Consider the following 113,430-nt stretch of genomic DNA (forward strand, 5'->3'; position numbering starts at 1 on the left):
GGTGTGGGATCCACCGAAATACCATGCTGGGTTTTTTTCTATGCATTTAGCTTCATCAAGATTAGCCCCCATTCCTCCAAACAACTTTGGGGTACTAGGGAGGGATGAAGATTAATAATGGATTAAAATCTATATACTGCCTCTTCCTACAGGAAAAAGAGGAGAAAAAATATTGATCTGCCCCTCTATGAACCACTTCCAGGCCTGCCAACTGCTGCCACAGCATTGCTCTTTTTGAGTTATTAAAGAAAACTATCGGCCAGTAGTAAAGCAGCCACCACACAAACCTTATGGTTTCTGCCCAGAGCTCCACAGTGAATGAGGGCAGAGCTCTGAGTACTAGCTTGCAATGGAGAATTAGAATGAAGCTTCATACTGCCAGAGAATTGCCACGTACTGCTACAATTTGATATTTTAAACTGGAGCAGGATTTTCACTTGTTAAGTCTATTAAGGCTTGTCTTCAAGGCCCAGCATACTAGCCTGCTAAATGTAAAAGCAAGCTGTACTGTATGGTAATGCATGCAGTATGGAGGCGATGAAGAAGGAGTCAAAGTATTCTTGTCCCAAAACTTAAAATTAAAGCAGCGCACAGATTTTCCAGCTGAACTCAATAGACTAAATCATTTCATAGTATTTACTTTAGTTCATGAACACCATATGCTGTTTATACATATAGTCTAAACACTGGACACAGTGATCACACAAACCTTAAGGGCTAGTTTACAATGGATTTGTAGATGTCGCTTGAGACAATGAAAGTTATCACTGTGTCTGTTGAAGTCCATGAATCTAGGAGCATTAAATTCTTTCTAAAAAAAAAGAGCACATCATGTTTTTCCTGACAGAATGAAAACAAATCTTTGCTCTTGGAGGTTTATCAAATAGTCATTAGTGAAATCCCCTTATGGATCAACAACACAGAAACCTGTATTAACTAGTATGTTGTTTTAGCAGTTTCTAATGAACCCATCACCATAGTATCTAGCAGCCGGGTGATAGGTATTTAAGGACACTGTAATGCTAAGATCAACGGAAATGTAGAAAAAGAATGACTTTGCATGTCTAGCACCTTTCAGCTTAAGGTCACAAAAGTATTATTATTGAGCTATAGTAATTTTTATGTATTGGCTGACCATAACCAGTATCTTATAGTTTCAAAAGCCATGTAATTAAATTACAATGTGCACACAGTTTTTTGACTAATAAATCAACAACTGCAAAGACATATTACTCCTGTTACATAAAGCATGGCTTTTAATAAAGGTTCAGTTTGCATATTGAGATGACAAACCAGGAAAGTATAAAGCAGGAACCCTTTAAACAAATTATTTTGGAAGCCTTATCAAGTTCTGTTGCACTGAATGTCAGACAGAAGACACCCATATGAGAATTTCAGAGTAACAGCCGTGTTAGTCTGTATTCGCAAAAAGAAAAGAAGTACTTGTGGCACCTTAGAGACTAACCAATTTATTTGAGCATAAGCTTTCATGAGCTACAGCTCACTTTATCGGATGCATACTGTGGAAAGTGTAGAAGATCTTGTTAAACCCTGGATTTGTGCTGGAAATGGCCCACCTTGATTATAATACACATTGTAAGGAGAGTGATCACTTTAGATAAGCTATTACCAGCAGGAGAGTGGGTTTGTGGGGGGAGGTATTTTTTCATTCTTTGTGTGTATAAAAAGATCTACACTTTCCACAGTATGCATCCGATGAAGTGAGCTGTAGCTCACGAAAGCTTATGCTCAAATAAATTGGTTAGTCTCTAAGGTGCCACAAGTACTCCTTTTCTTTTTCCATATGAGAATGTTTTTTATTCAGCAATAGGTCTTGTCACTGCTAAGGCTTACTGAATGCTTTGGGAGCATTTTCACTCTCAGATTTTTCCGTTGGTGAATCTGAGCTCTCTCCTAACCCCTGGTCTGCAATTTTTGACCACCTTAGTAGGCATCCCTATGTTTTTCTTGTGTAATACGTGTTTCCGATCCACAATCATAATTAGAAAGTCACTTGCTCTTTCCTTAAGACTGCAAATAACCATTAAGACCTCTTCTACAAATGGCCAGAGTTGCTAAGCTCTGAGATAGAGGACATCTTTCCCACTGCGATCTACATGATGACGTTTTGATTTCATGGACACATTAGAGGTCTCGTACTCCAGGTGATTTGAGGTGCACACATATTCCTAGAAGAATATTTTAGTTTTGCAAACTCTGGCGCTCTTAGTGTGAGTCTGGTCAGGCCCAGCTTGACAAAGCCCTGGCTAGGATGATTTAGTTGGGGTTGGTCCTGCTTTGATCAGAGGGTTGGAGTAGATGACCTCCTGAGGTCTCTTCCAACATTAATTGTCTATGATTCTGTGATCCTTAAAGCCTCAGCTTGAGGAGTCATGTGACTCAAAGAATTTCAGCTTTCGTCTCTAAAACAAAAGTAAATGTCTATCCCTTATGGCTCCAGAGATAAGAAATTAAAACATGAACTCAAAAGGTTCAAAAAGCAAATAAAGCAAAACACACATTTATTAGTTTTACAATTTGTTTTGTTTTTAAGCCAATTGACTGATAAATATTTTGAATGTTTAGGGCTGGCAGCATTGATATTTTCAACACAGTGCTAAAAGTTTGACAACAAAACCCCAAAAATTCAGAGTTATAGGGACCAGATGGTACAATGCAGTAGAAAAACGGAATACACAGGCTTTTACTATAGCTCACCAGGGCACGTTCAAAACCAGCCCTGATCAGCAATGACCAAAAGCTGTTACTGTACAATGAGCTTTGTGAAATGAGCAGATGGTCTCTGTTAAAGCTGCTACTCAGACTGGGACCAAAATCACAAAGTCATTATCATCATTGGCATAGTTATCGGTAGCCTCAGTGCAGAAACCTCCTTGGCCATGGAGGCCAAAGTACCCATTAGCCCGTAAAGGTATTGCCATCACCGCAGGGTTGGGGTACAGTAAAAAGGAATAGGCAAGGGGAAATCTGCACTGCTGCAGCGTCCAAGGGCTAGTCTACACTGGCAACGCAGAAGTGCTGCCGTGGCCGCGCCTTCACGTGGCTTGTGTAGTCACGGCAGAGCACTGGGAGAGAGCTCTCCCAGCGCTCTAAAAAACCACCTCCACAAGGGGCGTAGCTGCCGGGAGGGGTAGTTCCTCACACCCATGAGCGAGAAAGTTTCAGCGCTGTAAATTGCTAGTGTAGACAAGCCCTAAGAAGAGCATTTCACTGCTCCAGAGCAAGTAACCCAGAATCTTTCACAAGCACTAAATTCACAAAAATGGGGGGGGGGGGGAGTTGACAGCTGAAGTTCACTGCACCATCTTTTACTCTGGACATTTCAGGCTTCTGAAGTCCTTTGGGATCGTGTCACTCACAGAGTTTTGCGACTTGGAGAAATTCAATGTGTTTTCCTAGATGTGCATCTTACTTGTTAGAGCCACACTGCACATCTTTCACGCTAATCCTTACTCTCATATATACTTGAACCATATTTTCACTAGGCCACTGCTAATATTCACACTAATTCTTTCTGCTGAAAAATGTCAACACAAAAATTAAAACTAAACTCTCACACTATTACTGGGCTCCCTGTAGCCCCTTGGGACAGTTTAAAAATGTGCTACGCTGGTGTAAATCCAGAGTGAAGTGGAGAATTTGAGACCCTGGTTTTTTAGACAGCCACTTCATGATTTTTTAATCTTTCTTTAGAGGTGTGTTTTAATTTCCTTTGTTTAAAGAAAGTAAAAATATAAGGCTAAGGTTCCTTTCACAGCTTTGCTCTGGATACTGCAATTCTCTCTGTGGTCTCGAGGAGGATGGCCACAACCGGTGGCTTCAACTTCCCTCCCAGAAATGGTCTCCATTGCTCAAGGTCCTCTACCCCTCACCGCCTTTCCTGAATTAAAGCCACTCACCCCATCAGGGACACCCCCAACCTGAACCCAGCTGTCAGCTGCAAAGCACAAAAAAGCTATTTGGAATCACACCTCTAGCTTCCTAGTTAACTCTCTTCTCGTATCGTCTCTGGATGTTCTAAGGAACCAAGGAGACATTCTAACACCATGGCTGCCAATGTTTCTGTCAGAATAATGTGTACACTGATTTTATATATAGCTACAGAGAGAAAGAGATATTTTTTTATAGATCTGAAGTCATACTAAAAAAAATTATTATTGGCCTTTACTAATCTGTTAGGCTAAGCACAGAATGCTGCCAAATAAATAATTTTAAAAGGCAGAAATGCTCAATTGCCATGTATTTTTTTTTCATCTCCACAATTAAAATTACAAGGTAAAGGGCCATTTGTGGGGAGCCGGCTGAGGTAAGCACTGCCCAGAGCCTGCACCCGACCCCGCAACCCAACCCCCTGCCCCAGCCTGGAGCCCCCTCCTGCACCCAAACTCCTTCCTGGAGCCTACACCCTGCACCTCAACCCCCTGCCCCAGCCCGGAACCCCCTCTGGCACCCCAAAACTCTCATTTCTGGCCCCACCTCAGAGCCAGCACCCTCAGCCAGAGCATTTACTCCCCCACCCCAGCCCAGAGTCCCCTCCCGCACCCAAACTCCCGCCTAGAGCCCACGCCCCAACTCCTTGCCCCAGCTTAGAACCTCCTCCTGCACCCCAAACACCTCATCCCCGGCTCCAGCCAGAGCCCTCACCCCCCCTGCAACCTCCGGCCCCAACACCCATCATTTCTGGCCCCACCTTGGAGTCTGCAATCACTGAATAATAATTAACACTTCATCCCCATGAGTTACTATCCACCATTTTCTACCTGGGAACTGAGGCACACAGAGGTAAAGGTGGATTGATTTAAATCACCAAGTGGAAAGCTTCTATTTAAATCCTCTGATTTTAATCAACTTTTCTATTTGTACTTCAGTTATTTTCTAAAGAAAGGTGCATTCTCATTCATTGATATAACCATTTACAACTAAATAATCTCTTTATACTAGTTTTGGTACATCTTTTTGCTACCTCGGAGGACATACTATACCTATATACATTTATTTAAGCAAATTATATAGCTTAATATTTTCAGATTCTTATTAACTGTACATTTTTAGTATGTTAGAAAATGGTGACTGATGGGTGGAGTCATGAAGATTCATAAGTTGATAACTGAGCCAGGCAAGTAGGGGGAAGCTATAAAACAGGAGTCTGGGACCAGGCAGGTGGGCTCAATGGATGATCCTGATGAGATACAGGATGGTGTCTCCTGGAGTCAGAGGCCAGGTCCCAAAGCCTGTGATGATCTTGCCAGTCTCTGGTACCCAGCAGCACACCCCCGAGGCCCCCACAATACAGTACATAGCCTATTGTTTATACCCATATTTATAAAGCTTGACTTCAACCATTAGATTTTTCCCCCCCTAATTCTTTCTTTATACAGTAAGGCAGCCTTTAATCCAAAATTGTTGACAGAAGCACATGGATTCAGCCTATTTATTTTTTATTTAAATGTTTTAAGAGATTACACAAGTTTAGGCCTTAACATATTTTGTATAAAATTCAGATTTCATTTTAAACAGGTTTATTTTTAAAAAGAAAAAAATCATTATAATTTAAACAAGTAAGAAAATTCAATTTAAATTTAAAAAAATCTGATATTTTATTCCCCCCCTCCCCCCCCACACACAAAACCATCATTGATTTTTATCCACCCCCTAGAACCCTATAACGTGAATCCTAGTCCTAGGCTTTAATCTTAGGACATTGCATACTTCATGATTACTTATATAGCAACCAAAGCCTGCTTGTCCTTTCTAGGGACAAATACGAGGACAAGGTCCCAGACCAGATGAGCAATACAAAATCTTTAAATAATAAGATTTCTTTCTTACATTTGAAGAAAACAAAGCAACACGGAATCTATGTATAATTGGTTGATTTATTTAATTGTTTTTAAAATCACTGCAATTGACAGAGAATGTGAGCTCCATGAAATGTACCATACATTCAACAAAGATGTATTTAAAGTCACTGATTTCTTAATTCTCTGAGGTGATCACTGCTACAGATAATTCCTTATATATAAAAAGTTCTATAACTTTGCTTTTAAAGCATCTTTCAAAGATGACGTTCAAGAGAGTTCCTAGCCAAGTATCCCAGCTTTTCAAATGCTCTAAATGGAAAATGACTTTAGACACTAGTCCACTGGCTTCTCTTCCAGCATTTGCAGCTCTGGTATGAAAGAAACATGTTCACAGAGCATACTGGTTTTGGTAGTGACAGCAGACTGTTAAGAATCTGCAGACCAAAGAGTCCCAAAAGAAGAAAGGAAAAACCATGTTCATTTTATTTTCAGTAATACCTGTTACACAAAGCCAAGAGACCTTAGCAGCCATTTAGCTATTACACCCCTGTTCCAAACAACAATAGAAAAAAAGACCATCAGGTACAAAAATCTTAGTACTACAAGTTATTAAAAAACCAAACCATTAAAACATGTGAGAAAGTGTTTGCATACAAGTAGAAATACAATCCTCATTGAAGCAGCATACACCAGAGAGGACACTCGTTAAGTTTTTAATTAAAAAGAGAAAAGCCCAGATGTTCTTTTAACACAACCAGAACATTTGGGAAAGGGAGAGGAATAAAACATTCATAGTCTGCCATCCCACAAACATTGTCTTTGTAAGGTCACTTCAGGCATAAAAGAGCATGGTGTCAAACAAAAAGCATGGAGTCAGAGTTTGACCATAGCACTCTATGCCAGGCCCTCAGATTGAACGACTTTCCTGAGTTTTGGTTTATTTGTGTAGATTTGCCAGTGGCCCAGGTAGTCCCCCTGCAGGCACCACAGACCAGGGCACGTCCTACCTGTTACTCTGGGATGTACCAATCTCCTCTGCATCCAGCTGCCATGGCAGCGCTCGCCACCCAGCCATCCCAAAGGAGGAACATGATCAGCTCAGAAGCTGCTCCATAAAAAACAGAGGCTTAGGGTGCACAAATGCAATACTGTGCTTGGATCATGCCACACCCATACAGCCAAATCCTGACCCCACTGAAGAGCATGAGAATTTTGCCAATGGGGCAGGATTTGGCTCATAGAAGCAGAGGACATCACCTCCAAGAAATGCATGGGGAGTGGGATCCCAAAGGTCAAGACAGCCAGGTTGGGATTTATTTTAGACTGAGAGATTAAGAATTCAGAAACAAGGAAAGCCAAAGCACAATAGCAAAGGACAACTTGGTGTCAATTATCCGAAAATAAACATTCCTGATAGACTTTACTGCATTGTGACTATATGCTTTTGCTCTTCACAAGAATATGGTCACCCCCCATTAAAGATGGTCCATACCTAAAAGCATGGTAGAGCCAAATATAGCAGGTTAGTGAGAATACCTGATTGAAACTGAAGATGTAATATCCCAGACTTGTTGCCTTATTTAAGATAGTGTATCTTTTTGGAATGTTCTCAGAAAACAAAATGTCTCACTGGAAATCTAGCACTGCCTTAAACACCAGTATCTGCAGTAAGGCAGCATTTATCTGACAGGAAAGACTGAGTCTCAAAGAAGAAGACAACACAGATAACTGTTTCTGGGACTCAGTAATCTCTCTCTATTCATCTCCTACAGGTCAAGCTAGGCTCATTATGGCAACTGGCTGAAGCCAAAGGGCTTGATAACTGAACATTAAAACTGTATCCACTTAGCATTTCCAGAGAAGTGCAAATTCTCAGAAAGGGCACAATGACTGATGTTGGCAAACATACAATTATATACGACTTAGATTATATAGAACATTATATGCCCCTCAGGCCTTCTCACTTTCCCTTCCAGCTACTATCTAGCTTTCTAAAAGAAAACAGCCTGGAAGAGCTTGAATAGCATAAAAACCATTATACTTCTCTTCACACCTATTCCTTTGTAACCTTTTTTGCATGATTGGCTAACACAAGAAATACCCCAGAACACAAACTGGTCTCACTTGGCAGTCAATAATACTAATGAGAATCTCAGTATTTAACTAACCACATTATTAGAAAGCAGACCCTGCTCTCTAGATTACCGATTTACTTCTCCCACTCCAAACCTTAGTAACCCATTTTCATTGACACATCTTTATTCCTGCTTTTCCCAGTTTCTCAACCAGTGCCTAGAAATTTTTCACTAGCACTCCTGGCAACGCCCGCCTACTGGCCCCATTCAGCACAGCTGTAGGCATCCCAACAACCCACCCAGAGTCTTTGTCACACACCATCAATGACCCAGTTGTGCACCCCTAATCAGACAGGGCCCCATTCTCTTCCTGAAAGCAGCTGCTTCGAAGCAAGACTACTTAGTTACGTTAGACTCCCTCTCTCCCTCCCCTTAATTCTCCCTTCATCCCACCTGGTAACTAGCTATGTCTCGTTTAGATTTGGCCATAGCATCATCCACACCATAACCTCCCTGAAACTATCCCTTACCTTGATCTATTCACTGCCACACTGATCCAGCAGTGTGAGTGTGCGCGCAAACAGTACATTTACATTTTATACTGGCTATTATTGGTTTACTTTCGATTGTTCACCACCCCTTCTCAGTCCCTTCCCCCCGCCCACCTTCCTGATCCACTGCACCCATCCTTTTTGAAACTTTGTCAGTGTCTTCATACATCACTGAAATATTTAACTCTGATATTCCAAGCTTACTTCAAATGTACACACTTTATATAAATAGGTAAAAGCTTCAGACAAAATATTCAATCATCTCTGTGGTTTATCATTTCTTTAAATAGCATTAAAAACACAAACATCCAGCCCTTGCAATTATGCGCACACACACACACACACACACACACACACACACGAATTTATAAGGCTCATAGGTATGTATGCAAAAAATAAACAGACTGTCCACCCCCGACCCCACCCCCAGAAAAACAAATTCTATACAATGAATCTGAAACCAAACAGAAGCAAACCATTAAAAATACCAAACTTTTTATGTTTTCGAGCATTCTTCTCTCTTCTGTTTTCAACTCATCAAAATAGTATTTACAAGTGGAAGGAAAAGCTGCAGAGGCAGACTTCACAACACCATTGACCTGTAGCCATCTCCACCACGTGCTTCAGAGTGCCTTTGTACTGGCTGGGTGTGCAGTGTGCGATGCCGGCTTCTGAGGGTAGTAGCTGTAGAAGTAAACCTGTAGCAGGATGGCCATGTCCACAAAGACCTGGAGCAGGCCACAAATTGAGAACTGGAAAGGAGCCTGGTTCAGGATAAAGTAAACAGTCTTGAAGGTATCACCACTGGTCCACATCAGCACCATCTTGACACTACAAAAAGGGACAAAACAAAGAGAAGAATTAAAGAGGGTATGACTTAGGAACCTCTTGGGGCTAACTGGCAGAGGGCACCGGGGATGTATAGTTTTCCGGGGACCCCCTGGGCCAGATGTATGCATATTAAGCTGACCAAAAGGCGGCATGTGAATTCTCTACCAAGAGCCCCCTGTTCATCTTAATCATTGCAAAATGTATATAGGATCATTTGTTTAAGAAATTATGTATCTGTACTGAAAATTATGTTCTAAAGGTACATGAGTTAAGGCAGGTCACCAGGAGGTGATAAACATGCTCCTGTCAAGTAGGAGGGAAGAGCCGCTTAGCTCTCTCCGCCTGGTCACCTGTGTACTGTCCGTTTCACAATGGATGCTTTTTATTTTTTTTTTTAAACTCCTGAGGGAATTCTGCGCCAAAATTAAAAATTCTGGGCACAATATTCCAAAATATGCAAAATTCCAAAATATGCAAAATTCCACAAGTTTTATTTATCAATAAATAAATACAGAGGCTCCAGCATAGCAGTGGGAGCACAGGCCACTGGCTTGCTGAAGGTGGGAGATCACCCTGCAGCCATCCACCCCACACTCCCCAGACACGAACTCAGCAATGAGGATGCATCCAACCCTGACACAGCACAAGGCCCGGGCACCCTGGGGCCCTGCCCTTCTGCCCCAGGCGCACCAGGGGTGGGGCAGACTCAATCAGGCAGGATCCAAGTGTGGAGGAATCCAGGTGTGGGGTGAAAGGATTCTGTGTGGGGCAATCTGGGTGCAGGCAGCTCAGTGGGGGGGTCTAGGTGTGGGGGGATCTGGATGCACAGAGGCTCGTTGGGGGTGATTCCAGGTGCAGGGGCAAGGGGACTCTCCAGGGACTTCCAGGAGATTGGGGCTCAGCAGCGGGGTCTGAGTGTGCAGGATCTCAGCACGGGATGTCTGGGTGTGAGGAAGTGGTGCTTGGTGGGGTGGGAGTATCGGTGCAGCTAGTTGGGGGTCAGTGGTATGGGGCTCAGGGTGGTGCAGGGGGTGGAGCATCAGGGTCAAGGTTTGAGTGCAGGGAACTCATTGGGGGGTGGTCTGGGTGCAGGGGTGGGGATCTGGAGGCAGGGGGTCAGTGCAGGGGGGGCTCCAGATTCAGGGGTTCAGGTCTGGAGGGCTAGGGGGGTTCTGGATGTACCTGGTGAGGCTTGGCAAGGGTGTCTGGGTATGAGAGGTCTGGATGCATGGGGGTTGGGTGGATGGGGGAGCAGCTCCCCGTACAGTGACCCCTCCCACCACAATTGAGGCGCAATGGAGGCAGGAAGCAAGGGAGGATGCTGAGCTTCCTGCAGCTGGGGGAAGTTTCTGGGGTGGGTCTGACACAGCCGCAGACACCTCTTGCAAGGGAAGAGGAAGTCCTGTCCTCTCCTGCCTCCAGCCCAGCCAGGACTAGCAGCTGATCCTGGCTTAGGGTAGGAGCCACTGGCTGGGGTGTCCCCAGCCCCGTGGTGATTTACCTGTCCGTTGGCTGCTCCATGTGCTTGATGTACCTACTCCACTAGGGAGTGGTGCATGACTACTCCTGCAGCTTCCCTTTGCTTCCCTGTCAGAAAGTCATTTTTCTGCAGGAAAGCAAAGAAATCTGCCAGGGACATGAATTTTGCGCATGTGCAGTGGCACTGAATTCCCCCAGGTGTACTTTTTGCATTACTGAGCCTGATGCTAAATCAGGAGCTTGTGAATTCAACAAGAGGAAAGATGTAGGAAAAAGCAAAAACAGCAAGGAAGTTTACAAGCAAAAACAATGGATTTGGGAGATATAACTGGGAGTACTGAGTACACCTAGATCCTTCACCTAGAAGACAAAGTGTTAGCATGTTCTGTTTTTATGAATGGAGGGTCACAGCCAGGCTGGCTGGCAAATGCTGCAAAGACTTGGGGTGAGCTAAACTTCATTAGACAGGAACATATCTTGTTAGTTAAGTCTAGGCTCTAGAGTGCATGTTACGATTTTATTTTACATGTAACCATTTGTTTCCAATAGTTTTACTTGCTATTTCTCAAATTTCTATTCTTTGTTAAATACATTCATACTTGTTTTCACTATAAACACATCTATGTGCTGCATCTTAAGTGGAGCTGTGATCTAAGGTGTAACTGGTAAGGGAGACTCTCGGGATGATGTGTAGGTTGTAGCAATAGCCATGCTCAACTGCAGAGGGACAGCAGAGCCTCTGTAGGCTAAGAGGGGAGAGCTTGTGTTCCCCATGACAGGTGGAGTCAGGGAGCTGACATCCGGCAGGCACAGGCAAGGCTTCCTCCTGCTAAAGGCAGGTGATATCAAGGGGCCTCACAACCCTGGGAAGTATTACAGGTGAAAAGACGTGAAACTTTTATATAGGTTTAGCTTTACCAGACCATGACAGCATTGATCTACCTACATGAACAGTGTCAGTACCTGATGCTGCAGAGAAAGGCTACTACCAAGTCCACACAACACACTTAATCCAATCACACAGTGCTCTAGTTAGGGGTGGATAATTGCTTTCTGACCCCCTAATGCCTATAGTTTTGTTATCTTAGTACCTACAGACATGAATGCCAGTGGCCAAGAAGTTATCGAAATCCTTTTAAAAATCACGCTGTGATATTTGACTTGATGACATCCTATGAAAATAAATTACATAATTTTATGTGCAGCATAATCAGTGTAAGTAATATGGTGAACATCAAACAGACTTCAAATACCTTTTCACTGCAACACTTACGGCCTCCCGTGAGTGGCTCACACACACACCCTCTAGTCACTCTAAATAAACACTTAATGCGAAGAACTGATTTCTTGTACATCATACCATGCGATGTGTGCTCCAGAGTCAAAAATAGGTAGCCCAACAGTACGCACAAAGAAAACAATGAATATATCTGCAGCTGTTTATAGCAAGGTTAAAAGGCCATCAAGAGGATTTGCTCCCATGGTTTATACCTGTGCCAATGTCCAAACTTTAATACCCATCATTCCTCCCTTTTCTACTTTGATTTTGCTGCATCTTTGGCCTTTCCCTGCTTTCCCCTCACCTCCAGTGCATTTCTGGTCCTCCCATTCAAGCTTAAGGAGAAAGTATGGGGAACAGAAATAGATTTTAAAAAGTAAAATACGTAAGGTTTTTCTTGTCGTGCCCTCAACATTGACAGTCAAGGATGTGAACAGTCAGTTTCTGAAAGCTGGTTATAGGCTTGATATAATTATAACTGGAGAGCTTTTTAAAGGGGCAGATAAGCAATACTAAATAAAAGCTTTGCAGTTCACAGTTACATTATCATAAATATTATGCAGCCCATAGATGAAATGTTAGAATTATGACTGAGTTTTGCCAGACTTGATTGTAATTCATCAAATGTAATGGTGCACACACTGTAGAAAAGGAATAGGGCCCAATGTTCATTTCCTAAACATTCAAAGGGGAGGAGGGGAAATCAAGATAGGTCAATTTGTATTTTGGATACAAATTTATCACCCTAATATGGGCTAAATCCAGTATTCCATACTCTAATCCTTACTGTAACAGGGGCCAAGGGAGTAAGAAGATACTGACCCATCACGTAACAGGAGCATAAGCCTTTTGCAACATTTATACCCCATGTTAGGTGACGGGGATCATAAAACAAAGATGAGTAACAATCTACATATTATGACGCGACCAAGGGATTTCATGTGTGAAGCTGCAAGCTGGACATATGATTCAATAAATAATAATATATGATGAGTTCAATCTCAAATTGTATACAAACAAGAAGAAGAAAAAGATAAGGTAAGCCTAGTTCAGTCCTTCTCGTTCAGTGAAGGAAAGCACAGCCCTTCTGTGTAACAAACGCCACCAGCAGATTTTTTAAGAACAGAAACAAACCTGAACAGCTTGAATAAGTGAGACGGGAGTGCAATAAATTAGGGTACTTCATTTGCAGACAGCTGAAATGACTCCTCATGGTACTAAGCAGATGGATGTTTGCCGTGCAGCTGATCATGGACACATGATTTAACGGTGAATCTGTCGTTTTACAATTTTGTTTGTCTGTTCAATAAAAGCATCCCATGCTAAACAAGTGTGTGCCTGGCCTGCCGTGTCTGGCAAAATGATATGTTAATTGTTTGGATAAATCCAGTTAAAAGATGCCCCAGAGATTTTAAGTAGGAGTCAAACATCCAAAGGACAAAACCTGGGATCTCTTTCTTTGCCAGATATTCAGCAAGAAAAAACAAAGTCAAACTCACTTCAGAAAAGGGGGCTATTTAAAAATATCCCAGTCTGTTGCTACCCCAGAGTGTTTTCAGGGGAAATGTATCTCATCAGCAGTCTATAAACCATGAGGGAGTTTGATCTCCTGGTGAGAGAACTATAGCCAAAGGCAAAAAGCTTTTGGATAAATCCAACGTAGCGCTTTCTGGGCAAAGCACATGCTGCAATGGCAATGCAGATCTAACAGTCACATGAGCCATGATGTCCAGACAAACCGGACTGTGAACTTTCATTAGGAAATATTTTATGATCTTGTTGTTTGCAATGCTGGTTAACAAATTTGGTGAGTGATCCTGCATGCCTTGCACATTTAAGAGACCCAGTGACTTTCAATGGGAATTTCAGATGCTCAAGGAAAGTAGGATTGTGCCCGTGATGTTTGCCAGGACACACTCCAACACTCGGTGTTCAGAAGAACACCAAGTTATTCAGTTGCATATATACAATCAGATTGACATGGAATGAATATAGCTTAAAAGTCAACAATGTCAGACATCAGAAAATGTACATTAGTTGGGGCATAACACCAGGAGAAAATCTGCAAATTAATGCTGGGTTTCTGATTTTAAAAAATTGCTATGAAAAAAATTATAGATATATAAAAAAGCAAGCAAATAATTGCGACAAACCTAATTTCACAAATAAATCTAGGCCAGAGGGCCCAGGAAATAACCAGGCCACCCTGCACATATTAGTGACCACACAAGTTCTCCCTACTCACACACCCTTATATTTACAATGTTACAGACACGCTGATAGCACAACTTATTGGTAAGGTTGCCTAATACTTTCCACTTTAGCACCACCCCTGTTCTCAGTAGACTGTGACTTTACCAAACTGTAACCATCTGGGGTGCAATTTTCCATGCTGGGAGTCTGCCTCAGGCTGAATGTTTTTTGGAAAATTTCAGCTACAATAGTTTAGCCATTTCTGAGAACAAGGTTAGATGCAAATACATTGTTTTGCCCAATTGGCTGGGTACGTGGGAGGAAGACCTAGGTCATATGAGGAACTGGGGGCAGGCGAAGGGACACTGGAACTAGCTGGCAAGGAGACTGAGAGTAGGAATCATTGTGGGGGGAGATGGAAGGAACAGGAGGAGGAAATAAAATCTGACAAGGAGCTGAGGTGTGGCTGGGCAGAGAGACTGGGACAAGGGACCAGGGAGGGGAAGACTGAGATTTGATGAGGAGTTTGAGGAGGGAGACTAGAACTGGGAGCCAGTGAGAAGTGGGGAGAGAACAGAGATCAGATGAGGAGCCAGAGGGGACTAGGAGTTGGGAGGGGAGTGTCTGGGAGTAGGGGGGAAGGAGGAGATTGGGACTCAGTACGTCCAGAGGGAGAGATTAAGACTAGCTGGGCAAGGAAATGGGGACTGGAATGAGAAGCCTAAGGAGTGGAGACCGAGACCATGGGACTGGATAGGCAAGGAGCCAGGATGAGAAAGAGGGAGGACGAGGATAGGGACAGGTTGGAGGGGATGGGGAAGAAGGAATCATATTTGGAGGGAATGGGCAGAAGAGTGACTGCTAGAGCACACTCTGGAAAGGAACCCAAGATCCCAGAGTGTCTCACTTACCCTGATGTCAGCAAATATCTGTGAAAAAAGCGTCTCTCTCATCCCCCTTTAGTACTGGTCCACATGGAGGACAACAACCTACTGCTGCTATCAGTTACGCTGTTAGCTCAAGTGGAAGAGATCCGTGCAATGGATCGAAGGGTTCCAACCATGCCGATGACCATGTGGGCATCAATGTGATGCCACTTGAGAGTTTCTGTTTTTTCCTGTGGAAAACAGTATGTGATCACGCAAGTCAAGACTGTATCATAATGCACAGGCACAAGGGGGCCGAATTAAGGTTGCACAGTTAAAAGTCAGGAAAGGCCAAAATTCAAGTTGAGTGCTTGACTTTGAAACCTCAATAATGTTCTTTTAACACAGCTGTGTCAGGGTAATTATTCTACGTGCTGCACAGAGTGCTTCCATTCAGAGTAATGGGAGTTTCTGCGTGCATCGAGAGGAATCAAAACTTGGCATCCTCCTGTACTTTAGCATATTAAGTCATCTCAGGATTTCACCTGGGATCAGAAAAGGAAGCTTCAGTATGTACATTCTGAACTCTGCTCACTAGCCTTCTGAAGCGGAGGAGAATGCTAATGGCTGCCCCGCTATTTTTTACATTTATTCTTATTGCTGAAAAGGAGAAATCCTGGATAGATTGCTTCTTGTCTGCCTGGAGGGAAGAAAGGAGCAGAGTGTCTTGTCAGATAGGGAGGCTTTCACTGAACAATTTTATTTATTTAAATGTATTTATTTTTGGGTGCTTGTCTGAATGGTTATTCTACAGACCTTTTCCATTCAGGGAAGGAGAAGATGCTAAGTGCCACAAACCAGTCCAAGCATACCTTGGGCATATACAGAAAAGCTAGAAGAACGCCAAGGAGACCACCTGCAAGAACCAAGTAGGTTTACACACAAGCTGCAAAAGCTCACTACCAACATTCACAGAAGCCGTATTTCAAACTTCTAGTTCTGATGCTTGAGTTTTTCCCCAACTAAGCACCCCAACCATTAACAAAGCTGCACTCTGTGGCATTCACAATAAAATAATATTCAGCTTTAAATCTTCTCCTATCCTTACTATAACGTTTGAAAGCTGGACTGGAGAAGCTTAAACTGCAGGGCAGGCCCTGATCTGCACAACCAACAGAGAGACAGTCAATTAGAAAAGCGTTATGACCATACTGCTCCAAGACAAAGAAAACTGTCATGTTAGTTAGGGGTGGCAGGGAGAAAGAGACAGGAAAAGAGGAGTGAGCCATGCCACAGCATGATTGGTTAGCTAGAAAGAGATAAATGGCAACATACCTTTCTGGAACAAATAGATATGCCCAGTGAAGAGAAGGAGGCAAGAGTTGCTCTGAAATAGATGGTGTCGCCAGATGCTGAAGCCGACTTGCAACAAAAATAGCACTTCCCACCAATGTAAATCACTGCTACGGTATCCAGTGACAACAAACCTCCTAAAACAAGTGGCTTTCTTTCAAGTGACCTTGTTACAGGAAATTGCTAAGTTAATAACAGTCAGTTAATGTAAAGTCACCATAAAATTTGAACTGACCATAAATGAGGGAATCTGTTGGGAATTTTTCTATTGTGATTTACTCTTAAAAACATGAAAGGATAACTACTTAGTATGCTACTGAAATAATTCCCAGAAGAACATCATATGCTTTTTAATCACTCGGTAGACATTAGACCAGAGGTGGGCAGACTACGGCCCGCGGGCTGGATCCAGCCCCTCAGGGCTTTGGATCCAGCCCATGGGACTGCCACCCCCGTGGCGCCGCAGGCTCAGCCCGCTGCCCTTGCCTGTGGGTACCTCCCCCACAGCTCCCATTGGCTGGGAACGGGGAACCGCCACCAATGGGAGCTTCAGGGAAGATACCCACAGGCAAGGGCAGCGCGCAGAGCCCTCTGCCCCTGCCAGGGGCCACAGGGACATGGTGCCGGCCACTTCCCGGGGCGGGGCCAGGAGCCTGCCCTGGCCCCGGGGCAGGCCGCTGCCACCCCAGAGCCGCTCCAGGTAAATGACACCAAGCCAGAGCCTGAACCCCTCCTGCACCCGACCCCCCAACTCCCTGCCCTGAGCTCCCTGCCTGTACCCCAACCCCCTGCCACACCCTGCACCCCCCTACACCCCAACCCCCTGCCCTGAGCCCCCTGCTACAGCCCTCCTGCACCCCAACCCCTCCCTGCACCTCCTGCATTCCACACCCCTCCCTGCACCACTGCTCTAAGCCCCCTCCCGCACTGTGCGCCCCCTCCTGCACCCCAACCCCCTTCCCTGATCCCTCTCGTACATGCTGCACCCCTCCTCTGCCCCAACTCCTTGACCTGAGCCCCTTTCTGCACACCTCACCCCCTCCCAACACCCCGCACTCCCTCCCACACCCCAACCCCCTGCCCCAGCCCTACATTCATGGCCCAGCATGCAATTTCCCCACCCAAAAAGTTTGCCCACCCCTGCATTAGACAATATCTCTTTCCACAGGCACTGCCAAATACTAATTTTTAATATGCTAACATAAAATAAATCCCTGAAACACTGCAGTTCTGCTGTTCAGTGACAGCACATTTCATATAGATTGTTGTACAACTTACTTTGCGAAAAAAATTGTATGCTTGGCGCATTTTCCCAAGGAAATAGCTTTGATTTTTAGTTCGTTGTAGTATTGTGTGCGCTAATACTGCAATTTGAAGTCATATGAATTACAGAAACTAGAGTTGGAAAATATTTATTGGCTCACCTTGTCTATACCCAGCCAATAAAGAACTGTTCTGTAGAAAGCTTTTCTCCTCCCGAATAGTTTTAAGTGTCCTAAAGGGAAACCTTTCCACTGCTTCACTTGGGAGGCTATTCCACAGTCTCACCCAGTGGTTCTCAACTATTTACCCTTCTGGGCTGCATATGCAGCTCTCTCTGTGTTATGTGGGCCACATCCACACAATATATATATATATATACACACACACTACCTGTATGGCCGTAAGGATGTCACATGGGCCTCAGCTGTGTGCTGATTGGGCCGCAAGCAGCCCACGGGTTGAGAACCACTCACTGTTTGGAAATTTTCTCTAATACTTGGGCTCAGCACTCCTTATTCAGGCATCACTCCCACAGAACTTAACCTTCGCCCTTTCTTCACTCCATCTATCCATAGCCTGACCGTACGTTCTTGCATGATTCTCCCTTTCTAGTACACCGTTCTGCTTTTACCCTCAATTCTTTGAGCATTCTCTTCTTCGTTACACCTTTCTTCCTCTGCCTACCAAAAGAAACAAGAACTTCTAAAAAAAGTTAAGGCACAAAACCCCGTTCCCTCTCTCTGCCCCCAAATCATTATTAGCCTCAAAATTTGATGCAACACCACATCAAACTAGCTGTCACTTGCAAAGCAGCACATAGGCAGAACCACAGTCTGCAGAACTTTGGCTGGTACTTGGCACAAACCTACACAAAAGGAAAGATGTAACAGTCCTTGTTTTTATTTGTTCCATGGATTTTCTCATAACAGTGTCAAATTACCTACCTATACAGAGTATTAACACACAAAACCAAAAATATCCTACAGCTGGAGGATGTGAAGAGATCAGACATTAGACAATGACTTCCGTTGTGAAATTCCACAGTGATTTGACCACACATGCCAGCACACTTCAATAAAAATAGCAGCTACGTCTTGCCGGACTGTAATTACACCCGTGGTATAGCTATGAGCATAGTGCTAATTTTATTCAGTGGCCAGCCAAGGGACCCAGAGTCCTAAAGTTCATTGCCAATAACTGGAAGATGGATATAATTTATCAAACTTTAGCCACTTAAAATGTTATTCGCTGCCCTCTCAAAACAGTGGAAACTATGTAAATCAACATTTCTGTGACTTTCAACTTTCTCATCAATTTTTGTGAGAGTCAGGCTATGTCTACACTAGCACTTTTGTCGGTCAGAGGTGTGACTGACATAAGTTTCACCAACAAAAGCGCCGGTATGGACAGCACAATGTCGGCAGGAGAGCGTCTCCCGCCGACCTAGCTACCGCCGCTCGCTGAGGGTGGTTTAATTATCTCCCGTCTGCATAGAGCAGCTACCCAGGAGACCTTACAGCAGCACAGCTGCAGTGGTACAGCTGTGCCACGATAAGGTCTGCAGTGTAGACATCGCCTTAGACTAGTGCCTTCCCCCTGACGGTCTCAAAGTGCTTTACAACTGTTAACCAAAACCCCTTTGAAGTACGCAAGTAGTAGGTCAGGTGAACACTGGAAAACCTTTGATTGTCGGCTAAACTCATACCAACAGAGAAAAAAGCAATATTGTCCATTTAGCTTATACCAGTTCAGCAAGCAAAATAAGTTATACTGGCAAAAACACACTGAGGTTGGTATAACCATGTCTACACTAGGACTTTGTAGGTACAGAAATATCAGGCCTGGTGTACCCTACAAAGTTTTGTTGGCAAAATTTGCCTTTTGTTAACACAGCTTTGCATGTGTCCACAACCAAATCTAATTCTTGCCAGCAAAACCCAGACTTTCTGTTGCCAAAATAAAACCTCCCTGAACAACAGAAGTCCGCCGATGACATACTTCCGCTGGCAAAATGCCAGTGTGGACACTGCATTAGTCCCATCTTACATATATAGAAATTGAGGGTCTGGAAGTTTTAAGTGACTAGCCCAACATCATGCAGAAAGTCTGTGGTTAGGCACAAACTAAAATGCCAGATTTTCTGAATGAGTCCTGTACTGTGACCACAAGATCACCCTAGGATCAGCTACAGAACTAGTTTGCAAATCTTGAACAATTTGAGGAAACATTTTAAGATCAATAGTTAGCAAAAGTTGTGCTATATAATTAATAGCTTATATTTGCACATTTAAGGTGAAATTCTGACTCTGTTGGTGACACTGGCAGTTTTGCCATCAACTTTAATATGGCCAGGATTTCACTCTTAGGGAAGAAGAAAAAGGAGTACTTGTGGCACCTTAGAGACTAACAAATTTATTTGAGCATAAGCTTTCGTGAGCTACAGCTCACTTCACATCTCCAACGCATCATCAAGGATCTACAACCTATCCTGAAGGACGACCCATCACTCTCACAGATCTTGGGAGACAGGCCAGTCCTTGCTTACAGACAGTCCCCCAACCTGAAGCAAATACTCACCAGCAACCACACACCATACAACAGAACCACTAACCCAGGAACCTATCCTTGCAACAAAGCCCATTGCCAACTGTGTCCACATATCTATTCAGGGGACACCATCACAGGGCCTAATCACATCAGCCACACTATCAGAGGCTCGTTCACCTGCACATCTACCAATGTGATATATGCCATCATGTGCCAGCAATGCCCCTCTGCCATGTACATTGGTCAAACTGGACAGTCTCTACGTAAAAGAATATATGGACACAAATCAGACGTCAAGAATTATAACATTCAAAAACCAGTCAGAGAACACTTCAATCTCTTTGGTCACTCGATTACAGACCTAAAAGTGGCAATTCTTCAACAAAAGAACTTCAAAAACAGACTCCAACGAGAGACTGCTGAATTGGAATTAATTTGCAAACTGGATACAATTAACTTAGGCTTGAATAAAGACTGGGAGTGGATGGGTCATTACACAAAGTAAAACTATTTCCCCATGTTTATTCCCCACCCCCCACCCCACTGTTCCTCAGATGTTCTTGTCAACTGCTGGAAACGGCCCACCTTGATTATCACTACAAAAGGTTCCCCCCCCTCCACCCCCGCGCTGCTCTCCTGCTGGTAATAGCTCACCTTACCTGATCACTCTCGTTATAGTGTGTATGGCAACACCCATTGTTTCATGTTCTCTGTGTATATAAATCTCCCCACTGTATTTTCCACTGAATGCATCCGATGAAGTGAGCTGTAGTTCACGAAAGCTGATGCTCAAATAAATTTGTTAGTCTCTAAGATGCCACAAGTCCTCCTTTTCTTTTTGCGGATACAGACTAACATGTTCAGCTAATATTTTCAGGCTCTGCAAAGCAGCTCTTCTACATCAGGTCTCCTTACAGAAATGTCAAGTGTGCACACTACTGGCATTTCTGCCAGAGAGACTGACCTGACTTTAACATGGAAGCAAAGGCAGGAGACCATGAAATCTAAATGCTATGCTATTTTTAAAAGTGCAAGAAACAAAAAATATGTGAACAGAGCATTTATCCCCAACTGAAGATCACGCATTTTTAAAAAGGGTCAGTACTGATGCACCACCATCAAGAGCCACATTTCCAAAGGCCAGTGTCTAAATTTTGCCATCTGGAAGTCAAGTCTGCACACATCAACACAGGCTATTTGTGTGAGCAAATATCTAGAGCATTTTTGCAGGCCCAGCAGTGTATATAGTGCACAACCAGCTGAGAATCTAAGTTTGACACTCCATGCCTAGGTGCCAAGCCTCTAGAGTGCCTTATGTCATTTAGTAGCAATTTGTCTGACACTGGAGTGGCACAGACAATTTCCAGAGGGAGCCATATGTCCAGCCCTTGACAGAAGAACATTGAACAGGAACTTGAGGGAGGAGAAAGATCAAGAGCTTATTTTGGAACTTCAGCGTCAAGCCGAAACTAGATCAATGAGTAATGGATAGCATAGTGCGTGCGGTTTGGAAGATCCAGCTATTTGAAAACCCCAGCAACTTTCAGGAACAACAGGGTTTATTGAGAAAGATGCTCCAGAATGAATGCTGCATTCCACTTGTTCAGCAAAAAAATTCAGAGAGATGCACTCCAAGGTAGTTGTGTGAGGTGTTTATTTTATATTTCTTTTATGCAGCCACAAAACACAAACGAAAAAAAAAAAAAAGAAAATAATTATGAAAAAGGACTTAAGCCAGTAGATTACAGCTACTCAAATACACACACACTTTTCCATGATTTCCAAGTGAGTGTCTTTATTATTAATTATTATTACTATTACTACCGCCACCATCGGCAGTGGGCTGTTGCAAAGGGGTTCAGCACCATCCGATCATGTACTAATTCAGGGTAAAATTTCCCTCGGAAAAAACACAGATTCAGGTTTGCGAAGTCATGATAAATTTGCTGAATTGTTTTGGTCAAAAAAAACCTAAAAAAAAAAATCCTCCCTCCAAAGAAATCAAAATATTTTATTTCAACATTTACTTCAATTTTGTTGTTGTTTTTTAAATGAAAAAAATTAAAAGCTCAAAAACAAAATGCTTTGTTCCACCATAAATAAATAAATAAACCAACTAAAGACTTTTCAGTTCGCCAAAAGTTTTTCTTGATTTGTCAGTTCAGCCAGTAAACTGAAAAATCAATTATTCACACAGCTCTGTGGCGTACACATAAAAACACAGATTGGGTAACCATTCTACAGCGCACTGTTCATATAACAAAATGTCCCAGATTGAATTAGTTTTGCTCACACAGTATACAGAACAGTCCTACATAATATTAATTTTTAAATACAGGTATCTTATTTTTTTTTTTAAAAAAGGAGTACTTGTGGCACCTTAGAGACTAACCAATTTATTTGAGCATGAGCTTTTGTGAGCTACAGCTCACTTGAAGTGAAGCTGTAGCTCACGAAACCTTATGCTCAAATAAATTGGTTAGTCTCTAAGGTGCCACAAGTACTCCTTTTCTTTTTGCGAATACAGACTAACACGGCTGTTACTCTGAAACCTATTTTTTAAAACGTGCTCTTAAGTGATTGCCCCATTTTATAAAAGACAGGTATTGCAGCCTGTGAAGATGAAGGATCTTTGACACAGTATGCTGCAAAGGTTCCTTTAGAAGCTGTAATAATTAATAGATACTATTTTGTAGAGCAACTTGAAATCATTGATTGAAAGTTGCTGTATAACTGGAACCAGTGAGCCTCAACACCCCAGTGAAGTAGATCAACATTAAACCCATTTCACAAGTAGGTAAACTAAGGCACAGAGTGGCTATTTATCCAAAGGCCACACAGGGAGTCAATGACAGCTCCAGGAACAGAATTCTTTCTTGTAGTGATTAGAGCATAAATGGCTGTGACTTGTCCAGACAGCCTCCTGCACTCTACCCAGTGAAGTGCACTGCAGAGAGGTACATTTGCAACTATTAATAATTTGTCCACTTTTTATGGGGCTAAATAATGCAGAAGAAACAACCAAATCCAATAACATTCTAATTATTTGAGTCTGCAATCCTATCTAACTTGAAGCATAAGACACTTAAAGATTTTAATAAAAAAAGAAACCTGCTCTTGAGCCCAAGCTTTGTATCCCCAGGCTCAAACACATTATTACTTTTAATTTTAACAATTCCCCTTCCCCCCCTAAAAAAAAAAAATAGGGATTTATAGTAGGAAATTTTGTTAGGCCCATCAGCCAATTAAAGTGAGGTCATTTTAATACATGTGTGCCTTCATTTTACTATGATAACCCAATGAACAGTCTGCCCATGCTTTTAATATTGTAATGATTTAAAGCTGCAATTGCTGCGGAGGTCAATATATACAAAGTACAGCTTGATCGCCAGGTCTAGCTTTAATATTTCCTACGCTGTCTTGGACCAGTGATCTTAAGTAGCTCCATAAAAAAGCTGGTCTCTCATGGAGCAAAATCTAAGAATATTATTATAGTCATTTACTTTTCATGCATCAATCACATCCTTCAGCTAAATGTTTTTGCACATTTTAAGAAAACATTGGAGAAATACAATTCCCAAACACAACAGCGTGTAGAACAGGAGCGAACACACAGGGGCCAAGTTTAAGACTCCTTTCCCTTCCCCTAACAATCTGGAAATAAGATCAGATTTTTACCTGAAATGAGATTCACCTTCTTCTTGAAACCTTTGTGATTACATTGCAATAATAAATACAACTGCACTTACCACTTAGCAGAAAACACTTGCAAACTGGCAGTAAAGAGGACATAAACCAGGACAAAAAAAGAGGTCTTTATGCACAACAGATTTCAAGTGTTTAAGAATCGAACTCAATACCTTAAAAAAACACAAACAAAACCACTATAGCAGCAGCAACGCACAGCAAGATTATACCCTTTCCTGGGGTACAACCCAAAGTTCCCAATTTTAAATAGAAATCAGAAGATATTGTTTTGTCACAAGATACCAAGCCAGAGAATGATTAGTAAGCAAATTATTGTTCCTGAATATTCATTTGCATTATAGTAGCACCCAAACGGCCCAATCAGTGCTGGGCTCTCCACAAAACTAGAAAAAGGAGTCCCTGCTGTAGATATAACAATAAAAAGATTATATACACTCGCACACACACCCTTCTACCCCGATATAACACGGTCCTCGGGAGACAAAAAGCTCACCGCTTTATAGGTGAGACCGTGTTATATCGAACTTGCTTTGGCGCCCCCCCCTCGTTCCTTGTTCCCTGACTGACCCCTCCAGAGACCCCCAGGACCCCACCCCCTATCCAACCCCCCTGGCTCCCTGTCCCCTGACTGCCCCGACGCCTATCCAAACCCTCCGCCCCCTGACAGACACTCACCGGCAGGGTGGGAAGCAGAGCAACATGGCCCCAGTCCACTCCACTCCGCCACCTCCCAGCTGCGGCACTCCGCTTCCCACTGCCAGTGAGTGCGGGGAGGTTGGGGAAAGGACGCCCCCCGTACTCACCAGGGTGGACCGGCAGCCCCCCCTTCCCCTAAGTTCCCTGTGCAGCAGCTGCAGAGCAGCTATCAATTGCCGGCAGTTCAGCTGTCCCTCCCCCCACTGCCATGTGCTGCTCCTGCCCTGCCTTGGAGTGGCTCCCGGAGCCTCCTGCTTGCTGTGCGGGGTTGGGGAGGAGAGGGGGGCTAATGTCAGGGTGTCCCCCTCCCCCCTGCTCTGGCACCCCGCTTACTCCATCTCCATAGAGCAGGGACACACATGACAGGGCTCAGGATGGAGGGAGCTTCCTGGCAGCGGCAGCCCTCTCAGCTTGCTGATTAACTTAAAAAGGCAGTGTACTTAAGAGTGGGGTCAGCATACTTAAAGGAGAAATGCGCATCTCTCTCTCTCACACACACGGTGTGTGTCTCTGTCTCTCTCTGCCATGCTGTCTCCCCTCCTTCCATTCGTGCTGCCTTGTAGAGTATGAGGCTACATTAACAACAATGAATTAACCCTTGAGGGCTCAGCCAATTGCTAGTTCATCATTTAGCAGTAAGGCATTCCCTGGGAAATATCCCACCCTCTGACTTCACCACCTCAACCAAGCTTCACAATCATCATCGCTGTGTACCAGTATTAAATTGTTTGTTTAAAACTTATACTGTGTGTGTGTGTGTGTGTCACACCCACACACCCACAAATGTTAAGCGAGAAGTTACTGTATATATAAAACTATCAAAGCAAAATGCTAATAACCTCTCCATGTAGTAACCCAATATGTATCTGAAAGTTCAGCATTAGCAGCCATAGTAACTGGAGATAGGTAAGACCGGCTAGGCTGTAGAACATCCTCCTACTAATGCACAGTTGCTCCCTACAGTCTATTTTTAGGGGTTTATCCAGTCTAGGATAAGTGTCCAAAGGGATGGGGCTTCCACCACTACCCTTAAAAGACTACTCCATAATGTAGTAGGTCTATGTCAGGAAGTTTTTCTTGACAATTAGCTTATATTCCCCCTTTACTTAAACAATGTATTTCATACCTTACTCCAAGTTATAACCCCCTACCACCATGCTAAACAATTCCTCTCCATTCCTGCCTTTCACACCCTTCAGATATCTGTAGACTTATGACATCCCCTCTCCCAAGCTGTCACTGAGCTAAGCATTTTTTCCGCCTTTCATCAGTAAGTCAGTCCCTCCAGCGTCTTCATCATTTTTGTTGCTCTTTCCTGAATTCCTTTACAGTTTGTCTACGTCTTTAATTAATCTACTAACCGCTGTTACCACTAACCACCCAATGACTTTTCACATTGTGCGTCTTCTTGGCCCACGGAATATCATCCTTTCTGATACTTTCATCACAACATATCAATTTGCATTTTTCAAAATTTAAATTTCATTTTTATTTCTTTCCCATATTTCTAGCCTCTCTTGGTCTCTCTGAGGTGTGGGGCACAATTCTGCAACCACTTAGGAATGAGAAGAACTTTACTCACACAAGTAGTTGCACTGAACATTGGCAGAACAAGCAAGGTTTGTAAAATGTGCATTGGAATTTATAGGCTCATAAAGCCACCCTTGTTTCAGAATTCCAGAGTCTCTTAGGTACTGGGGGAAGAAGGAACTCTTTAAAAGCCAAGCCATTTTTTATTAGCCCTCCATTATAAGCCCAGTTTTGACCAACTCCTCCTATAATTTAGCTAAACCACACAAAAAAGTTTTTGTGACACCTCCCAGCTGGGAACATTTTGACCAAATCTAACATGCATCGGGCATTGCATATTTCTGATGTGTGTGTGACAAGAATAAGAGGCCTTTACTTTTCAAAAAATCTCAAGCCATTTTTGGGGAAAAGCACCTCTCAGAAGAGAGTTTGGGGCTAGAAACTCAAAGTTTGGTTTTACTCATCTGTGTCCTATAGAAGCCTTTGAATATTTGGGAAGGTTGGCTGCTTAAGAAAGACGTTATTTGCTATGGATTTCTGAACCAAACCCCCAAACCTTTCTTAAGGTTCTCACTGAAGGCAGAGACAAGTGGAGATATCCCTGGTGTCGAAAGAGCTGCAGTATGAGAGAGAGAGTTTTGGCAACTAGTGGTGGCTGAAAGTTGACAGGGAGCTACGGTTTGTCTACAATATGGAAACTATGCCAGCATAGCTCCATACTAGAGATGCAGCCTACGCCAATAGGAGTGGGTTTTCTGTCAGTGTCAGAACACCACCGCCCAAATGATGTTAGCTATGTCAACAGCAGCCCTCTTCCATCGACAAACCCCCAGTGGAGACACAGCTCTGTTGGCATAGCTACACTGGTCAGGGTTGTGTTTCCCATACCCCTCACCGATGTAGCTATGCCAATGTAACTTTTCAGCAGAGACCAGTGTGGCAAGAAAAGAGACTGCAGCTCACGTTGCTATAGTAGAGGTGACAGCATGAGAAGGTGGCTTCCCATTTTCACCCTGATTTTCTCTGGAGTCCTCTGTGGCCTTGTTGTAGAGCACTGGTTCCCAAACTGGGGGGCACACACCCCCTGGGGGAGCGTGAAGAAATTCCAAGGTGGGGGCGCGAGGCTGTGAAATTTTCATAAAATTTTTTTTAATCAGCATAAATTTTTTTATTTTTTATTGATTTATTTAATAGACCAGACAGTAAATTATATATATATTCTGTGTACATAATAACTATTCATAAAATTGTCCAATTGCAGCCCTATATTATTTAACCACAATAAAGTATTAAGAATCTTCTCATTTTTGATTATGAATATAAGTAGACAAGAATAAAGGTATAACAAAGTACAATAATAATAAAAATACAACTATAAATAAAAGTATATAACTGCAATGTTTTAAAATTTCATACCACAAAATCCAAATATTTTTTAGCCTTTCAACATGTAGGAGTGCCATTTCGGTCGATGGGGAGGCCGAAGAATGATGTAGAAAGCGATGGAACTTTTTAAAACTTCCTAGCTCGCTCACGAGAGTGTTCGAGACTGTTCTATCGTGGGAATGGTTACCTCCACCACTCACCACGCAAGACCAGCTACTTGCCGGACTGGTGGTGGGGTATATATAGGGCAGCATGCGTCCGTACGTAATAGTAGTAGTAAATAAATGTTTGTGATAACTCAAATTAACTTGCATCCGTTATTATTCACGAATCAGGAAAATTATTTTTATAGATTTTTTTATTAGTATATTTTGGCCACGATTAAGAAAAGGAAGTATGATGAAGACTACATTAAGTATGGTTTCACTGTCATGGAAAAAACCAGGATTGATCATCCTCAATGTGTAGTATGCCACGCAGTTCTCAGCAATGATGCCTTGAGACCTACTCATCTTGAGTGACACTTGACATAGAACCACAGCGCTTTGAAAGACAAACCAAAAGAGTTTTTTTGCTGCTAAACTTCGAAATTTAAAAACGCATGAAGCTGGACACTACTGGAGCTTTTCATCAAGTGTTGGCCAAAGTGGTAGAAGCATCTTATCAACTGTCATTGCTCATCGCTAAAGCCAAGAATGAGCATATAAGAGGAGAAACTCTTGTGAAGCCTTGCTTGTTGAAAGCAGCTGATAGTGTGCTTGGTGCCGAAAGCAAGAAAAAGATATCGGAAATTTCGCTTTCTGACAATTCCGTGAAACATCGCATCGATGACATGGCAAAAGATCTAAAACTTCAAGTTGTGGAGGCAGTGAAAGCTTCTCCTTTTTTCGCAAGTCAGTGCGACGATACCACTGACGTAGCACAATGCTGTCAGTTGCTTGTCTACGTTCGATTCATTAACAATGGAACTGTGAAAGAAGAGCTGCTTTTTTCAAAGGAATTGACAACCACATCAAAGGCTTCTGATGTTATGAAAATGGTTTCCAACTTTTTTTTGAAGAAAATGGACTTTCGTGGGAAAAACTGGTTGGTGTATGCACAGACGGTGTTCCAGCGATGCTTGGCTCTTGCTCTGGATTTGTGACATTGGTGAAATAAAAAAATCCAGCCGTAACCACGACTCACTGCGTCATACACAGACAAGTGTTGGCTGATAAAACCCTTCCAGATGACGTGACTCGTTGAATTTGGCCATCAAAGTTGTCAATTTTGTGAAGAACAGTGCTTTAAATACGAGACTTTTTGCAGCTCTTTGCGCGAATTTGGGAGCGGATCATAAAATTCTTTTGTTTCACACGGAGGTACGATGGCTTTCCAAAGGGAACATGCTTTTGAGATTATTCGAACAAAGATGAAGTGGAAATTTTCCTCAAGCAACAGAAAAACGAAGAGTTATATCATACGTTTACAAACCAAACGTTTCAACTTTCACTGGCATACCTCATGGACATTTTTGAACAATCTCAATTTGAAGCTGAAAGGAAACAATGCTGCAAACATTATAGTGCACCACGATGCCATCAAAGCATTTACGGAAAAAATCAAGCTTTGGAAACGTCAAACGCAAGCTCAGACGCCTAACTTTTCATCTTTTCCAACATTTTCATCACTCGCTGAAAATGAAGGTTTCCAAGAACTTTGTAACGAGGAGGCAAAGAACAAAATTGTGTTTCATCTGGACTGCCTTGCTGACGAATTCATCCACTATTTTCCAGAAAACTTTTCTGGCAACCTCGTTCCTAAATTAGCACGTAATCCGTTCAATGTTGATGTCAATTCATTGCCAGAAGTATTGCAAGAACAAGCACTCAAAATGAAATGCGATTCAAGTGCAAAAGATATTTTCGAAAACTTAAGCCTGGAGGAATTTGGGATAAAATATTTCCCAATTTACCCAAAAGTTGGAGAAGAAGCGCTACCTATTATTCTTCTGTTTTCGTCGACGTACCTCTGTGAAAAAAGCTTTTCAAGTTTAGTCATAATAAAAACGAAACAAAGGAATTGACTGGATATCAAAAACTATTTGCATTGCGCACTTTCATCTTTCAAACCTAGGATTTCCCAACTCGTAAAGAAAATGCAGCAGCATCCTTCACATAAAATTTGTTTTGTTTATGCTATTTCTTATTTTAAATTACATTTTTATTAAATTTTTGTGCCAAGAAAAACTATTTGTGCTTATTTTTAATTTTAAATAAAAAAAATGATACCAAGTTTTTGTGTTTATTTTTAATTTTAAATTACGAATTGAATTTGTAAAAAGGGGGGTTGGATGATGGTAAAGGAGAGGTGGGGGGCATGAGGGTTTCTCAAAAATTAAAAAGGGGGCATGATGCCTAAAAGTTTGGGAACCAATGTTGTAAAGCACTGAGAATGCAATGGGAGGGAGGGGGCAGTGTTGATGGCAGCAGCATGCAGACATTGAGAAGAGCAGTGTAATGACCCAAAGCATGGAAGTAGGTGGGCCCAAGGCCAATAGAGTGGGAGCCAGAAGGGCCATTTGGCCTGGGCCTCAAGCTCAAAGGGGGCCTCAAATTTAGACACTTGTTAATTTTTTGGCATTTGATAAGTTTCGCAACTTGTTTTTATGCGCATCCCCATCAGAACCAAAATGTGACACTGTGACACACACACACACACACACTCAGCTTAGAGCTGCAAATTTAAGCAAATAAGAGATGTGATTTGGTCAAAGATATAATTTTATTGTTAACTGATAGATTTTGTCATATTAAAGAGTTTTAAATGTTCATAAATATTAATAAAAATATATCGGTTCTGATGGCACAAGATTAGACCATGTGTCGTCATTTTTTATTTTTATTATGGATAGAGGCCTCAAAAGCTGGAAGTGGCCTGGGCCTCTCTGGACTTCTGAAGGGCCTGGGTGGGCCAGAGTTTAGGTATTAAATTAGGCTGCGGTGGGAAGTTGCAAACTGAGCAGAGCAAATGGCAGACAAACCACAGATTTTGTTGAAATAGGGGGGAATATTTGCTCCTTGAAATAAGATTCAGACAGTTTTCTACCAACATCTCATTAGTTTAGGGCATGCTCTGTGCTCACTTTGCATGCCCGGAAAATACAGTACAGTAGAGTATGCTCCTTCTGTCAGACCAATCAGTTTGAATGTGCTGTATATTATTCCTGCTGAAGTGACACTCTTAGTGGGGAGGGGAGGAACCCAAGCCTACCATATTCAAAGGGTCACTCCCCCTCCACCCTTCCCATTGCTATTAGAACCAAAAATGGTGGCTGGAAGTCACAAATTCAAACTTTGTCATAGCACTGAAATTTGGTCTAGAAAATAAACATCTTAACACAAAGTTACAAATCCTTTCATGTTAATGGTTTTTTTTCCAAGTCTCCCACAGCTCACCATTTGCTACTATATTTTTTGTAGCCACAGTAAGTTCTATTAAAAGTTTCTCGATGACTGTTGCACCAAACCACTGTTTAACAGAGGGAGATAAACAGTGTACCAAGCCTTTATACTGGAGGATCTCCAAGCATTTCACCAACATTTAATTAAGGTATTATTTCCAGTTTGCAGATGGGGAAAATAGATAAGGTACAGGGAGACACTAAGTGACCTGACTAAAGTCACAGATGGGGTCAATTTAATAGCTGCAATTAGAACCCAGGAATCTCTGTTTCCCAGACTTGCGTTCAGGACACTATACCATACCTTCCTCACCAACAACGTGATGGGGCATTAGGAAACATTGTGAGGGCCATAAACAAGGTACTGCAAGTAAGGGAAATGTATATAAAAAAACCAAAACAGACTCTCTTTACTACTGCCAGATGTATGGAGGCATGAGATGGAAGAAAGAAGTTCTTTTTATAAAAGTACATTTATGATTTGGTTGACATTATGGAGATAGAGTGGGATAATATACATGACTAGACTGTCAACAGAAGTATTTTGAATGAGCAAGGAAAGCAATCAACAGATGAAACAGGAGAAGATCAAAATGCTTAACAGCTATTTTACAATCAGTGTTCACTGAAAAGGACAACTGTAGCCCAGATAATTGGTGCCATAATACCTAACAAGGAAAGAAAAAGGTCACTAGGCAAAACGATGAAGGTACACGTTAAAGAATGCCAGGTTACCATTCACATAGCTGAAATATCAGAAGCACTGACAATTATTTTTGAAGAATCATGAAGTCCCAGAAGAATGAAAAACGTTAAATGTTAAGTATTTGAAGAAGGGTAACACACACTCAAGGAATACAGATGCCTACATTTAATGTTACTAGAATAGTTAAAGCAAGCAATTTGTAGGTACTTTGCGGAAAACAAGGTATTAGCCAACATGGGTTAACTTAGGGGATAAAGGAAAAAGACAACTGACATAGTGCATCTTGACTTCAATAATGGATTCGAAGGAATTCCACATAAGACACTTGTAACAGTAGCAGAAGTAAGTAATAAGTAGTAGTAATACTCTGCACTTATACAGCAACTTCCGTTTATGCTCATTGTTGAAACCCTGATGTCTCAATATGACACCGTCTTTTCTGTAGGCCAGCTCCTACCTGTTCCATTGAAAACTGCAGTTCTTTTTCATACCACTAGTCCAGGAACCGTGTTTGTAAATGTTCTTTGGTCCTGAAAGTGTTTGTACTGACTTCAGAGCATTTCTTGTCCTGCCAGGTCAGATTTCAACCCATAAATCCACATTGTTCTGATTACTATCTTGATTTTTCCACTTCAGCTTTAACTTGTTAGCAGCTGCTGTTTCAAGAATGACTAGTTAGAGATTAAATTATACCATGGAAACTGGGATTCCCATTATATAAAACTAGATGGAAATGGGGAAATTGCCTTTTCTGCATTATAACTGGCAAAGTGTTCAATAAACACTTCTGTTCTGTGTTTGGTAAAAAGATTATGTTTCACATCATATGATGATTGAACACTTTCTATTCCACTCATAACTCAGGTGGATGTTAAACAGCAGTTACTAATGTTAAATATTTTTTAAATCAGCAGTCCAGATAACCTGTATCCAAGAACTTTAGAAGAGTTGGAAAGGTGCTCACTGGACTGCTAATGCTGATTTTCAATAACTCTTGGAACACTAAGGAAGCTCCAGAAGACTGAAAGAAAGCTAATATTGTGCCAATATTTAAAGAGGGTAAACGGAATGATCTGGTGTCACTGGTGGGACTGCTTCATAGCGCCTCCTGAGGTGCCAAGTATGGCTCTGCAGGAGCTTCTCGCCTTAACCCATACGTTTTGGCAGCCTGCTTGGAGCAGGGTGTCCTGTGCCATAAGCTCGGTTTCAGTCTCTACACAGTAAAATAAAAATAAACTCAGAATTTGGCCATCCGCCTTCCATATACAAACTGAAAGGCAAGCACTTAGTTGCAGCACGTGAAGGCAAGGCCATGACCTGGCCCTGGGGTTCTGAGCCAGCAATGAGGAGTTCCTCCTCTGTCCAGTCTCACTCAACACTCCCCTGATAAGAAGCAGACAAGCCGCCTTAACTGGCCTGCTGGCCCCCAGTTGGGCTCTGCTGGCCCCAATACCCCAGGGCAGTGCTGGGGGGTGGGGTCTGCGCAGCAGGGAATGGGGTTGGAGCTGAGTAGGTGGTGCCCCCTCCTCACAGTCAGTCCTGGCCCTGACGCTAGGAGGCTGTACGGCCTCTGGGCCTAGAAAATCTCGTTAGTAACCTAGCCTGAGCAGAGAGATGTCTGGACACCAATGCCTCCAGCAAGGAGGACCTGGTAGACCAAATCACACTTGGGTAATTATAGGTCTGTTAGCCTGACATTGATACAGGGCAAAATAATGTAACCACTGATATGGGATGAGATTAATAGAATGAAAGGGGGGGGAAGATAATTAATGCCAAAACATGGGTTTATGGAAAATAGATCCTGTCAAACTAACTTGGTATCTTTTCTTGATGAGATTACAAGTTTGGCTGATAAAGGTAACAGCATTGATGTAATATACTTAGGCTTCTGTAAGACATTTGACTCATGACATTTTGATTAAAAAAACAGAATGATACAAAATTAACATGTCACACATTAAATGGATTAAAAACTGGCTAACTGAAAGGTCTCAAAATGCAATTGTAAGCGAGGAATCATCACAATAAAGCACGTTTGTTTCTAATGAGGTCCTGCAGGAATCTATTCTTGGCTCTATATTTTTTAACATTTTTATCAACAATCAGAAAATCATCACTAAAAGTCTGTAAATGACACAAAGATTAGGAGAGTGATAAATAAGGAAGAGAACAGGTCACTGACACAGAGCAATCTGGATTGCTTGGTAAGCTGGGCACAAGCAAACAACATGCATTTTAATATGGCCAACCATCAAGTTATACAACTGGAAACAAAGAATGCAGGCCATACTTACATGATGGGGGACTCTGTCCTAGGAAGCAGTGACTCTTGAAGAAGACTTAGGAATCATAGTGGATAATCAGCTGAACACGAGCTCCTATTACAGCACTGTTTCCAAAAAGGTTAGGGCAATCTTTGGATGTATAAGCAGGAGAATCTCGAATAGGAGGTTAAATTACCCCTATATTTGGCACTGATGCGACCACCACTGGAATAGCGTGTCCAGTCCTGGACACACTATTCACACAATTCAAGAAGGATGTTGACAAATTGGAGAGGGTCCAGAGAAGAGCCATAAGAATGATTAAAGGATTGGAAAAACATGCTTTATAGAAACAGACTCAAGGAACTCAATCTATTTAGCTTAACAAAGAAGTGAAGGGGTGACTTGATCACAATTTATAAATACATACATGGGAACAAAAATTGGATAATGAGCTCTTCAATCTAGCAGACAAAGGTATAACAAGATCCAGTGGCTGGAAGGTGAAGCTGGACAAATTCAGAGTGGAAATAAGGTGGAAATTTTTAACGCTAATGGTAACCCAACCACTGAAACAATTTACCAACTGTTGTGGTGGATTCTCCATCACTGGCAATATTAAAATCAAGACTGGATATTTTGCAAAGAGATGTGTTCGAATTCAAACAGGAATTAATTCAGGGAAGTCCTATGGCCGGTGTTATACCAGAAATCAGACTAGATCATCACAGTGGTCCCTTCTGGCCTTATCTATGAAAAACAACAGTTCGATTGCTAGTAGTTCATGGTAGCAGCTGCTTAAATCAGGATGGTAATCACAAGGCCATTATTTTAAAATGAAGTATGTTGCAAATTGATGGAGCTACAGTAACACATTATTTGTATCCTTGGTAAAGTGATCTTTTTCCAGTGTCCTACAGCATTCATTTTACAGCCTGGCTGATTTGCAAGGGAGAGAAGCTTAATGCTCTTGCTGGTCTCTTGGAATAGCAATGTGTTTTGAGCATTGAGATAGGAAGACGCTGACTTTAGAGCAGTGTAACTAGCAATCTCCGGTTTTTAGCCATGCCAAACATTTAAAAAGAAATAATCTTGCCATATTTAAAAGGAAAATTCCCATTTAGGCCTCGATCCTGCAGACAATGGGAAACTCTCATTTAATTCCTATTCTTCTGATTAGTGACAATCAGAAACTGGGGTTAGAAAATGTAAGCCAATATTGCTCTTACTTGCTTCCTAAAACTTTAAAACTGCGGTCACATTATTGATTTAAGGCTGTTGTTTTTCTTTTTACATTTCAATTTTATTGCATTTCTGTGCTTCTGCTGAGCTGTCCAATGAAGATGCAGCCAGCATCACTTTCATTTGAACTAAATTCATTCATTGTTAATCCAGAACTAAGGTACTGTACATATGCACAGTTGTTTTGTTTCACAGAGAGAAAAATTCCTGAAGACGTAGCAAAGAGTAATATTCTGGTGTTATTTTCAATATTTTATTTTTAGTCTAAAATTCTCTTTAAAATAAAAAAAATAGTGGTGTCATTTTCAGATTGTTTCCCTGTCTGCTGAAGTCAAAAATTATCCAGAGACCAAAGTCTATTTCAACTCATTGAAAATTCCTAGCTTCAGGTTTTTCTAATTTGTTTAGATCAGCACAAAAAAAAAAAAAAAATTCAAAGTAGACAAGCTCAGGCATCAGATTCCCTGTGTGTGTTGCCAAAAATGCATCCGCTCACCATGACTCATCCTGTTCTGTCAGTGTACCTCAATCATAATTGCAGCCCATTCTTCAACACCAATCTGGTACTTAGTGATTAAAATGGTCCTTTTACAACTGCTCTTTAAAGTACGTGCCTGCAGTGATATAAATACAGATGGAAAATCCCTCAACTCACAATAACCTTTCCAGGGGTCAAACTAACTATTTTACCAGAGCCAAGAATCTCTGGACCAATGTAAAACAGTGGTTAAGCCACTGAAGTCAGAAATGTTTATGCCGATGTAAGGAAGATACATACGCCCTCTGTCTGTAAATGGAAGATAGCTGGTATGAACAGCTGCACTGTACCCCAAAAAAAAAAACATAACAAAAAAGAAAAACCACCATCCAGCAAAACAAATCTTATCTCTCACTGAGAAATGTGGTTTATTTTATATTTTCAGAACAAGCTGGTAAGACAACTTTGGGGGAGAGGGAGCAAGCAAGATATCCGAGGACACATATGCCTCAGATTTTTTTTTGTAAAGAAGAACAGCTATATGTACTGCACATATTATATTAGATCAGTGGTTCTCACACTTTTGTACTGGTGACCCCTTTCACATAGTAAGCCTCTGAGTGTGACCCTCCCCTTATAAATTAAAAGCACTTTTTTATATAGTTAACACTATTATAAACGCTGAAGGCAAAGCGGGGTTTGGGGTGGAGGCTGACAGCTTGTGACACCCCCCCCCCATGTAAGAACTTTGTGACCCCCTGAGGGGTCCTGACCACCAGTTTGAGAACCCCTGTATTAAATAGTTCTCAGACATAAGGCGGCTTATAAACTGGCTTATAGCTATGTTATACCTCACTATAATAATACTCTTACAGTCAGAAGTGTATTAAAATTTGCAATTCTTGGCTCCCAGGGCTTGAGAGACAATGAATATAGACTGTTTTTCTTCAGTGAGTTATGATTCTTTTACAGGGGAATTCCAGTAACCCCAGTAGTATTGCTACAGAAGAGGCAAAAATCAGCATTTGCTTTGAGTTCTCATTTTTCCCCAGTTTCAGACCACACTGAGTTGTAACCTGACCTTTATAATACCTTAACTCTCCCACACAGCCTTTATGGAACAGATTTTCCAAGTTAGGCATGTATAGTTAGTTGTGTGAGCCTACCTTACGCATACAAAATGCCAAATTTATAAGTGTATGTGCCCGTACGTATCTGATTCAGACATTTGCACCTGTGCAAGGCCTGTAGGTACCCAACTGGTTACGTGAGAGTGCACAAAGCTGAATTACATGCCCACAAATTAGCTTTGCACAATTATTTGCCATGCCTAATTGGAGATCCCCATCTACATCTGTTTACAAAGTCCATGCAATTCTTTATGGCTTCACATTAGCCGGGCAATTAAGCACAATGTGGCAGGAAGTCAATGCATTATAGAATTCCAGATCTTTGAAAACAACAGAAGCCCTGAGAGGCACCCTCCCCACCTCTGATCTCACCTTTCTACAAGTCCCTGGTTCATCAGCATTTCAGGCTGGGCAGAGTCCCTGCTCCTGCAAATCCTTCTGACCGTGGCAAGGTCGGATCCCTGCTCAGAGAAGAGCCATTCTGCTCTTAAATACGGCCTCTGACTCCATGCCATATACTCACACCAAGGTCTTATCTTCATTGTTAAAATAAGGTGTAGTTTCTACCCTGGATTTACTAACGTGTATGAGCTATCCCCAGTGAAGATGAGAAAAACTCTCCAAAGTCAACCCCTAGAGTGGGTATAGGGCTGTTTCTCTCATGGTAAAACTATAGTGTCCAGTCTTCACCTCACGATAGCTCATGTGCCTTAGTTACCCCAAAGTAACTAGTAGTGAAGACAAAGCCTGAAAAGTCCATACCCACCAGTCATGTTTCCCCCACCCTGTTGCAGGTTGGATTGTAGCGAGACCATTGTTTCATTGGGGTTGACCAGTATTTGAGAATCATTCCAAGTCGATGACCCCAATCTGAAGTCTTGATGGCTCTCAGCGATGGTCTTTCAACAAAGCGTCAAACAGCTTTCCTTGGACAGGGCAGCTGTCTGGGATGCAGAACCATTCATTGCCCAGGGTCAAGACCAGACTTGTGAAGTCACAGTGCTGATATTTCCACACACAGTACAACACAGAGTTCATAATCTGATGCAGATTATTGATCAGAGAGCCATTCTGTCACAAGGCCTATATGGATTTTCTGCTCTGAAATAAGTGCAAGAAACAGTGCCAGGAGTACTATACTACATCATCAAACCCAACAACAACAAAGCCAGAATCTCTGCTTGCTGGAAGAGAAACATTCTGCATGGAAACTTTTGTTCATCAAGTTTCTGAAGCGTTCAGAACTTTTTCATATGTTATACTTGTGTATAAAGAACAATCTTTTGTCCTCTTCGATATCATACTTTTGCAGATAGTATGATTAACTCTGTATTTCAGGGCTCCAAAGTTTGGGGATTACTTTTTTTTGCTTTCTTCAGTGTGATGTAAAAGAGTAAATGAATTATAGTAAAATCATTAATCATGCATTTAATTCACCTCAGTAACAATTAGATTACTCTTTCATAATAGGAAAAAATAGGTGACTTGACAGGATCCCAAACTGAATAGAGATTAAATTAAGTAATCATTTCCTTGATAGATATTAACTTTGCCTTTTTCATGAGCTGTGGTACCTTTTTCAAGATTAGTCCAATAATTAATGGGATTATAAATGTACTGTCTAGATTTTCAATTCTGCAAAAATATCTAAATGTTGGAACAGAGCCCCATGTTCCTATAAAGTACTAATTTTAAAGACAAATTTGGTGAGTCATTTAAGAGCCATTGTGGAATTTTCTATTCTTCACATCAGCATTTGTCCTAAATATTTATTTAATAACGGAAAATTTTTACCCCTGAGCCATCATTCCAAGACACACTGTCCTGGCTTACTATAATGAAAGGCTATGATTCAGCATACATCTCCCCTGACTTAAAATTTCTCTGCCTCCTCCCATGCCCAAGTTTTCTCTTTGGTCTCTGCTCCCTCGAGCCTGCAGCACAGTAACCCTCTGGTAGGCACACGGCTGATATTACTACAAACAAAGAAAAAGGAGTGGACATAAAAAATAAAATTTATCTCAAAATAAAAGAGCCACTTGCATGGAGTCAGATGAGTTCTTACTACAAGTTGTTTCTGGCAAATGGTGGGGAGCAGAATATCTTTAGTATTGAATCAAATAAATTGTACCAAATTTATACAGATGTATGCATGTTGATTATACATCAGCTTAGATTTATTTGCCAAACTCAGAATCCATGGAAATCCCTTATTAGAGTCTCAGAACTCTGAAACGTATTTCAACTTGAATCTACATAAATTTTCAGACATTGTATCATTCTCAGCCAATCAGAGCGCACGGTTATTGTACAGTCACTGACCCATAACTGTAAATTTTGACTGGTTGCTGGAGTGATCTGACAGGCACAGTGACTGTATTTTATTCCATATACATTCAAGTCCCTGCACTCTGACTCAGGAATATCACCAGCCATAATACACATATAATCAGATTGCACAGCTGGTTCTCAATAATTCTACAGTGCTTATACAAATTCCCCTGATCTGACTACTGCCCACAACAAACATGGCTACAACACCACCACCGCCCACTCTGCCAGCCCTCTCAATACCAGATGTTGCATGCATTTTTCGTTGAGTGAAGGACAGTAGCCAACTGAAATGCACAGATAAGATTACTAAGAGCACATAGTATAGCAACTTGAGACTGCTCTCTATTCATTTTTCACTAACAACCATACATTCCTTTAACACCTTTCTTCATCTTTGGTCTCTGAGTTCACTTACTGGGATGCAGATAATGCCCTCAAGTGATCATTTAACTATTACTACCATAGCTGCTAGGAGCCAGAGACATGGACCAGGACCCAATAGTGTGAGGCACTGTACCAACACAGAACAAAAAGATGGTCCCTGCCCCAAAGAGCTTCCAATGTAGTGTTCATTTCTTGTACGCCTGCTGCAGAAGCAACACAGTATCAGAGAAGGGAACTCCTGACCCAGCAGACCCAGGAATTGGCTTTTGTATTAGGCCAAAGTAAAAATTCATCTATCACGTCACTTATTTTCCCTCCTCAGATATTGTTTTAATTTAGAAAATGATTAATTTGTTAAAGTAAAAATATGCATAACACATCAGATACTACTCCCTACCTGGCTCTAATTTAGAAAGACATTAACCTTTTGCCATATGTCAGCAATTAATGAATCTAATAAGATTTTTGTACTCTGACAGACAGTATATATGCTAATCCCACGTAAAAAGCGGTAAGCAGTCAAAATTCCAACAGGCACCCATTATAACCATACGAAGTCGGGCCCCAAGCCTCTAAACACATAAGCATGGGTATAACTTTTTTCATGTGAGTAGACCTACTGAAGTCAGATGGCATTATTCACCTGAGTATAGCTACATAAATGCTTAAGTGTTTGCAGGACTAGGGTTTTTGTCATATCCATAACAGTGTGTGGGGTGGGATGGGGAAGGTCATAGGAAACAAATTTGGAACAGTTCCCTCCACAAAAATAATTTCATAATTTGTGTATAATGTACAGATCATACTTATTTAATAGTAATAGTACAGTAGTGCCAAAAGACACCAACTGAGTTCGGGATCCCATATTGATAGGCAGCGTATATATACACATTCTAAAATAATTACATAAATTGCAATATATTCTGAGAAACTGTTTATTGGAGGATGAATTTTCCTTGAAGACAGAAACAGCACAAAATTTTAGGAGACTACTTCCTACTTGTGCATTTCAAGAAATATCGTTAGATCTATTAAAAACAAATATTCTGTATGATCAGTTACTGATACCATCCATAAATGTCATGCAAAACATGCCAGCCACTGCTTTCAGGAAAAAAAGGAACAAATTGCATAAAAGCCACAGAACATGCTGACACATCAGCCCAACACCACCAAAAGCTTTTTATTTTAAAGGTAGTGTGAAATAGCTTTCATTACTATTTTCTTCAGTAAATGCAACCCTCTTTCCCCAGCTAGAAGCTGTACATGTTAAAATAAGATATCTGCAGTTCTATGCCGTGTATGCTTCACAGAGAAACAACTGTGCTTGAATAGAAAGCACTTCTTTGATTTTTGCTAATTCCAGTCCCCATAGGGTAAGTAAGAAAAACATACGGTTACCTGGTCGTAGCTATCATAATACAACACTATTACACATGGAAGGGAAAGGCCAAATGAGAGCATGATTGAGGTCTGGCACTTAAAAATCCCTTTTCTCTTGGATACCACAGATACAGAATTTCTTTTGGCAATGAGTATGCACGAAATGCATAAATATTTACATGAAAACTCCTGACTCCCCCCAGTGCCAAGGGTACTACCAATCGTAAGATGCCTCGAGCATCGAAGCAAACAAATATCAAAACATTTCCTTGAAAACGTTCCAAACTAGAGAAGCACTTTCAGCAGGTACCTAAAATACCTCTAATCCAAGCCAAACAAGCAAAGGGAATATGGACAGCAGACCCAGGAAGTGGTTTCTGTATCTGGCCAAAGCAAAAGTTTTCTGATGATAATCTTGTGAGAAAAAAAATAATTGGAAGACAGCTGTATTGATAAAGGGTCAAGAATGATAGTGCTGGGCAAATGGAACTTGCTGCTGTATTGGTTCAAAGGATTAGTGAAATAACACAATACAGTGGTCACTTTTAAAAATTTTACAGTTGCTTTTGCAACTAAGTAACATTATCTCGAGATGTACAGTGGGCATGGTGGTAATGTAATCTAGTCTAACATTCCGAATGGTGGATATGAGATCAAAGTTTTCTTTCACTCAGTTGTTCACAAACGGTCACCCAATAAGGAGTCTACATTTTTAAGTTTCTAGTTTGTAATTTTTAATATCATCATTTTATTTATTTTCACATGAATAGAAGTCATATATAAGAATGAACAGCCAATATGAAAAAAAAAAAATCACAGAAGGTACCATTAAATAGTAAAAATAGTTAATTAACAAAAATTGTGTGAACTAGACTGCCAGAAATTATTACACACAAATTCAAACTATTTTCCCTATCTTTGGTGGTTTTGGTATGTGTCAGTTTCCCCCCTATACACTCCCAATAAACAACACTTTCCAAATTCGGTTAAAATAAGACATTGACATTGGTGTCATGCCTCATGTAGTGATTTGCAAGAGACTGTGAAGATATAACTTATAATTGGGAGATTAATTTTTTAAATTAAAAATATTGTTGATTTATTTTTTAATGGAAGTCCCACTAATGGGCTCAATCAGTCCATTGGTAAATCTTTTAAGTTTCAGAAAGGGGTCTTATGTCACTTATTACTGAATCTTTACGTGACAAGTGGTGCCAGATCCTTGTTTCCTATAAATACTGCCCCAAAAGCCACAGAACAGGAAGTGATGAAACAAGCCAATGAGCCTGCAGTGATCAGACAGAATATGTCTTAGATCATCAGCAGTTACAGACAGATCCAAAGACCAGTGCAGCCAATGGCAAGACTCCCACTGACTTCAGTAGGCTTTGGATTAGGTCTCTGGTACCACAGTGGTAGATGCTGTGTTTAAAAAAAATTAAAAAAAAAAAAAAAAGTAAAATGGGTCTTTTCCTGGAACTTCAAAGAGTTTGAAATGGTGACAGTTAGATGATGACAGAGCCTAGCAACTTTGTACAACAGCCAGGTAATGGAAGGAAGACAAGGGCTGGGAATGAGGCCAGAGGGAAATCATATTTTGTGAAAGGTGACTGACAAGGGGAGATGTCTATTGCTTTCAGGAAGATTAATTTGTCAGCATTTGGGATGACATCAAGGACGGAAGTCAGACCTGTAGCCCGTCCTTCATCTAGATCCAATGTGAACAACGATAGCAGAATGTTTAAAAGTTTATTTTACAAACCGCCACCACCAGTGTGGATCAGATCCTCAGTGGATGTAAATCAATGTAGCATGACTGACTTCCATGCCACTGTGGTGGCATGGAAGTCAGTCATGCTACATTGATTTACATTGATTGATTTACATCCTTACATCAGCCAAGGATCTAGCCCTATGACTGCTCTATCACACAGTAAAAACTCAAGGACATTAGAAAATTCTTCCAGAAACGTTCAGGGATTCTCCCCGCGCCCCACCTCAAACACAAACACACACCAATTTAAACAAACAAATAGCTTACCTCATTCCGTCTGTCGATCTGTTCTGGTAGTTACGGTAAAGCTGCGGAACGCCTAACATGGCCTCAGTGAACACAGCCAGGAAACCCAGTGTTTCCACAAAGAGAAATGAGTCAAGAGAGAGGTAAGTGATGTATCCTGTCACCCCCGTGAAAGTCAGAACACACTGCACGTAGTCTGTAAACTTGCTCCAGTGCCAAAAATAGTTCAAGTCAAAATCTGAAATAGAATATTAAAAAAAAAAAAAATAAGTATTTTCCCAACTCACTTCATTAATCTCTCTCAGAATCTTTAACACGTGGAACTAACAACTGGAAAGCATAAGAGTCATTATCATCCTTCATGTAAGGGATTAAAGAAAGGTGGGAGGGGGGAAAAAACCCCAAAGCCTAACGTTAAAAATGGAAAAGCTTGATCAGTGGATGTGCCTGCTCAGGAAACGAAGAGGAAACAAGGATTTCCCACCCTTCAACGTGCTTCCAAAATTGGCTTTTACTGAAATCCTTGCCCCTTGGGGAGTAAACAAGAAGTGTAGAGGACCCGTCTGGCGATTACTAGTTGTAGAACATCAACACAGATTCGTACAACACCACACAATACAAAGCCTCTGCCCCAAAGCACTTACAACCTAAGAGCTTTCCAATTCAAGGTCATGGTCCTTAACTTTGAGGCACTCACACTCCTGGGACACCTAAAAAGTTGACTGAAGCTCTGGGACAAAGACTGTGGTAGACAACTCTGCTCCTCAAGCACAATGGAACTATCTACAGCAAAGGTAAAAAGCTCATCTGTGCAGGAGACAGCTTTCTCGGGGGGCCAGCCCAAGCCTGCAAAATGAATTCCCACAGGAACCACCTCAAACCTCACTAACCTTTCGTTCCAAGTGTAAGATGCATTCCTTGGACCACCGAGCCTTTGCTAATAAAAACACAACTCAATGGAGATATATATAGATATAGAGATAACGATATAGAGATATAGATATTTGAGTCAACGCCAAAATAAAACACTGCAACTACACTATAAACACAACCTTTGCCCCTGGGGAGCACATTAGAGAAAGAATGAACAGCACAAGACAGATGTTATTCATATAACTTAAAGCACTACTGAAAGGCACTCGGATACCTCAGTGATAAGGTTGGTATAAAATAAAAGACGAATACAATCAACGACAATGGCTTTATTGCAAAACAATAATAATGGAACCACCAAAATGAAAGCTCTAAACTAATGATTCACTTGTAGCTGCTATTATAGCTTCTTCTAGTCTATTAAAAAAAAAAAAGGGGGGGGGGGAGGAGGGTTAAAATACACTTGCTTCATAAGAACTTGATCCCCTTACTCATCAAAAGAGTGGACCATATAATGGCTGAGCTACTTGAAGCAGCCAAAACGCTCCAGGAAGCAACCAACCAGTTGTGGCCTTTGTTCACTTTCTCCCGCAGTGAAAGAATTTGAACCAAAAAAGCCACTCTACTAACAAGGCCAATCAACACCTTGTCTGACCCTGCAACACACCCAGGTGATCTGGATGCTCTTTAAAAAACACTTTCTGTAAATTCAGATTAAACACATCGTCACATCAGCCTCTGCATCCAGCAAGTTAACCTCATCCAGCCAAAACAAAATGAAATAGGAAAGCAGGTTGGATTCCAGCCCCAGCTGAAGCATAACCATGTTTGACTAGAAAATACATTAGTGTGCTATGACCAAGAACTGAATTTAACAGCCTATTGCAGAGCCATTCACAAAGCAAAAGTGACCCAAATCCTTGAAAAGCAGAACTACAAACGGCCTTTAAACGCAACCCAACAACATCCTCTCACCAGGTTTTTTTAGACAATGCTGGCAATTCATTGACGTTCAGCCCTTAGAAATTATAGAAATTTTGATTTAATTCAGACTCTCTGCTAAAGCCTGTTGGACAGAATATCCAACCAGTGCCTGGAAAGTTTCCATTTACTTTCCAATAAATACCCCTCCAACTCAATATGTAATATTCAAAAGGTGTCCACGTAAATACTTGAACTCTATCAGAAAGCAGCAGCTGTAGCTCAGAACACTCTTTCCCATACACTACCAGACCCAAAGGGACTTTGACAGCTCTTGAAATTCATCATCATCTAGTCACAATGCTCTGAATCTTGGACTCCGCATCTATTTCTTTTCTTATTGGTTGTACTGCCCTTTTTTGGTGCAGCTTCCTTGGGCTTCTCTCCTACTACTGCCCACCCTCTTTTGCCAGGCCTCACCTCCATACACTGTGTGTGTGTGTGTGTGTGCGCGCGGGGGGAGATTGGTTCCCCCCCCACTCCATTCCCCCACTTTCCTCCTACTCTCAGAGTCCTTTCCTACAGTTCCACCCCCACGGTGAACCTGAATGCCTATCTAACTTTTACAATATAAACTAAATAGCTAAAAGCTATTTAACTAACAAACATAAAAATTAAAAAACACAACTTACAAACCCATCAGAATGCATGCACCACTCTAACACCTCCACTCAATTAATAAAAGCATCCCAAAGTCGTGATAGCACTTAAGCACGCACTTCACTTTAAGCATATACTTAATTCCCATTGAAGGCAATGTAACTGATGCACACGCTTGAGAGCTGTTGTGAATAGAAATGGACACACTCAAGTGCTTTCCTGAATCAGGGCCTAAGCAACAATACAACCTTGTAATAATGATTTACTTAACGCCTGTCCTCCGGGGTGCCTGAACAATTTATATAGTGGGGGTGCTGAGAGCCATTAAACCCTGTATCTAACGGAAACCAGTTCAAACCACGGATAGAACAGCACCACCAGCACCCCTAGTTCCAGCACCTATGCTGTCATCTGAGAATATTATGAAGTAATTTTCCTAGCTTGCATACTATATAAATAAATATTTATAGATGAAGAAACTGTGGTACAAGTAGTTAAGTGACTTTATCCAAGGTGTCAGAGTAAGTTAGCAGCAGAATAGGCATAGAATCCAGGTCTCCTGACTCCTAGTCTCTTGCTCAAACCATCATTAGGCTATACAGGGCCTAGATTTCACGACTGTAGGTTCTGAGTAATTTCTAAATTTCAGCTACAACTAGCCTGGTAATGTTTTACTGAACAGAGGGTGGGAGAGAGGGAAGAAAAGAACAATTATAACCTTGATAACTACAGAAAAAAAAATCTGAATTCAGTTAAAAACAATCCAATCAGTAATTGCTCTATTTAACAGACATATATTGTATCAAAAGAGACTTCTGCATTTGGAAAATAAATGATAAACTTCTGCATCACCCTGACAATGGCAGTACTTTTTCCAGAAACAAGTAGAAATTGATTGGAGTTTTAAAAAAATTTTAAGAAGATAATGTCACATTTGCTTCTTGTTTTTCATATGGATGCTAGTTTTGCCGGCCCTTACTTGGATTGTTAAACTAGTGTTTTGTCTTATAATAGGTTTCAGATGTTTTGCAAGGCAGCTTGTTTTAGCCAAAGCTATCTGCCCTAGTAATTGGTTTCAGATGCTCAAGAAAGGTCGGAAATAAAACAAATCAATTTAAGGCTGGAAATAAAGTTGTGAAGTATTCCTTCTGAGTGTCATCCTTCTCCAGGAGGCGCCAACTATGTTAGATGAAATCATCATACCTTTTCATAGCAAAATAGATTACTGTTGAGCTAACTGACCTGATACAGTGTATGAGAGGATGAGGACTTCAACTGGTCTCCTACCACATCCTTAACAATCTATCCCACCTTGTATTTACCTTGAAGATTCTAGATACCTTCTCCAGACTGGAGAAAGAGCTCTGACGCTCAAAAGCTTGTCCCTTCCAGCAGCAGAAGTTGATCATACAAAATACACTACCTCACTCACTTAGTCTCTCTCAAAGACTAATTGACCTTAAAGTGACCTACAAAGGTTTTTTTATTATGAATTATTTTATTTTTAATTAAGTTGGTATCTTTTTTAACCCCTCCTTTGATAATGTATGAAGAGGGCCTCAAAAGACTTTTTCTTTTCTTTTTTTTAGGGATGGGTTTTCTGCTTTTTTAAAATTACAACTATCATGAATGTGAGCTCATGTGACTTAACTGAAAAGACAAGATTATAATTAAACCAAAGCCTCAATTTTGAACTGTGACTAAAAATCCTTTCCCCTAATTGCTTATCTTTCAGTCTCTAATGTCGTCATTTCACTGTTCTCTAGTTGCCATAGTCTTCCACAATAAATAGATCACGAATATTGAAGATATAGAACACAAAACAACAAAAAAACAGGCTTTCGCCTCTTATTTGAGTCACCTGTAAAACACAGTAATGCAACACTTTCTACAGCTGCCTTAATGCTCCATGTTAAACAAGGTGTTTATTACATTCTTTGAAATAGGACTGTATTGCTTGTGAAAGATGCTGGTTTGTCTTCTTTGTCCACAAAACAGGAACAAGGACAGCACCGGTACTATATGAACTACCCACATTGCTTTCCCAATATGCCTCAACCGTAACCTGGACAGATCACCTCTGCCAATTAAGTCTTTAGCTCCTATGTCAAAGCTGACAGCAAAGGTGATTTGCATCACGTGGACTTGTGATCAAACTCATCTGATGTAGGCCACTGAACAATCAGATGGTAACTTTCTGTCACTACTGACCTGCACTAGATTTGAACTGACAATGTAAAAATGAATGGTTCTGTAACGTATTACCAGCTCCCAATGCTATTTATTCCAATAAACTGGTTACATTTCTAACATGTTAATCCATTGATGGAAGAGAGATTTATATTGGAAAATCCTATTAATACTACAGGGAGTTTGCTGCATAAGTCCTTTATGCAATGATGAGAGTATTTGTGGGTGGAGATAGAGGAGAACAGGTTGCCATGCCTACTCTGGGATTCACATCAAATGTGTGTCATCTGTAACACTGAAAGAAGGGATGGAATAACCAGATTTAGTATTATCAGAGCCAACACAAAAGTGGAAAATTCAAGGTTAAGATTAAATGTGAAGTGTCAGAGTGACCCCAGGAAAACTACACAACATCTGCTTCCACTAGGATGTTGGCATCAAACTTCTTCTTACAGAGCTCTTAAAACAAAACAAAAACTCAAGTCATACTTTGGTCATGAAAAGTTTTCCAGCAAGTTAGTCGTTCCATTAATTCCTTCTGAGAAGCTGTGAAAAGGAAGACTAAGACAGTGTAAAAAGAAAGCAAAAATCAAAAGCCACTGGAAATTTGGCTTCATGTAGTTGTGAGGCTGAAGCGCACTTGTCACTCCTTTGCCCCATTTCATAATGGGGCATATGCCTCGAGGCTATGCCATTATTGAGTCTTTCTTTCCAGAAGGCTCAAGAAGATAACGAAAAGCTTGGCTGCTGGAAGAGGAGGAAGAAAAGGAAATCAGAAGGCAGTTACTGCTGCAGCAACATTTCTGGCTGGCTGGCTCCAAGTCAACTAACCCTGTCACAGGATTTTAGTAGTTGGTCACAGAGAGACTGACACAAAAAGAGAAGGGTGCTGAACTGGTCTTTAACTTTGGGAAGGTGGGAACATAGCGCAAAAGGATAATTGGGAGTTGGCCCAAATGAAGCCTGGGTAATTTTACTCTTGCATTGATATAAACAGCCAGGGCCGGATTATGACATTCTGAAGCGCTAAACCAGGGGTGGGCAAACTGCGGCCCATCAGGGCTTTGGATCTGGCCCGCAGGATTGCTCCCATGGTGCTGCCGGCCCCACGCCGCTCTCAGAAGTGGCCGGCACCACGCCGCTGCGGGGCGGGGCACAGAGGTCTCCATGTGTTGTCCTTGCCTCCAGGCACCGCCCCCCACAGCTCTCATTGGCTGGGAACAGGGAACCGCGGCCAATGGGAACTTCAGGGGAAGTACCTGGAGGCGCGGCAAGGGCAGTGCGTGTAGCCCTGTGCCCCCCTTCCCCAGGGGCCGCGCAGGGACATGGCTCCGGCTGCTTCCAGGAGCACAGCGGAGCGGCACAGCACGGCGTGGGGTGGGGTGGGGTGGGGTGGGGCCAGGGCTAGGGAGCCTGCCTTGGCTCCGGTGCATTGCTGCCACCCTGGAACCACTTTAGGTAAGCGGCTCTGCGCCGGAGCCCAAACCCCTCCTGCACCCCAGCCCCCAACTCCCTGCCCGAAGCCCCCTGCCTGCATGTGGCACCCCTCCTGCAACCCAACCCCCTGCCTGCATCTCATACCCTTCCTGCATCCCAACCCCCTGCCCTAAGCCCCCTGCCGCACCCCGCACCCCTCCTGCACCCCAACCCCCTGCCCTGAGCCCCATCGCACCCCGCACCTCCCCTGCACCCCAACCCCCTGCCCTGAGCTCCCTCCCGCAGTCCACACCCCTCCTGCACCCCTGCCCTGAGCCCCCTCCTGCACCCCAATCCCCTTCCCTGAGCCCGCTCATACACCCCACACCCTCCTCTGCCCCAATCTCTTGCCCTAAGCCCGTTCCTGCACACCGCACCCGCTCACACCCCGCACTTCCTCCCGCACCCCAACCCCCTGCCCTGCATACAATTTCCCCACCCAGATGTGGCCCTCGGCCCAAAAAGTTTGCCCACGCCTGCTCTAAACTATGTCAAGTGTAAGAGGCCCCATACCATAAAATTGAATGTATTATTTTCACAGAAAGGACATTGTATATATGAAAATATAAAGCTTTCGTGTTTATATATTCAAAGGTGAAGTTGTAAAAATAGAATAATCTTCATTTTCAGCAGCCCTCTCTGTAACGACAACATGACAGAAATAAATTTTAGACCAATTATTTGAATTAACTGCGTATGTAAGTAAAGTAGAAGTAAACAATACAACATAAAAAAATACAGTACATAATACAATTTACTAGAAGAGTTCTCAGGAAATTTTTCTTCTCTGTTGGGGCATCTAAATTATGAAACTCCTTGTCTGAATACACAGTGAGACTCAGAAGATATAAGATAGCAATAGAGGATATAGGATGCAGATAACCCACAAGCTTAAAGCTTGGGCCTAGCACTAAAGGAACACACTCCCAGGAGGGACTGTATAAAGGTCAGAGGCATTGCATACTCTGTAAATGCGTGACAGGTGCAGAGACTTACAAACCATTTAACAATGTGGAGGCTGGAAGGCACACAGGAATCATATATCATATGAGACTAATGTTTCAGAAAGTTCAGAATGCTGCCTTTGCCACCAAGCAAATGCTTCAGAGGAAGCTGCAAACAAACAAAAAAAGCCCACACCTTTCCCCGCATCTCCTTGACAGGGCAGTTGTGGAATGGCCTATCCAAAGGGGATATTAAACAAAAAAAGAAGCTTACAAGAAGTGAAAGACTGGAGAAATGACCAGGGAAGAGTATAAAAATATTGCTCAGGCATACAGGAGTGAAATCAGGAAAGCCAAATCACACTTGGGAGTGGCAGCTAGCAAGAGATGTTAAGAGTAACAAAAAGGGTTTCTTCAGGTATGTTAGCAACAAGAAGAAAGTCAAGGAAAGTGTGGACTCCTTACTGAATGAGGGAGGCAACCTAGTGACAGAGGATGTGGAAAAAGCTAATGTACTCCATGCTTTTTTTTTTTTTTTGCCTCTGTCTCCACGAACAAGGTCAGCTCCCAGACTACTGCACTGGGCAACATAGCATGGGGAGGAGGTAACCAGTCCTCTGTGGAGAAAGAAGTGGTTCACGACTATTTAGAAAAGCTGGACGAGCACAAGTCCATGGGGCCAGATGTGCTGCATCCAAGGGTGCTAAAGGAGTTGGCGGATGTGATTGCAGAGCCATTGGCCATTGTCTTTGAAAACTCATGGTGATCGGGGGAGGTCCCAGAAGACTGGAAAAAGGCTAATGAAGTGCCCATCTTTAAAAAAGGGAAGGAGGAGGATCTGGGGAACTACGGGCCAGTCAGCCTCACCTCAGTCCCTGGAAAAATCATGGAGCAGGTCCTCAAGGAATCAATTCTGAAGCACTTAGAGGAGAGGAAAGTGATCAGGAACAGTCAGCATGGATTCACCAAGGGCAAGTCATGCCTGACTAATCTAATTGCCTTCTATGATGAGATAACTGGCTCTGTGGATGAGGGGAAAGCAGTGGATGTGATATTCCTTGACTTTAGCAAAGCTTTTGACACTGTCTCCCGCATTATTCTTGCCAGCAAGTTAAAGAAGTATGGGCTGGATGAATGGACTATAAGGTGGATAGAAAGCTGGCTAGATCGTCGGGCTCAATGGTTAGTGATCAATGGCTCCATGTCTAGTTGGCAGTCGGTATCAAGCGGAGTGCCCCAAGGGTCAGTCCTGGGGCCAGTTTTGTTCAATATCTTCATTAATGATCTGGAGGATGGCGTGGACTGCACCCTCAGCAAGTTTGCAGATGACACTACACTGGGAGAAGTGGAAGATACGCTGGAGGGTAGGGATAGGATACAGAGGGACCTACACAAATTAGAGGACTGAGCCAAAAGAAATCTGATGAGGTTCAACAAAGACAAGTGCTGAGTCCTGCACTTAGGACAGAAGAATCCCATGCACTGCTACACACTAGGGATCGAATGGCTAGGCAGCAGTTCTGCAGAAAAGGACCTAGAGGTTACAGTGGACGAGAAGCTGGATATGAGTCAACAGTGTGCCCTTGTTGCCAAGAAGACTAATGGCATTTTGGGCTGTATAAGTAGGAGCATTGCCAGCAGATAGAGGGACATGATCGTTCCCCTCTATTCGACATTGGTGAGGCCTCATCTGGAGTACTGTGTCCAGTTTTGGGCCCCACACTACAAGAAGGATGTGGAAAAATTGGAAAGCATCCAGCAGAGGGCATCAAAAATGATTAGGGGACTGGAACACATGACTTATGAGAAGAGGCTGAGGAAACTGCGATTGTTTAGTCTGCAGAAGAGAAGAATGAGGGGGGATTTGATAGCTGCTTTCAACTACCTGAAAGCGGGTTCCAAAGGGGATGGATCTAGCCTGTTCTCAGTGGTAGCAGATGACAGAACAAGGAGTAATGGTCTCAAGTTGCAGTGGGGGAGGTTTAGGTTGGATATTAGGAAAAACTTTTTCACTAGGAGGGTGGTGAAGCACTGGAATGCGTTACCTAGGGAGTTGGTGGAATCTCCTTCCTTAGAGGTTTTTAAGGTCAGGCTTGACAAAGCCCTGACTGGGATGATTTAGTCGGGGATTGGTCCTACTTTGAGCAGGGGGTTGGACTAGATGGCCTCCTGAGGTCCCTGCCAACCCTGATATTCTATGATTCTATTTTGTCCTAACCAGTCAGTGGTTAGCTTATGAGATTGTATAAGTTTATAAACACACACAAACACAAACGGAGTGCAATTGGGGAGTGTCTACTCTGTTTTTGAAACCTATGAAATTTTAGGCCTCAATGATATCACATGGCAACAAGTTCCACAGGCCAATTATGGGTTGTGTAAAAACCAAAAAAAAACACACACTACTTTTTGGATCATTTTTTAAATTTCATTTTCACTGAACACCCCATTGTTCTTGCATTATGAGATGTGTGCTCCTACTACACCCTTGCTTACTTCTCTAGATCATCCAATTATTTTGTACACATCTTATATTCCTTCTTATTTGTAGCACATTGACTTGTCAACAGGCTCATGACTCAGTATCAAATATTTACATCACAGTAGCACCCACAGACCCAGTCTGCACTGTTGTGCAGTGCAGAGGTGCTGGAACAATTTGTATAGTGGGGGTGCTGAGAGCCATTGAACCAAACTGTAAAACCCATATATGGTGGAAATCACTTCAAGCCAGGGATGCAGCAGCACCCCTACTTCCAGCGCCCATGGTGCAGGGACTGTACAAATAGATATAGACATGGTCCATGCCCTATAATCCAAGATGAAGGACAAGATATAGAAAGTGAGGAAGACTATCAAATAGCGATATGCACGCACATTTATTATATATATTAAAAACAGCATATTTTAATAATAAAATACATTTGTATTAACATTCCTATTTGATGCTCAGCTGCCTGACCCTGACCCCTCTCAATCTATCCACTGTATGTTGGCTGATTTCTTGCAGGCATTATGATAGAAGAGGATTTTGAGCAGGAGTGGCAGAAGGTCCCTAAAAGTGGGAGGGCCTCACCGGCGCCCAAACCATGGCCCTGCCCCCCCACGCCTCCCCTTCCCCTGGAGGCCCCACCCCCTCTCACTCCTCTCCGGCCCCTCCCACCCCAGTGGCTCATCCTTATAGTTGGTAAAAAATGGGAGGGTATAGCCCACCCACTTTTAAAAGTGGAGGAGCCATGGCCCTCTGCCCCTCCCAGTTCCAGCGCCTTGGATCTGGAGAAGGGATTTGAAGGAGGTGAGAGTAGCAGTCTTACAGGTTAAATTAGGGAAGCCGTTCCATGTGTAAGGGCCACAATGGAAGGAACCACAAAGAGGCTTGTGGGAGGAGCAGACGTGAAGGTGGTCAAGGCTAGCATTGCTGGTGGAGCAGCAGGGATGCAGCAAGATTTATCAGTGACACCTCATCCTTACCTAAGGGTTTTGCACGGCTCCCATTGCTGTAGGATCTAATAGAGGGCCTTCAATTAGCAGAGTTCGGTTCATGCAGCGACTTATGAATTGGAAATAGGGTTTTTTTTAAAAGCACTGTAAAGTTCAGTGAGAAATAACTCATAAAAATCTTCCTTGAAATGGAAAACCACCACCACCACCACCCCCCACCTCAACGGCAAGGCATGAAATGCAGTTAACAACCCTGCTCTGGGTGCTCCAGTGACAGGTCACTAGGTAATATACCAGATACAGTAGAGTTGTGAGAGAGAGCTCGGCTTAAGAGGGTTGGAGAAGTCCAAGTTTAATTGTTGCCAAGTGGTCTGTGATGACCTTAATAGTGCTCATCAGCCGCAGAAACAGCTAAGTAGCTGTCTTTTAAAAAAAAAAAAAAAAGAAGAAGAAGAAGAAAAAAGAAAGCAAGCAGAATTAATGAGAAAAAAAGAGAGAGACAGTGAGCTTTAAAGTTTAAAAGAGTGATAAAAGCCAGCGGTACTTAGTGTGATCCCAAGTGTCCTTATAAATTATCCTGGATGAAGGAGGAAGTGATTAAACTCACTCTTGAACAAGAAAGAGAAATTAGAGTTTTAGCACCAAAGCTTTTTATAGCTCTGAACTGTACTCATCTTTCCTCTGAAACTCCCTCCTCTCCCACAAATCCTCTGCAACTGCTAATGCCACCATCATCCTCCCCCCAGTCTCTCAGGCCTACAATCTGCGAGTCATGGTCACCTCTATCTATTTTATGTGCCCCTATCACTGTAGTATCTGAGTGCCTCCCAACCTTTAATTTATTTATCCTCACAACACCCTTGTGCAGCAGGGCAGTGCTGTTAATCCCATTTTACAGATGAACGACTGAGGCACAGAGAGGCTAAGTGACTTGACCAAGAAGTCTGTCCCAGATTTCTTCCTCTCAGCCGGCATCCACATCCGGCTGTTCCTAAACTGCTTCTTCCTCCACAGTACCTCTAAGGCATAGATGCTATTGATATTTTTACCCTAAGTGACTTAAGAGTCTAAATTCCACTTTCAAAAGTGCCCTAAAGCAGTGCTTCCCAAATTGTGGGTCAGGGTCTAGGCAGGTTGCATGTGCCCTAGAGGTGCTCTCCCCTGCGCTCTCACTTCCCATGAGCAGCTGTATGGGAAATGGGATCCAGACAGCAGCACCAGCAGAGAGGAAGCACCTCTGAGGCACATGCTGGGCAGGGACAGACTGCTGACCGTCTGCTTACTAGCTCCCTCCAGCCACTCCCTCAACGCTGCTGCTGCTGCCTGGATCCCACTCCCCACACAGCTGCCTGCCACCCAGGGGAAGTGAGAGCAAGAGGGTGCAGGCAGCAGCACAGAGGAGATGACTGGAGCCAGTGAGCGGACAGTCAGCAGCCTGGTAGCGATGGCGGCCCAGCTGCAGGGAGAGGGGTGTAGAGCTGGGACGGCAAGAGCAAGGGGTTTGAGGGAGCCAAGCAGGGGACATGGTGAGTCCCCAAAAAGGACAAAATGCAACTCATGGGTCACCTTAGTAAAAAGTTTGGAAATTTAAGGCACTTGGGATATTCACTGAAAGTCGATCAGACTTAAGTCTTGACTCGTGATTTCTGAATGCTTGGGACCGGCAATACTGGATTACTAAAACCTCCTCAGCACCAACATCAGCCCCTTCCCCAAATCCATTCTGAATGCAGCTACCAGGATCCTCTTCTATGACCACATCACCCACCTCTTTGAATCTCTCCACTGGTGCCCCTTTTTCACCCCATCCAGTTCAAGTTCCTTGTCCTCATCTTCAAGACTCTTCACAACTCTGCCCCATCCCTATGAGGTGGCTCATCAGTTATTGCATGGACTCCTACCCTCATTTGTTCCACCAATAATATCAGCCTCATCTGCCCAGCTGTCAGCGTTGCACACCAATGTCTCCAAGCTTTCCTCAGTGCAGCCTCCCAAGCAACGGTATTATACCCTCCCTGATAGGTGAGCCACCAACACTCTCCTGCTTCACCTCTCCAATATCCATCTGCTGTGATGCCTACAAGTAACCAACTAATTAATGATGGCAAAGGGGCAAATAAGGGGCAGGTGGGGACAGCTGGCACTTTAGTTACAATTAAAAAATTACAAGTGTATATATGGGCATAAAAATGGTATCTCTCGTTGCATCCCTTTCTCACCCACCCTTCATATGTCACTTTTCTTATTTTAAGCCCTTTGGGGCAGGGACTGCCTTTGCACCTAGCACAGTGTTGTTGGAACTCAGTATTAAAAATTAATAGATAAAATGCAAAGACTACTGTTTTGCCAACTTAAAAACTTCACTTGGTCTGAAAATGTTTTACACCAAATGGTTTTACAAGAAATGCCTACAATTCATACAAAATAGAAAGAAAGTAGAGACAAAAAAACCTATTTTTTCAGTTTGTTTACTTTGTGCATTTGACAGCCAACTGTGTGTAGACAGCATCACTGTTTGCTTTGTACAAACTCTCAGTTTGCGTGGGTCTTTCACACAGCAAGAGGAGAGAAAAATCTCTTTTTAAAATAGAAAAATTGACTGTAAAAAAATAAATCACAAAAATTGGCATGGGAACTTATAATTTCTGGAACGACTTTTAGCTAATCTTTTAAAATTGACTAAATGTCCCTTTAAAACCACTTTAGTTATCCTTTTGAAAAAAACCTCATTGTTAGGATTATACTTTTGCTAATCCCAAATTTAGAAGCATGTTATTGTAGTATGACAGAAGACAGAAAACACACACCAAGCTATCTCAAGCAGATTGCACCTAAAACACTAAAAAATAAATAAATAAAAATCATTCAATAGTAATGCTGATGGCACAGCCTTTAAAAAACATCATGACATTAAGCAAGAAAATCATGAAAGATTTTTGTTTAAACACAAAAGAAGTGTTTAGAATGCTCATAACACAGACTAGAACTATCAGCTGGGCTTTTAGAAATGAGATGAGCAAACGTACCTGCCTAAGATTTAAAATATAAAACAGACCAATTCTGATTGTATATGCCAAGGGCATATAGACCCAGAGTATATTTTTCTTCATATTATTCACACTACATATAGCAACATAGCGTTTTTAGTTAAGTGTGGGGGTTTGGGGAGGGTTCTTTTTGGGGGGCAAGGGGGAGCCTACAGACAAAGGACCCAATACTGAGACAGTACAAAGGAATGAATTAAGTGCAGTATGACAGGCAACCTGGAACTATGAACCTCTTGCATCTTGTAGTTTTAAGCTGAAGCCATTTTTCCCATGGAAACGGTTTTAATTTATTTTAACCAGTACTAGTTGATCATTTGAAACCCCAGCAAAGTAGTGTCAGGCTTTGTTTACACTGGCAATTGAACAACAAAACTTTTGCTTTTCATAGGTGTTAACCCCCTGCCGAAAGACAAAAATTTTGCCGACGGCAAGCATCGGTGTGGACAACGCTGTCGGCAGGAGTGCTCTCACTGGGGTGGAAGTTTTTTTGTCGGCAGGAGAACTGAAACAGCGGCTACACTGCATGACTTTTAGTGGCACAGCTATAGTGTCGCAGCCATGTCGCTAAAAGCTGTGTAGCGTAGACATAACCTCAGATTAATATACTAAACACCTTGCACTTATTGATCAGTTTTCATCCAGGGATCACAATGAGTTTTACAGAGATGAACATGTCTCATCTCAAATTTTCCAGGTGTGGAAACTCTGGATCTGCACAGCGTTGGACTGCAGGCTACCTACACGGATGCCACAGTGCTATGTGCTCCTGAGGCTGTATGTCAAATATAGCCAGTTACTTCCAGAACCCAAGATGCCTAACCCATGCTGTAACTGTCGGACAACACTGCCTCCTTTAAACTAGAAAAGCATGGGAAATGTGCTAACAATTTACGAGCCACTTACAAACTGAGGACTGTTCTCTTTTTGGTTCGTGAGTGAAACTTCCATCAATAGTAAAAGCGAACTGCAAACGTAACATAGTCAGCAATCCATTCTGTGATTGCTCTAGGTAAGCACTACCCACCACGCTGCCCCTATCCCCCCTCTCAGGGTGGTAATGCTGTGTGGGACAAACTGTGGTACAAGAGCCAGAGAGCTAGATAATCTGTGTGCACAGCAGCCTCAAAGAATCTTCTTTGCATTTGCCATGCATGAGTCCTGTGTCTTCTCTGTTGTGAGGGACATATGCCCCACTAACTGAAAAGAGACTGCATACCATTCCATGTAATCAGTTAAATGTTGAAGATAATCATCAACCAAATTTGACATTAACAGTAACTATCAGAATATTTTATTAGAGCCCAATTCTTTTTCCATTTGATCTAAGCTGCGTGTACTCTTCAAGTCCAGACCTGAGGAAGAGCTCTGTGACACTTGTCCCCTTCACGAACAGAAGTTGGCCCCCCAAAAAAAATATTACTTCACCCACCTTGTCTCTGTACTCCTCTCAATTAGTTATACTAGAAACTAATAGAAAGATGTGACCAGTAATATTTGATATATTAAAGTCAGATTGTTTTAAAGTAGCAGCCGTGTTAGTCTGTATCTGCAAAAAGAAAAGGAAGACTTGTGGCACCTTAGAGACTAACAAATTTATTTGAGATGAAGTGAGCCGTAGCTCATGAAAACTTATGCTCAAATAAATTTGTTAGTCTCTAAGGTGCCACAAGTCCTCCTTTTTTAAAGTTAGATTGTGTGTCTGACGATTTCAAGGTTTGTTTTTGATATCAACTCTCAGGAGAAAGAATAATTTTTAAATTGTGAAGTTATGGAAATGTAGCAACACCTCCACAGTGACAGCTGAATATCCTATTCAAAAAGATAAAGGAGGAGAGAGAGCACCCATGCACATGGTTTTGTCCCACACACTAACTTCACCAGTTGGTCTAAAAATAGCATGCAGTTCTCCCCTCTTTCCTCTTTTTTTTGCAAAGTTTAATCCAAGTTTCCTAGGCAACCTACCTCCAACCAAGACAGACTCCACAGCCCCACAGTGGCCATACTAGTTTAGAATCCGAATAAAAAACCGTGTTCTCCATTTACATCCTTTGGTAACGATGCCATGTGGCCTGCTAAACATTTCTTGGCACCTGCCGAAGTTTGATAAATGGGGGACGAAAGGACTGTTCAATTAAAATGTTTTTAAAAACTGAAACTGACTACACAATGCACCATAGGGGCTGAAACTAGGGGTACTGCCACACTGGCTGCCTGGTTTCCATCATATCCAGGGTTTACAGTTTGGTTCAATGGCTCTCAGCCACCCTCACTATACAAATTGCTCCATCTAAATGCAGTGCATTGCAGGGCTGCTCATTCCTAGTGAATCCGTCAGTCTATACACTGTGCAAACCCAGCCACGTTTTTAAAGCTAGGCTGCAGAAAGTAACCAACGAGAAACATGTGTTAGCGGGAAAGCACAGCTCATGCTCATTTCATTCCTCTTAAAATTTCTCGGGGGTGGGGGGGCAGGGGGAAGAGAGAAGAGAGGTTTCTGCTTTCAAAGGCTTTTCCAAGGTTAAGACAGTACCAGCAAGTAAAGAGATGTATACTCCCCACTGTCAGGGGGGAAGAGTGGGTAGCAGGGAATACTACATTAAAGTCATGAATTTGAGAGGAGGAAGCTACACTGGTAACATAATTAATACTGCAAAAAGCAAGAGAGATAAAGATCTCAATGCTCCCTAGTAAAGCTTAAGTAAAAATTCACTCTAAGACATTTCTGCACAAATGTAAATTACGATACACCAGTGGTTCTCAAACTTTTGTACTGGTGACCCCTTTCACACAGCAAGCCTCTGAGTGGGACCCCCCCCTTATAAATTAAAAACACTTTTTTATATTTCACACTTATTATAAATTCTGGAGGTGAAGCACGGTTTGGGGGTTGAGGCTGACAGCTCACAACTCCCCATGTAATAACCTCACGACTGCTCAAGGGGTCACGACCCCCCGTTTGACAACCCCTGCTGTACACTGACTGAACCGAAACAGGTAGAATTTCAAGCCATAGGTCTACCACTCCTTTAACAAAGAGAATTTGTGGGGGTGGAAGCCATTAAAGAGTTTTATTCAGGGACGTTGGTCTCATTGATTTCAATGCTTGTGATCGGAAAGCTGAAAAAGCTAAGCGAGACTGAGCTACCATAAAACAAACTTTTCCTTTAAAAACTTCTTAATCTCTGGTCTGACATGATTGACAATAGTTATGCAAGTCAATTTTTTTTTATTTATAAGAACAATTTGTGTTCATTTATAAAAGTGTATCTCGTCTGCATATTAGTGCCCCAATAATTAAGATAAACGCAGTTTTAGGGGAGAAGGGGGTGGAACAAGAAATTAAAACACTGAAATGAATCATTTGTTTTCTTTAAAATACTCTGGAGTTTAACTTTGTTTTTTGAACTGAATTTGTAAAGAGGAATAAAACAAAAAAAACAGACACAAGGGTATAAATGGTGTTCACTAACAAGATTAACACTCCCCCCACCACAGCACAGAGCAGTTTTTGTGGCTGAATGATATAGACATTTGTCCTCCTTTGTCAGGCTTGTTGCACATCCTGCCTTTACTCAAGGGAACAGGGGGAGAAGGCATGACAGCTGACGAGCTATTAGACTGATGAACTGTGCAGCCTTCCACATCTATTATACATAGGAATTTAATTAGAAATTTGTGGAGAGGACTATTTAAGTCATTTTGATATTAATTTTGTTTGTTCTATTCCTTGGATGAGTAATTACAAGTTATTTTACTACACCCTTCTCACAGAAGGGGCAGGAGGGAGGAATGATTGTGTAAATACCAAAGCTCTTGCAGAGGCAGTGAAGAGTTAAAAGCAAAAGAAGGATGCTGAATCAAATTACTATTGATTTTACATGGCAGGCACTCTGATACTACAGTTACAGGTGGCAGTATAAAAACCCTATGTATTTTTTCATTTTGGCTGTTCACATTGGATGTCTTATATATTTGGACAGTGAGGGGAAAAGTCCAAGAGTAGCAACTCACTCTTCTCAATTATTATCTATGGGAAACTGAGACTGGACAGTTATAAAGCTGTGCACAGAGTTTGTGAAAGTACCCTTACAAATCAAGCAACCAAATCCCATTATAAATGTAGAGGGTCCTGAAGGACGAAGTTTCTTTTTGTAACTTAAAGCTGAGCTGCAAGTGATTTTTCTTAAAAAAAGAGAGATTGTGCCCATATAAATAGGGCCCTACCAAATTCACAGCCATGAAAATTTGGACCATGAAATCAGACCTCCCCCATGAAATCTAGCTTTTGGAGGGGAGGGCAGAGGAAGGGCTCCGGGGAAGAGGGGCTACCCGTTGGCTCCAGCTGTTAATCCCCTCTGGGCTGGGGAGGGATGGGACTTTCTCTTTCCCTGCACAGCCACGCTCAGGGGAGATCAGACTCAGCTTCAGGTACCCACCCCAGCTGCAGGACTGGGCAGCAGCCCCGAAGTTTCCTGCAGTCACAGGAGGTTGCCAGATGTGGAGGTGGGTCTGATCTCCCCCGTGCTGCTGGTAGCACCTCAGCCGGGGGCTCCTAGCTGCTAGTTCCAGCCAGGCTGGGGAGGAACAGGCCTTGCTCTTTCCCTGCGTGGCCGCTCTCAGGGGGAAATCAGACCGACCTCCACCTCTGGGAGCCTCCTGTGGCCATAGGAAGCTCAGGGTGTGCTTAGCTGTGACGGCAGCGCAGACGTGAGGATGGCAATCTCACGACCTACGTTCCCTCTAAGGTGCGTGCCTGCAAGGCTGCTCAGGAGACCAGCAAGGGCCACGCAGGCGTGCACACTGCACTCAGGGGCATGGGGAGTGGTGTGGTGAGGTGAGGGTGGGAGATATTGGGGGGATGCAGTGACTCCCCAGCCCCGGGGCTGCTGCACCCTGAACCCCTCATCCCCAGCTGGAGCCCTCGCCCCAACCTTCTGCCCCAGCCTTGAGCCCCCTCCCACACTCTGAACCCCTCAGTCCCACCCCCGCCACACATCACCTCCATATTGGGGCACATACAAAATTCATTCCACATATGGATGGGAAAAATTAGCGGGAACATTGCTTACGACCTCCCCACAACAGGTTTGCAACTCCCACATAACTCCATTTTGGGTCTGGAGCCCCACGGTTACAACACGGACATTTCAGATGTAAATGTCTGAAAACGTGAAATTAACAAATTTCCAAATCCAAGTGAACATTACAAAGACATTAGTCAGAGTATATACAAAGAGAAAATCCAGAAGACACCCTCCACCCCCAATTATTCTACATAAAACTCAAAAATTGCTAAAATAAACCTTGAAAAAGGAAAGTTAATAAACCCCCTCCAAAAAAACTGAAGCCCTAATTATATGTTCATGAGGCCATCCATGACTCCATGAGTATAAAGGAAGAATCCACACAGGCATTATTTGCAGTCAGGGGACTGAAGGTGAGAAACTGTTTAGGGCCTGAGCATCACATACATTTCTTCACTAGTTTGGGCAACAGACCAGAATATGCTCTCTCCCACCACTTCCCTTGTAGCCCTGGTCTACACTAGGAGTTTAGGTTGAATTTAGCAGCGTTAAATCGATGTAAACCTGCACCCGTCCACACGATGAAGCCCTTTTTTTTTTTTTACTTAAAGGGCTCTTAAAATCGATTTCCTTAATCCACCTCTGACAAGTGGATTAGTGCTTAAATCGGCCTTGCCGGGTCGAATTTGGGGTACTGTGGACGCAGTTAGACGGTATTGGCCTCCGGGAGCTATCCCAGAGTGCTCTATTGTGACCGCTCTGGACAGCACTCTCAACTTAGATGCACTGGCCAGGTAGACAGGAAAAGGCCGGCGAACGTTTGAATTTAAATTTCCTGTTTGCATGGTCACCTGCAGCTTGCCACGCTGGCCAGAGCTCATCAGCAGAGGTGACCATGATGGAGTCCCAGAATCGCAAAAGAGCTCCAGCATGGACCGAACGGGAGGTATGGGATCTGATCGCTGTATGGGGAGAGGAATCCGTCCTATCAGAACTCCGTTCCAGTTTTTGAAATGCCAAAACATTTGTCAAAATCTCCCAGGGCATGAAGGACAGAGGCCATAACAGGGACCCGAAGCAATGCCACGTGAAACTTAAGGAGCTGAGGCAAGCGTACCAGAAAACCAGAGAGGCAAACGGCCGCTCCGGGTCAGAGCCCCAAACATGCCGCTTCTGTGATACCATTGAGCTGCATACCATTTTAGGGGGTTCAACCACCACGACCCCAGCCGTGTTGTTTGACTCCTTCAATGGAGATGGAGGCAACACAGAAGCAGGTTTTGGGGACGAGGAAGATGATGATGATGAAGTTGTAGATAGCTCACAGCAAGCAAGCGGAGAAACCAGTTTTCCCGACAGCCAGGAACTGTTTCTCACCCTGGACCTGGAGGCAGTCCCTCCCGGACCCACCCAAGGCTGCCTCCTGGACCCGCCAGGCGGAGAAGGGACCTCTGGTGAGTGTACCTTTTAAAATACTATACGTGGTTTAAAAGCAAGCATGTTTAATGATTAATTTGCCCTGGCATTTGCAGCTCTCCTGGATGTACTCCCAAAGCCTTTGCAAAAGGTTTCTGGGGAGGGCAGCCTTATTCCACCCACCATGGTAGGACACTTTACCACACCAGGCCAGTAGCACGTACTCAGGAATCATTGTAGAGCAAAGCATTGCACTGTATGTTTGCTGGCATTCAAACAACATCCGTTCTTTATCTCTCTGTGTTATCCTCAAGACAGTGATACCATTCATGGTCACCTGGTTGAAATAGGGTGCATTTCTTAAGGGGACATGCAGAGGTGCATTCCTGCTGGGCTGTTTGCCTGTGGCTGAACAGAAATGTTCCCCGCTGTTAGCCGGGGGCGGGGGGGGGGGGAGCCACGCGGTGGGGGGAGGCAAAATGCGACCTTGGAACGAAAGCACATGTGCTATGTATGTAATGTTAACAGCAAGGTTTACCGTGAAAGAGTACAGCCATTGTTCTAGAAAATGTGTCTTTTTAAATACCACTGCCTCTTTTTTTTTCTCCACCAGCTGCATGTTTTTCAAGGATCACAGGATCTTCTTCCCAGAGGCTAGTGAAGATTAGAAGGCGAAAAAAAACGCACTCATGATGAAATGTTCTCTGAGCTCATGGTGTCCTCCCACACTGACAGGGCACAGACGACTGCGTGGAGGCAGACAATGTCAGAGTGCAGGAAAGCACAATATGACCGGGAGGAGAGGTGGCGGGCTGAAGAGAGGGCTGAAGCTCAAATGTGGCGGCAGCGTGATGAGAGGAGGCAGGATTCAATGCTGAGGCTGCTGGAGGATCAAACCAATATGCTCCAGTGTATGGTTGAGCTGCAGGAAAGGCAGCAGGAGCACAGACCGCCGCTACAGCCCCTGTGTAACCAACCGCCCTCCTCCCCAAGTTCCATAGCCTCCTCACCCAGACGCCCAAGAACGCGGTAGGGGGGCCTCTGGCCACCCGGCCACTCCACCCCAGAGGATTGCCCAAGCAACAGAAGGCTGGCATTCAATAAGTTTTAAACTTTTGAAGTGCTGTGTGGCCTTGTCTTTCCCTCCTCCACCACCCCTCCTGGTGCTTCTCTCCTCCACCACCCCTCCCGGGCTACCTTGGTAGTTATTCCCCTATTTGTGTGATGAATGAATAAAGAATGCATGAATGTGAAGCAACAATGACTTTATTGCCTCTGACAGCGGTGATCGAAGGGAGGAGGGGAGGGTGGTTAGCTTACAGGGAAGTAGAGTGAACCAAGGGGCGGGAGGTTTCATCATGGAGAAACAAACAGAACTTTCACACCGTAGCCTGGCCAGTCATGAAACTGGTTTTCAAAGCTTCTCTGATGCGCACCGCGCGCTCCTGTGCTCTTCTAACCACCCTGGTGTTTGGCTGTGCGAAACCAGCAGCCAGGCAATTTGCCTCAACCTCCCACCCCGCCATAAACGTTTCCCCCTTACTCTCACAGATATTATGGAGCGCACAGCAAGCTGTAATAACAGTGGGAATATTGGTTTCGCTGAGGTCTAACCGAGTCAGTAAACTGCGCCAGCGCGCTTTTAAACGTCCAAATGCACTTCTACCACCATTCTGCACTTGCTCAGCTTGTAGTTGAACAGCTCCTGACTACTGTCCAGGCTGCCTATGTATGGCTTCATGAGCCATGGCATTAAGGGGTAGGCTGGGTCCCCAAGGATAACTATAGGCATTTCAACATCCCCAATGGTTATTTTCTGGTGTGGGAATAAAGTCCCTTCCTGCAGCTTTTGAAACAGACCAGAGTTCCTGAAGATGCGAGCATCATGTACCTTTCCTGGCCATCCCACGTTGATGTTGCTGAAACGTCCCTTGTGATCCACCAGTGCTTGCAGCACTACTGAAAAGTACCCCTTGCGGTTTATGTACTCGCCGGTTTGGTGCTCCGGTGCCAAGATAGGGATATGGGTTCCATCTATGGCCCCACCACAGTTAGTGGATGGCTTTGCTGCAATGGGATTCCCTATGACCTGCACATATCCCAGGGTCACTACCTTTGATATCAGCAGATCTTTGATTGCGTTGGCTACTTGCATCACAGCAGCCCCCACAGTAGATTTGCCCACTCCAAATTGATTCCCAACTGACCAGTAGGTGTCTGGCGTTGCAAGCTTCCACAGGGCTATCGCCACTCGCTTCTCAACTGTGAGGGCTGCTCTCATCTTGGTATTCTTGCGCCTCAGGGCAGGAGAAAGCAAGTCACAAAGTTCCATGAAAGTGCCCTTACGCATGCGACAGTTTTGCAACCACTGGGAATCGTCCCAGACCTGCAACACTATGCGGTCCCACCAGTCTGTGCTTGTTTCCCGAGGCCAGAATCGGCGTTCCACCGCATGAACCTGGTCCATTAGCAGCATGATGCCCACATTGCCAGGGTCCCTGCTTTGAGAGAAGTCTGTGTCCATGTCCTCATCACTCACGTTACCGCACTAACGTCGCCTACTCGCCCGGTATCGCTTTGCCAGGTTCCAGTGCTGCATATACTGCTGGATAACGTGCGTGGCGTTTAATGTGCTCCTAATTGCCAAAGTGATTTGAGCGGGCTCCATGCTTGCCGTGGTATGGCGTCTGCACAGAAAAAAGGCGCGGAACGATTGTCTGCTGTTGCCCTGACGGAGGGAGGGGCGACTGACGACATGGCTTACAGGGTTGGCTTATAGGGAATTAAAATCAACAAAGGGGGTGGCTTTGCGAGAAACTGAATGGCCCCCTCAAGGATAGAACTCAAAACCTCAAGGATAGAACTCAAAACTGGGTTTGGCAGGCCGTTGATTTCACAGAGGGAAGGAGGAGAAAAGGAATACAAAACAAATCTGGTCTATTTTTTGTTTTGAGCCACTTCATCTATCTTTATACATCTTGCTGGCAGCAGACTGTGCAGTACGACCGCTAACCGTCATCATCTCCTGGGTGCTTGGCAGAAGATGGTGCAGTATGACGACTAGCCATCATCTTCTGCTGGCTGGAGCTTAAAAGACAGTGCACTGCCGGTAGGACTGAATCGCCATGAGACGAAACTTAAAAGGGAAATGACCTGGCTGAGTCACTCCCATGTTTGCCCAGGCGCCCGGTTAAAAGAGCACCCAGGACTACGTTGACGACTGCTACCAGTCATACTGCACTGTCTGCTGCCAAAAGGCAATAAACTGCTGCTGTGTAGCAATGCAGTACTATGTCTGCCAGCACCCAGGAGACATACGGTGATGGTTTGGTGAGCGGGCTCCATGCTTGCCATGGTATGGCGTCTGCACAGATAACTCAAGAAAAAAGGCGCAAAAGGATTGTCTGCCCTTCCTTTCACGGAGGGAGGGAGGGAACTGGGGCCTGACGATATGTACCCAGAACCATCCGCAACAATGTTTTAGCTCCATCAGGCACTGGGATTTCTACCCAGAATTCAAATGGGCGGCGGAGACTGCGGGAACTGTGGGATAGCCACCCACGGTGCAACGCTCCGGAAGTCGACAGTTGCCTCGGTGCTGTGGACACACTCCGCCGACTACATGCACTTAGAGCACTTGTGTGGGGACATACACAATCAACTGTATAAAACCGCTTTCTACAAAACTGATGTCATAAATATAAAGGGAAGGGTAAACCCCTTTAAAATCCCTCCTGGCCAGAGGAAATCTCCTCTCACCTGTAAAGGGTTAAGAAGCTAAAGGTAACCTCGCTGGCACCTGACCAAAATGACCAATGAGGAGACAAGATACTTTCAAAAGCTGGTAGGAGGGAGAGAAACAAAGGGTATGTGTGTCTGTCTACATTCTGTCTTTGCTGGAGATAGACCAGGAATGAAGCCTTAGAACTTTTAGTAAGTAATCTAGCTAGGTACGTGTTAGATTATGATTTCTTTAAATGGCTGAGAAAAGAATTGTGCTGAATAGAATAACTATTTCTGTCTGTGTATCTTTTTTGTAACTTAAGGTTTTTTGCCTAGAGGGGTTCTCTATGTTTTGAATCTAATTACCCTGTAAGGTATTTACCATCCTGATTTTACAGGGGGGATTTTTTTTTTATTTCTATTTACTTCTATTTCTATTAAAAGTCTTTTTGTAAGAAAACTGAATGCTTTTTCATTGTTCTCAGATCCAAGGGTTTGGGTCTGTGGTCACCTATGCAAATTGGTGAGGCTTTTTATCCAACATTTTCCTGGAAAGGGGGGGGTGCAAGTGTTGGGAGGATTGTTCATTGTTCTTAAGATCCAAGGGTCTGGGTCTGTAGTCACCTTGGGAAATTGGTGAGGCTTTTTACCAAACCTTGTCCAGGAAGTGGGGTGCAAGGTTTTGGGAAGTATTTTGGGGGGAAAGACGTGTCCAAACAGCTCTTCCCCAGTAACCAGTATTTGTTTGGTGGTGGTAGCGGCCAATCCAAGGACAAAAAGGGTGGAATATTTTGTACCTTGGGGAAGTTTTGACCTAAGCTGGTAAAGATAAGCTTAGGAGGTTTTTCATGCAGGTCCCCACATCTGTACCCTAGAGTTCAGAGTGGGGGAGGGACCTTGACAACCGACTTCTATAAATTCGACCTAATTTCGTAGTGTAGACATACCCGTAGATTCAAGCAGGACAACATCGAGGTTTATGAAGACAACATCTCTTATGGTCATATTTTCCCTCTCGCTTATTAATTACATACTACTTATCATAGCACCTTCCTAGGCATGGGAGAAGGAAGGGGGCAAAAGTTCACAAAAACAAAGTTTAGGTATTTAACTTCAGCTGTCTCTCTTAAATCCGCATGATAGGCCCAATAAACTCCTATTGAAGTCAAGGGGAGTCCTTCCAGCAACTTCAATGGGAGCTGGATTGGTTCTCTTAGCTACTGCATAAAGAGCACAAGTGACATACACAGCTGTTAGCTCTTTGTTCATTATGGAAGTGCTTCTCCTGCTTCCATTGTTCACGTTGGAGCTGTTTTTCCACTTCAAGCAGGGAGTCAGCCATTTGGTAAAATACCTATGAGGAATACAGCCTATCTGCCAGTTCAGAATGAATTGGTTAAAGATTATTTTTCAGGTTCTTTAAAAAAAAATGTAGACTATATCAAACCATTTTTTGTCCTGAATAATCTTAATGGAATAATGCAGGCCCTTCAAAACTTTCCATATAATTAAAATCCACAGAAATCTCATGTACTGTCTAAATTTGAACAAATGCTATTAGGATTAATGATCATTTTTTGCTGTTATTCTTCAGAACTGACAGTTTGTTCTTCAGCAGAGCCTGACAAATTATGTTCAACTACAGAGAATTTCAGGAAAATCTCTTCTCTTTCCAAACTGCTGCCATATCCTGTTGTTCTCAAATAGAGTAAAGCCAAGATGACCTCATGAGATGGTGGCCCCTGACAGCAGCTTGACTTCACTCTCATTGGTAATAGCAGAAGGTGAGGGCCATTCTGAAAGAAGGCATCATAACACAGCACTTTTGGCTTCAGTCCCATTGAGAACAATAGGACAGAGCCACTATTCCAGGGTTGCCACGTTGTCTGGTTTTCCACCAGAACACGCAGAAGAAAAGGGATCCTGGAGCTGACCAGTGTGTTAAAAGTTCAGTTGGCAGCACAGCGGTTCTCCCAGGAAGCAGCCAGCATGTCCTTCCAGCTTAGGGTTTCCAACTGTCTAATCGCACAAACCCAAACACCTTTTCCCCGCCCCTTCCCCAAGGCCATGCCCCTTCCCACCACTTTTCTGAGGCCCTGCCCCTCGCTTACTCCAGCCCCCCTCTCTCTGTCACGCTCCCTCCCCTCACTTTCACCAGGCTGGGGTTGGGGGTGCAGGACGGGGTGCAAGCTCTGGGCTGGGGCCAAGGGGTTTGGAGTGTGGGAGAAGGCTCCGGGCTGAGCCTGGGGAGGTTCGGAGTGCCAGCTCTGGGAAGGATTGGGGTGCAGAAGAGGACTGAGGCAGGTGGTTGGGGTGCAGGAGGGGCTCTGGGGTGCAGGCTCTGGCTGTGCACTGCTTACCTCAGGCGGCTCCCAGAAGCGACTGGCATGTCCCGCTCCTAGGCTCACAGGCGGCTCTGCCCCTGTCTGCAAGTACCAGCCCCGCAGCCCCTATTGGCCGCGGTTCCCCATTCCCGGCCAATGGGAGCTGCGGAATCAGTGCTCAGGGCAGGGGTAGTGCACAGAGATCCCCTGGCTGTGCCTCCTCCTAGGAGCCGCTGCCAGACATGCCAGCAACTTCCAGGAGTGGCTTGGAGCCAGGTAGGGAGCCTTCCTTAGCCCCAGTGCACCACCGGACTTTCAGCAGCCTAAAATCTCCTGGATTAGCTTCAGTAGCCTCCACGAGATGGAGCCCAATTCCTGAAGACTCCCAGCCAAACCGGGAGGGTTGGCAACCCTACTCCGGCTCCTCAGCATGGGGCGGTCATGGGGGCTCCGCGTGCTGCCCCTGCCCCAAGCATTGGCTCCGCAGCTCCCATTGGCCAATGGGAACTGAGGGGGCAGCACGCAGAGCCCTCTGGCCCCTCCACCTAGGAGCCGGAGAGACATGCTGACTACTCCTGGGAACCACCTGAGGTAAGTGCCATCCAGAGCCTGCACCCCTCACCCCCTCCCGCGCCCCAACCCCCTGCCCCAGCCCGTTGAAAATGAGCGAGTGAGAGAGGGTGGGAGGAGGGATGGAGCGGGGCAAGGGTGTTCGGTTTTCTGCTATTAGAAAGTTGGCAACTCTACACTATTTACAGCTACTACATTTTTATTGAAAATAAACAGTGACATTTTTAACTGTAAAATCATCATCCTTTGGAGATATAAGACTAAAGAAACCCACTGTAGAACTGCCCCTACAAGCAGGAGGATTAATTTCATTGAATTTTTAACGGGGAGTTGCAGGTCCAGCAACAGTAAAACATTTTATTTTGAACACTGCAGGGGGTAGAGTGCCTTTGCCACTGAAAATACCAAACATACAGCTTTATATTGTCCCAAGCTATATGGCACTGGTTCTACAGTAATTAAGCTAGAGGTAAAAATAAGTCTTCTTTGGCAGGCAGAGTCAATGCTGCCTTCTAAGCAGAGAGAAAAAAATGAGTCACACTCATCCCACAGATTATCCATAGAAAAAAATATAGACATGCAATTAAACTGAGGTAGGTATCATTTAACAACATTTTTAAAAAAAAAACCATCCTCAAAAGCTTGAGAGGTGAACTTAAATCATAACGGGGCTCTTAAATACAACCCTGGATATAGTATTTTCCAAATATGTCATTCAGAGACTAAAACTGAATCACTATATGAATAAAATACAGAAACAGTAATAAAATATGCATAAATATTACTGAAAAGAAGGTTCTTTGCTGTTTAAACGTACCACAAAACATGATCAGTGTGAAGACTTTGATACTATTCCTACATTTTAGAAGTCCGCTTTATTAATTAATACCTGAAAAATACCTAATCCTCAACTTAATAAATGCAAGTTAAGCATATACTACTGTCAAGGTTCCTTCCCCACTTTGAACTCTAGGATGCAGATGTGGGGACCTGCATGAAAACCCCCTAAGCTTATTTTTACCAGCTTAGGTTAAAACTTCCCCAAGGTACAAACTATTTTATCTTTTGCCCTTGGACTTTATTACTGCCACCACCAAGCGTCTAACAAATATATAACAGGGAAAGAGCCCGCTTGGAAACGTCTTTCCCCTCAAAATCCTCCCCAAACCTTACACCCCCTTTCCTGGGGAAGGCTTGATAAAAATCCTCACCAATTTGCATAGGTGAACACAGACCCAAACCCTTGGATCTTAAGAACAATGAAAAAGCAAACAGGTTCTTAAAAGAAGAATTTTAATTGAAGAAAAAAAAGGAAAAAGAATCACCTCTGTAAAATCAGGATGGTAAATACCTTACAGCGTAATCAGATTCAAAACATAGAGAATCCCTCTAGGCAAAACCTTAAGTTACAAAAAGACACAAAAACAGGAATATACATTCCATTCAGCACAGCTTATTTTATCAGCCATTTAAACAAAACAGAATCTAACGCATATCTAGCTAGATTACTTACTAAGTTCTAAGACTCCATTCCTTTCCTGTTCCCAGCAAAAGCATCACACAGACAGAGAGAGCCTTTGTTTCCCCCCCTCCAGCTTTGAAAGTATCTTGTCTCCTCATTGGTCATTTTGGTCAGATGCCAGCGAGGTTATCCTAGCTTCTTAACCCTTTATAGGTGAAAGGGTTTTTCCTCTGGGGGATTTTAAAGGTGTTTACCCTTCCCTTTATATTTATTACATCTACTTTTTAGATGTGAAAATGACAGCAGACTACATAATCCTACTACTCATTTTCTACATCCATTCATTAACTGCTGATTTACAAGTCAAATGTCATCTAATTACTATGAAGCTATAAGTCTGCCCATTCATTGTATCCCTGCAGTCTTCCCACAGGATACAAAACCACTCACAAAAGAAGAAAGAAACCATGTCCTTACTTTAAATCATCTGGGTATTTATTTAGAGATTAAACCCCTTATAGGACACTAAAATTCAAAATCTGATGTTTATTGGCTCAGAAAAGAAAAGTAGAAGTGTTTTTCCCTGATTACATGGTATCATCAACAACATCATTATGCATTGTAGATAGAAATTTTAACTTCCTTTCAATGTACTAAAAAAATAGGAATTGTTTAATTTTTCTGAACCTTTAGAAATGTAATGCCCATTCTCCCCAACCCCTCAACCCTACATTCTTTTCCTAAAATACTGAATTCAAAAACATAACTATTTAAAAAATAAATAATAAAGGGTAATATGTTCTTCCTTGAAATGACTATCACATTTCAGATAATCAGTTAGGTGAAATAGAGAATGGAAAGGAAGGAGGAGAAGATATTCCAGTGCTTCAAGAAAACTTCAAAAGAAGCAGTCCTGCCTAAAAATATGATGGAACATGAGTGGTTGTTAATTTTCTTTTATATATACAATCTGTGCTAACATAGCATTTATAACCAAATACAGTGGAGTCACATCTTACTTGGCAGTTAGGTTCTAAAGTCAGCGCATAAGGTGAAAATCACGTATAGTCAAAATTACCCTTGAAAATCCTTTTAATCACCCATAAAGTACAGTATACTGTACATGGTTTTGTGTATACAACCCTGTACAGTAATGTACAAACATATAATGTACAATATATAATAAAAAGTACACATGCAAAATATAATTTTATAGTACTGTATTTTTAATTACAGGGGGTCATCAGGGCTTGATGTCGATCCAGGAGACGGAGAGCAAGTCGTAGACGAAGTGGTTCGCTCTGATTCAGCTCGAGAAGTTGGTTGCATAGGCTCATCTGCTGCTGGTTGTTTTTCCTTGATTGGCAACTGTCGCTGTTGTCTCTTGAGCTGCTCAAACATTTCTTGATACGGTCTCAAATGGTCCGTAATACTACGTGTGATTTTGAGGCTTCGTTCCGTAGAGGGATCGTATTCAGAAATTAAATCATTCAAGTGTTTCGCTGCTTGGAACACTTCAGCAAATTTATGAAGATTCCAACTTGCTGGCTCTTCCTGTTCATCATCTTCTTCGTCTTCTGCAGACTATTTTATCAGTTCCTCTAACTCTTCGTTAGTCAATGTTTCTCTATGGCTCTCAATTAATTCTTCAGTTTCTTCCTCAAGGATGTCGACGAAGCCATCACCACTTACTTGCCTGGCCACCTGAACAATGCGTTTCGCTTCTTTGTCAATGGTCGGGAAACCCTTAAAATCATTCACACATTCTTTCCATAGGTTTCACCAACATGCATTGACTGTTTCAGGCTTGATTGCATCCATTGCCTGTTTAACATAAGTGATGCAACTGGCAATGTTGAAGGACTTCCAACACTCCATCACATTAAGATTGGGATCAGCATCCATAGCGCTACGTATCCGTGAGAACGTAAGCCTCGTGTACATGGCCTTGAAACAGCAAATCACACCTTGGTTGCGAGGTGGTATGGGGGGGCGGGGGGAGAAAGACGACTTCAACATCGTTATACGCAAACCGGAGTGCCACAGGGTGGCCAGGAGCATTGTCTACGATCAGCAACACTTTAAAGTCAAGTCCTTTCTCTTCGAGGACTTGTAGAACCAGTCCAGACATAATGCTGCCGTCACCCAAGCCTTTTTATTTGATTGCCAGAACACAGGCAGGAGATTTTTGTTCTTGCCTTTTAGGGCACGGGGATTTGCAGCCCTGTAGAGCAAGCCCGGCTTTATTAAATGCCCAGCCACATTGCCACAAAACAACGCAGTCACACGGTCTTTAGCTGCTTTGAAGCCAGGGGCTTGTCTTTCTGATTTTGAAGTGTAAGTGCAGTTAGGCATTTTTTTCCAGAAGAGCCCAGTCTCGTCAGCATTAAAAACTTGTTCTGGAAGCTAGCCTTTTTCTTCTATGATTTTCTTTAATTGTTCGGGGTTAGGCTTTTGCTGCCTCTTCATTGGCAGATGCAGCTTCACCAGTAGTCTGCACATTTCTGAGGTTGAAGCGGTTCCTAAAACTGTTAAGCCAATCTTTGCTGGCTTTGAATTCCTTCTCAACAGAAGGCTGTCCCTCTTCGGTGGGAGGTTTGAGCAGCGCGTAGAGGTTAAGAGCCTTTTTTCGCAACATGTTGCCATCGATAGGCACACGTTTACGGTTCATGTCTTCCAGCCATAAGTTTAATGCCTTTTCACTCTTCACTAAAGTCTTATCACACACCTGGATCGTCACCTTAGCAGTTATTGGAGCACTTGATGCCATGGCTTGACGAATTTCTCTCTCTCAAATCTTGAAGGCACAATGCTAGATTTGTTGCGGCCACGTTTACGCCACATTGGAGACCGACATACCGTCTCTCAGTACGTCCAACACAGCCAGTTTTTCCTCCAGTGTTGGAACAGATTGCTCTTTCTTTGGTTGAGCACCAGATGAAGTAGTTGGCTTGCGTTTAGGGGCCATGTTGTATGAAAAATACGTATCTTTAAACACTAGAATCACACTCAGTGTGGCAAGATGCTCACACTATGAGAGGTACAAGGGAACTGAGACCGACTGAGGGAAAAGCAGATTCATGTCTCCCATCTCACACTCACTCCGGGGCATATGCTTATTAAGTGGAATGGTGGGCGGAATCGCCTGCACTATTTACAGGTATCTTGTTATTTCTCTTTTTTTTTTTTTTTTGCCGAGCGCGCATAGTTGAATTCATGTAAGTTAAATGCACGTATGATGCGACTCACCTGTACCTCATCTCTCATTCACAGTCAAATACAATGCCATTTTTCCTAATAGCACTCCTCCCCCCAGAGATGTAGGAAGAGCACTCAGGAATAATTCATAAGATCAGATTTATTCTGTCAGCATTTATCAGTAGTTCCTTGGGCGTATTTTAAGACTGCTGATCCTCAAAAGTAATGATTTAGCATGCACAGTGCCTGGCTGGCTTTTTTAAGATATGACTTGGGCTCTAAGCTTCATAAAGAAAAATGTATTAGTCCATTAAAAGATAAACAGATATTCAAGAAACTAACTAGTATTTCAAAAGAACAGCTAGTAAGAAAAACCTAAGTCAGTTAAACTTTCAAGAGTCAGATGAATAAAATAAATAATTACAGAAGATAAGGCGCCAAATTCTGCATGGTCTTAAGTATCCTCAGTTCCATTTAAATCAAGGGTGCTCATCACACTGCAGGATAAGGACCTTATTTTAGGTCTAAAAAGGAATAAAGTTTTATCATCTTATTTCCCCTTGATGGGAACAAAGAAAATGGTGATTCAATGAAGTTTCATTGGGAATAAGAGTCCCTATATTGGTGTTTAATGCATTTTTGCTAACAAAAGATTGTTTATATGCAGACTTCACTAAAGTAGGCCTGTACAAGGTGGATTAAAAAAAATAATCAATTTGTGGGGGGGAAGATTACAAACAGGTTTATTTTTTTTAAAAAAAAACCTATTTAAAATTAAATTTGAAATTGACCACTTATGTTAAGGCTTAATCTATTACAATCATTTTAATTAAAAGTAAGCACTAGGTGTTTGCTGCTAATCTGTAAAGAAAGTCAAACCACTAAGCACCTGGAACTAGTTTGTTGAAGTGCTAAGTCAGCTTTTGACAGCAGTAGCCCTTTCTGCAGGTGCAAAGAGAAGAATATTTTTTTTCATTTCAGTTTATTCAGCTAGTTCAGTTCAATAACTAGTTCATTCAAAAGTTAAAAAGCCAGTTGAGAGCTGAAAAGCGGAACAGCTTGTTTTCCTCTTCCAATCTATGAATAAGAACTACGTGCGAGGATGAGATCTTCTAGATCTAAAATTCTGTAGGGCACAGTGACCAGAAATTAATCAGTTCAATTCACTAATTACAGATAATACTTCCTTTGTTTAATAAATCAGTTAGTTTCAAATGCAAAACATGTTTTGATAAACTTTGTAATTTTTCCCTTATGTTTCAAACACATGGAAGGTAGTTTTATTTCATAAAAACAAAAATTAAAATGCAGTTTTTGTGCATTTTAAATTTAATTTTAACTTGCATCCAAAAAGCATGACATAAATCACAAGTTTAAAAAAAAAAAACCCAAACAATCTAGTAAATAAGAAATGCATCATTCATCATTTTTAGCATAAGGTAAAAATTAAGAATCTAAATATATGTAAGCTATGCCATTGCTTAAATAAATGTGTAAATATATAATGTAACCTCCTGGTTAGCAAAAAAAAAAAAAATTACCGAATTTGCTGTAAAGACTACATACATTTAATTGCAAATGACATGTCTAAATGGTTACCAACCAAAGAGAAGTTATTTTCTTTAGGAAAATAATTTTAAAAGCACAAATGCAAAACATGATTAAAACTGATTTAAATAATTTTGATTTAAATCAACCCACTCTAGTCCTTTTTATAGTCCTTGTGCATTTTAAATAATAAAGTTACCAGCTTCAAGTAGCATATCAAATATGGAATAAACAAATAGCCATATATAAATGTACATAACATATAAACGGTTGCAAAATAAAGTGCACTGAGTATACTCTTCAGTCAGGAATGCCTGTGACATCCGCTCCATGTGTGGACTTGGGAAAGTCATTTCAGCTCAAACTTTCTAAAGGTGCTCCACTTGACACCCCTATAGGGTGACCAGATGTTCCGATCTTACAGGGACAGTCCTGATTTTTGGGTCTTTTTCTTATATAGGCTCCTATTACCCCCCATCCCCTGTTCCGATTTTTCACATTTGCTGTCTGGTCACCCGACACCCCTATGGTCTCATTTTGAAAGGTGCTACATAGCAGCTCCAAGTAACAAAAGCTGCAGGTGCTTACCACCTCTGACAATCAGGCCCTCAGTTATCTCAAGTTGGGCACTGAAGACTAGTGGATACCTCTTGAAAAGTTGGGCCATTGCCTCTGTGGGCCCAATTCTGATCTGACATATAGCTTGACGTCAATGGAAGTGAAAAATCAGGAGTGAGATTAAAATCAGGCCCACTATTCCTCGATCTATAAAGCAGGGACAACGGTCCCAACAGCAGCATCCTGCCACTGATTCACATGACAGCCTTCCAGATAAGTCAATGGCACAGCTGTAAGGATTAGTTAATGTTTATACAGCACTCTAAAAAATAAAATAAAATAAAATCTGTCTGCACACATTTTTATGATTGAGTTTGCTATCAATCCTAGCAGGTCAAATATTTTATATGTATGTATATACATACACACACACTTGCTGAAGTGTATGCTGCATCAGCTAGTGCTATGCAATCATGTAATGAAAGAAACCATCATAAAATTCACACACAAGGGAACAAGGACCTTAGCTTTGAATGGCTTTCCTGAATGTTGTAGGTTTGTTACAACTTTGAACGCTGCAAGAGCGTACATTTTCTGCAATGAACTGACCACTCATCCCCCCGTATAAGAGACCATGGTTTTTCTGCTCCCTCCAGTCTGTTACACTCTTCACTATTTTGCATTAAGTGCACTGGGTTTTGGATGGGAGAGGCAGCAAGGCAGGGAATTAGAGGTTAGACAACCAAACCTTTGTATTCCTTTAAACCTGCAGGCTGCACTCCTGTTGGTTGAACATTAAAGGTATTTTAACAAGAAGCCAAATTTAAAACCATGAACAGAGCTTTTAAGGAGCATAGGTGCATTCAAAGAGCGTGTGATTGGAACACTCTCTCGCTCCTCCAGCTGAAACGGAGATGTAATAGTGTTTTGCTGCACATACATCCTAGAGAAAATAGAATAATGTATGTTCATGGTGTGTGTGTGTGTGTGTGTGTGTGTGTGTGTGTGTGTGTGTGTGTGTGTGTGTGTGTGTGTGTGTGTGTGTGTGTGTGTGTGTGTGAGAAGAATACACACACACACACACACACACCCTTTCTCCTCTTTTCCATTTTTTCCTCTAAGGTTACAAATCTGAATAATTCATTTTGCTCCTACCCAACTCTTTCCTCTGCCCACTGAACTACATTTTTCAGATCCAGAGAGAGAGAGAGAGAGAGAGAGAGACTTTTACCCACTGAATCTATATTTAGAATCCTACCCCTGACAACAAGATCATGTCTTTAACATTTAAATTGTTTCCCCCGTTCCATTTAAGGAACTCTACAAACTGACTTTGGAAACCCATGAGCACCCTCACGTGGTCAAATGTAGCTATAAGCAATAAAACTTTCCTTGCTTGGTTAAAAATGGACACATTCTGCATTAGCAAAGGTTTTATTCATTCAAAGTTTTCACCCCCAAAATCATAAAGATCACCATGCCCAAAATATTATTACTACCACCAACCAGTCCCTTCAATAACGCCTTCCCTGCCTTTTGTTCAGTTTCAATTCAATGAGACCTTATTGGTATGAAAACCACTGCAAGCGTTGCCAAAATAAATGTAAGAGGAAGACCCTCAGGTATGTTCATAGGTAGGCAAGATCCATTCAGGATAGGACTACACACAGAGTTTGGGGATTTCTCTCTTGTGTCCATTTGGTATTACTATCCATTCCCAATCTGGTAACAGGCTGCTATGTCATGTAATGCCACTTCTGCTATCTCTCCTTTCTCCCACCATCAGACACAGTTGTTCCTCAGTCTAAAATAAGAATTTCCTGTATCTGATGACCCCAACCTTTGCATGTTTTTCTCTTTTCAAACTGTAAGCTTTTCCCTGTATTAGCTCGTCCCCTGTATTTGTGCACAGCCTAAAACATCAGGATGCTACCTATAAATAAATACCAACTTTTTAAACTCAATTAAAAATAAGAGTCAAACTTCTATTTTTACGTTGAGGGCATTCCACAGTAGTAGCAGAGTTGATGCACAATGATGGGCACTGGAGGTTCAACACAAATCTCCCTCCTCAAGTAGGGTTTCGTTGCAGCACTTCTGATTTAGCACAAAATGCCACTACATGGAAGGTCTGCAGCTGCATTTCTTCCTTGCAGTTTTCCAAACAGTAAACTCCAAGTATATTTTTAAAATTGTACAAGACATACAAAAGAGCATCTGTTTCCCCAGCGTTCCCTGCCTTGGCTTTCGGTCACTGCACAACCCCTTTGTTTATCTCTCCTTCTTCTAGGGAGGTGAAGCGAATACATTATTTGATTGCCTACATATCAATGCTGGGTAATGAACATGAGGAATTGGAAATACTTATGTCTCAGAAAAATTACTACAAAGATGGCATTTACTGAATCCTGGAGCCTTGTTAGTGAATGTTAGTCACTGGCTACATCGTCATTAGGAAGGACAAAAAGAACAGCAGGGAATAGGGGTTGGACTCTATATCAAAGATACCATTACTTGTTTTAGTGATAGGTAGTTGTGTTGACAGAATACACAGAGTTCTGTGAGGCATCTGGTTTAACACAGTACCAACACAACATTCTGATTTAAAAAAATAATAAACTAACACTGAAGATAATTTACCATTGGAACAGATTACTGGGGAAGCAGCAGACTCTCCATCACTTGGCCCTTTTAAAAAAAAGAATGGATGTGTTTCTGAAAGAGGATGATTATACTCTAGTTGATCTACAAGTTATTGAGCTCATTGCAGGAATTAATAGGTTAAACCCTACAGCCTCGACACTATGCAAGAAGCCAGACAAGATGATGATAATGGTCTCTTCCAACTTTTTAGAAAGGGGGTTATTAAGCTTAAATGAACTCAATCATACATAATTAGCCTCTAGTAGGGAATTAAGCCCCAAAAGTTCAGGCTGTTCATTGGCTCAGCAGTCTCTTAGGGACATCACTGGAGAGATATGCAGCAGGGCTCTTGGGGTAACCACTAAGGGGAAGAAAAACCTCTATGCCTAGTCACATCCACCCTACACTAAAAATCTCAGGAAACACCGTTTCAGGAGAGTTCCCTTTAAAGTGCCCACCAATTTTTATTTTATTTAACTCCAAGTACACACTGGAACTAAACAAGCTGCTTTTTGGGATGGGGAAAAAAAAGCAGGGCTCCAAACCCCATTTCTCATAGGTAGTGGCATATATGTAAAGCTGACCAGTATTAATTTTTAGAATCCTTGCAGGCCGCCACCTTCTCCACTCCAAGTGCCAGAGTAGGAATCAGCCTTGACAGTGCTCTTCCAGGACTGCCTGACAGAACAGCAGTGGGTGGGGGGGAGCTCTTCATCAAATGAAGGTGACTCCATAGGCATTGCAGACTCCAGAAGGATGCTGAGCTGCTTATCCTTCGGGCCAAACTGGTGTCTGGGTTAGTTGCATGGGTGAGGAAAACCTTCTTATCAAACCCAACTCCACAAAGCCCACAACAAATATATTCCCACTCCCAGCATTGCCAGCTCTTGTGATTTCTTTGCAAGTCACGTGACTTTGGCCAGGGCTTGTGCCAGTATCACAATGACAGAAGAAACTCAGCCCTCTCTCAAATTTCAGCCACACCTGTGGGAACCCCTTCTGATTGGCTGCCTTCCCCAATTACGCATCTCCTGGGAAGAGCAGCCAATCAGAGCTGCTACAGGAAGCCGACAGAGCTCTCTCCCCTCCCTTCAGGAGCAGAGGCTGGGGAAGAGGGAGGAGCAGACATAGTTCTCACAGGAAGGAGCAGAAATAGCCCAGCAGCTCCACACCCTCCTCCTCATTCCCCTCCCCACTGTGAAAAATGGGTCAGTCAGCTCTCTGCTCCTCTCCACTTCCCCCAACCCCGGGAAGGGAGAACAGAGGATCCCACTGCCCCCGCCCCCTCCAGGAGTTGCAGAAGAAGCAGAGGCAGGGAGAGGAACAGGATAAGCAGATGTTGGGCTGGAAAGGCAGATATGGGATTGGGGCACACATAGTTAATTAGAGCCTTTGTGTTTGGGGAGACGCTCAGCACCATCAACCAGCCAGCAACAGCTCCTGCAGGGAAGTCAAAATCACCTTACTCTGAGAACTTGGGTGTCTCAGCAACACTACTTGTCACAGACACTGCGGGTGAACAGGAGGCGTTCAAAAACAAAACAACCCAGACAGACCAAGAGATACAATGAGATTTATTTAATTACTTGATTTTGGGGCCAAATCCATTATTTTGGGGGATCTAGTTCATGAGTTTTGAACGTTGGCGGCTGACAACACTCCCCTCCCCTCACAAAAGGAATGGCCTGGCAGCCACAGCTCCCACCTTCCTGTGGCCCATTTAGAAGGGAGATGAGCTTCCCAGTCTTGATCCAAAACCCATTGAAGCCAACAGGAACCTTTCTCTCAGCGTCAATGGGCTCTGGATCAGGGTCAAAAACCTAGATATGGGAGGCCTCACCCTTCTATTGCTTAAACCAGAGGTCTTCCCACCGCCCTCTACATTCAAAAAAAAAAAAAAAAAAATGGCTGCAGACTGAAAGATATTCTCTCTTGTGCGAGTAAGTAGGGGCTGATCCAACTATTGCAATCTGAACTACCAAGCCAGGCTTCAAGGATCACAATCATAGAATATTAGGGTTGGAAGGGACCTCAGGAGGTCATCTAGTCCAACCCTCCATTATCATGACCAAGATTTTCTCTACTGTCCTTATCTAAAAGAAATCTGAAAGAGAAAACACCTAAGTATATACCCTAAATATAAGAATTAAACACATACAGTGAAATTAATAGTTTTCTTCTCATAACTTCTATAGTCCAAGATATGCTTGTATAAAGACATGCCATCATTATACTGAATAATTCCTCTAGATTTCTAAAAGAGAGCTCACATGAACAGACACACACAAAAAGACTTCCTGTTAAAGCAGAATTAGATCTACAGAACTAAAGAAGGATCTATATTAAAAAGTTCTTTGAAGTTTTTAAAAGAATTCCATTTCTTAACAGAAATGGAATCTAAAAAACAGATAAATGGACCCAAAATGTATTTTGTTTACAAATACTGGTGAGGTGGGGGTGGTCAAGGATTTTAATATCATTAGCTTTATGATGTTATTTCTTTTACAACAAAACTAGTCACTTTCTCTCTGGATGTGTAGCTGTAAAAATTCTCTGTTTAGCTTTCAAGATTCTTAAGCAAATTCCACCTTTTTTCTTAAAATATTTAGTTTAATTCAGTCCTATTTGTAGTGATATTAATCAAATCTATTTAGAGTAACCTGAACAGCAAGCGGGGGGAAATCACATTAGATGACCCAGTTACAGCTACTTTCTGGAAAGCAGATGATCTATCAGTGGTTCCCACTGCTTCATATGTGGCAACAGGGCTATGCACAGGTGACCAAAGAGCGCCTCATTTTAATAAGGATATACTTCTACAAGCTCAAAATGCTGTCAGTCCATTCTTCATCTTCCATTTCCTTTTCAGGGAGATCACAAAAAGAATAAGACAGTAATAAATGCAGGAGAGGCTCTTACACAGAACTACAACTTTAATACAACAGGACAAGCTGGAGGATATGCCAGTTATCAGACAATAGTTAATTGCATACGTTAGGAGATCCTGCACCACTGAATGCTACCACTTCAACCAAAGCAGATCTGGATCCCTTGGACTTCTAACTTTATATTAGGAAAATAACCCTAATAAAAAACCCTAATGATACACATTCATGCTATGGTAATGCATACAAATTTAAAAAAAAAAATCAGTCTAAAGGAAGACATCGTAATTTTGGAGAAGTGCAGAGTTGGCAGAAGGGATAATAAAGCCCCTCTTGCCCATATACAGTTCCTAGGGTCAGTGCTAAGTGGTCGCAGCCAAACCCAGCAACAGCCACAATTTTTTAGATAAACAAGCACACACATAGCAGTGGTGCACAGAGATCTGTAATTGTCTCCTTTTCCCTAAACTCCCCAGACAGACAAACAAAACAAAATCAAAGAAGAAGCCACATGATTGGCTGATGGAAAGTTTGACTCTGCCCTGTCTTCAACTCTAATCAGTATGGTAAAGGACCAAACAGAGGAGCAGACTGTGTATATATCTGCTTATCCATTATATTATTTATATAGCACCCACATATGTTCATGGTGCTTTCCTATATATTTGTCAACACAAGCTCATAACCCAGAGATAGACCCAACACACTCCAAATTCCACAGAGAAGCAACTAGGCTATTGGTCTTCTAACTGGAGGAAAGAAATTAACAGGACAACGGTTGGAGAGTGAGAGAGTGAGTTACCTCAGCTGTCATATTATACTCACCGCTGCATGTAGTGTAGCAGCAGTTCACACTTAGTATCCACGGGCCAACTAACTAATCAATCCATCACTGGCTTTTCCCATTTGTTTTTACACAAGAACCTCCTAAAATGAATTTGTTTACACAGACATATTCTGGTTTCGCATATACAACTTTTTTAAAACTACAGTTTTCCATATTATTGTACTGATGTACAATTAATCTACATTGTTTTTGGACACCTACTATATCATTTGGACTCTACTGTCCTCTGGACCAGAAGAAAGCAGACTTCAAGCAAGTACTCTCACACTGCTTAGTAGCATGACAGATACCAAGACAACTTCATTTCAAGATTTAAAATAAAACTTTGTAAACAAGAAAGGAAACCCTTGTGATTTCTTTCAGCAGCGTCCTTCAAATTTGTTTAAATATTTACTTGAAAATTATAAAATCCAGCTAATCATATGCATTGGAAGTTACACACTGCACTACTGAGAATACCACAGAGCTATAAAAATATCTTCAAAGATCTAACCACCTTGATCCAGTGTCTTGTATGTCCTGTCTCCCCCAAAATATCCAGATCTCATTTCAAGGGCTCAAAATGCAGGCAAGAACTTGCATCTCAATACAGGAGAGAACAAAAACATCCACATTTATTCTAAAGCATTTCAGCAAGTGACAAACTGACTGGCTGAAGAAAACGCCTTGGCTTTCTTAATGAGCAAGCAGTACCGAGGTAGTACTTTAATTTAGCTCTCATGCTAATCTTCACATACACCAACAGGCAATGTGTAAAACTAGAGCCACTGTTTTGTTTGTTTTAAATAAAGTTTCTTCAGAACTGTTGCTACTTAGATCTTCCTTTTCCTGGAACAACTGGGAATAATTTTGTTTCTATATGAAAACAGGAAGCTACATACCGTAGGGCAGATCCAAAGCTGGTGTAAATTGTCATAACTGTTGACATCAATGGAGCTATGACACCAGCTGAGGATCTGCCCCTTAGTATAACAGAATCTAGGCAGTCAGCTTTCCGAGTCAAGTGTCTGATAAAAGCTTTTGCAGTTAATGTGTGTGTGGAGGAACAGTAGCATTAAGTGGTTTGCTGGAATACTGACAATAAATATGCCTAAAGAGAGACACCAATGGGCATAGCAAAGGCTCAGTTTCTGATTCAAGGGTGGTGACAGAGGACAGCTTCAGTATCAGCATTTATCTACCAATTCCCCCACAGATCTATTGATACAGCAGAGTGAGCAATATTTTCCACTTTAACACTCTAATCATCCTGCAATTAAACGACTTCCAGGGCTAACTGAACTTAAGTTAAAATTAATACAATATACTGTATGCTTACCATGCTTTTGCAAAAGAGATGCAATGACTCCCAAAGCCTAGAAACACTAAATAGTTTTTAGGGAACTGAAACTTGAAGTGAGAGGCAGGAAGCCCAGTTGTAATAACTTTTTTGAAAAAATGGTCTGTTAAATTCATTAAGAGACGTAAAGGAATACACAAACCTCTGAGCCAAAAAAACAAACACCTCCTTACATACATTTTTAGTGAGATTCCCATGGCTCTGGACAAACAAAGCACTGCTATAAAGACATAAGCAGGTCGTAATTCAATTAAACAAATCCTGTGTAAACCAAAATATGACTAGTCTCACTATAGCCCAATAAAGCAGAGTTTCTCCCATGCAAACCTTCTGAATCTAGTAGGATATTGTATACATGTAATCACACACACACCCCTCTACCTCAGAACTATTTTAAACAGATTTACACTAATTTAAAATATCCAGTTTAAAGAAACAGAAACATACAAAGAATAGGTACCCAAAACCCAATCATTAAACTTTTGGCATTCCTGAAAAACTGTTTTTCCTGTTTCATCAAAATGCAGTCTGACTACTTCTTTTGATCTGTCCTGTTTTCCTAAGCAAGTTGAAGTTCATTTCAGAAACTGCTTGTCACAGATATCAAGGGACCCAACTCTAAGTTTCAGCAGATTTTCATACAGACATTCAGGTCCCATTGTTTACTGAAAACCAGGTGTCTGTATTTAGAAACTTGTAATCCGTTAAAAGACATAAGCAAAATGTAGCTACTAAATCATTTCTCTATTTTCTTATGGTTCCCTGAAGCACTCCGAATAAGCCATCCTTCAACAAGTAAACAGATTGCATTTTTTAGCTATGATACCATAAATAATAAAGCTTTCGTGAATAAAGAAAACAAGAATGTAAGCATGTTAAAAATGGGGTAAGATTCAAGTTTACATTCTATAGGTGAGTCTATTTTGACATAAGCCAGTGAGAATGACTGCAAACTAAACAGCAAAACAAATATTATTTGATACAAAGCCCAGAAAAATGTTTTTTTGAAAGAGATACAATAGGAAAAGGTGCTTTGCAAATTACTGGCATTAAACCAACATGCACTTTTGGAATGTTATGAAATATTTTTTTTTCCAATCGGAAAAATCCAGAAGAGGACAATTGCATTTCTTGAATACATGCTCCATTAAAGATCAGCCGATACACAGGACTGATCCAACGGCCTAAGGAAAGTGCTCTGCATTGCACCACCATATAGAAATGTTTCTGTCTCTGTCAGAGTTTGTCTACATACAAGCCAAACACCAATTTGATTACATTTACAAACAGATTCAGTAATACTGATTCAAAACCCGATTTAGGTACTCTTATTCTGGAACAAGAGGGCCCTATGTTGACTTCCTTTAAAACTGATTTCTTACCAACTTAACCAAAATTGAAAAAGGGTCCTCTTGCTCCAAAATAAGAGTGTCTACATGGGAAGATTACACCAAACTAAATAGGTTTAACAAACAACTTATGTTAAATTGGTGCAACTTCTGTGTTTAGAGATATCTGAGACCTTGTATAAAGTGGTATCTAAACTCCTTAAACTAAGGTAACCTGGCTAAGACACCGCCATGGTCTCTGAATCTTCAGGCTTCTAAGAGCTGGAAATGACACAAAGGCAGGGTGCACATCATATTTCTCAATCTCTCTGTCTAGCTAAAGAACATTCAAAATCTTAGAATGGACTCCAAAAACATGAATCCAGATGGTGACGGGGGGCCTTCAAAGTGTGTATGGGGCTATAAATCCCTCCCCGCTCCCAATAGCAATACAGAGGATGCCCTGCTGAAAATGAGGGATGTGACAGGAAAGCTTCATAAATAAACGTTGTTGTAAGCCATTTTCATTTTGCTGAACTTGAGAGGCTATAGGGAAATCCTTATATGCTGTGTTGCTGTGTGAGCAGCTAACATTTCTCCTGGCTGAAAGCTGCTCCCATATTTTTTTTTATGGGTTGCTTCACACAGTCTCGCCTTTCTGGGGGACTGTGTGGGAAACAGAAAGAAGAAAAGTTCCTATTTTGGTGAGGTGAGGAGAAGATCCCCACGTAGGTCATGCTGGTTAATAATTTCTATTATATAAATACTGTTTTGTTTCTCTAATGGGGCAGGAAAAAGATCAAAATACAATTGAGAAGAATGATGGGATGAAATGGCAATTCAATTACCTCCAGAAAAAAAAATGGTTTCTGGAACGGAACTGAAAGCATCTTTTCCTCTATGAAAGTTAAAACTGCAAAACAGATAGATGTTAGTATCTGAAGAAAAGATAGCATAAACATTCTCTGTAGAAATGGCCATCATGCAATCATTTCTAAAATGACAAAAAAGGAAAAAACCAAAGACACAAAACAAAAAGTAGCAAAGCATGAATTATGTTTCAGATGGCAACCTCATGCAGCGTGGGTTTGTACAGTACATACCCAGATAGGATCTCTTTGGAGGTGCTTTGATTTCTTCATCTTTACTATCTGCAGCTACATAAGAAAAATAAATTGAGAAGAGAGGACGAAAAGACAAAACAGACTAATCTGAGTCAATACAGTAGATGGTCTTTTAGTTTGTTTTATTTTAAGCTTAATTAGTACTTATCTTGCTGATTAAAAAAACATGCAAAAAGTTTTAGTTTCCATGCTGTCTATAGGATTTTTCCCAAGATTTTAGGGAGGGATAAAGGGGAAGGAAATCACTGATGGCCTCACTGTGAGAAATAACAGCAATTTAAAATAAAATAATAAAGGGGAGGAGAGAATAGAGACAGTGTAACATGTAACCCTCTTCAAAGCAATGTACAAATATTTATAAACTTTTCAGTGAGAGAAAGCTTAAATTGCTTATTTTTATTCCTGTGCCTGAGTTAAATGTGAAGATGGAAGAAACTTTCAGGAAAGAATCATGTAGGAGCAAATAAAGAAATAAAACAGGATAGGGCTGCCTCACGTTCTGGAGAAAACCCTTTTCTACAACACTTCCAACTGGTTTAACTGTTTAGCTACAGGTTTGGCCACTCGCATTAACAGAGACCAAATCACCACTTCAAGTGTTCCATATGCTGAACCATTTAATTTGATCCAAACCTTCCTCTGTAAGCCTGAATTCCATATGAAAACCACATACTACCCAAGACTATTGCCAGTGCTCTTAATAAGGCCCTTCAAGGGAACACAGTGTTAAAGTAAGGGACAAGTTGTAAAAAGAAGTTAAGATAGCATCAGTTTGAGGGAAGACAAGGTCCAAAATTAAATGACAGGAAGAAATAAACTGAAGCAATAATGGAGCCCCCATGCTCCTTGGCGCCTAAGCACTACAGGAATACAAATAATTACACAGCAAGGGTGGCTTTAGGGTTAGGCAAAACAGACTTAAGGCATCACACCAACAGAATAGACCATCCCCATGACAAACTCCCCACTGGTTGTAAGCAAAGTTAGAATATTTAGGGGTGCCTGGCAGTTACCCACACACCAGGGCAAAGGTTCTTGGGGCATAATCAAGATTTGGGGTGGGGGGGTGGGGGAGGAAACAAATCTCTGCATTACATTGGCCCTAGCTGTATCTAGGATGGTTCTCCTACTCTGCCAAGATTTTCAAAAAGTGACTGGTAATTTTAGCTGCCTCTACCTTTGGGTACCCAGCTTGAGCCATTTTAACAGGAACATGATTTTCAGAGGGTGGTTGCTTGGATATTGCCTGACCATCAGGCCCCTTTAAACAGTCTCAACTCGGATGCCTCAGAATTGACGTACCCAAAATCAACAGTCACTTTTCAACATCTTGGCCTTCCAGCATAGTTGCACTGTGGTATACAACAGGACTCTCACTGCTAAGCAGGTTTGTACAAGGAGAGAGATTAAAAATAAACAAATAAATCCAACCTTGAGCCATTCTGTACTGAAGGAGACATCTATACAGTACACTGCTGCTGCAGACACCAATTTAAACTCAGCTGTGGAGGGCTACTGTTACCACTACAATGGTGTCAGGATATCCACAAATAAAAAGTCACAATATGATCAAAATGGAATTAAGAAAGAGACAAAAGAAAAGGAGGGCTTGCTGGCACTATCTAGGGTCTGCCTCATCCTAACACTAGGTGTCACCGCACAGTTTGATCATGTTCTTCCATTTGAGAGAGAATTATCCTATTACTGAGGATTTAAAACAAAAACCAAAAAAAATGTTTTCTGAAGCCTATTTTTAGCAAGTGTTTGATTGTTTTGGGCTGTAATCTCCTCTTGGTTAATGCCTGTAAATAAAGGATAACAAAATGTATGCATGAGAAAACAAATCTTTCCTAGAAGCTCTGGGGGAGCGGGGGTGAGGGGGAAATCATTTCCTGGTGGTGGTGGTGGGGTTTTTTTGTTTTTTTAAAGTGGAGAAAATAAGTCTCCCTAATACCCGGCCCGGGCGGAGACTCTCCAAGGAGACAATCAAGCCAGTCCAAGGGGAGTGAACTTTTAAAGTTGCAAAAGATTCCCACATAAATGGAAGTGCCAGAACTGTACACTATTCACATTAAATGGCTTTGTGGATACACGGTTAACTAAACACTAAAATGTACTTCAAGCCAGAGGACTTAGCATAACTTGCTTGAGCTCACAAAAGCTGTCCTCTGGATTAGGAGAGAGACCTTGTTATTGCTTTGGAAGCTAAGAAAAAGATTGGCTTCCTCGTGAACTAGTTATTTAGCAGGGATTATTTGGCGGAATAGAAAAAAAAAAAAAAAACATGCTACTCCTGGATAACTCAAGACTCACTGGTCAAATGTGCACCAGGATTATTAGAACGAAATAAAAGGCCTCCGCGAAAGTGAAGACAGAGCGAGGACAGGCTCACTTTTTAATCTGAATTATGTTATAGAGGTATTAGGAAAGAGGCTGGAAGAAGGAATAGGTAGAAAGATTTAAATACAAAAACATAGTGATATTGATCTTATTATTCGGATACTGCAATCCATAACCTAGCGCCTTCCATCCAGGGATCTCAAAAGCATCAAACTGAAATTTAGCTTCCCACCATCTGCGTGAGATATGGAGAAAATTAGGTACAGAGAAAACTCAGGATCAGATGGGAAAACCATGGGAGAGTCAGGTTTAGGAACGCAGGTCATCGGATTCCCAGCTCCTGTGCTTCACCCACAAGATCATTCTTCCTCTCCTGAACTATGTATGTATGCCCAGAATGGTAAATAGCACAAACATTAGTTTCAAGACAGTACATTACTTCCGACAGTGAATCATAAGATCCTCAGCATTAATACTTTTTCAACTTGTACATCTTTCTTATATGAAAATATCACTGGTTTAACCTTCCCATCACTTAGAAGTTAATCGCATGTGTGAAAGCCAGGAGAGACGTTTAGTTGCACTGTGCAGTTCTAATAACAAAAGTTTGCATAAAGCACAGTGAGCTTCGTGCTGCAAAAAAAAGAGAGAAGGCCCAAAACAACAGGCAAAATTGTTCTCTTTGGTGAATATATGGAAAAACTGGTTCTTGGGAAATGATATGGCATAACACTGCGTATGCTCTGCAAGTTACCTTACAGGCTGGTGAAGAACCCAATTCTTTCACTAGGTGACTGAATGCCAGTCATTAAATCAAAAAAAGATTGTGGCTGAAACTGAATTGGATATGCATCCACCGACATGTACTGAGGCAGCCTGCTAGAGAAGGAGGGAGGGGGAAAGAGGACAATCTGGCTTGAAGACTTACCCCCTTAGCCCCACAAAGGGCAATCTGAAGAGGAAGCCCTCTGCGCCCAACCAACAGGTATCTAGAGGCAAAGAGCTGGCTGTTCCCCTCCCAATACGTCCAGTTTTTAAATCTCTGCTAAATGAGGCCAGATCTAAAGTCACTCGTTTTCCCAGCCTGTGATAAATCTTGCAGACAATGCAGCCTCAGACTGTAGAGGAGAAAAATGGATGGGTCAGAGTATTGAGAGTTGCAGATGAGCAAACGTTCTTCATGATCTCACTTTACCTGGGCAGCTTCACTGCACACTCCACAGAAACCACTGAGTGGGAATGGGAATAGGTTTGCAGAGCAGGCCTATCTTTCTATTAAATAAATAACCCTGCTGCAGAGCCAGCACCATAGCCCTGTAGGGCTCCCTCTGCCTGGAAAGGCTGCAGCAATTTGGAGCTGGATCAAGCCCTCAGTTTTTAGGGTAAGAGAAGGAAGAAAACAGATCAAGAGCGCAAATTGTATGTCCATACTGGCAAAACAACTGAAAAGAAGCCAACAGTTTTATAGCCCAGCAGCAGCAGGAACAGGAGAAACATAAAAACAGGGAACGTACAAGTCAAACAACAAAACCAGAGGTCAGCAATTGTTACATTTCCAAACTGGAAGAGAGTTGCCATAAAGTTACGTCTTTTTTAACAAAATGATTTGAGTTTGTCTACATGGTGGGGTATAATGCCCTCTATAGGGATGTTATTTCTGAAGCGCACCAACATGCTGTACATTAATTGGTCCTCTAAGACCCTGCTAGCGCACACTGAAGGCTCCCTAGTGCGCTTTACCGTAGTACCATTCCAAACAATATCACATTAAAGCGCACCAGCAGGGTCTACACAGACTAATTCATGCCCAGCATGTTAGTGCGCTTTACCGCCATAAAGCACATTACCCCACTGTGTGGGCAAGCCCTTAGATCAGTGATACTCAGACTGAGGCTCGGGAGTGGCTCTTTAATGTGTCTCTTTGCAGCACGATATTAAAACACTGTGATTTAATTATTAACTAATTTAAGTTATCAACCACTCAGGATGCTTTTACTATGTTATTAACCAACTGTAGAATACTTTTTCAGTCATTTTGCTATGAGAATAAATATTAATAATAAATAAGACAGAGAGACAGAAAATGAAACAATGAATTCATACTACTATGGCTCTTTTGGGTAACGCTGATCGCTAAAATGGCTCCTGAACCACAGAGGTCTGAGTATCACTGCCTTAGATTAACAACAAATGATATTCTGGCCCAGATTGGAAATTTCCACACACAAAAAAAAGGACTGCAAGACCATAGGAAGTGTTGTACAATACGTACACTTCGATAAACCTGTAATAGTGACACACCATCACTCCCTATTTTGACAGCAAATGTGGTAACAAGAAATAAAATATTTTATGTGCAAGCAAGACACAGCATTGGCAATAGCAAGATATGGCTTCTGACACTGGCCAGTGACAAGTGCTTCTGTAATATAGAGACTTGGCAGAAAAGCACAGTGAAAACTCTAGATCTTAGCATCATCAAGGCTGGCAGAGTAGCATGACTTCCACTACTTTCTAGGGTTTGACATAAAATATTAAAGAGAACTCTTATTTTCTAGACTGAACTAAGACCCATTTTAAAAATACTCATATGGAAGGAAATAATGTTAAACAGGCCATTCAGAAAGTGCTGGGTTGGATCTCCAAGAGACAATGGTTTGCACCACATACAAAAAAATTTCACTCAACCCAATGACAGTATAAGACATTTTTAGAAATTAATATAGGAAGATTTCACTCTGCAAAATTACTGTTACCAACCTGAAAAGGAGCGACGTTTTATGTTCAGTTCATTTGACACACGTACTTCAGTGCATAGTTTCAGCATCAGTAACATAGTAATGATCATGATAATGCTTTGCCACAGAAGAGGGGACTCAAAATGCCTTCCAAACCTAAAAAGTAAGATAAAAATATATAAACATCTCAAGATGATGATCTTTATACCCAATTACCTTCAATCCTATTTAGGTGTTTAACGATTGTATCCTTAACAATCGCCATAACTGACAAATTTGCAAAGCTGCAGAGAAGAATTACTCTAACAGAGATCTAGCTGCATGTAACCCAACCATATTCCACTTGCACTTGTAGCCATAGGCGCCGACTCTGTGGGTGCTCTGGGGCTGGCTCACCCATGGAAAAAAATAGTGGGTGCTCAGCACCCACCAGCCGCAGCTGGTGACACCCCAACGAGCTAATTAGAGGTACTGCCAAACTGCTGTTTGCCAGCTGGGGGAGGGGCTTACGGAAGGGCGGAGAGCGGTGGGCGGGGGCACAGCGGGTGTGGAGCACCCCTGGGGAAAACTAGAAGTCGGTGCCTATGCTTGTAGTAATGCCCCTGGATCGGACACCTGGGAACTCTGGATCTAAAAGCATGAGTTTCTGTTGCCTGAGCTAAAGGACCAGGCCCATTAGCTTGAATGAAGAGGCAGACTTGCAAATCTGGTCTAGCCACTAGAAGGGGATAAAAAACTACATTGCATTAGCATGAGACATACATTTCTTTCCTCTATTAAGTGAAGACACTGTTAAGTAAAGAACTCCTGCACTATATACTAAGTTCCCTAAATATAATTTTAAAATACATTACATTAAATCATAAGCCCATATCATCCCATTCCCCAAAAAACCACAACTACCGATCTATGATGTTTAATCCAACAGTGCCCCAACAAACCTACAAACCCCCGCTCTTACTGCACTCCCACCACTCCAGAAGTCTGGGAGAAGAGAGAGACATCACTTTTGGGGCATACTGCAAATCTCATTTGGACTAATTTGGACCACGCTTAGGGAAATGAACTCCAAAGTTTCAGGAAACAGCTACTTGATTGTTCAGAGATGTGGAAACCTGAACGGAAAATGTTTTCTCCCCTGCCTCCCCCAATTTAATTTATGTTTGCTTATTGATGCTGTCTGGCGGGAATTACTGACCTCTCCTACGTGTAATGCGGGAAGAGGAACTTGGATAGTAGCCAATACTTAATGAAGGGTCCATCTTCCACGATTGTTTTTTATGATAGAATCTAATGCAAGACTTTTCAGTGAGGATTGGCTGCTATCCAAGTTCCTCTTCCCGCATTACACATAGGAGAGCTCAGTATAATACCCAACAGACATCACCAATAAGCAAACAAAAGTAGGGTTTTTATTTTTTGTGAAAAGGGAAGGAAGAGAGGAAAAGCCTTTCCCATACAGATCTGGTGCAAAATATATTCGATTTATTGTAGAAAGGCTCTGGGCACATGATTGTGACCTCTCTCTCAGCTCAAGCAACCTTGCTAGGGTGTATGCCTCAGAAATTCTTATTGCTTCAAGGAAGCAATCTGGGGAACTAAACAGTGTGCTTTCACTCGCTCTTTAATTCTGGGCCACATTTCCCATCTGCCACTCCAAATACACCCACAAAATAGTCACCCAGGCCACTGCCTCATCACCCCACAAAAATTGTGCTGCCATCAGCTAAGAAGACAGGAGACAACACTTACAGGAGTAGGGTGATGATTTGTTTAATTAATGTTTTACAAAGCTCTGGCAAATGTAAAGTATAGTATGTATAACGAGCCATTAGTATGTATGAGAGTACGGTGCAAGGTCTCCCGTACACCAGGGCGCAAGAGTCTGGATATAATACTTTAACTTGGGTTTCTTTCAAGATAGAGCTCTGAGCTAGTCAACGAGACACTCGGACAGTACCAAGCATATTTGCCAGTAAGCCCTTGCATTGTATGAATGCTGAAGGAGTTCTTTACTTCCACTAGAGTCTTTAGGGAGACTCAAGTTTTGTTGTTATGGGTCAAATCGGCCCCCATGCGGGTGATGCCCAGTAGTGGGGAGAAACTGGAAAGTCCTTGATTCTGGACTTGCTGAGTTTTCTTGGAACTTTTCCTTTTGTGGGTGGCCAGGTTTGTCCCCAATGGAATAGACCATCCCCAGGGAACTGGCCGAGAGGGGGGCCCTAGCTGCCTAGTGCCACAGAGCTGGGGCCATCCATTATGAAACCACGAGCCCTCACAATGTCTCCTTGGATACCAGTGGCCTATGGCTCTTGTGTACATCGCTGCAACAAGGCAACTAATACCCTGGGGGGAAGGGAAGGGTGACACTGCAGTAGACCATACCATGGTAGGGTCAGCATTAACAAATTTGGAGGGTTGCTGAAGGGGCGGGAGATGATGCAGCCAAGTGTACAAACTCCCCTCTCATCCACAGAGAATCCAGGTCAGGTTTCCATTGAGTCAGGAAGAAAGAGGATGGAGTGGAGCAAAGTAGAGTTGCCATTACTCCCCAGTCTGTGCCCCTGCTCCTTGCCAGGGCAAACTCAGCAAATGCCGCTGCATCTGCAGTTTCAGGGGAACCTGATGTATAGAGTCCACCAGGGACAGTTTGCATTGCACCGACCATGACCCAGAGCTCCATGGGTGTAGTGAGAGGAGCATCACACACATCTCTGTGGCACAAGCCAGATTCCCAAGGGTCCTCAAGTTATTTATCCCGTTAACATGGCCATGATACATAGAAGAAGTGGGGAACCTATGTCGTAAGAGAATGTCTCTATTAGGGGTGGAGCTAGAGGCTAGCAGATAAACACACAAGTTCTGGACACATTACTGAGCCAAATCCATGCTGGCATGACAGAGGAGCTTGGGAGTGTTACACAGCAGATCTCGGACCTGACAACCAAGGAGCCCATATTAATTGTTTTGCTGGAGGCTTCAAAACTGAGGAACTAACCCAGTCCACTGCTTTCATCCAGGAAAGAGAGGAGAGAATCTGTCCCACTGTTAGCAACTGTTACCAAAAGTCCTCTACTGTAGGTGTATGAAATACTGTACTTATCCCCATTACAAGTCCATTTTTATAAGAGCTAATTTAGTACTACACTGGCAGCACTGGTGCTGAAGTTTATTTATTCACAGGATAGGGACAGCATGGACAGTATTGATACTAGTTTCCCCTTACTGCCACACTAATGTTCTTCCAGCCTGACCCAGAGGGAGCCCGTAGAGTCTCTACTGGCTTATTCACTCCTTGGTACATTTGTTGAGAGTGCTGCCAACAATATCAACTGTTAGGCAGATATCTGCCTACTACAAACAGAAACGATTCCTGGATCCCAATAAGACAAACAGAAACAAGCTAATTGCCTCAGGCTACCAGCTGTCAGCTATAAAACAATTTACAACCATCATAAGCTAGTGGCACATTAGAACTAGTAATCAGATCAGAGATGGAAAGCTGCATTATCAACTCTCTGAGTCATCTAGCACTTTAGATATAAGATGGAAGGGGAAAAAAAAAAAAAAAAAAAAACACTACACAAGAGAGTTCACCTGGGACTGAACATACATGGCAAGGTTTCCATAGACACTTCAAACAACATATGAGAATTTAACAAACTCCAGCATACACTGGACAAAAATTGCACTACATAAACTTTCATTCTATGATTCTGCCTAGCCAACGCACTTCAAGTGAAATTCTTCTAGATACGGTGTTCTATCCTAAACAACTTGAAAGCAAATAGCTCCTATTTTGGTCAACATAATGGACATTAACATGGGGAAAGCATCATGTACACTCCAGTTTGTATTTGAAATTATGGTTCAGGAGTCAGCCTGGCAAAAGCATCACACCTGGACATGGGGGATCCAAATTTAAGATTCTCTTACCTCTCCATTCCCAAATGGGCTGGGGAGGTGACAAGGACTGGAAGTGGAGAAGAGCCTCGTGTTGCTATGCAGTGAGTATTCTAGATGTTTCAGAAGCAGCATTCAACCCTTCTCTCCCCACCTGCCAAAGGTGGTGAATATTTTTGCTAAAGCAGGGCTTGAGGGTGGGAACCGTAAAGAAGCTGTTCATAAAAGTAGGAGGGATCCTTAGGGCACTAACTGGGGCTCAGGGAAAGAAGAATACAGGATTGAAGCATTTTTTTTTTATTGTTGTTCTTTCTTTCCAAGTTTCTGGCTGGTAACTATTATATAGCTAAACAACTGTGACATTTACAGTATTTGGGGTGTCCAATGTCAGACCTCAAAGTAGTTTCCCTGTCTACTTATATAATATTTTAAACTATCACAGTAAAGAGTTCTGGTTTTTTGAACATATACAACTTTCTTTAAATACCAGTAATATTTTCTGTTTAAAATCATCTTAACTGTTAGTGTTCATAAAACTGAGAGGCTGAACTGGGCTAGAGCCAGACAAACTGACTAGTCACCATGAGTTTGTCTGAATAACTCTACCAACGCACCTCCATCTTCTTGCAACAATCCTGTTATTCCAGTCCTGGGCCTACCTTGACAGAAACTGCAGATTGTGTGGAGACAAGCCACACTGTCTACCAGTTTTGTGATCTAAAAAGCAATGAGTTGGCAGAGACTAACCTTAACTTCACTAGCAGCCAAGCTGGGTTTGAATGCAAGTCTTTGGATATGAAAGCTTAATACGCTAACCTACTACAGCATTTAAAGCCCAGGTCAAGATCCTCTGAGGTTTCTTAAGAGATTCTAAAGCAGGGTGGAAGCTGGGTTACAGGCTGACACTGTGTAACCCAAACTATCAGGCTCATGGGCGACAGCATGATGCAGCAGCCCAATGGTAGTCAGCAGGAAGTGTAAAAGAGAAAACAAAACTAGTTTCAGAATATGATCTGCCTGCTAAGAACTGCTTCTCCATATGTGAGCGCCCCAGATTTTGTTTGGCACAGAACATATATTTTAAAATAATATATTAAAACCTACATTTATATTTTATTCTTCCTGACAAAATAAAGTTTGCCAAAAAATACTAGTGATTGAAGAGAGAAAGTCATGTGGGCATTTCTGTTTCAGTAACAATTTACTATGGGAAAGCTGCTATATGCACTGCACTCTCCTACCATGGCACTCTCTCTACTAGGGGGCTCCTTTGTTGGTCAGTAGTATCTTCTCACCTTCACTTTACACTAGTGACCAGCAATTCTTTTTAATCAGTAAAGCCAAAATAAAGTCTAAGCAGCAGAAGTTTCTCCCATCCCTCAAACAGTCCTGCCAGTAGATGCCCCTAGATCACTCACTATCAGAGCCGAGGACTAGTCAGTGTGGAGAAAGGTCAGATGTAACTGCAGCTGCCTACCTTTCCCCTTCACACTGTGCAGGCTAGACTGTAAATTCTTTGGGGGCAGAGACCATCTTTTTTCAACCTGTGTTTGTACAGTACCTCGCACAACCAGGGTACTGGTCAATGACTGGGACTGCCAGGCACAACTGCATTACTATCTACACACACACACCCCTCACTCTATCCTAGGCAGCAGTGAACCCAAGATCTTGTTAGAGACTTGTTTGGGCCAGGGCTTGTTGTTCTGATTAAAATAAATGAGGTTAAGTGGAATATACTTGCTCAAAAAGTAATCTGAAAGCTGAGGTCTGCACTGAACTTTTTCAAAATAGTTTCAGATATTCAAAACTGGAAGGGTCCCTTAAATCAGTCTCAGCAGCTTTAAATTAAGGTGAACATATTGCTGGAGAACTCCTCCAGGGCTTGAAGCTTTTTGGCACTGCTGAGTGGCTTCAGGACAGTGACCCACTAAAACTATATCCCAGAACCATTAGGGAGGAAAAATGTGGTGCAACTTGTGATTCCCAATATTGTCTCTTTTTTCCCTTTACTACCCCATGTGCCTATATCCACCTCTTGTCTCGTGCCATATATTTAGACTGTAAGCTCCTGGGGGCAGAAACCATCTTTTTGATCTGGGTTTGTAGAGTGCAGTCCTGGCCTATGACTAGGGCTCCTCCATATTATGATAATACAAATAAATATTCAAATTGACAGGAAGCTTTATCCCTAAACCCATCTAGAGGCATCCAAGATATTGCATAATCAAAGCCCTCTGAAAGTCAGGAGGAATCTTTCCATTTACCTCAGTAGGCCCTGGATCAGGGGCATAATCCTCAACCAGTGTAAACTGTCAGAACTCCACTGCAGCGAACTGAGCTGTGACAATTTACACCAGCCAAGGATCTGCCACCAGGACTTTAACACACACCCAGGCAGTAAACTGACTGCAGCTGCATGCTCAGTGTTTCTTTGGCTGACAAAGAACAAATATGGAAAGTTAAGATAAAGGAAAATGGTCTTTTATTCAGGAGACTTCATGCACATGTTTCCCCCAACTCATATCTTGGGCACTTCAGCTCAGGAAAACCAGCCTTGGCCTATCAACCATTCCTATTTTTTAATTAGTAGCGCAAAGGCTACAGTGCTTTATCCTGCAATTACAAAAAAATTAAAGAAATCACAGGTAACCTTATATGGCAGTTAGTACATCTCAATCTGATGAGACAAAGGACTGCACCACAACTCAAAAGACTCCAGCCTGCTGAGCACAGCAGGAAGCAGGACTACTGTTGGCTGACCTTACTTATTAAGATATAACTAGAACGCCTACCATCTACTTCAGAGAAATCTTTTCAAAATTTCCTTTCCTTGGCGTAGGCCACGTATTTGTTCTGCTAATATTAAACAGTCTGTGGAACATTTTGTACACCAAACTCAGGAAACCCCATTATGAACTTTACCACAAAACAACTGTATTCTAGTGAGCAGTGTTGAATGAAACTTCTTCTCCCCACCCTTTCCCCTACACACCGTGGTCCCTCCACAGAAATAATTGGTTATTTCTTTTCCTGTGTATCTGACTGACCCTGCTAGGTGAGGAGCATCCTCAGCATCAAACCAAAGGTGAGCATATAGAAGTCTTTTCCATAATGTCACACAGGATTTTACTTGTCTACCCATCACAGCCTAACTCAGAGACAAGGAGGGGATGCCTTGGCTTACTAATGAGAATGCTAACGAAGAAGAGAATTTTTTAGAATGCAGAAGTTTTTTCACAAATTGCTAGTAACGGTCACGCATATTCACACAACTATGTTTTTTCCATTCATGCTCACAGATATTTTCATCAGCAGCACACTCATGGACCCCAAAAAGTTGAGAGTCACATGAATCACGTCATATGTGAGCTACTCCCAATGGGCGGAGGTTGCTCATCGCATCTGCAGATGAAAGTTCCAGAGTCGGTCTAAAATGTTACAGTCAAAGGTTTTTTTAAGATGACGTATTAAAAAGGGTCAAAGACTTAATATGTAATTTCTAAGAATCAACATAGTGGGTCAGATGCTTGTGTGACAAATAGGGGAAATGTCTGTATTATCCTTTATGAAAACTGTGTAGGACTGTTTCCTAGAGCAATTGTGTATTGCTGCCTGCTTGCACGCACAGAGATAAGTCAAAGGAGACTGCAAAGGGGTGCTAAATAATAACCATAAAACAGTGATTTAGATAAGTCAGTCTCAGGTACTCAGCTTCAGAGGAGCCATAACAAAGCTGGCTCCATCTAGGTTAGAATGTGATACCCTCCCAGAGGCTATGCCTGGGATCAAAGGAGACCCTCAAAGACCCTAGAAAAAGCAGGGGGCGATTAGGTGAGCTGGGAGACGCTGCTGACAGGTTGGGATAGAGAGAGACAAAAAACATGGGTTACAGCCCCCTGAGCGTCAACCATGTCCTTGTTTGAGAGTGGGTGAATTGCAGAAATCCACCCCAGGTGAGGTAAAGGCGTGAGGCCTGCCACCTGTAGGAGTTGCATTCATGAGACCCAAAGAAGGGACAGCGACGCAGCTAGTCCACAACCATTACAGCTTGCACATCTAAATGCCTAGTGATTTTTAATAAGAGTTGTACATGTACCAGGAAAGCAGAATCAGGCCTACTATTGTCTATAATAATACAGATTTATTATTTCTTGTGTACAAGTCTTCTCACACTGCCTTTCAGCAAAGGCTGGTGCAGAAACAAACCTGCTGCTTGAACAGAACTGTGCTGAAAACTCTGGAGAAAGTTAAAATTATTTTTAACTCACTTCAAAAGAAAAATTTAAGAGGCATTTTTAGCAAGGGAAACACAATGCTGAAGAGACAAAGTTAAGGAAATCACACTACTGTCATCGCGTGAAGACGCGAGTTCTCAGTCTTTGATAATACCCTAAATGAAGAATTAGAGGAAAGAGGGCAAGAGGAGGGCAAAAATTGAGTCCTTTAACTTCAAAAATTAAAAAAAGCCATCTCCTCTTTCATTGGCAGTGGAATAACTGGAAGGGAAATCTTGAAAAGTAGTAGTATCTAATAGAGGCAGGATCATGATTCTTGCCCTTAGTGCTAGTACTGATTTCTGAGTTAGTATCACAGTCCTGCCATGCCAGCTTTAGCTGTAGAAACACTTAACAGTAGATTTCATGGAGATAAGTGAGTATTTGCAGATTGGAGGGCAACGGGAAGGTCACACTCCTCCTGTTTTAAAACTAGTTGATTTTTTAAATTAAAAAAGAGGGGCAGATTACGGGAGTGGGTTAGGGAGGAGGTGCAGTGGGCACAGTGCGTGGGAATACATGGTTTCATGCAGTAGCAGGGGAGACAATTTCGGAGGTTGTGGTGGGAAAGGAAAGAACCAGGAGTCAGGCATGAGTGTGTGTGTTGGTAATACACACACTACATTAGCACTGAACCCTATTATCATGATAGAATCATGAGCAGAAAATAAGTGAGATTTGTTCTGGAAAAAAGCAAGCTAGTCACGTGGGGATACACACATACTGAACGTGAGGGTGACTCTGGAAGGCCTTAAAGGTGCAGACAAAGTTAGATAGCAGTATGCATTGTGATATAGATACAAAAAAGGCCAGTGCAATTTATGAGAACGTGCTCAGAGGCAATACATCACAAAAAAGTGCACTAAGAGTCTCCCTCTGGTGCACCTGTAATAGTGTGTTCAATTCCAGGAACAACAGTTCCAGAAAGATATTGACAAACTCAAGGGAGTTCAGAGAAGAACAACAAAAGCGATCAGGGGACTAGAGAAATTGCTTGAAAGGAAAGATAATTAAATATGTATAGCAATGCTAAGCAATATTTGGAGCTAGGGGAATAACATGATTAGACCCTTCAAATATTTCTAGACCTATGGCTATATATCTAGAGAGAGAGAGCGCGCGAGCACATGTACACTTAGACAAAAAGGGGGAGGAATTAGCATAGTACATCAGCGCAGAACCAGGAGTAGTGGAGGGATCAGGGGAAAACAATTTAGGAAAGAATTTAGGCTCAGTGCCAAGAAAACCAGCTTGACAGAGGCATGTATCAGGCTGTAGAATAGTCTACAAAGTGGGGTGGAAGTCTCATCCCATGGTGCTTTTGTAGAAAGGACAAAAACACTAGAAGATGAATTGTAGAGAACAGCCCTGTCTTGGCAGGAGGATGGACCAAATGATCCAACAGGCCTTTTTTTTTTTTTTTTTTTTTTTTTTTTTTTTACCATGAATCATAGAAGATTAGGGTTGGAAGAGACTTCAGGAGGTCATCTAATCCAACCCCCTGCTCAAAGCAGGACCACCTCTTATCATTATCATGAACTCTTATCATTATCTATATACACCTTTAGAGTAATCATAAATTTTAGTGTCAATACCCAGTCATATTTTGTTTCAAGTACTGATCTTGCCCCAGCTGGTCATAAAGTGATATCAGCAGTAGTATTACAATGAAAGAATTACTATGCTTAACAACAACAACAACGAGAGAGAAAGAGAGAGAATGAATTACTGGCTGCTCTCTGACATGATTAAGACAAGAGTACCTTTAAAAACTGAATCTTGCTTTGTGCATTAATCACTCATATGCATCAGAACTGTATTCACCCAAAAAAGCACTTTCTTTGCATTTCACTGTACATTCTGCAATACCATGGATGCCATAACCTTTTCATTGTGTGAGGTATCCTCCTAAGACCATACTATTTTAGTATGATGGCAGTTGCTTTATAGAGAACAGTACATGGGTCTTTTCATCTCTTAACTTGTATTTCAGTGGAACTACTGGCATAGCAAGGGACTATTCACTGCAAGTGAGGGTGGAAAAATCAGAACCTAGAGGTTTTGCAAGGTCAAGCCTGTAGTATTTACCCAGTGTGGGTGGCTATATCACGTACTTTGAACTTTTATTTCTAGGCCACACCAACTTGATCACTGTGACAGCATTCTGAAGTCTGATTCTGCGCTTTGGACTCAATTGAAGCAATTTAAAACAATGCAGGACTTTCAAGATCAGAACACAGAGAGTGACACAAAGCTAGAATCCATTAGAGAAATTGTTATAATATGTAGCTACTCAAAATAACAATAGCATGAAAGGACACCATTAGCTTGAAATAAATATTTTTTTTAAAAGTGTTTCCTTTCTCATTTTACAAATAACTCTCTAAGATGTTTAAAAATTTTAAACTTCTTTCAATTTAAAAATTTGGTGGTTTTTTTCTTTATTTATGCTATTTACATATCTCTTAGCTTGAGCACTTAAAATAGACTAAAAATTAGGGATTCTCATTTTTTCCTCAGGATTACAAGCCTCCTCTTAATAAAGCAATTGCACAGCATCTCTCTGTTAATGATAAATACTTAAATATACATAGGACTTACATGGAATAGAGAACTATCTTTATTGTCACAAGCATTTTCACATATTTGGAAAAAATATATATTATCTGCTTTGGCTTTTCAGGTCTCATTTCCTCCCCATCACTCACAGTTCTGTTTACTCTGTTTCCCTTGCACATTAGTTTCTTTCTTTCCCCATTCTCCACTACCACATGAGCCTCCTTTCTTCCACATGCTCTTTCCCTTCTCTCCATTCCTCTCTAAGTACAATTCCAATCCCACAGGCAGTTCTGATACTACAGATGACTTCCCTACATCTCATTGCTAGCTCTGGTCCCAGAGAACAACCCGTTTCTTCTACTCATATGCGGCAGCAGACTTGTAGATGTTTTTATTAGAGTCCAGGCTGCTCTTTGCAGTTAAGATCCTCGGGATCTTTACAAGCAACTGGAAACAGGTAGGAGGAGCCAGCACGTGATCCGTCAGCTCTCCGCAGACCACCAGCATTGCTCCATTAGTCAAACTGTTCTCAGAATAGTTTCCAATATTCTTACTGTTATTTCCTAATCAATTGCACTTTTAGATTCTTGTACATTCCTAATGCTGAAGTGGCCAAGTTAAAAACAAATATTCCTCTGCAGTTTTGTAACATTTATTTCTACATGGTGGGGTGGGGGGAACACAAACGAGACAGGTCTATTGGTTGATAAACACAAAGCCTAGATTTCAGAGCAAAATTTGCTTTTAAATGTTCTTTGCATATGAGGTTTTAAAAATATGTAATTGTTTTGAAAGGAGGACCTTCTTTCAATGCTTCTTGTCAGGCTGCTTTTTAAAGAGTGGATCTTTAAATTTTGGGCTCTGATCCTGCAAGGAGCTCCATGGGTAGACCCCCACAGCAGCCAATGAGGGCACGGGGTCTGCCTGTGCAGAGTTGTACTGACTTCAATGGAGACCTACCTGCATGGAGTAACTTGTAGGGTAGTGCTGAGGGCGCGGAAAGAAAGGAAGAGATTTTTCTGAACTAGTTTAGGTGTGGGCTTGTTGTTAGCATCCACTGTTAGCTTAAGAGTTTTGAAATGCAGCTTATTAACATTGATAACTATGTCAGGAAGACACAAGAGATAAACAAATTTGGTACATAAGCTCTAAGCTGATGCAGATGAACCCACTTGCACCAAGACTGAATTCTGCTTCAGATCTTTAAAGGGTGGGTCTCACCAAATATTACATCCCCAGAGACCTCATGTCTTTGAAATCAATTAGAGAGAAAAAGAACAAACACTGTAAGAGAATAAAAAATAAATTACCAACTTACCAAAAGAGTATTCTCAAAATATTTGCTACTAATAATACTAGACACACGTAGGTTGAAAAGCCCTCTGCATTCTGTGTCCTTTTGATGTCTCTGTACTGGGGGATGTATGGCACCACACCTCCAAATACCATCGCACCAGCTGCACCCCAGGAAACCAGCTGGTGCATTGGAACCACCAGCCACTCCAAGCCATCTGCCTCCATGCCAGGCAAAACAAAGCCGTGCAGCACCAGGGCAGCCACTGACAAGGGAGTCCCTTTCACGGTTTCTTCAGACTTAGTTGATTTTAATCATACACAGTCCTCCTGGTGCAATGTGTTGCCATGCTTCCATCATCCCTTGCACAGATGTAACCTTAAAAAAAAAAAAAAAAAGGAAGTGGGAGGGAAATGTAAATATATCATCTGACAACAGGAATACAAGCCCCACATGCCTATGATCAGGTCAGAGCCACAGCCTCCAGTGTCACAAGTTAGCCCGGGATAGCCAGAGTGGTCAAACATATGGAGTTGTATGGTCCATGACTGGAACTCCCAGGTGCTACAGTAACACAGCCTGTGTCCAACCTCATCTGATAGCTAATATTAATATGAAACATTTCCTGCTGTTTACTTCATTTTTTGTATAAAATTAGTGCCAATGGCATAGCTATAATAGTGCAAATGGTGCACTTGCACAAGGGGCAATGAGGCTATTGGGGACCAAACACATAAGCCAGGAGGGCAATCAGGGAAATGGGGAACAGAGGGAAGGTAAAAGAACCTGGGGGGGGATTGGATCCAGGCTGGGGGAGTTGAGGGCAAGACTGAAAGAGGAAGATTGGGGAGAGCTGGGAGGACTGGATCAAAACTGGTGGAGAGTGAGAGGAGACTGTGGGTCTGTACGGGGGCCATGAGGCAACTGGAGTGAAGCTAAGCAAGAGGTGGGGGTGGGAGGGCTGGATTAGGGCTATGGGGGAAACAGGAGAGGTAGAGGGGGCTGGAGACTAGATTGGGGCTGGGGAGACCTAGGCAGGTGTTAGGGAACAAGGGGGCTGGGAGTAGGGCTGTGCAGAACTTAAAGCAGAATGTATTTTGGAATCAGGAAGGGGTCCCCTAAATTATTCTTGCACTAGGGCCTTGTTACACCAGTGTGTAATACTTATGAAAGAGACTGACCCGAAAGCCCTGGATGGAGACTGATATCCTCTAACCACAAAATAGGTTGAGCACAAATAGCAGCAGAACAAGTTTTTCTACATGGCTTTGTCAGAGTGCCTCAATATTGATCTGGAAAGACCAACTTTAGCAGTGAGAAAGTTCAGTCTCTGTGGTCATTCAGTGCCTATCAGGTAGCACAGTAGCTCTCAACCAGGCGTACAAATTGCCAACACAACTCTCACTTTGGGTAAAGCCTGGGACTGGGGGTAGGACAGAGAGGCCAGAAAGAGCTTGGAAACAAACACATATCTCCACCACAACACTAATGATTAGATTTGGGGAAGTGAAGATAGAAGAGAAGTCAAACAAAGCAAGGGAAAATAATTACTCTTAGAAACCAAAACAATGACAAACATTGCCAAGAGGCTATGATAAGACTTCTCCTTAGGAGCAGGAGACACAAACCCCCAATTCCTTTTGTATAGTGCGAGGTACTTTTCAACCTAACACATAACCCAACACATCTATGGCTAAAAGAAAAGGAGTACTTGTGGCACCTTAGAGACTAACCAATTTATTTGAGCCTAAGCTTTCGTGAGCTACAGCTCACTTCTGTAGCTCACGAAAGCTTATGCTCAAATAAATTGGTTAGTCTCTAAGGTGCCACAAGTACTCCTTTTCTTTTTGCGAATACAGACTAACACGGCTGTTACTCTGAAACACATCTATGGCTGAGGCTCTGGTCCCCTCAGACTGGCCCTTCTCTCCTCTGGTCCCCCTCTTCACATTTTTTCACCTTCATTGTTTAGCAGAGAGCAGAAACTAAAGTCTCGCGCTCCCCACGTCCAAGAGAGGACACAGCAGCACCTGTGTATATTAACAACAGCCACTCAATCTAGGGTACATTTACAAACGCCTCCTTCCCCCCCGATCCCCTCCCTGTCCGGGGAAGAGACTGCGGCTCTGGAGCCAGCAGCGATTGCTGGGTCTGCAAGAGTGCCCTAACTCCAGAGAGCTCCTGCGGCCCCAGAGGAGGGCAGGGCAGGCAGCATGGCTAGGGGGCTGCTCCTTTAAACCCCGTCCCGGACTGGAGTCTTTTGGAACCAGCCCCCTGCGAGACCCCACCCCGTTTCGTCTTACCTTGGGTCTGTCCCCCTCTAGAGCACTAGTCACGCGTCTGGGGGTGGTCACCAGATCCGGGCCCCTGTGGTCCCTCCAGAGCCGCACATCTCTGGGTGCTGCCGCTCCTGCCTCCCGGGCGCCTGGGGTGACATTAACCAGCAGCAGGGACAGGACCGTGGGGCTGCCTCTGTGACGTCACAATGACCAGCAGCGCCTTCGTCAATGAAGGGAAAGGCCCACCCTCTGACTCAGCCCCTCTTTCCTCTAGGTCCTAGAGGGCAGCGGATCGCTTCCCAGAGCGAGGTGGTGTCCCACGAGATGTGGGCTGTGCCGGCCGTAGCTGGCGGGAACCGACTGAGGGCCGCCCTGCAGGGACTGGCCTGTGTCAGTCACTTTATTTACAGGGCTGTGCCGGGCCCATACAGAATGAAGGGGGTAGGAGAGCACAAACTGCCGAGTGAGATTTGCAATGGCTCCTTGTAAGACACCCAGCAAATCTGCTACCATCATAACAGGGAGATGCTTTAGAAAGTGCATCTGAAGGAACCAGATTAATACAAATAATTGCTTGGTATTTACGCGGTAGTGCTTTATCCTTGAACAAAATTATTCTTTAAGCTGGCATTGTGCTTGGTCTGTTCAAGACACAAAATACAGACAGTCCCTGCCCCCAAAAGTTTACAATCAAAGGCCCCAATAATTATCATTATTTCTACTGCAGTAGTGCCTAATCACAGACCTGAACCCCACTGTGCTAGATACTGTAGAAACACAGAACAAAAAGACAACTTATTCCATCTAAGCTAGGGCTGGCAAGTGATTTAAAAAATCGTGATTAATTGCACTGTTAATAATGTGCTGTGATTAATTTAAAAAATTAGTTGCAAGTAATCACATGATTAATTGCACTGTTAATAATAGAATACCATTTATATAAATACTTTTGGATGTTTTCTACATTTTCAAATATTGATTTCAATTACAATACAGAATACAAAATGTACAGTGCTCACTTTATTTTAATTACAAATATTTGCTCTGTAAAAACAAAATAGTATTTTTCAATTCATCTAATACAAGTACTGTAGTGCAATCTCTTTATCATGAAAGTTGAACTTACAAATGTAGAATTATGTACAAAAAATAACTGCATTCAAAAATAAAACAATGTAAAACTTTAGAGCCTACAAGTCCACACAGTCCTACTTTTTGTTCAGCCAATAGCTCAGACAAATAAGTTTGTTCACATTTGCAGGAGATAATGCTACCCACTTCTTGTTTACAATGTCACCCAAAAGTGAGAACAGGTGTTCTCATGGCACTGTTGTAGCCGGTGTTGCAAGATATTTACGTACCAGATGCGCTGGAGATTCATATGTCCCTTCATGCTTCAACCACCATTCCAGATGACACACATCCATGCTGATGATGGGTTCTGCTCGATAACGATCCAAAGCAGTGCGGACTGACGCATGTTCATTTTCACCATCTGAATCAGATACCACCAACAGAAGTTGGTGTACATGCATCTGACAAAGTGGGTATTCACCCACGAAAGCTTATGCTCCAATATGTCTGTTAGGCTGTAAGGTGCCACAGGACTCTTTGCCTCCTTCACCAACAGAAGGTTGATTTTCTTTTACTTTTTTTGGTGGTGGTGGTGGTGGCTCGCGTTCTGTAGTTTTCACGTTGGAGTGTTACTCTTTTAAGACTTCTGAAATCATGCTCCACACCTCGTCCCTCTCATATTTTGGAAGGCACTTCAGATTTTTAAACCTTGGGTTGAGTGCTGTAGCTATCTTTAAAAATCTCACATTGGTACTTTCTTTGCACTTTGTCAAATTTGCATTGAAAGTGTTCTTAAAATGAACAACATGTGCTGGGTCATCATCCAAGACTGCTATAACATGAAATATATGGCAGAATGCGTGTAAAACAGAGCAGGAGACATACAATTCCCACCCAAGAAGTTCAGTCACAAATTTAATTAACACATTATTTTTTTAATGAGAGTCATCAGCATGGAATCATGACCTCTGTAATGGTGACCAAAGCATGAAGGGGCATATGAATGTTTAGACTATCTGGCACGTAAATACCTTGCAATGTCAGCTACAAAAGTGCCAGATGAACACCTGTTCTCACTTTCAGGTGACACTGTAAATAAGAAGTAGGACTGAGTGGACTTGTAGGCTTAAAGTTTTACATTGTTTTGGTTTTGAGTGCAGTTATGTAACAAAAAAAATCTATATTTGTAAGTAGCACTTTCACTACAGTACTTGTATGAGGTGAATTGAAAAATACTATTGAACTGAATACTACTGAATACTATTGAATTGAAAAATAATATTTCTTTTATCATTTTTACAGTGCAAATATTTGTAGTAAAAAATAATAATATAAAGTGAACACAGTACACTTTGTATTCTGTGTTGTAACTGAAATCTATATATTTGAAAATGTAGAAAAACATCCAAAATATGTAATAAATTTCAATTGGTATTCTATTGTTTAAGAGCGCAATTAAAACTGCCATTAATTGCAATTGAGTTAATCGCGTGAGTTAACTGCGATTTATCGACAGCCCTAACTAGGCAGACGCTTCATCCACATGGAGCTTGATTTAAGTCATTGGGCCTACTCAAGTAAGCAATACCCCCTACTTTGTGTTTGGAAGATCAGGATCTAAGAAAGACAGAAGCATTAGCAAGGCCAGAGGAGGGAATGACTCAGACTTTTATTTTAAATTGTTATTGATCACTCCGCTTTTTGTGGGCATCAGATATAGTGACGTTGTGTACAAACATTATTGAACCCTAAGTTTTATCATCCCCACTATACATATGAGGAAACTGAGGCAGAGAAAGATGAGGTTGCACAGTATCGCTAAAAAAATCAGACTCATGCACTCGTAGAGTTCCCTTCATCTTTTCTCACTGTTTTTAGAGACTGTCCCAGATTTGGGTCCCATGACTCTAATTTTCCTTTCTGAAGAGTTAAGAGAAATACGGCCATGCTTCCTACATTTACTATGGCTTATACATTTACTTCGGCTTATATAAAGACTGTTGTCCCTTGTTTGTTTCCTCAGCCAGCGGGGGGTGGGGGGGGAGGGAAGAGAGAGAGAGAGTGTGTGTGCGTGTGTACAAGTAAATAACTATAGCTTACAGTCCCCCCAGGATATGTTCTTCAACATAATTAGATTTTTTTTTTTTTAACCAAAGCTGGTGGGAAAAGGATATTTTTGTGAAAAATTTGTAACTTTTTTCCAATCAAAAAACATTCAATCAGCATTCAATCAGTTTTTATAAGTGTTTCATCAAAACTAGAACCCAAGAATGTGGAAGACTGTGACTGAATTAGGACTAAAAGGGGCTTGGTTTGAGTGGAAGTTAGGTGCTAAACTGAGCCTCTAAACAGGAAGTTGTGTTTGATTTAAATAAGATGGATGTTTATTCAAGTAAATGTAAAAATCACTGCACCACCATTTTGGTTTTCTCTTCCAGACTCCTGCCTTAAGTTCCCTATTGTGTTCTCAGTTACATTGCATTTTTACTGACTCCTGCTTTTGCCATAGGTAACCATAAATTAATCATCATAAGAAATTAAATATGAGTTTTCTACACCTGAGTTTTGGGTACAATTGCCTAGTGTATCAACAACCATAAAGATTTGTGGTGAATTTTGGAAGTTAGGACACTGAAATACACAAAATGCCTGGAAGGGCTCAGGTCAATTTCTCTGAATAGTTACATCGTGGTGCCATTTTTGGTTTTTTTGATTTTTTTTCAAAGTGTGGCAGACTCAGGGACATGCACAGGGATAAAAATTTGATGGCTTTTAGAGGGGCACGTTCTGTGCCCCTGTCGCGCCCCTGGTACTGGAGTAGTTCGCTCTTCCCCTGGGGCCGGGAGGAGTTCTGTGTCCCTACCAATTATTCAGGGGGCTGTGTCCCTGCTTGCCCCCCTCGTGCACACCCCTGGGCAGACTGTAATAGTTGTGTCCATACTATTAGTTTTTGCAGAGTATTACCACTCCATCCATTCTCACAAAGTGGATTTTTCTGGCATTAAAATCAGCAGTAGCACACAAACTACAAGCCTACTTCTATGGAATAGAGTTTCAGGTCAGACTGGATAAAAGACAACTGTTTATTAGCTACTGTTAAGTGGATGCTACTGGACAGAGATTATTAGCTGCCTTAACATCTATGTGTTTAGCTTTCTGTCAGCATCCTTATCAGACAATCAGTGGCCCCAGTGGCTTGTGAATATGACCCCATTTTCAACATATTAAGAAGAAAGATGTGTTTTGAAGTACTTTCTAATGGCACAGCTATGTGCTAACAGCCTTGCTTGGATACAAAACCCTCTGGTGCAAGTCCAACTTCAGCCAGAGTGTTAGGACCCACCTCCATCATAAGAAGATGGTCTGGTTTATTCCAGTTACAGAAACTTGGACTTCTAACTGGAAAAATTAGTTACAAACTATGTCACTAGGCATTTATTGTTTTCTGGTGCTTGAAGAAGCCACACAATTTGTAGATCTTGTTTTCTGAGTATCAGACAATAGAACATCTTCCTAGGTACCTTAAGGCTCCTGTTTGTGTGTGTGTGCTCTGTAGAAGGGCCTGGTAAGGCAAATGAAAAAACACACTATGGTTTGAGCACGAAAAAAAATTACATTGCAACTGCTACACAGTGAGTGAGCAACTCAAGGTCAAAAGATGCTACTTTTTATCATTGAGTTTTTTCACATGCAAAATTTCTTGGCTCAGAGTCCTGTGAGTTCTACTCAGCAGGACTTCAAAATCATGGTAAAATGCACTTTACAAATTCCCTTTACATTATTTATAAATCCTCACTATTTCCGCCCCTCCTATGCTACACTACCGATGGTTTTATTATCTTTCAGGCAAGAGAACATTATAGTTCTGGAAATTCCTAACTGCCAGCATGATCTTCTGTTCCAAGCCGCTGGAAGCCAGCCATCTGTCTATGCTAAAGACCTTTTATATGCAGTGGTGTTAGGGAGACCAGATGTCCCGATTTTATAGGGATTGTCCCAATTTGGGGGGCTTTTTTTCATATGGGCTCCTATTATCCTCCACCCCCTGTCCAGATTTTTCACACTTGCTATCTGGTCACCCTAAGTGGTGTTGTACTTCCAGGATATTAGAAAGACAAGGTGGATGAGGTATTATCTTAGCTTCTGTTAAAGCTGGTACAATAAAAGATATTACCTCACCCACCCTGTCTCTTTAAAGACCTTTTTAGGCTTTTGGGACTGACCAGCACATCTCCAAACGGAGGGGCTCGTGAGCTACAGAGGCAGACCTAATAAATATGCTCTGCACCAAAATTGCAACAGCCGCCTGAAGTTCATACTATGTGAGACAAACCAGCCAGGAGTGGCTTAAAATCCATGGGAAAATCAACAAGATGCTGCTTTAGGCTGGTGATGTATTACAACCCTCTTGAAAGCACCCTACATTCATTAACACCCCATGTACTCTATATAACCCCTTCAGAAGAGTTTGGACTCATAATATGGGACACATGTACTACACATTACCCACTTGGGAGAGTTAGGACTGAACACATGGACTATACACAAACCCTTCTGTTTGGCAGAGTTTGGAATACTCAGACAGGTGATTCAGGACAATCTGGCATGGCTGGTTTGTACAGTGCAGCATACTCACAGAGAAGGCAATGTAAGGCGTTTAATTTTATTGCCCCAGCCCATCATGTGACATATTAGTCATTGATTTCATTTGGAATTGTAGAGTCTTTGATTTCATTTGGAATTGTAGTTACTCAGGACCTCGGAAAATCAAGCCCCTGCTTCATTATTTGGTTATTACTCTGCTGAATGTTTTAGCCTCAGTGTGAATTACTGCAGGGGTTCTCAACCTTTTTCTTTCTGAGCCCCCCTGCAACATGCAATAAAAAGTCCACGGCCCACCTGTGTCACAACAACTGTTTTTCTGCATATAAGAGCCAGGGCCCATGTTGGGGATTGGTCCTGCTTTGAGCAGGGGGTTGAACTAGATGACCTCCTGAGGTCCTTTCCAACCCTGATATTCTATGATTCTATGTTAAGGGGTAGGGAGCAAGGCAGTTGCTCGGGCCCCACATCCCGGGGGCGGGTGGGAGAGGGGCACCACAAAGCTATGTTGCTCAGGCATCAGTCTTGGGGGGGGTTGGGCTCAGAGTCCTGGGCTGCAGTCCCTAGTGGTGGGGTTTTGAGTTTCTGTCCTGAGCCCTAGAGAGTCTAAAGCCCACCACGCTTGCTGGCCCCCCCTGAAACCTGCTGGCATCCCCCCAGAGGGCCCTGAACCTCTGGTTGAGAACCACTGGTTACTGTACTATGCAGGTTTCAGAGTAGCAGCCGTGTTAGTCTGTATTCGCAAAAAGAAAAGGAGGACTTGTGGCACCTTATTTATTTGAGCATAAGCTTTTGTGAGCTACAGCTCACTTCATCGGATGCATTCAGTGGAAAATACAGTGCGGAGATTAAAGAAAGAAATACCACAGCTGTGGGATATTCAATGACCTCTTGATTACAAGACAGAAAACCGAAGCCATTTAGCACAAAAATCTATCAAAACAAATTTACCAGAACAGTTTTTTTTTTAAATGGAGTATCAAAACTACACCACATCTTATTACACAGAGCCATGGCCAAGATTTTACAAATTCATCTTAATCCTTTGTGCATAAATCAACGGAAAATGCAGTTCCTACCAAACTTTCCACTAAGTATTTACCTGACAGAATCTCTGAAGGCTGCAAAACCTGATTGGCCAGAGGTTTCAAATGATAAATGGAAGGAGTGCCTGAAATTCCACTGTGGAGGACAATCTCATTAATTCATTATGCTGAGCAAATAACAAAGGTAAATTCAACAGTTCAGTTACCATCTAATTAGGCCCACACCCTTTTGCAACGTTCAAGCCATTTCCTACAGAGACTATCTTCTTCCTTGTGGTCTCAAGTAAAATAAAATCTCTCCTTTCAAAGGCGTGATCTGCCCGCTGCACAGTTTTTAAAAACGGCTTTTTTAAAAGCGTTTCATTGTACTTCACTTTTTTATGCTGCTTTGTATTAGCAGGAAATGGATTTAATAACTCAGATGGCTGGTTTACTTGGATATAATTCACAGATTTTAAATTACTGTAGTCTATATCCAATGCTATTTTATTTAATTTTGTAATTTAACTAGTTTCATTTTAAAAATATTGTAATAATGTCCTAAATATCCACCTTCATATTTAGAGTCTTGATTAAATAGGAGGGGGCTCTTTGCAAAATCTTTTGGCCTATCTTTTTAAACATTTGAAATTAACAGTGATAAAGACATAAATGTAAAAGCGGCAAAGAGTCCTGTGGCACCGAATAGACTAAAAGACGTATTGGAGCATAAGCTTTCCTGGATGAATACGCACTTGGTGGGATGCATGTCATTAGGATGTACTTCATTAGGAAACATTCCAGCTGATATCAGTAATGGAATGCAGAGTCTT

General features: G+C 42.3%; 1 protein-coding gene across 2 annotated transcripts; it reads right to left on the minus strand.

The window, feature by feature from the left end:
- Positions 1-5,706: 5,706 nt before the first annotated feature.
- Positions 5,707-106,103, minus strand: SLC66A2 (solute carrier family 66 member 2). Of its 2 annotated transcripts, XM_074944745.1 has the most exons (6): positions 105,921-106,103; positions 103,642-103,995; positions 91,607-91,740; positions 86,486-86,539; positions 42,987-43,203; positions 5,707-9,279 (listed from the first exon to the last, which is right to left on the minus strand). In XM_074944745.1, the coding sequence occupies exons 2-6, from the start codon at positions 103,842-103,844 to the stop codon at positions 9,072-9,074; spliced, it is 816 nt and encodes a 271-aa protein (XP_074800846.1). In that variant the 5' UTR covers positions 103,845-103,995; positions 105,921-106,103; the 3' UTR covers positions 5,707-9,071. The 2 variants fall into 2 exon arrangements, with proteins under 2 accessions (XP_074800846.1, XP_074800847.1); XM_074944746.1 differs by lacking the exon at positions 86,486-86,539.
- Positions 106,104-113,430: the final 7,327 nt, after the last annotated feature.

Source organism: Natator depressus, chromosome 2, assembly GCF_965152275.1.
Source record: "Natator depressus isolate rNatDep1 chromosome 2, rNatDep2.hap1, whole genome shotgun sequence".
Lineage (NCBI taxonomy): Eukaryota > Metazoa > Chordata > Testudines > Cheloniidae > Natator > Natator depressus.

Coding starts and splice junctions, on each gene's coding strand:
- SLC66A2 (XM_074944745.1), bottom strand. CDS start 103,844: ATGGAGGCAGATGGCTTGGAGTGGCTGGTGGTTCCAATGCACCAGCTG. Junction 91,741..103,641: donor ATTTTGAGAATACTCTTTTG/GTAAGTTGGTAA, acceptor CTTACTTTTTAG/GTTTGGAAGGCATTTTGAGT. Junction 43,204..86,485: donor TCCAAAGAGATCCTATCTGG/GTATGTACTGTA, acceptor ATTCTATTTCAG/ATTTTGACTTGAACTATTTT.